Source organism: Oenanthe melanoleuca, chromosome 1 (genome assembly GCF_029582105.1).
Source record: "Oenanthe melanoleuca isolate GR-GAL-2019-014 chromosome 1, OMel1.0, whole genome shotgun sequence".
Classification (NCBI taxonomy): domain Eukaryota; kingdom Metazoa; phylum Chordata; class Aves; order Passeriformes; family Muscicapidae; genus Oenanthe; species Oenanthe melanoleuca.
This window is the reverse complement of record NC_079333.1, coordinates 107050718-107191936: the sequence shown is the minus strand read 5'-3', so window position 1 is coordinate 107191936 and position 141219 is coordinate 107050718. Positions and strand designations below refer to the sequence as shown.

Here is a 141219-nt window from a genome sequence, read left to right as displayed (position 1 = left end):
CCTGTGAGGCTTTGGCCACGCTCCCACACGACAGCCCCAGCCTCCCCCTGCAGAGCCCTGGCTTTGGAGGCTGGGCTCTTTGGGGCACGAGCCACTGGCCAGATGGACGCACCCAAGGACTCGTGGGCAGTGGCTCCATGTCCAGCTGCAGTGGGGGATGAGGGTGTCCCTCAGGCTCTGCCTTGGCCCCGGGGCTCTTGCATGGCTTTCCCAGTGACACAGACCTGGCCACAGACTGCAGCTGTTTCAGTTTCAGATCTCTGCTGCTTTGCCTGCGCCCGTCTGGCTCCAGAGATGTGCCAGGCACTGGTGAGCATGGCTGGAAAAGCAGCAGCTTTTAACAATGTGTCCATGGCAAAGCTGTTGTCCCAAAACGGATTCTTTCTCCCCATGTGCAAAAAGCCAATTCCCACACAGAGTTCAGCCATTTCCTTTATTTACAGTTCTGTGCAGAAACAGGTGCTGGGTGGCAAATCCACAAAGCCAGCGCAGGAGTTATCAAAACTTTTCACTATTTATACGTTTTAGCAAATAAAGGCAGCCATTTTCATTGACTACCTGTTATATGGTTTTTATATTAATTTCACATCTTTTTTCTATCTAAAATTATTTTATTATTTTCGCAGTATCATATCTAAATACTTAGATATTACATTCGTATGTATGCAATATATTGTTGTAACCCTATACGTAGAGGTGTAAGGACTGTGTTACCCTTCCAGGTCCCTATCTCATAGGCAGGAAAACCATAGTGGCCTCTTTCCTCCCTTACGTCTCCTGTTACCCTAACTCCGTGTCCACATCCTATTGGCTTCTTCCCAAATCCCCTCCCAGACCTTTTCCCTAGAAAAGTCCATTAGCTGAGACCCTAACCCTCTTTGTTCCCTGGAGTCACATGCAATAAACCAGAATCCTGAGAAAGACAAAGAGCCTCTTTTGGATTCCTTCCTTTATCTAATGTAGCAAACTTTAGCTCCCTCAGAGTAAGTAGCTAGGAGAGATTTTACAGTGTGCTACAGTTGGTGCCCAACGTGGGGTGCCACCTGCAGCAAACTCTAACTCCCTCAGAGCGAATAGCTAAGAGGGAGTTACAGTGTGCTACAATATATAATGTTATATATTATATATATAACATAGAATATTAAAAATATAGTTTGAATAAATACGAGCAAAGGTAAAAAATATTAAAACATGAAACATTTATTTTGTATGTTGTAATTGTATTATGCTTTTCACTATTTCTTAAATAGTAATGTAATAGTTTCTATTATTGTTAATGAATATTATTATCCTATTATTATAAACTGTAATTTATAATTAGATAATGTGAATATCTTAATATTTTTTTCTATTGGATATGATTCCTTTGCTTCTTATGCGAACCAGTCTTGCTCTATGCTCAGTCTTTCTTTTCTTTTGAAGATGTCCCTTTTTTCTCGCTGCGTTTCTGGGGTCACTGGGCCAGGAGTTGCCATCTCCCTGTGCCAGAAGCACCTTTTCCCAAGCTGGAGCTGATTTCAGCACAGCTGCTGAGTTGGCTTTATGAGTACTGTCCTCATCTGGGAAGTTGTGCCAAATGTCCTTGTGGCTGTCACTTCTGCATCCTTGGTGTCCCCTCTGAGCAGGAGCTCCTTCTGCCCAGGCTTTGTGCACCTGCCCTTGGCTCTGCCACCACTGGTGCCTCTCAAGCCCTAAGCCTCAGCCAGGCCATTCTGCCGACAAGGAGCTGCTGTCCCTGACAGCTGGACACCAAAGGCAGCCCGTGTGACACGGGGCAGGCTCCGGGCCAGCGCTGGCAGCAGCACTAATTGTGCGGCTGTGGCCTCAGGCAGGGGCAGCAGAACAGCCCCCGCAGCGCCCGCAGCGCCCGCCTGAAGCGGGACGGGCGTTTCTTGGGGGGAGCCGGCTGCTCCCTGGGGGCCTGGGCTCCTGCCTGGGGAGCTGAGGGGCCTGGGGGGCAGCAGGGGCTGTGTGGGGCAGGGCCCTGCCTCTGTGCCCCTGCTGCCTGCACCTGCTCAGCCAAGGCTGGACAAGCTGCTGCCTTGGCCCAGTCCTGGGGAGCAGCATCAGGATCCTGCAGGAGCTCTGGGTACTTGGGGTTGACCCAGATGGTGTGGATGGTGATGCATTCCCAGTCCTCCTGTGACTCCTTTTCCTCACAATCACCTCTCTTTTGGGCTGTGATGCATTTCCAGTCCTCCTGTGCCTCCTTTTCCTCACAATCACCTCTCTCGTGGGACACCTTCAGATATTGTTGGACTTCCCCTCTGGACAGCTCTTGGTCAATGGAGCGTTCCCATTGGGGAAACATTTTGTTGCTGATGTTTTCCTCTTGGGACAGCTCTTGGATTTCCATGTGCAGCCACTTGGATAGCTCTTGCTGTCTCTCAGATTGCCAGTGGTACAGCTCTGGGTCTAATTCACCTTCTGACAGCTCTTGTTCTATTTTGTACAGCTCTTGGCCATTCCCATCTTGCTTTTGGGAAGGCTCCTGGCATCTCACATCTTCCCCATGGGACAGCTCTTGGTCTCTCTCAAATTCCACTTGGGACACATCTTGGTATTTCTCATCTTCCCATTGGGACAGATCTTGGACACTCTCCTTTCCGCACTGGGGCAATTCCTGGCCCGAGCAGGGCTCCCACTCTCTCTCCTCCCTGACCGGGTCACACTCCACAGTTTGTGGCTGTGGCAGCTCTGTCCTCCCTACTGCCCTCTCCTCCTGCCCAAGGGCTTCCAGCCACCCAGGGCAGGGGCTGGGGTGACACAAGGGGCTGGGAGGGCAGCAGGGGCTGTGTGGGGCAGGGCCCTGGCTCTGTGCCCCGGCTGTGGGGGAAGGAGGCGACTGCCTTGGCACAGCTGCCAGCTCGGCCCTGGCCCCCAGGCTGCTGCCTCCAGCCCCATGCCAGTTCCCTCTGTCCCCTCTCCCTGCGGGGCTGGCCGTCACTTGGGGCCTCATGCACAGGCCCGGCAGCTCCATGGCAGGGGGAGAGTTGGGGTTCATCTCCTCCATGGCCATGGCAGAGGGAGAGTTGGGGTTCATCTCCTCCATGACCATGGTAGAGGGAAAGTTGGGGTTCAGCTCCTCCATGGCCATGGCAGAGGGAAAGTTGCAATTCAGCTGCTCCATGAGCGTCGCCATCGTGCTGTGCCACAGAGGCTCTCAGGGGAGCTGCTTCCTCGTGAGACAGCGGCTCACCCCAGGGCTCTGTGCCCCTTAGATACCCCTTAGGTACCCCTTGGATCCCCCTGTGGCAGGGCAGGGCTCTGCCATGTCACAAAGGCCTCCATGTCCTGCATCACAGCGGCCCTGGCAGCACGGGCCTGTGTCACAAAGGGCCACACCCGACATCCCTCCAACAGCCGACTTGACTGCAACTGGCCCAGCTCTGGCCCTGGAGCAGCCCCAGACTTGGGCACTTTCAGCCCTGCTGTGGCCAGGCCCCTGTGAGGCTTTGGCCACGCTCCCACACGACAGCCCCAGCCTCCCCCTGCAGAGCCCTGGCTTTGGAGGCTGGGCTCTTTGGGGCACGAGCCACTGGCCAGATGGACGCAGCCAAGGACTCGTGGGCAGTGGCTCCATGTCCAGCTGCAGTGGGGGATGAGGGTGTCCCTCAGGCTCTGCCTTGGCCCCGGGGCTCTTGCATGGCTTCCCCAGTGACACAGACACTGGATCCTCTTACTGTATATGGTGTTACAGAGGAGCAGCGGAAGGAGACAATAACATGGCACTTTCTTGCGTGCAGCAAGGAAGAGCAAGAATGGGCAATTCAGTGAAGGAAACCATGGCCTTAAATAAGGCACTTTGTAAGAAACAAAATACAGACAATTCATTGCTCAGAGTGTGAGACACCTCTTGTCCCAGGCTTCTCACTAATCCAGGAGGTGTTTATCTTTTGCAATGATTCTTTCTCTCATGTTTACAGTACAGAAAGAGGCTCTAGCTTGGGAAAAAACCCAGCCAAGCCTGAGAAAGCCAGACTGGGAAAATCCTTTAAGATTCTCCCTGGGCCTGTAATTGCCACGGGATCCAGCTCAGCCTCAGCTCATTTATAGGGGCTGGGAAGCTGGGTAGGGCAAGTGACACTATGGAAGGATGGGGCCATGCAGAATGACCTGAGCAAGTCTGGGAATGAAACCACACAAACCTCATGAGGTTCAAAAGGCCAAGTGCAAGGTGCTGCACATGGATCAGGCCATTCCTTGAGTCACAGAGTCATCAAGATTGGAAGAGACCAGCAAGACCATCCAGTTCCATCATCATCCCAGCACCACCATCACCTCCATAAAGCACATCCCAAAGTGCCACATCCATGCAGACGGCCAGGCACAGGAGTGTGGGGTGGGTGTACTGGGCACAAGTGTGAGAGTGCAAGCAGGGGGTGTGTGCAGAGCAGGAGTGTGAGCACAAGTGGGGTGTGCAAGCAGGACACCATGGAGAGTGAACAAACAGTCAAGGCCCTGTTGCAGACAGCTGAAGCAGCACTGCAGAGTGGCAGTGTGCAGGGAATCCCTGAGAGTGTGCAGGGACCCCTGGGAGTGTGCAGGGAACCCCTGGGAGTGTGCAGGGAAGCCCTGGGAGTGTGCAGGGCACCGCCCTGAGCTTTGGATGTACTAGAGGGGTTTCAATGTCCAGAGCTGCAGTTGGCGAGGCCACCTGAAAGCCTCTGGGGAAGGAATGAGGAACAAACCAAGGGACAAGGTGTCACTGTGGGAGGCTGCTCTTGGCCACCCAGCCAGGAGGTCAACACTAAAAATGATTCTTTAAGGAACCAAGGGACACCCCCAAATCAGCTGCCCTTGTCCCTGTGGGGGAATTCAGCTTGCCAGGTGTGCACTGGGAACACCACACAGCTGCTCCAGACAGCCCCAGCAGATTCCCCAAACACCTGGATGTGAACCCTCGGAGCAGGGACGCGGGGAGCCGGCTCGCAGAGGTGTCCTCTGGGATTTGTTGTTTGCTCCCAGAGAGGCTCTCGTGGCTGATGTGGGATTGTTTTGGCCACAGCGACGGCGCAGCCGAGTTTCAGATCTCTGCTGCTTTGCCTGTGCCCGTCTGGCTCCCGAGATGGGCCAGGCACAGGAGAGCATGGCTGGAAAAGCAGCAGCTTTTAGCAATGTGTTCATGGCAAGGCTGTTGTCCCAAAAGGGATTCTTTCAACCCGTGTGGAAAAAGCCAATTCCCACACAGAGTTCAGCTATTTCCTTTATTTACAGTTCTACACAGAAGGAGGTGCTGAGTGGCAAATCCACAAAGCCAGCACAATGACTACCAAAAGTTTTCACTATTTATATGTTTTATCAAACAAAGGCATCCATTTTCATTGGCTGCCAGTTATATGGTTCTTTTATTATTTTCACATCTTGTTATCATCTAAAATTATATTAATATTTTTATAATATCGGATCTAAACACTTGGGTATTGCATTTCTATGTGTACAATATAAAATGTTCTATATTATATATAATATATAATAGTAAAAATATATTATGAATAAATATTATGTCTAAAGATAAAAAATATTAAATCATATGGAATATGTAATTTGTATGTTGTAATAGTATTATGCTTTTTACGATTTATTAAACAGTGATGTAATAGTTTCTGTTAATATTAGCAAATATTATTCTATTATTATATTATTAACTGCAATTTATAATTAGCTAATGTGACTATCTTAATATTTTCTTCGATAGGATGTGATTCCTTTGCTTCTTATGCTAACCAATATTGCTCTATGTTTTTCTTTTCTTTTCAAGACGTTCCTATTTTCTTGCTGGGTTTCTGGGCCAGGAGTTGCCATCTCCCTGTGCCAGAAGTACTTTTTCCCCAGTTGGAGCTGATTTCAGCACAGATGCTGAGTTGGTTTTATGAGTACTGTCCTCATCTGGGAAGTTGTGCCAAATGTCCTTGTGGCTGTCACTTCTGCATCCTTGGTGTCCCCTCTGAGCAGGAGCTCCTTCTGCCCAGGCTTTGTGCACCTGCCCTTGGCTCTGCCATCACTGGTGCCTCTCAAGCCCTAAGCCTCAGCCAGGCCATTCTGCCGACAAGGAGCTGCTGTCCCTGACAGCTGGACACCAAAGGCAGCCCGTGTGACACGGGGCAGGCTCCGGGCCAGCGCTGGCAGCAGCACTAATTGTGCGGCTGTGGCCTCAGGCAGGGGCAGCAGAACAGCCCCCGCAGCGCCCGCAGCGCCCGCCTGAAGCGGGACGGGCGTTTCTTGGGGGGAGCCGGCTGCTCCCTGGGGGCCTGGGCTCCTGCCTGGGGAGCTGAGGGGCCTGGGGGGCAGCAGGGGCTGTGTGGGGCAGGGCCCTGCCTCTGTGCCCCTGCTGCCTGCACCTGCTCAGCCAAGGCTGGACAAGCTGCTGCCTTGGCCCAGTCCTGGGGAGCAGCATCAGGATCCTGCAGGAGCTCTGGGTACTTGGGGTTGACCCAGATGGTGTGGATGGTGATGCATTCCCAGTCCTCCTGCGACTCCTTTTCCTCACTGTCACTTCTCTCTCGGGACACCTTCGGATATGGTCTGACTTCTCCTCTGGACAGCTCTTGGTCAATGGAGCGTTCCCATTGGGGAAACATTTTGTTGCTGATGTTTTCCTCTTGGGACAGCTCTTGGATTTCTATGTGCAGCCACTTGGATAGCTCTTGCTGTCTCTCAGATTGCCAGTGGTACAGCTCTGGGTCTAATTCACCTTCTGACAGCTCTTGTTCACTTTTGTTGTCCTGTTTGTACAGCTCTTGGCCATTCATATCTTGCTTATGGGAAGGCTCCTGGCATCTCACATCTTCCCCATGGGACAGCTCTTGGTCTCTCTCAAATTCCAGCTGGGACACATCTTGGCATTTCTCATCTTCCCATTGGGGCAGCTCTTGGCCACTCTCCTTTCCGCACTGGGGCAGTTCCTGGCCCAAGCCGGGCTCCCACTCTCTCTCCTCCCTGACCAGGTCACACTCCACAGTGTTTAGGCCTGGTAGCTCTGTCCCCCCTACTGCCCTCTCCTCCTGCCCAAGGGCTTCCAGCCACCCAGGGCAGGGGCTGGGGTGACACAAGGGGCTGGGAGGGCAGCAGGGGCTGTGTGGGGCAGGGCCCTGGCTCTGTGCCCCGGCTGTAGGGGAAGGAGGCGACTGCCTTGGCACAGCTGCCAGCTCGGCCCTGGCCCCCAGGCTGCTGCCTCCAGCCCCATGCCAGCTCCCTCTGTCCCCTCTCCCTGCGGGGCTGGCTGTCACCTGGGGCCTCATGCACAGGCCCGGCTGCTCCATGGCAGGGGGAGAGTTGGGGTTCATCTCCTCCATGGCCATGGCAGAGGGAAAGTTGGGGTTAAGCTCCTCCATGGCCATGGCAGAGGGAGAGTTGGGGTTCAGCTCCTCGATGGCCATGGCAGAGGGAAAGTTGCAGTTCATCTCCTCCATGAGCGTCGCCATTGTGCTGTGCCACAGAGGCTCTCAGGGGAGCTGCTTCCTCGTGAGACAGCGGCTCACCCCAGGGCTCTGTGCCCCTTAGATACCCCTTAGGTACCCCTTGGATCCCCCTGTGGCAGGGCAGGGCTCTGCCATGTCACAAAGGCCTCCATGTCCTGCATCACAGCGGCCCTGGCAGCACGGGCCTGTGTCACCAAGGGCCACACCCGACATCCCTTCAACAGCCGACTTGACTGCAACTGGCCCAGCTCTGGCCCTGGAGCAGCCCCAGACTTGGGCACTTTCAGCCCTGCTGTGGCCAGGCCCCTGTGAGGCTTTGGCCACGCTCCCACACGACAGCCCCAGCCTCCCCCTGCAGAGCCCTGGCTTTGGAGGCTGAGCTCTTTGGGGCACGAGCCACTGGCCAGATGGACGCAGCCAAGGACTCGTGGGCAGTGGCTCCATGTCCAGCTGCAGTGGGGGATGAGGGTGTCCCTCAGGCTCTGCCTTGGCCCCGGGGCTCTTGCATGGCTTCCCCAGTGACACAGACACTGGATCCTCTTACTGTATATGGTGTTACAGAGGAGCAGCGGAAGGAGACAATAACATGGCACTTTCTTGCGTGCAGCAAGGAAGAGCAAGAATGGGCAATTCAGTGAAGGAAACCATGGCCTTAAATAAGGCACTTTGTAAGAAACAAAATACAGACAATTCATTGCTCAGAGTGTGAGACACCTCTTGTCCCAGGCTTCTCACTAATCCAGGAGGTGTTTATCTTTTGCAATGATTCTTTCTCTCATGTTTACAGTACAGAAAGAGGCTCTAGCTTGGGAAAAAACCCAGCCAAGCCTGAGAAAGCCAGACTGGGAAAATCCTTTAAGATTCTCCCTGGGCCTGTAATGGCCACAGGATCCAGCTCAGCCTCAGCTCATTTATAGGGGCTGGGAAGCTGGGCAGGGCAAGTGACACTATGGAAGGATGGGGCCATGCAGAATGACCTGAGCAAGTCTGGGAATGAAACCACACAAACCTCATGAGGTTCAAAAGGCCAAGTGCAAGGTGCTGCACATGGATCAGGCCATTCCTTGAGTCACAGAGTCATCAAGATTGGAAGAGACCAGCAAGACCATCCAGTTCCATCATCATCCCAGCACCACCAACACCTCCATAAAGCACATTCCAAAGTGCCACATCCATGCAGATGGCCGGACACAGGGATGGGGGCGTGCAGGGATGTGCACGTGGGGTGGGTGTGCTGGGCACAAGTGTGAGAGTGCAAGCAGGGGGTGTGTGCAGAGCAGGAGTGTGAGCACAAGTGGGGTGTGCAAGCAAGACACCATGGAGAGTGTACAAACAGGCAAGGCCCTGTTGCAGACAGCTGAAGCAGCACTGCAGCGTGGCAGTGTGCAGGGAATCCCTGAGAGTGTGCAGGGACCCCTGGGAGTGTGCAGGGAACCCTGGCAGTGTGCAGGGAAGCCCTTGGAGTGTGCAGGGAACCCCTGAGAGTGTGCAGGGAATCCCTGAGAGTGTGCAGGGACCCCTGGGAGTGTGCAGGGAAGCCCTTGGAGTGTGCAGGGAACCCCTGGGAGTGTGCAGGGAAGCCCTGGAGTGTGCAGGGACCCCTGGGGGTGTGCAGGGACCCCTGGCAGTGTGCAGGGAAGCCCTGGGGGTGTGCAGGGAAGCCCTGGGAGCGTGCAGGGCACCGCCCTGAGCTTTGGATGTACTGGAGGGGCTGCAATGTCCAGAGCTGCAGTTGGCGAGGCCACCTGAAAGCCTCTGGGGAAGAAATGAGGAACAAATCAAGGGACAAGGTGTCACTGTGGGAGGCTGCTCTTGGCCACCCAGCCAGGAGGTCAACACTAAAAATGATTCTTTAAGGAACCAAGGGACACCCCCAAATCAGCTGCCCTTGTCCCTGTGGGGGAATTCAGCTTGCCAGGTGTGCACTGGGAACACCACACAGCTGCTCCAGACAGCCCCAGCAGATTCCCCAAACACCTGGATGTGAACCCTCGGAGCAGGGACGCGGGGAGCCGGCTCGCAGAGGTGTCCTCTGGGATTTGTTGTTTGCTCCCAGAGAGGCTCTCGTGGCTGATGTGGGATTGTTTTGGCCACAGCGACGGCGCAGCCAAGTTTCAGATCTCTGCTGCTTTGCCTGCGCCCGTCTGGCTCCCGAGATGGGCCAGGCACAGGAGAGCATGGCTGGAAAAGCAGCAGCTTTTAGCTGTGTCCATGGCAAGGCTGTTGTCCCAAAAGGGATTCTTTCAACCCGTGTGGAAAAAGCCAATTCCCACACAGAGTTCAGCTATTTCCTTTATTTACAGTTCTACACAGAAGGAGGTGCTGAGTGGCAAATCCACAAAGCCAGCACAATGGCTACCAAAAGTTTTCACTATTTATATGTTTTATCAAACAAAGGCATCCATTTTCATTGACTACCAGTTATATGGTTCTTTTATTATTTTCACATGTTGTTACCATCTAAAATTATTTTAATATTTTTATAATATCAGATCTAAATACTTAGATATTGCATTTCTATGTGTACAAAATAAAATGTTCTATATTATATATAATATATAATAGTAAAAATATATTATGAATAAATATTATGCCTAACTATAAAAAATATTAAATAATATGAAATATTTAATTTGTATGTTGTAATAGTATTATGCTTTTTACGATTTATTAAACAGAGATGTAATAGTTTCTGTTATTATTAGCAAATATTATTCTATTATTATATTATTAACTGCAATTTATAATTAGCTAATGTGACTATCTTAATATTTTCTTCGATAGGATGTGATTCCTTTGCTTCTTATGCTAACCAATCTTGCTCTATGTCCTTCTTTTCTTTTGAAGTCGTTCCTATTTTCTCGTTGGGTTTCTGGGCCAGGAGTTGCAATCTTCCTGTGCCAGAAGTACATTTTCCCCTGTTGGAGATGATTTCAGCCCAGCTGCTGAGTTGGCTTTATGAGTACTGTCCTCATCTGGGAAGTTGTGCCAAATGTCCTTGTGGCTGTCACTTCTGCATCCTTGGTGTCCCCTCTGAGCAGGAGCTCCTTCTGCCCAGGCTTTGTGCACCTGCCCTTGGCTCTGCCATCACTGGTGCCTCTCAAGCCCTAAGCCTCAGCCAGGCCATTCTGCCGACAAGGAGCTGCTGTCCCTGACAGCTGGACACCAAAGGCAGCCCGTGTGACACGGGGCAGGCTCCGGGCCAGCGCTGGCAGCAGCACTAATTGTGCGGCTGTGGCCTCAGGCAGGGGCAGCAGAACAGCCCCCGCAGCGCCCGCAGCGCCCGCCTGAAGCGGGACGGGCGTTTCTTGGGGGGAGCCGGCTGCTCCCTGGGGGCCTGGGCTCCTGCCTGGGGAGCTGAGGGGCCTGGGGGGCAGCAGGGGCTGTGTGGGGCAGGGCCCTGCCTCTGTGCCCCTGCTGCCTGCACCTGCTCAGCCAAGGCTGGACAAGCTGCTGCCTTGGCCCAGTCCTGGGGAGCAGCATCAGGATCCTGCAGGAGCTCTGGGTACTTGGGGTTGACCCAGATGGTGTGGATGGTGATGCATTCCCAGTCCTCCTGCGACTCCTTTTCCTCACAATCACCTCTCTTTTGGGCTGTGATGCATTCCCAGTCCTCCTGTGACTCCTTTTCCTCACAATCACCTCTCTCGTGGGACACCTTCAGATATTGTTGGACTTCCCCTCTGGACAGCTCTTGGTCAATGGAGTGTTCCCATGGGGGAAATATTTTGTTGCTGTGGTGTTCCTCTTGGGACAGCTGTTGGATTTCTCTGTGCAGCCACTTGGATAGCTCTTGCTGTCTCTCAGATTGCCAGTGGTACAGCTCTGGGTCTAATTCACCTTCTGACAGCTCTTGTTCTATTTTGTACAGCTCTTGGCCATTCATATCTTGCTTTTGGGAAGGCTCCTGGCATCTCACATCTTCCCCATGGGACAGCTCTTGGTCTCTCTCAAATTCCAGCTGGGACACATCTTGGCATTTGTCATCTTCCCATTGGGACAGCTCTTGGACAATCTCCTTTCCGCACTGGAGCAGTTCCTGGCCCAAGCAGGGCTCCCACTCTCTCTTCTCCCGGACCGAGTCACACTTCAGTGGCTGTGGCTCTGGCAGTTCTGTCCCCACTTCTGCCCTCTGCTCCCCAAGGGCTTCCAGCCACCCAGGGCAGGGGCTGGGGAGACACAAGGGGCTGGGAGGGCAGCAGGGGCTGTGTGGGGCAGGGCCCTGGCTCTGTGCCTTGGCTGTGGGGGAAGGAGGCGACTGCCTTGGCACAGCTGCCAGCTGGGCCTTGGCCCCCAGGCTGCTGCCTCCAACCCCATGCCAGCTCCCTCTGTCCCCTCTCCCTGCGGGGCTGGCCGTCACCTGGGGCCTCATGCACAGGCCCGGCTGCTCCATGGCAGGGGGAGAGTTGGGGTTCAGCTCCTCCATGGCCATGGCAGAGGGAGAGTTGGGGTTCAGCTCCTCCATGGCCATTGCAGAGGGAAAGTTGCAGTTCAGCTGCTCCATGAGCGTCGCCATTGTGCTGTGCAACAGAGGCTCTCAGGGGAGCTGCTTCCTCGTGAGACAGCGGCTCACCCCAGGGCTCTGTGCCCGTTAGATACCCCTTAGGTACCCCTTGGATCCCCCTGTGACAGGGCAGGGCTCTGCCATGTCACAAAGGCCTCCATGCCCTGCATCACAGCGGCCCTGGCAGCACGGGCCTGTGTCACCAAGGGCCACACCCGACATCCCTTCAACAGCCGACTTGACTGCAACTGGCCCAGCTCTGGCCCTGGAGCAGCCCCAGACTTGGGCACTTTCAGCCCTGCTGTGGCCAGGCCCCTGTGAGGCTTTGGCCACGCTCCCACACGACAGCCCCAGCCTCCCCCTGCAGAGCCCTGGCTTTGGAGGCTGGGCTCTTTGGGGCACGAGCCACTGGCCAGATGGACGCAGCCAAGGACTCGTGGGCAGTGGCTCCATGTCCAGCTGCAGTGGGGGATGAGGGTGTCCCTCAGGCTCTGCCTTGGCCCCGGGGCTCTTGCATGGCTTTCCCAGTGACACAGACCTGGCCACAGACTGCAGCTGTTTCAGTTTCAGATCTCTGCTGCTTTGCCTGCGCCCGTCTTGGCTCCCGAGATGTGCCAGGCACTGGTGAGCATGGCTGGAAAAGCAGCAGCTTTTAACAATGTGTCCATGGCAAAGCTGTTGTCCCAAAACGGATTCTTTCACCCCATGTGCAAAAAGCCAATTCCCACACAGAGTTCAGCCATTTCCTTTATTTACAATTCTGTGCAGAAACAGGTGCTGGGTGGCAAATCCACAAAGCCAGCGCGGGAGTTATCAAAACTTTTCACTATTTATACGTTTTGTCAAATAAAGGCAGCCATTTTCATTGACTACCTGTTATATGGTTTTTATATTAATTTCACATCTTTTTTCTATCTAAAATTATTTTATTATTTTCGCAGAATCATATCTAAATACTTAGATATTACATTTGTATGTATGCAATATATTTTTGTATCCCAATACTTAGAGGTGTAAGGACTGTGTTACCCTTCCTAGGTCCCAATCTCATTGGCAGGAAAGCCATAGTGGCCTCTTTCCTCCCTTACGTCTCCTGTTACCCTAACTCCGTGTCCACATCCTATTGGCTTCTTCCCAAATCCCCTCCCAGACCTTTTCCCTAGAAAAGTCCGTTAGCTGAGACCCTAACCCTCCTTGTTCCCTGGAGTCACATGCAATAAACCAGAACCCTGAGAAAGACAAAGAGCCTCTTTAGGATTCCTTCCTTTATCTAATGTAGCAAACTTTAGCTCCCTCAGAGTAAGTAGCTAGGAGAGTTTTACAGTGTGCTACAGTTGGTGCCCAACGTGGGGTGCCACCTGCAGCAAACTCTAACTCCCTCAGAGCGAATAGCTAAGAGGGAGTTACAGTGTGCTACAATATATAATGTTATATATTATATATAACATATAATATTAAAAATATAGTTTGAATAAATACGAGCAAAGGTAAAAATATTAAAACATGAAATATTTATTTTGTATGTTGTAATTGTATTATGCTTTTCACTATTTCTTAAATAGCAATGTAATAGTTTCTATTATTGTTAATGAATATTATTATCCTATTATTATATTATAAACTGCAATTTATAATTAGCTAATGTGAATATCTTAATATTTTCTCCTATTGGGTATGATTCCTTTGCTTCTTATGCGAACCAGTCTTGCTCTATGCTCAGTCTTTCTTTTCTTTTGACGATGTCCCTTTTTTCTCGCTGCGTTTCTGGGGTCACTGGGCCAGGAGTTGCCATCTCCCTGTGCCAGAAGTACCTTTTCCCAAGCTGGAGCTGATTTCAGCACAGCTGCTGAGTTGGCTTTATGAGTACTGTCCTCATCTGGGAAGTTGTGCCAAATGTCCTTGTGGCTGTCACTTCTGCATCCTTGGTGTCCCCTCTGAGCAGGAGCTCCTTCTGCCCAGGCTTTGTGCACCTGCCCTTGGCTCTGCCATCACTGGTGCCTCTCAAGCCCGAAGCCTCAGCCAGGCCATTCTGCCGACAAGGAGCTGCTGTCCCTGACAGCTGGACACCAAAGGCAGCCCGTGTGACACGGGGCAGGCTCCGGGCCAGCGCTGGCAGCAGCACTAATTGTGCGGCTGTGGCCTCAGGCAGGGGCAGCAGAACAGCCCCCGCAGCGCCCGCAGCGCCCGCCTGAAGCGGGACGGGCGTTTCTTGGGGGGAGCCGGCTGCTCCCTGGGGGCCTGGGCTCCTGCCTGGGGAGCTGAGGGGCCTGGGGGGCAGCAGGGGCTGTGTGGGGCAGGGCCCTGCCTCTGTGCCCCTGCTGCCTGCACCTGCTCAGCCAAGGCTGGACAAGCTGCTGCCTTGGCCCAGTCCTGGGGAGCAGCATCAGGATCCTGCAGGAGCTCTGGGTACTTGGGGTTGACCCAGATGGTGTGGATGGTGATGCATTCCCAGTCCTCCTGCGACTCCTTTTCCTCACAATCACCTCTCTCTCGGGACACCTTCGGATGTGGTCTCACTTCTCCTCTGGACAGCTCTTGGTCAATAGAGCGTTCCCATTGGGGAAACATTTTGTTGCTGTGGTGTTCCTCTTGGGACAGCTCTTGGATTTCCATGTGCAGCCACTTGGATAGCTCTTGCTGTCTCTCAGATTGCCAGTGGTACAGCTCTGGGTCTAATTCACCTTCTGACAGCTCTTGTTCTGTTTTGTACAGCTCTTGGCCATTCCCATCTTTCTTTTGGGAAGGCTCCTGGCACCTCACATCTTCCCTATATGACAGCTCTTGGTCTCTCTCAAATTCCACTTGGGACACATCTTGGCATATGTCATCTTCCCTTTGGGACACCTCTTGGACACTCTCCTTTCCGCACGGGAAGCCGGGCTCCCACTCTCTCTCCTCCTGGACCGAGTCACACTTCACTGGCTGTGGCTCTGGCAGCTCTGTCCCCACTTCTGCCCTCTGCTCCCCAAGGGCTTCCAGCCACCCAGGGCAGGGGCTGGGAGGGCAGCAGGGGCTGTGTGGGGCAGGGCCCTGGCTCTGTGCCTTGGCTGTGGGGGAAGGAGGCGACTGCCTTGGCACAGCTGCCAGCTCGGCCCTGGCCCCCAGGCTGCTGCCTCCAGCCCCATGCCAGCTCCCTCTGTCCCCTCTCCCTGCGGGGCTGGCTGTCACCTGGGGCCTCATGCACAGGCCCGGCTGCTCCATGGTAGGGGGAGAGTTGGGGTTCAGCTCCTCCATGAACATGGCAGAGGGAAAGTTGGGGATCAGCTCCTCCATGGCCATGGCAGAGGGAGAGTTGGGGTTCAGCTCCTCCATGACCATGGCAGAGGGAAAGTTGGGGTTCAGCTCCTCCATGGCCATGGCAGAGGGAAAGTTGCAGTTCAGCTGCTCCATGAGCATCGCCATCGTGCTGTGCCACAGAGGCTCTCAGGGGAGCTGCTTCCTCGTGAGACAGCGGCTCACCCCAGGGCTCTGTGCCCCTTAGATACCCCTTAGGTACCCCTTGGATCCCCCTGTGGCAGGGCAGGGCTCTGCCATGTCACAAAGGCCTCCATGCCCTGCATCACAGCGGCCCTGGCAGCACGGGCCTGTGTCACAAAGGGCCACACCCGACATCCCTTCAACAGCCGACTTGACTGCAACTGGCCCAGCTCTGGCCCTGGAGCAGCCCCAGTCTTGGGCACTTTCAGCCCTGCTGTGGCCAGGCCCCTGTGAGGCTTTGGCCACGCTCCCACACGACAGCCCCAGCCTCCCCCTGCAGAGCCCTGGCTTTGGAGGCTGGGCTCTTTGGGGCACGAGCCACTGGCCAGATGGACGCAGCCAAGGACTCGTGGGCAATGGCTCCATGTCCAGCTGCAGTGGGGGATGAGGGTGTCCCTCAGGCTCTGCCTTGGCCCCGGGGCTCTTGCATGGCTTTCCCAGTGACACAGACCTGGCCACAGACTGCAGCTGTTTCAGTTTCAGATCTCTGCTGCTTTGCCTGCGCCCGTCTGGCTCCAGAGATGTGCCAGGCACTGGTGAGCATGGCTGGAAAAGCAGCAGCTTTTAGCAATGTGTCCATGGCAAAGCTGTTGTCCCAAAACGGATTCTTTCACCCCATGTGCAAAAAGCCAATTCCCACACAGAGTTCAGCCATTTCCTTTATTTACAATTCTGTGCAGAAACAGGTGCTGGGTGGCAAATCCACAAAGCCAGCGCAGAGTTATCAAAACTTTTCACTATTTATATGTTTTATCAAATAAAGGCAGCCATTTTCATTGACTACCTGTTATATGGTTTTTATATTAATTTCACATCTTTTTTCTATCTAACATTATTTTATTATTTTCGCAGTATCATATCTAAATACTTAGATATTACATTCGTATGTATGCAATATATTGTTGTAACCCAATACTTAGAGGTGTAAGGACTGTGTTACCCTTCCAGGTCCCTATCTCATAGGCAGGAAAGCCATAGGGGCCTCTTTCCTCCCTTACGTCTCCTGTTACCCTAACTCCGTGTCCACATCCTATTGGCTTCTTCCCAAATCCCCTCCCAGACCTTTTCCCCAGAAAAGTCTGTTAGCTGAGACCCTAACCCTCTTTGTTCCCTGGAGTCACATGCAATAAACCAGAACCCTGAGAAAGACAAAGAGCCTCTTTAGGATTCCTTCCTTTATCTAATGTAGCAAACTTTAGCTCTCTCAGAGTAAGTAGCTAGGAGAGATTTTACAGTGTGCTACAGTTGGTGCCCAACGTGGGGTGCCATCTGTAGCAAACTCTAACTCCCTCAGGGCGAATAGCTAAGAGGGAGTTACAGTGTGCTACAATATATAATGTTATATATTATATATATAACATATAATATTAAAAATATAGTTTGAATAAATACGAGCAAAGGTAAAAAATATTAAAACATGAAATATTTATTTTGTATGTTGTAATTGTATTATGCTTTTCACTATTTCTTAAATAGTAATGTAATAGTTTCTATTATTGTTAATGAATATTATTATCCTGTTATTATATTATAAACTGCAATTTATAATAAGCTAATGTGAATATCTTAATGTATTCTCCTATTGGATATGATTCCTTTGCTTCTTATGCGAACCAGTCTTGCTCTATGCTCAGTCTTTCTTTTCTTTTGAAGATGTCCCTTTTTTCTCGCTGCGTTTCTGGGGTCACTGGGCCAGGAGTTGCCATCTCCCTGTGCCAGAAGTACCTTTTCCCAAGCTGGAGCTGATTTCAGCACAGCTGCTGAGTTGGCTTTATGAGTATTGTCCTCATCTGGGAAGTTGTGCCAAATGTCCTTGTGGCTGTCACTTCTGCATCCTTGGTGTCCCCTCTGAGCAGGAGCTCCTTCTGCCCAGGCTTTGTGCACCTGCCCTTGGCTCTGCCACCACTGGTGCCTCTCAAGCCCTAAGCCTCAGCCAGGCCATTCTGCCGACAAGGAGCTGCTGTCCCTGACAGCTGGACACCAAAGGCAGCCCGTGTGACACGGGGCAGGCTCCGGGCCAGCGCTGGCAGCAGCACTAATTGTGCGGCTGTGGCCTCAGGCAGGGGCAGCAGAACAGCCCCCGCAGCGCCCGCAGCGCCCGCCTGAAGCGGGACGGGCGTTTCTTGGGGGGAGCCGGCTGCTCCCTGGGGGCCTGGGCTCCTGCCTGGGGAGCTGAGGGGCCTGGGGGGGCAGCAGGGGCTGTGTGGGGCAGGGCCCTGCCTCTGTGCCCCTGCTGCCTGCACCTGCTCAGCCAAGGCTGGACAAGCTGCTGCCTTGGCCCAGTCCTGGGGAGCAGCATCAGGATCCTGCAGGAGCTCTGGGTACTTGGGGTTGACCCAGATGGTGTGGATGGTGATGCATTCCCAGTCTTCCTGCGACTCCTTTTCCTCACAATCACCTCTCTCTTGGGACACCTTCGGATATTGTCTGACTTCCCCTCTGGACAGCTCTTGGTCCATGGAGCGTTCCCATTGGGGAAACATTTTGTTGCTGTGGTGTTCCTCTTGGGAAAGCTCTTGGATTTCTATGTGCAGCCACTTGGATAGCTCTTGCTGTCTCTCAGATTGCCAGTGGTACAGCTCTGGGTCTACTTCACCTTCTGACAGCTCTTGTCCTATTTTGTACAGCTCTTGGCAATTCATATCTTGCTTTTGGGAAGGCTCCTGGCATCTCACATCTTCCCCATGGGACAGCTCTTGGTCTCTCTCAAATTCCGTTTGGGACACATCTTGGCATTTGTCATCTTCCCATTGGGACAGCTCTTGGACACTCTCCTTTCTGCACCGGGGCTCTTCCTGCCCCAAGCAGGGCTCCCACTCTCTCTGCTCCCGAACCGAGTCACACTTCACTGGCTGTGGCTCTGGCAGCTCTGTCCCCACTTCTGCCCTCTGCTCCCCAAGGGCTTCCAGCCACCCAGGGCAGGGGCTGGGAGGGCAGCAGGGGCTGTGTGGGGCAGGGCCCTGGCTCTGTGCCCCGGCTGTGGGGGAAGGAGGCGACTGCTTTGGCACAGCTGCCAGCTCGGCCCTGGCCCCCAGGCTGCTGCCTCCAGCCCCATGCCAGCTCCCTCTGTCCCCTCTCCCTGCGGGGCTGGCTGTCACCTGGGGCCTCATGCACAGGCCCGGCTGCTCCATGGCAGGGAGAAAGGTAGTGTTCATCTCCGCCATGGCCATGGCAGAGGGAAAGTTGGGGTTCAGCTCCTCCATGACCATGGCAGAGGGAGAGTTGGAGTTCAGCTCCTCCATGGCCATGGCAGAGGGAGAGTTGGAGTTCAGCTCCTCCATGGCCATGGCAGAGGGAGAGTTGGAGTTCAGCTCCTCCATGGCCATGGCAGAGGGAAAGTTGCAGTTCAGCTGCTCCATGAACGTCGCCATCGTGCTGTGCCACAGAGGCTCTCAGGGGAGCTGGTTCCTCGTGAGACAGCGGCTCACCCCAGGGCTCTGTGCCCCTTAGATACCCCTTAGGTACCCCTTGGATCCCCCTGTGGCAGGGCAGGGCTCTGCCATGTCACAAAGGCCTCCATGTCCTGCATCACAGCGGCCCTGGCACCTCGGGCCTGTGTCACCAAGGGCCACACCCGACATCCCTTCAACAGCCGACTTGACTGCAACTGGCCCAGCTCTGGCCCTGGAGCAGCCCCAGACTTGGGCACTTTCAGCCCTGCTGTGGCCAGGCCCCTGTGAGGCTTTGGCCACGCTCCCACACGACAGCCCCAGCCTCCCCCTGCAGAGCCCTGGCTTTGGAGGCTGGGCTCTTTGGGGCACGAGCCACTGGCCAGATGGACGCAGCCAAGGACTCGTGGGCAGTGGCTCCATGTCCAGCTGCAGTGGGGGATGAGGGTGTCCCTCAGGCTCTGCCTTGGCCCCGGGGCTCTTGCATGGCTTCCCCAGTGACACAGACCTGGCCACAGACTGCAGCTGTTTCAGTTTCAGATCTCTGCTGCTTTGCCTGCGCCCGTCTGGCTCCAGAGATGTGCCAGGCACTGGTGAGCATGGCTGGAAAAGCAGCAGCTTTTAACAATGTGTTCATGGCAAAGCTGTTGTCCCAAAACAGATCCTTTCACCCCATGTGCAAAAAGCCAATTCCCACACAGAGTTCAGCCATTTCCTTTATTTACAATTCTGTGCAGAAACAGGTGCTGGGTGGCAAATCCACAAAGCCAGCGCAGGAGTTATCAAAACTTTTCACTATTTATACGTTTTATCAAACAAAGGCATCCATTTTCATTGACTACCTGTTATATGGTTCTTATATTAATTTCACTTCTTATTTCTATCTAAAATTATTTTATTTTCACAGTATCATATCTAAATACTTAGATATTACATTCGTATGTATGCAATATATTTTTGTATCCCAATACTTAGAGGTGTAAGGACTGTGTTACCCTTCCAGGTCCCTATCTCATAGGCAGGAAAGCCATAGGGGCCTCTTTCCTCCCTTACGTCTCCTGTTACCCTTACTCCGTGTCCACATCCTATTGGCTTCTTCCCAAATCCCCTCCCAGACCATTTCCCTAGAAAAGTCCGTTAGCTGAGACCCTAACCCTCTTTGTTCCCTGGAGTCATCATGCAATAAACCAGGATCCTGAGAAAGACAAAGAGCCTCTTTAGGATTCCTTCCTTTATCTAATGTAGCAAACTTTAGCTCTCTCAGAGTAAGTAGCTAGGAGAGTTTTACAGTGTGCTACAGTTGGTGCCCAACGTGGGGTGCCACCTGCAGCAAACTCTAACTCCCTCAGAGCGAATATAGCTAAGAGGGAGTTACAGTGTGCTACAATATATAATGTTATATATTATATATATAACATATAATATTAAAAATATAGTTTGAATAAATATGTGCAAAGGTAAAAAGTATTAAAACATGAAATATTTATTTTGTATATTGTATTTGAATTATGCTTTTCACTATTTCTTAAATAGTAATGTAATAGTTTCTATTATTGTTAATGAATATTATTATCCTATTATTATATTATAAACTGTAATTTATAATTAGCTAATGTGAATATCTTAATATTTTCTTCTATTGGATATGATTCCTTTGCTTCTTATGCGAACCAGTCTTGCTCTATGCTCAGTCTTTCTTTTCTTTTGACGATGTCCCTTTTTTCTCGCTGCGTTTCTGGGGTCACTGGGCCAGGAGTTGCCATCTCCCTGTGCCAGAAGTACCTTTTCCCAAGCTGGAGCTGATTTCAGCACAGCTGCTGAGTTGGCTTTATGAGTATTGTCCTCATCTGGGAAGTCGTGCCAAATGTCCTTGTGGCTGTCACTTCTGCATCCTTGGTGTCCCCTCTGAGCAGGAGCTCCTTCTGCCCAGGCTTTGTGCACCTGCCCTTGGCTCTGCCATCACTGGTGCCTCTCAAGCCCGAAGCCTCAGCCAGGCCATTCTGCCGACAAGGAGCTGCTGTCCCTGACAGCTGGACACCAAAGGCAGCCCGTGTGACACGGGGCAGGCTCCGGGCCAGCGCTGGCAGCAGCACTAATTGTGCGGCTGTGGCCTCAGGCAGGGGCAGCAGAACAGCCCCCGCAGCGCCCGCAGCGCCCGCCTGAAGCGGGACGGGCGTTTCTTGGGGGGAGCCGGCTGCTCCCTGGGGGCCTGGGCTCCTGCCTGGGAACAGCACAAAGAGCAGCTGGGCAGGGCAGGCTCTGGGCTCTCTGTCCCTGCTCTGTCCCTGCTCCCCAAGGCAGGAGAAGCTGTGGTGCTCTGAGGAGCCCTGGGCTGCCAGCTGGGGAGACGAGGCCCAGAGCGGCCCTGGCTCAGCTGCCCCGTGCCCAACCCAGGCCTCCCGAGGGATGGGCACTGGGAGCCCCTCTGCTGCAAAAACTCCCAGTCTTTTCTCCCTGCTTCACTCAGCTCAAAGCAGCTCGGTTTGTCCCACGTCCTTCTGCTGCAGCAAGGGCTTGACCCATTGCTGTGAACACCCACGTGTTCCCAATTGTCCTGAGCAAGCTCTTGGTCACTGTCATCTTCCCAACTGGACTGCAGGGAGGCTCTGCTGCCATTGCCTTGGGACAACTCCTGGCCAACAGAGTCTTCCTCTTCAGAAAGCTCTTGGCCAACAGAGTCATCCTAGTCAGATGATTCTGGAAGCTACAGACTGCTCCTTGGGCAGCCCTTGCTCCATGCATTCCTCCCAGTCAGAAAACTCTTGGTAGAGAAGGGCTTCTCCCTGGGACAGCTCCTGCTCTCCTCATCCCAGCTGGAGAGTTCTCCACAGCTACTGACACCTCCTTGGGAGAGCTCTTGCTAAGAGACTCTTCCCAGTCAGAGACCTCTTGGTAGCTCCTAACATCTCCCCACTAGGAAAGCTCATGATCCAGGTCAGATTCCCACTCTTCCTCTATATTGATAAAAGCCCCCTCCTCCTCAGTCTCTGACAGGGGCAGGACTGAGCCACCCACTGCCTCCACCAAGTGCCTGCTGAGAGCCTGATGTTTGAGCAGCTGGGCAGCTGGGAGTTGGGGCTCACTTTTTCCTACTCTAGATCTGTTGTGCTCTAGCACAGAGACATCCCAGGAGCTACTTCCTCCTGAGAGAGGCCCCAGGGCTCTTGTATGGCTTCCCCTATGACACAGACAGTGGATCCAGCTCACCCTCAGCACCTTTGCAGGGACAGGAAGCTGAGCAGGGCAGGTGAAGTTGCTGCCTTTGCCACCTCTTGTACCTCAGCAGTGATAGGAGCACAGTGCTCCTGCTTCAGCTTTAATCACCATGGCTCCCTCTTTGAGCAACAAAGTAAGAGTGTGTTTTCCAACAGGTTTGAGAATCTGATGAGGAGAAACTTGGGATCTTGGAGGATGGCAAGAACTGCTTACACTAAGGAATTGCTACGTACACTAAGGGTTGCTACATAAATGGAGCAGGGTGATGGTAGCAAGATACCCATCATGAAGATAAAACAACTCAAAAGGGAGCCTGCCTTAGAGGGTATGTATAAAACTGAGAAAAGGTGGAACTAGGAATTGCTTCAGATGCAGAATGGTGACATCCTCAGGAAAACTGAAACACGCTGGGACAGCTCACATAACCAGAGCTCTCCAATGAATGAAGGATCATTAATACAGACAGAAAGGTAAAATTTGGAGGAGAGTTTTCCTCCATGTGAAAAAATTTCTTGAATGCATGAAACTGTTCTGTATACGGACAACATTTTTGCTAAGAGCTTGTGGATCACCAGTGATCATTTTGATGATGTGGCCAGGAATTTGTTACAGAGCCACCTCCTCACCTCGATCGGTTGAGTGTCCTTGAAACAGCTTAAAAAAAACACATGATAAAGAAGAATATTGGGACTGAGCTGCAACACACCAAAACAAACAAGCAGTATACAGAAAGCAGAATGAAATCCAGCCTAAAAAGGAAGAATTTAAAAACACTGCACCAGTGTGATAGGAAAAAAATTCAGTTGGAGCTCAAACTGGCAAGGGAAGATTTAGGGCAACAAGAAGAGCTTCTACAGATGCAAGGACAACAGCAAAACAAACAAGGAAAATGTAGGCCTGGAATAGTGCCCTAGTGACAGGGAAATTGGAGAGAACTGGGAAGTCCAGTGCTGTCTCTGTCTTCACCAGGAAGACCCCCAAGTCTCTGTGCCCAGAGGCAGAGTTCAAAGAAGACAGCAACTACCAGTAGTAGAAGATGAAGTTGTGAGAACACAGCTTCATGGCTTCATGAATCCAGAGTAATTCCACACTGAATTTGCCACCTCATTACTGGCTACGTGGAATAAAGGAAGTTGCTGTGAGACTCTGAAATTATAAAAGGCCCAAAGATACACATTCTAGACAGAACACTGACAGAAATGTTTATTCAAAGCATTTTAACACACCCTTTCACAAATAAAAATATTGCAGGCTTACCACACTAAATCATCTACTTTGAAATTTCATTTTTTTGGGTCTTTTCCTTCAGTTCTACCCAATTCCTCTGTTTCCTCTGGTTCATCCTCCTAAATCAGTAGTTTCTGTGGAGTAGAAGGAAAGACAGGGCATAGAGATGCATTTTATTATAGAACACTGGAAAGTAATCCCAGTAATCTAAAACATAACTCTAGAACTCTGCTGTACACTTCAGTCCTCCTCACTGACTGCCTTTCAATGCCAGTACTTCAATTGAAGTTGTTTACATTGTTTGTCAGCTGGCAGACAGCCCATATGTAACTCTGAACAGCCAAAGAATGTCTCCTGGTTAGATGATATCATAAGGAATGATAACAAGAAAGAGGGAATTTCTGTGAGGAAAAAGAACAGTGGTAAAGGGGCAGGGAATACCAGGCTACAAAGAAAACAGATTTTGTTGTATCTGCTCTTCACAGGATAAATATTTTCTTCAAATCATTCCCTCTTCCAATAACTTAATCTTGCTAAACATAAAGACAAGGGGAACAATATGTTGCCTCATTAATTATGGATGTAGACCTATGCTACAAAAATGTTTAAAATAATCCAACTCCTTCATTCTGGAGATAAAGAGTTCAAGGGAACATCTATCACTTTGCTATGTTTTTAGGCATTGGCATTTGCCTCTGTGCCATATCTGACAGAGACCTGGCCTCATTTGTTCTCAGAAACACCCTAGAAAAGCCACTGGGAAAACCAAAACAGTTTTGTAGTGGTGGGCCAGAAAATTTAGTAGAATCAAGTTCAGTCCAAATGGTTATTTGAGTCCAAGGGTCTGTGAGACAAACCAGGCTGAATGCACTTTTGCTAAATCCAAAGTAGAGCTACAATCTGCTGAGATTTCTGCTGGACTTGACCCAAGCCTGAAGATCCTGTAAGATATCACTCCTACACACCAGGTCAGCCAGCTGCTTGTTCTGCCCTGAAGCTGGAGAACACCTTCAGAGGTGAAAATTAAAAGGAAATAAACTGAAAACTACAAGAGCTGACATAAATGTTTAGTGTATACCTCCAGGCATTTTCAAATGATTTAAGAGATTTTCTAATCCCTAAAGACAGTGGTTGGCTTAGATTTATTGTAAAATGGACTGATTACAAATGAATACATTTATATATTTATATATTGTCATATCAGATAGGCAAGCTTGTAAATTTTAAGAATAAATACAAAGAACACGATTGAAGGCTCATAAGCTAAATATGAGTAAACATGAGTATCCATTTTGCTTCTTGTAATTGTGTGCTTAAAACAGGCTTCTGAACTGCCTGGAGGAAAACCTGAGCACCTGAATTTCAAATCTCCTTGGTTTGTAGGAGAAACAAACCAACCAGAATGTATAACAACACCTAAAATTTGTTTATTCACATTTGTTTTACCTGCTTTTGAACTACAATTGAGAGAATTAAGAATACACAGTTGCATTCATGAAAGGAAAATGAAGAGCTCAAAACTCCCTGAACTTCTCAGGATCTGACGTATTTTCTCTTATTTTTGTTTAAAAAAAGAAAAAAAAATTTAAAAAACAGTTTGGAAATGCAATCTTTTACAAATTCAGCTCTGCAAGTGCTGACAAGTGTGTATGCACAGAAGTGTCACTTTTAATTTGTTCTGTTGCAATATAAGAATTTAACTTCTCACAGTTTACCTCTCCAGAGGACTGCCCTCCTTATGAAAGGCAGAGATTCCCATGGTCTCCCAGCAGCAGCATGGCTTCAGCTGACTAACATCCACAATTTCAAACCCTCTCTGCTAATTAAAGAATGAGCACACATGCCCCATTTCTCACCTTCATCCTCCTGACTTTGATTTACTTCTTCCTCTCCTCTTTCCTCATCTTCCTCTCCTGTAGTGCTTGCTGGGTGATCCCCATCCTCCTCAGTGACTGAAATATAAGAAATTAGAAATACCTAAGAAAATAAATTTTACAAATTTGCATTTATCCTTTGTTTTCATGTAATAGCTCCTAACTCCTGCTGAAGGCTGCAGTTGTTGTTCACATGAGAAATCCCACAAAATTTTCTGTTTATAATTAAGTTTGTATAATAAGCCATGATACAGAGTAAAAGAACTCACAGGCTTCCCAAGACAGTTGTATGTCATGTTATGTGAAATAAAACAGAAGTATATATATTATTCACTACATGGAAAATCATAGGAAAAACAAAACAAAACCCCTCTCACATCACTTGATATTAAACCTGTAAAACAATGGTCACCATGATCAAAGCATGGAGTTTCCAGATGTTTCCAGAACAAACCCATAATTGATGGAATTTTCTCCTCTACCTGCTGCCTCTGCTGTTTCTCTGAGGCCTAGTAGCTCCTCATCTTGGGGAGACCAAGGTGTTAATTTGGTAATTTCTGATGCTTTCCATACTGGTTCAAGAGGTAATGGTTGTTCCTCCTCCTCTTCCTCCTCCTCTTTTTCCTAGAAGAGAATTCATGAAATCCAGTATCTCATCCTACAGAAAGATGATGGGATGGGTTAGTCTACTAAAACATCCTTATCTGGGATCAAAATGGAAATTACCTTAAAAATATTTACAGGTGGAGGAACTTCAGCAGCTGCAAATCTTGGACAAGAACTACACTTTGAACCCTGACCAAGTCAGTTGGCTATTACTGATAATTGATACCTGATGCTCTGTCTGGTAGATGCTGCACTGTCTCACAGAAACAGACTGAAAAAACAGCTGTTTCTGCCTCAATCTTTGCCTAGGGAAGACATTTGAAAGGATCTAGGAAGCAGTAAGGTTGTGCACAGAGCTTATAGTCTTGAAATGTGAAAATATTTTTAAAATTTAAAAAATCACTTTTTTTCTACTAATATGAGTCAATAATTGAATCGTTGTCTGTATTACTAATTTCTTCTCTCTTTTTTAATGGGATTTGTTCTGTAATTTCTTCAACTAAAGCAAAAGTGCAAAATTTAATCTTACTTTAGTGACAGCACTGTTCCTTGCTCTAAAAACTCATCTAAGAATTCCCAAGTGAACTGAGGAAACACACATTACTCTGGATACTCCTATGAATTTGATATTAATTTCAGGATCTCTTGCTTTTAGCCAGAAAAAAGCAAAACAGTCTCCAAGCTTTGCAAATCTCTATCACAATTGATAGGATTTTGATGATTATTATTTTATCCTTCAGAAATGATTGCAGCATCACAGAGTTTGTAATAGCAACTAATGTGTCAGACAACAGAGGTAGCAGACTCTAAGCTATAATGTGGCAATTTTTCTTGAAATCAAATAGCAATATTAAAATATATTTCTTACTTCTGTAGCTATTTTTGCACTGTATCTATCAGAAATGTTTCAAAACATTCATCCATAGAGAAGGAAAAACAGACTTTGATCCCAACCATTCCGACAATTATTAGAAGCCATGAATATTGAGGTCCTAACATGACCAGAACAACACTAGGACATATTTCCCAAACATGACTCTGCTGGAAATTATCATTTGTATGCATAGCACCAAGCAGTTCAGAAATACAAAAAATATTGCTCATTGTTTTCTGGTGCTCAGTAGAGGCTAAATGTGCATACAAATATATCTATATTCCTCTGTTATTTGAAGCTTCAAATGTTTTGGGAAGCTCCTGATTCTTTTTAAGCAGAAAAGATTAATGTCTGCAAGCAGTGCAAAATCACACCTTGTACTTTTCAAAGCTTACACAGTAGAGAACATAAAAAAAACCAAAACAAAATGAAACCTCATTTAGTTCTTAAGAATGCATGAGTTTCCACTCTTTTTGTCTCCTAAGATCTACTTTAACATCACTCTCTGTAAGGCACTTTATATATTCCTCAACAATAGATTTGATTTACTAAGTCCTCTGATACTCACTACAACTTGCACCATTTTTTTTACCTGCACTGGTTGTTTGTATTCACCATGCTGCTCACATCCAATATCAAAGGTGAATTTGCCATGACCTAAAGGCTGCATAAAAGCACAAAAACATCAGGAGAACTAAACAGTTAATCCATTCTAAGCACAGAAATGTAAAATATCCTTTAATAAATTTCCATACAATAGTCAGTAACATTGCAGTTTGAAAGCAACATTGCAAAGAAACTTGGCATCGTGTCCCACAGTTTCATGTGTTATACTACAAAAGATCAGAAGCCTAGCTTCTTATTTTAAGTGGAAATAGCTCTTATTAAGGCAATTCCATGCTAACTTCAGATGAATAGAAAGCATTCCTGTACACTTACCTTTCCATTGAGAAACCTGCCCTTAAATCTGTGGTTTAAGTGGATAAGTTCAGCTGGTCCATCCTGGATTCCATTTACCCAACAACCAACATACTTAGATCCTGTGTCTTTATAGACATATGTGCCTTGCCCATGCCTAGGGAGAAGATAATAAATTTGCTTTATACCACTAAGTATTAAGAATTTAGGCTGTTGTTATAATTAAGGTATTAAAACTGTATTAATTAAGCAGCCAAATCTACTCAAGCTGGACTAAATTGCCAAGGTCACCCCTGGATTTCATTTGCTGCAGTCAGACATGCTCTGAAAATAATGTTTGCATTTTAATGCCATTGGGTGACTTGAAACATCCCTGTGAGAACAAAACAAACCTCTTGTTGTTAGCCCATTCTCCAGTATAGGTGTCTCCATTTGCATACAGATATTCTCCATAGCCTTGTTTCTGGTCATGCACCCAGTCTCCTTCAAGGACAAAAGGATAAAAGCAGTGTGAGATCTCGTTTATTTCATTGTGTGATACAGTGGCCAGTTTGTAACATTATCATTCAAGTATTAGAGAAGGAAAAGGCAATTATGGCACTGCTGGGATTCCTCACTAATCCTTACATCACTCCTTACTCTATTTTAGAGTACTTTGCTCTTTTTTTCATCAGGCTGTTCCTCTGCATATGTATTTATGCTGCTGCCTGACCTCCCTTTCCATTTTTCCATAATTATCTGTCTCCATTTTCACTCTCTATTACCATTATGAACATATAACAACCCAGTCCAATCTTTAAATTGGGTATAACAGTTGCATTAGATAATGTGATGTTTCCACACAGATTTTAAGAGGAGCTACTTTGACTCAATTACTGAAGTAGTCCTGTCTGTATTGGTGCACATACATTCAGAAGGATGCTAGATGGTTTGTATCTTAATTATTCTTCTAATCAAACTTTAAAAAAAAAAAAAAAAAAATCTCAGGGCATATGTTCCTGCTAGGCAAGATTGGCTCTTTTTGCTCTCAGCTCTTAGCCCTCACAATGTGAATGTCTTTTCTTTCCTAGCTTAGAAATGAGGGGGGAAATCTTGTCCTTTGAAACTTAACTGATAGATTCTGATTGTTTCAGGTACTCTCCAGCAAGTAGGGAAACTCTGAATTTCAACTTCTTCAAACTTCAGGTGTCCCAATCCCTAAATAAGAGCTGTAATAAGCAGCCTATTTTTTTAACAATAGACCTAATAAGTGTCCATAAATAAACTCCAAGCGTCTCAGAACTATTACCAAAAAGGGAATAAGAGGAAGTATTTTGTAGCAATATATCTTAGAAAAATGTGTCTTCTTGTATCTTCTTAAAATAAGACATTCTCCAATTCACTCTCTCTTTTCATTTGTGGGGGAAGAGTGAAGGGGGAATGTGTCCGTTTGGCTACAGAAATCCTTGTAACTGTGTTCCGTGCTTTACCTGCATACTTTGATCCATCTGGGTAAAAAAAGACACCCTTGCCATGCTTTTCGTTTCGAAGGTAGTTCCCGGTGTAGAGAGCACCGTTTTTAAACCTGTAGGTCCCCTGAAATTTGGTACAAATGAAATACCCATCAGTTCTCACCCTTGTTTCAAAATAACACAACTGCAGAAACAGAACACAACCAGGGTCTGTGTCTTACATATCCATTCCTCAAACCACACTCGTATTCCCCTTCGTAGGTGTCACCATTGGGCAGCCGTGCCTTCCCAAATCCATGGCGCTGCCCTTCGGAATTGCGATCGCCTTCGTACTCCTGACAACGCGGAGGGAAAGTGGTTAAAGGACTGGGGCTGGCAGAACCCAACCTCATCAGAGAGGGAAACAGGTGTTTGGGGAGAGCTGCTCCAGCTCTGCTTCAGTCCGACCCTGGCACCCCGAGGCTTCTTGGCACAACTTTAAAGTGTGGATGCGCTGTTTCAAACCCGTGTTAAAGCCGGGCAGGTGGCGCCTGGAATGTCACACCGCACTCCCGAGACCCCCGTGCCCCTAGGGCGCTCTGCCCGGCCTGCCCCATGGAAACTGAGCGCCTCTTCCCCGGGGATGTTCCCTGTCCTTCCCCGCTGCCCGCCCGCTCCTCCCGGACCCCGCGGACCCCGATATCTCCCACGGCCTCCCCGGACTCGTCGGCATCATCGGAGCCCAGATCCGACATGGCCGCGGCGTCGCCGTCGCTGTGACAACCGAGCGAGCGCGGCGGGGCCGGGGCTGGGGCCGGGCTCGAGCCCGAAGGAGCCGCCCCTCAGCGGGGGCAGAGCCCGGAGCCCGGCGGGGCCGCCCCTCAGCGGGGGCAGAGCCCGAAGGAACCGCCCCTCAGCGGGGGCAGAGCCCGGAGCCCGGTGGGGCCGCCCCTCAGCGGGGGCAGAGCCCGGAGGAGCCGCCCCTCAGCGGGGGCAGAGCCCGGAGCCCGGCGGGGCCGCCCCTCAGCGGGGGCAGAGCCCAAACCCGGCGGAGCCGCCCCTCAGCGGGACCTGAACCCAGCGGGGCCGTCCCTCAGCGGGGGCAGAGCTCGGAGCCCGGCGGGGCCGCCCCTCAGCGGGGACAGAGCCCGGTGGGGCCGCCCCTCAGCAGAGCCCGAACCCGAGCCCGAGCCCGGACCCGGCGGGGCCGCCCCTCAGCGGGGGCAGAGCCCGGAGCCCGGAGGAGCTGCTCCTCAATGGAGCCCGAGCCTGGCGGGGCCTCTCCTCAGTGGGGACAGAGCCCCCGCCCGGACACCTCAACACCGAGCACGGGGAGCTGAAAATAAACTCTCCAGCGTTTTTGTTAGAAAGTCGGTGTGATAATTGATAAAAGATTCGTGTTAATCATGAAAGTAATGGGGTTTGTATAAACCAGAATACTTAAGTCTGAAATGAAGCATGACACTAAAGAAAGGGAAATATAAGATTAAATAATTCTGTTTTAAATCCCCCTGTTACGAATATTCATGTTTTCTAAATAAGTTATATCTACTGACAGCTTGCAAAACAAGGCTTTCACACAGCCCAACAGATGCTGCAAATTCAGGTTTCCTGCCTTTGTGTAATCAATTGCAGCCTACTCCTGAGACCAGACTTCCTGACTTCTGCCATTCCTTATCCACCGAAACCAGTGGTTATCTATGGGACTTGACAAATTGTCTAGAGACTCACGACATCCAGCGATCCCACGGACCACCACTGCTTACCTGGCAGAATTATGACAACAAAAAAATAACAATTATTGATGACTACAAGGAAACCGTGCTATAAAAGGGAACTGCAAACCAAAGTTCGGTGGAGCATGGAGTGGGCAGTGACCCCCATGTATCCCCAGCGCTGCTTGCTCTGTCTATATAAAATAAAGCAATCTAAATTTTGCTGAGTATCAAGACTTTTGTTTCTCATTTTTAACAGTCGGCATTAATGATTCAGCATTGAAGGAACACGGGGATGGCCCCCACAACATCCATGTCAGTCATCAAAGAGCTCACCTATTTATACCTGTAGGCAAAGAGATTTCTGTTCATTGGCTTACAATTCACATAGTTCTCGTCATTAATTAGTATTCGGTCTTCTATTCCTAATTGATTTCTCACTTCTCATGCTAATTAGTCCACATTTTCCTGTCTTTTTATTATCATTTTCCCAGAGAGGGCATCTCTGCTTTATGTAATGTGGTTTATAAATTCTGTTCGGTTCTCAGCAATAAATTTCCCTTCCAGGCTCTGCTAACTTCCTTCTGCAGGCCTGAGAACAATAAAGTATGTCAAGCCCTGAACCCTTAATTGGTTTTTCTAACACAGGGACATCACCCAGAGTTTGCCCATCGACTGTTAACTATTTCACAGATTAAATCTCTTCTCAGCATTTCCCCCCACTGCTGCACAGGCTCCTTTTACAACAGTGCCAGACTCTGTTGAGTGGTGCCCAGCATCAGGATGAGGAGCAATGGCCATGAAATAAAAGACAAGGAGTTTCACCTCAACATGAGGAAGAATTTCGTTGTGTTGAGGGTGGCAGAGCTCTGAACAGCTGCCCAGGTAGACACGGAGTTCCCTCTCTGGAGACATTCCAGACCCACCTGGATGTGTTCTGTGTCACTGCTCTGGGTGACCCTGCCTTGGCTGGGTGATCTCCAGAGCTCCCTCCAACCCTCTGCCTCTTCCCCTCAGCTTTTCCCAGCCAGTGCCTTTTGTGTATTGAAACTGGTGACATCTGGGATGTGACCTGAGACCCCCCCTCAGCCTTCTGAGAGCTCCCAGTAGTTCAGCTGGTCTGGCCTGAAAACAACATCTTAGATTTTAAACCCATTCCTCCACCTAGATTCTTTTGGTTTTGGGCAGGTTTATTGATATTCAGAAATACCAGCCCACTTTTTGTTTTCTCTCATACAGGAGTCAGGCAAATCACCTCACCATCACTTTGCCAAGTAATTTAGTGGCCAAGGATTCACAAGAGGAGCCAGGCAAGGATATGCTTGGTGAAAAGCAGTGAGCTAGAAAATCAATGGGCAGAGCAGGTGATGCTTCTGAGGTAGACAAGATTGGCAGGTGGCTGCAAAATGTGGTGGAGGTCACCTTATGCCCTAAATCAAAGCTTCACCACCCAAACCAGAAGAAAAACAGGTCATCACTATACAAAGATACACCATATTCAGGTGGGTTTCTTCCTTTTCATAGGTAGGAATCTAAATAGCCAGTATGTAAATAATGTATGAATATTAATGAGGTGTCACTTCTGTGGCAAGTCTCTTTTTGTCTTCAGTTGGGTAAAGATGAAAAAGGAAGAGATATTGCTAAACACCTCCGTTTTCATAGGAACCCTTCCTGCTTCTGAGTTAATGTCCAGCCACTCATCTGAGAGCACTTTGCCTTTGAAGCAGTTAAGGATGATGAAATTAAATTTTGTTAGCTGGCAGAGCATTAAGAATCTATACATTTATTGACTCCAAACTGTATGGTTATTTATCTTTCCTGCACACTCCCAGAATTTTACTAGGGAAGCCTAATTTGCATCACGTGCTGTTAATAAGCAATTGCAGAAATATGCAAACTACTGCTCTGCTCATCTCCTGCAGAGCTGACATAAGTGCACATTATCTGAAGCACAGTCCGTGCAGTTCCTTCTCTCTTATTCTTGATAATGCCTCTGTTTCTCCCTTGCACCTAAGACTGGCTAAATTCTTTTATGTGATAAGGTAATGTCTGTAATTATAAAAGTGCTCACTTTGTCTGTGCATGGCAAACTCATTCTGAGCAGACACTGAGGCTCAGAGTGACAAGGGAATTAATGTTTGGAATGCATAGGGAGGTGCTCCGTGTTAAACTTGATGACAAAAATAACCAGACGTGTCTTTTGGCCTGGAAGGTGACGTGGCTCAGGGAACAGCTGTGACACAAACAGGAAGCAGCGACAAGATATCAGTCACTCCCCTGGATGACCACTAATAATGATCATTAGCTGCACTTGCTTATTGTTTCAGAGTTCTGAAGGAGAAAAAGCATCTGAAGCAGCTCAGTCTTCTTGAGAAGCAGCTAAGAACTCTTTCTTTATGAAGTTAAACTGCTCAGCACTCTGAAGTGGCAGATAGAGCAAATGTCTTTAGGATAGGATCATTTTACTTAAATGAGGGAGGCATCATTTAAAGTTGTCTACACCTAGAAACTGTCTTGTGAGGACAGCTACAGCTTATGTGTAATTAATGACAAGGAGAACTTATTTTGTAGTTTCTTGTCTTCTAGTTGAATTTGTATGTATTTCAATGTCAGATTAAAGTTAAGCTTCAGGGATGTCACTACTGAAAGGAGGTCTGCTGTCATCCTTATTTTCCTGTTTTTTTTCCCTTTTCTGTCAAAAGACCACTATTCTTAAGGTCCTGTTGATCTTGTATACAAATTTCACTTGCCCAAACTCCCGAGAGGGTAATGTGTGCTGATTATCTGCTCTGCCCCTGCTGCTGGCTGAGCTGGCAGCTGCCAGCACTGACTGCCAGTCACCCTGGTGGGGACAGCAGAAGCTGCCACAGCTGTTGAGTGGCCCTGAGGAAGCTCCTGGTTTGAGTTTGACAGAAGCTCCATAGGGAGCCAGAGCTCCACTAAAACCCAAAGCCATTGCTGCCACAGGTGCTTAAAACCAACGAATAATAACACAGGGAAGGAAGAGGCTGATCAAGGTGCCAGAAGGTGCCTCCTGTGGGAGAGGACAGCCCTGGGTGTCTTTTTATCCTCACTTTGATTTTAAGCTCCTCTTTTGGTTCTCAGCTCCTCTGTAGAGAGAAATGGCCAGAAAACACTTTTAAGCCAGTAATGCTTCTCTCTCTCCTTGGACTTTACTCTGTCTTAGGAGGGGGAGACTCTAGCAGTTCAGGGATTTTGCAGGGAAAACACTGCTGTGCCAGACCTGTGGAACAACCTGAAAGCTGCCTTCCAGCACTGACCAAGCTCTGAAAACACACACTGCACAATGAACATTAGAAACTACAGGACTGTTTGTTATCTCTATGTTTCAATCAGTGTTTTGCTTCAAAAGGATGATAAAAATACAGCAGGGTGCACACACGGCCTTTGATGTGGCAAAGGCAGCATGCTGCTTAATTCCCACTCAGTGCACTTTGGAATTCCTGCCCTCCAGGAGCTCACTGATCTCTGCTCTTGTCCTACCATGCATCCTTCTCTCAGGAGCAGTGCTTTGGTGAGCCAGTTTTTCTCCACCCTGCCATCAGTGTGGCTCTGGGGAGCTGCCTCTTCATCTTCTGCCATCAGAATTAACAGGATGAGTGGAGATAATTTGCTTGACTCACAGGTTGGTTTCCTCACTTCACACACCACTTAGTCTTTCCTGACAGAGTTGGTGACTCTGGGAGGGCCAGTCTGTGGCACTCAAGTCAGTTTGAGTTTTGCTGTGGGCTCAGAGATGCAGGTGATACTTCAATGCTTTTGGTAGGGCAGACCTGGGCAGGATTATGTCTTTTGACAAGAAAGAATAGAAATCTGCGAGGAAATATTTTTTTATCTCTCTTAGAAGACAGTAATTTCCTTCTCCTTATAAAAGTGTAATGCATGGCTGGTATTAGCAAAGTGTCAACAGGAGCTGTCAGGAAAAACTTACTGAAACCAGATCTGCTCCATCTGACACTTAAATATAAACCAGATTGTTTTCAACAGCCTTTTTGGAGGAAAAATGTGGGAGTAGGGAGTTGAAATAATATCCTAAGGGGAGTTTTTGTTTGGGAATATACATTTCATATCTTTTTAATATTTTGAAATATCATCAGGCACACTTCCAATATTTTCTGAGATCATGGGAACAAACAGTGGACAAAATGAAATTTACTCTCACTAATTTCCATATACTGGGTTTTTTTCATCCAATTGAGAATTAAGCAAGATTCTGAAATGTCAAAACCCTTTGAAAAATGGGAACTTCTCTTCACACAGCCCTTTTTAAGCTGTTCACTGGCAAAATGAAATCTGCTTACTCTGTGTATGCAAAGTAAAGATATCCTCTTTTTGTGCTCATAACTAAGTCAGAAGAACAAGCAAATGACCTTTCTAGGCAATCAGTTTAATAATTCCTCCTCCAAGTACAATTAACATTGCATATCCTGAAGGCAGGACAATTCAAAAACCTAAGTTTCTGTGAAAGCCATTCTTGAGATACAGATAATGCTTTTTCTGTCTCTTGGCTAAGTATGACCTTTCATTTCCCTCCTGCAGATTATCCAAGGGAAAGTGTTCTGCTGTATTTATATCCTGCCTCCCATTTCTCTGACCCCACTGCTCAATTTGAAGTACAGACTGCATTCCATTCTTCAGACATCTGGGAAAATTGTCAGGTTTCTCCTTTTACCTAAGGGGTCTCCCTTTCCACTAAAGTACAGTGGGGACATACAGATGTCACTTTGGTTCCACTTAGGAAATTGTTGTTGATGTCTTTACTCAAGACTTTTATGACAGTCAACGTTACTAGTGATACCAAGAAAGCAGTTGACATTTATGACATTACCAAAAAAAAAAAAAAAATCTTATGGTCAGTATAAGAATAAAGCAGCACCAATATTACAATTTTCTCTATTCTTCTCTGGAAGTGTTTTTGGTGTGGTGTTTTGTTTTTTTGTTTTTTCCATTAAATAAAACCCCAAGCCTAGGCTTCTTTTTTCAGGCAGAGCTTGTAATGACATAAAGCTCAAGCAGCTCAATCCTTTTGCCTATACCCCCTGAAGTCCTCATCAGGTAATTCAGAATTAATTCAATAGACAATAATGAAATGATTGAGGTAGATGGAGCTAATTTGCTGTCCACTCATTCCTGTCAGCTCAAATACCTTTGTATTTCCTCTTCTTATTCATGACTTGCAAGGCAATTGCTTTAGTATAAGCTCTGTTCTGGTTTGCTTTCTATTTTACCATGGTTCTGGTATTTGATTTCTGCTACAACATGCCTCAGTGCTCCCTTCTCATATAACTTCTCTTCAGTGATTAAGTCTGCAAGAAAGGAGAAAGGAAATCTGCCAGCAGCCTACCTGCCTAATTCACTCTGTTTACTCCTCAGCAATTGTTTCTGAAACCATATCTTGCACTTCCACCCAGTTTTCTAGGAAATTTAAGAGTATAAATAAGGGCAAAATAACAAGAAAAACGATCCCATTTCCTGCAGGAAGCAGAATTAAATTCCTCAAGATAAGTTCCTCAAAATAGATTTGCATTTTGTAATGGACAATGGTCTACATGATGTTTCACAGATTCCATCTATAGTAATACAGCTTGGCTGTGTTTTGGCTTTGGTAGTGTTTTTGTTGTTTGGTAGTTTTCATTTTAAATTCTGCATTCTCAGAACATTCTTGTTCATCTTTCTGTGAGCAGGTGGCTGAAGGTGTGAGAGCTGCTCCACAGAACCTCCATCCCTGCTACAGGAGCCAGATTCAGCAGATCCCCAAAAAACACCACTGCTGCTACAGCCACTTTTTTAACAGATCCTTCCTTAGACAGCATGAGGTGGTTTAACCATCCCACTCTCCAGCCCTCTGGAAAGTCCTTGGGAAAAGCCAGAGCAAGCAGAGTCCAACAACTCACAGGTTTCAAATAAATGCTGTTATTTCTAATTGTCTCCTCCAGGCTGACCAATATCTATCTGTATGTATGCATCTTTATGCAGTTTTACTGCCCCTCCCTGCCCATGTTCCACATATTATATGGTGTTTTCTTCATAAATCATCTTTAGTATTCAGGTAGTGCGCAGTGGTCTTGTCTGCTGGTGTTTTTTTCTAAAGCTACCAGATGGTGATTTCCACTGGATTACTGGCAAGATCCATGAAGCAAAACATACCAGTGTGGAAATTCTGTGGTCATGTTAGTGTGGCACTGAGCCAACAGTGCAGGACATAATGTGCTAACTCAGCTTGATAGCTTCCAGCCCCTCCAAGTGCCCATCTAGTCCCAAAAATAGAGGCACAGCTTTCAAAGCCTTATATTTTTTTGGCTATTTTGGATTTATTTTTTTTTTATCTGCCAATGGCTCAATGGCAGGTTTTATGTGAATTGCACCCAGTGCTGATGTCAGTTGCTTATGCAATATCTCAGCTGCTCTGTTGGGAAAACAAAGCATGTAAAACTAGTAAAGGCAACCAAAAGCCATGATTATATCAGTCCTCAGAATCCTGCTTCTTGTCAGGAATAAAGTCTAAGTAAATATAGATTTTTAGATAGTCAAATACTCTTTAACAACCCATTATTATGTAAATGAGTTATTATTTTTTTTATTCCCCTATGACAAAGCAATCACTCCGTGGCCAAACAGATTAAACTTTTCTATCTGTGCAATTATGAATCATAAAAGATATTTTTAATGCAATTTGCTGGAAAGAAAATAAATATTCTAATAAGCTAAGGGATGCAGTAGTTGGCATCCAGACCTCTGCTCAGCCAGCATTACCTATTCAGTGAAGGAAAGACACTGACATCCACTGACTTCAGTGTTTTGCTTTGTCTGGACTTGAGGAGTTAAGAGCACCACTTGTGAAAGTAAAATTTAACTGTCAACTGGGAAATTAGATTATCTCTTTTGACAGAAGCACCATCACAAGCACATGAAAGCATCTGCCAACTCATACAGCTTTACTTCTGTTTGCTTTTGCAGACAAGAGCTCGTCTTTTTCTATTTCCTCTGGTACAAACATTGCCAGGGGCTTAAAAAGCCAAACCACTGCCACACTTCCTACCCAACACAACAATTTCCTGGACCAGACCCTTAATTCATGTTTCCTTTTGGAAAGCAACTGGCAAAAGTGTGATTTCTGTTTGTTTTTCTGTGAGGCTCTAGAATACACATGTTATTTTAAACCTTGTGTGTGTGCTGTGTTTTTTTAACCATGTAGATGTCCTTTTATCTCTGCCTGACCTCTGGCCCCTCTGTGATTCTCTACACCAGCAGGCTGTTGTGCAACCAGCAGCATGAGCTCCTGCTGCTGCCTCTGCCTGTATTCCTACTTATCTGATGGCTTCTGGCAATTGTAGCTGCTGGTGACCCACACTGGCATAGCAGACACAGCAGCTGTGCCAAGTGTGGCAGCCAGCAGCTTTCAGTGATGCCAGGGGAATGGATTACAGGAAACATTTATTTGAATGGGAGATGCAGTTTCTACTTCAAGTATAAAAAATATCAGGGGCTGTTTCAGTTTTCTGGGGCTGTTTGGCTCATGCCTTGTGCAAGCTGCTTGTAACAGAATAGTAAGATACTCAATCTTTAAGGAATTCAAAATTGGCCAAGGCAACAGCAATTTTTTTTTTTAAAAATGAGGATTTCTCATGATGATGAATAGTTGTGATAATTTGCCATGGCTAACCATGTATACAGATGCACTGTGATGGGTCTGACCTTTTCTGCTGTAAAAACACAAATCTTTTTTCTTGTGTGTGTGTGTCTGTACACCAGTCTGAATAAACAGTGCCTTGGCTCCTTCTGGTGCTGATGCAGAACTGCAGCCACATGATTCATGCAAATCTTCTCCTCAAAAGGTAAGATTGGTGATAATCAAGAGCAATGCATTAACTTTCCAAGTAGGACATTTGTAGCACTTGGAGAATTTTTTTTTTTTTAATCTGTGATTCACTACTTATAAATCTCAGCAAGAAAGATGGAATCAACATTTAGCATAACAAGCTTTACAGCAGCAGATTTTACAGCACCCACCAGAGTTTGTAATGGTTCAGGTACAACTCTGACACCCTGATTCTGCAAATGTTAAAACAAGGGTGAAGGGCTCCTTAGTACTGACTGGGAGGTGAAGGAAATGTGCCCTGGGATCATGGAGAAAAGCTAAGCACATCTAAGTGTTTGACATGTGAGGCCTAAGGAACATCACACTGGGAGTCAGAGTTTCTTTTATTGCTATTCCCAGCACAGGCAGTGCAAGATGAGAGGGAAAAGAGAACAAAATTAGACACTTCAGTGAGGGCCTTAAGGGGGTTGCTTGTCAGGCACGTGGTGATCTACAATGTACAGATCTACACAGATAAACTTAAACCTGCATGAGCTAACCTAACTTTAGCAGCTATTCAGTCTTGGATGAAAGAAACAGTGCAGGAGTTTTTGCAGCAGTGAGGTGGCTGTGATGAAGAAATAAAACTGCAGCAGGAAGTGTTCATTTGTATAAATAAACTGACCTTTGGTACATGGTCATGAAACACTGCAGAATCAGGAAACCAGGAGACAACTAAAGTAAATGCATTCTTCCTTCGTTTAATGAAGCCCTGCTGAATGTTTCCCTCAGCTTTCAGATGATCTGCTGTGTGATCTGTGAATGTTTGGCACCAGAAAGATCTCCATGTCTGTCTGTCAATGCTGCAGGGAAGCACCTGTGCACAGCTGCCCAGGCTGGGGCTGCCTGCCTGGGGATCCCTCTGGCAATGCTGGGCAGTGCAGAGGGGTCTGGCCACCACGCTGGAGCACCTGGAGTGGAAGGGGCTGCCGGGGTGACGGATGGGGACAGCAGGTACAAGGGAGCACCTTCTCCCTCTCTGGCAGGACAGGGGTGAGCTGGGGCCCTGCCAGAGGCCGGGGAAGCAGATCACAGTCACAGAATGGTCAGGCTGGAAGGGACCACAGTAAGCCACAGGTCCAACCTCCCTGGGGGACACGACACAGGACTGTGTCCAGATGGTTCTGGAATATCTCCAGTAAGGGAAACTCCACAGCCACTCTGGATAATCTGTCCAGTGCTCGGTCACTGTTCAGGTGGAACTTCTTGGGCATCAGCTCCTACCCATTCCTCTTGTCCTCTGCTCAGCATCAACGAAACACAGCCTGGATCCATCCTTTAGCACGCTTCTTTAGATATTCATACACATTCATGAGGTCCCCTCTCAGTTGTCTCATCTCAAGATTGAACAGCCCCAGCTCCCACAGCCTTTGCTGGTCAGAGAGATGCTGCAGTCCCTTTATCTCCGAGGCTGAACAGCCCCAGATCCCACAGCCTTTCCTCATCAGAGATGCTCCAGCCCCTTTATCTTCGTAGCCTCCGCTACACCCGCTACAGGAGCTCCACATCTCTCCTGTCTTTAGGAGCCCAGACCTGGACACAGCACCCTAGAGGAGCCTCACCTGCTCTAAACCGAGGAGCAGAGCCACCTCCCTGACCTGCTGGCCTGCTCTCCTAAAGCGAAGGGTTCCTCAGCAGGCTCCTCCTCCGCGGCGGGGAGGGGCCGAGGCCGCCGGGTCCCGGCGCGCAGCTCCGGCGGCGGGCGGCGATCCGCACGGCGCCCGGCCCGGCCGCTCGGCTCGGCTCGGCTCCTGGCAGGAAGAGGAGAAGGAAGCAGGAGGCAGCAGCGGCGGCGGCAGCAGCAGCCCAGGGTAGGCTGTGCGGGCGGGGGCGGCCGCGCACCTGCCGAGCCCGCGGCGGGGGCGGAGCGGGGGCGGCTCCTCGGCCGCGGGGCCGCTCGGGAGCGGCGGCCGGGCCGGGCCGGGCAGCGGCGGCTGAGGGGTGCGGAGCTCTGTCACCCCACCGGCGCTCCACCACCTTTTGTCTCCTTTTCTCCCGTTTATTTTAACACGGGCAGGCGCTGCCTGGAGCTGAACGGGGAGGGTCGTTTGGAAGGCGCTCCTCGGTTTCGGGGGTGGCACCGCAGGTTGGTGCTTCAGGGGATCCGAGACAGAGCCCGGCCCTGCCCGACACCTGCCCCGCCTGTGGGTCCCGGGGAAAGGCGGTGCCTGCCCCTTGCCCCGGCTCGGCTGCCGCTGTCCTTGACCTTTTGGATGGCCGGAGCCCTCATGTCCTGTTGCCCTTGACCTTTGGGATGGCCGGAGCCCTTGGCTCCCGCTGCCCTTGACCTTTGGGATGGTCGGAGCTTTCATGTTCTGCTGCCCTTGACCTTTGGGATGGTCGGAGCTCTCATGTCCTGCTGCCCTTGACCTTTGGGATGGTCGGAGCTCTCATGTCCTGCTGCCCTTGACCTTTGGGATGGCCGGAGCCGCCCTGGTCAGTCCTGCAGGTCACCATCTGCTCACAAGGGCTGTGCTCCTCTGTGGCTAAGCCACGCTGAGCCCGTTTCTCCCCTGTGTTAAATAGAAGGAACGCTAGTCAAGTTGGCAGAGTGATGGATTTGGCAGGTTCTGGCTCAGGTGCAGAGCTGCCGGGTATTAAGCACAATGTGCATTTGGTCCACGTGTGTGCAAAGGCGTTTCGAGCCCTTAAGGACACCCCGGGGAGGGTTTGGTTTCCCGGTGTCTGCAGACACAGAATTAATCTCAGCCCTGGGGGAGCTGCGCTGTGGCTGGGCAGGACCTTCCCTTCCCTTCCCTCTGCCTCTCCGGCACAGCTGATCCACGGTTTGCCGTGTTTGCAGGAGGGAAGAGCCGCTCACCAGTGACTTGTTTACCTGAAATAGGGAGGAAGGTATGCTTCAGCCACCGCAGCAAAGGAGCAGTACCAAGTTTGAAAGGTAAATATTTCAGAGAATATCGCTTTGTACGTGTCAGTACAGCAAGGGGGAAGTGGAGGGTTGGTTTCACTATCGGCAGAAATAGTTGCTGAAAATGAAAGAACTTAAAATAAGTTTGAATGATTGAGTGGGGCGTTGCCCTTGGGCTTCATCAGTAAAACTGAAATATAAAACATTGTATTGGTGAACTAGGGGTTGGGTGTTGTAGCCTATTAGTGTGATTTCTGAAGTATTGCTTGGTTTCTAAAATCTGCTTTATTCTACAGTAGAAGGTCATCTTTACAACCTGTTGTCACAAGTTTTATTGCCACAAATTTCTTTGCTTAGGTGTGATGCCTTGAGAGGCTACCTAGAACAGAGGTAATAAAAGGAATAAAGTAGGAATTTATTAATAAGGTCTTCAAAGGATACACCTTGGGGACTATGAGAGCCTGGCTGTGTCTACACCCAAGATGGACCCAGAGTCACGAGCTTTCACACTTTTATAAGTTGTTTGTACATTTACATATTGGACTTAATTGTCCAGTTACAGCTTCATATCATGAAGTTCCAGCCTCTCAAATTGCTCTCCTCATTTTATTATTGTTTTTACTTCTTGTTATTCTTTTGAAGCTGTAACAGTGTGCTTGGTTTTGTCTAACTAAACTGTGAAGAGAATTTGCTAACACTTTATATGAAGTTCAGAGTTACACACTACAGAATCTATGGAATATGAAAGCTGAAACATAAGGCATTATTCAGAGGGTATTTTTTTATGTTTATTAAAATGGGCATGAATGTCAGAGGAACTTACAGATATGTGGAGACAGAAGCAAGTTGTTGACAAGTAAATGAGAACTCAGGTGTTTCTGCCTGCAGCACATAAAAGGAAATCAACATCTGTCAGATAGAGTTAGGCTGCAGTTCTGTCTGTGCTGCTGATAGTTCAGTCATCTTTGCTGGGAAAGGACTGTGATGGGATTTATCCTAAGGATACACTGTTGGGAGGTGGTGTGAGTACAGATGTGCAACCTGGCGTGACCACTGAGCACTGAAACCTTTTATAAGATGTGCAAAGTCTTTTCCTGCTTGTACTAGAGCTGTTAAATAGTAACCTGCTAAACAATTGCTTTGCTATAATGATAATTGCCCTGTCCTATTATATTTTAAGAGAACCATTTAAGGAAGTGTTTGACCTCAGGTGTTTGTTCTTTGCTGGCTTCTCAGGTTTCCTTCCCAGTAGGTATTTCTGTCACCTCGTTTGGTGTGGTTGGTGAAATAATTCTGGTGTTTGGAGAGAGGAGAAATGGGGTTTGGGATCATCCTGAAATTAATCTGTTACTGTTGGAGGAAAAATTCAATCCTGCTGTGAGCTACTTGTGCCAACCTCTTTTTTTCCTTACCTTTTTTCTCCCACTTTGAGCTATCTGCAGCTCATTTCAACCAAACAGAGACTACTGACGAGAAATACTTGTTTTGAAATTGGAATTTTGAAATCTGACCTAACTGGTCAGCTATGGCTGTAAGGGGCAGTCCCAGCTTTTAGTCCTTGTCTTTATGCTCCTGCTGCCTGGGATTAATCCTACATGGCAGTTTTGTGGCTGTGGAAGGAGTTAATATTCTCTATTGGATCAGCTGTGTCTCAGGGCAGGATTTCTGATGGATCAGGCACCTGAACCATGGCTGTAGGACAAGGAAGGCAGGGATCTTTATCTGGAGTTGGGAGAGGGGAGGAGAAGGCAGGGTTGCACTTTCTCTAACCTCTGCAACCACGGAGAGGAGGTAGGAAACTCGTGTTGGGCGGGAATGATTGTGAGGTTTGATTAATCGCACAGCCTGATTCCAGGCCAGGGAGGGGGTGGAACATGCCAAACGAGATTAGCAAGTCAATTCACTTTTAGGTAGGGAGGTGGCAAGCTGAACCAGGACACTGTAGAAAAAATAGAGGTATGACAAAAATGTGTTAGCATAGAGGAGCAGAGCCGGGATCTTTTGGTGGGATACTCAGTTATGTAAGGAGGGAGTAGTGTTCCTCTATTCCTGGGGAGAAAGCCTGTCCAGGTGGGGAAGCTTCCAGGCTGCCAGCTTGAACACTGCAGATCCTGTTTGTTGTCACATACCTGGCTGAGGACGAGCAGCTTTGATTTCTATTGTAAGATGGGGCAGTGAAGAGCAGAGGAGAGAGTCCCACACCTTTGCCTGCCCTGTGGCAGCCCCTGCAACTCTCAGGTGAACACCAGCCGTGGGTGTGGCTTGTGCTTTCTTGCTTTGGTTCACCTTCTGTTGTTTACCAGGAGAGCTCATCCTGAGTCCTCCCAGCTTCCCATCAGGAGCGTGGCAGTGGCTTGTGCTGACTCTAAACAGGGCTGCCAGGAGGGTTGTGGGGTCGTTGCAGACCCTGGAGTGTCCCCAGCATCCTGCTGGGGTGACTGGGTTTGCTTGTGTGAGTTGTGGTCACGCCTTTTGCCTTTTTGTCTACAGTTCCTTTTGCCACCTGCCTGAGCCGCTGCCAGGTAACAGTGCAGCCAGTTCCTGTTGCAGTACCTGGAATAAAGGGTGGGGTTTTTTATTGTCAAGGGGCTTCAGCCCATGTTGGAACCAGCAGGAGGAACTTCGTGAAAGTTCAAACCAAGCCACCAATCTTGCTCTTCACTGTATGCTGAGGACACATGTGATCCTGCCTTCTCCCTTGTGCTGGTGTGGGGAGCTCAAGTGGTGAAAAAACTTGGTTTTTCCTTTTCCTAGGCTTTCTGATGCTATGGAGCTTTGTGCAGTGCTGATACTGGGTCAGGGAAATGAGGTGGAAGAGGGAGTGCTGGTCAAGCCTTGCAGCATTGTTTAGCAGTACCCACTCTCAAGCTGGAGGAGTCTCTCATTCCAGGCTGGAAACACTGCAGCCATTTTTTGAACAAATTGCAAGCTCGTGAATGTTTCTGATGTGCTCAAACAGAGCTTTGTGAGCTGGGGAGTTGCCTGTTTGTAGTCATTCTGAGACAAAAGCAGAGTGTTTTGATGTAAGCTGGCTTTGGGTCAAGTTCTGAGTGCATCTTTGCTTTGTGTCTCCACTGGTTTATACCATGCCAAGCTCTCAAAATAAATCATAAATTATAAAAGTCAGAGAAGGCTGCAATTTATATAGTCTTAAAATTCTCCCCTGCATTTTTGATGTGAAGTTTAGTGATGTTAATTACTTGCCTCTGAAATGGATAACTGCTGATTCAAATGTTATGATTAGAAAATATCCCAATAACTTGAGCAGACTATTTACTTACCAGCTTCTCTTATTTGAAGATCAGCAGTAAACAAAGGCAGAGTGAAGAATTTGCCACGTCGTGACTGAAGGTAGAAGGAAAAAAAAAAAAAAACCAAAACCTGCAAGGAGATCAGCCCAGCAGCAGATCATCCACATTTGTGGAATCCAGAGGCTTTGGGGGATCTTTGTTACACTTCCAGAAGAGCAAATAACGCTGTCACACGTACATCCTTGTGTCACCTGCAGTCTGGTGCCAGCTCTGGTGTAGATGGCTCAGCTTCCTCCTGGGATTCGTTTCATCACTTCATTCTCACGAGATCAGTGGTGAGTCTTGGAGTGTTGGTCATCCTTGCTGTGGACAGTGTGAGTTTGTGTCTGTTGCCTTGCTCAGAATTTTTGCTTTTTCATTGCTTAGTATATACAGGAAGAACATATAGTCAGTTGTATAATAAATAAATATTGCTGGCATTTAAAAAGTGAGATTCTTTGTCTGAGATACCCAGACAAACCCTTACTAGTTAAGTGTGCTAGAGAATAAAGCCTTTTGTCCTTTTCTGTGCAAGGTATGTACTTGAAATAATAAATTGCATTTTCAAGGTCCTAGGTGGGAGGAGTGTTCAAGATCAGCTTTCTTTTCTTAGCCAGAAGTGTATTTTCTCCCCAATAATTTGATGTATGATACAGACTTGTACAATTATGGTTTTACTTCTTGCTACTGCAGTATTAAAAAAAAAATAAAACAAAAACGCAGCAAAGCCCCATGGCAAAACTAAACAGAAACCAAACCCTCCTTGCTTGAAGAAAACTAATCCTGGAAGATTTATGGCATCAGTTCACATGGTTCCTGAGATAGAATACTGAGTCAATTGTGTGTGAATAACAAAAAAATAACAAATGAAAGAACATGCATTTTCCATTTGAGCCATTTTATGACATTTTCACTAGCTGAGCACCAGGAACAAAGTAATTTCAGTTTTATCCCTTGTGAGGATGTTTCCAGTCATGAGGGTGAATAACTGCTCGTGGGATGACTCTTTTTCCTGTGAATATGCCAGAATTATAAAACAAGACCCTGGTTATGTAAAAGTTCATAAGGCAAAAAAGATTGAAAAAGATTAATGAAAAATCAGGGACTGTAGTAGGCAGTGTGATATCAGATACTTGTATGTGTATATGTATTTACATTTACTGATGTTAATTTTAAGCTCAAGGCTAGAAGGAGCCAGTAGACACACTTTGGGTACTTTTAAAAGCACAAATCCACAAAATGCTCTCTTTAAACAACTGAAACCACAGATAAGGAATAGAATAGATCAGATTATTATCTTTGTTTAATCTTGTGGTGATAGTGAAATTAAGATGCCCTTTTAATTCAGCTGAACTGTAGAGAAAGACCCAAGATCCCAGTGAGGTACAAAGGAGAATTCCTTCGCATTCCCAAAGCTGCTCAGTTCTGTTCGTGTGCTCCAGTATCAGTCCCTTTGGCCATCTCTGGAAATGACTGATTTCTGTTGTTAGAGGAGGGCAAAAATAAAATCCTAAAAGCAGTAAGAAAAGAAGGAATTATCCAAGGTGACAATTAGGAGACCCATCACTTATGTCCTAGCAATACCACAAAACCCAGTGAGACAGGGAGGTATGGAATCTAGCAGTGTGTTGAGCTGATATTTAATAATTTTGAGCTAATATTTAATAGCCCCCAGAGGAGGGTTGCACACCAGGCAGGGGCTCAGGGTGCTGCCACTTTGTCCTGCCTGTTCCCATGTGCCACCAGGCTCCCTCCCAAGGCCACATCAGAGCACATGGGAAGCTGCATAACTGGGAGGATGCTGGAGAACACACAAAAGTTGTCTTCCACTATTCCAAAATTATTAATGACTTGTGTAGTTTTGTGTAACTTGATGCTAAAAGAAAATCTAAATAAAATAATTCCCAAATTTTCTTTCTTTTATACCATAGGTATAGAGCTTTCATTTTCTCTCTCACTTTCCTGCTGTATGCCAGCTTCCATCTATCAAGGAAACCTATCAGCATAGTGAAGGTAAGAGAGGGGGTGTCCTTATTTAAACATCCTCCTGCTCCTGTCTGACAAGGATGTTGTCATTTTCAGTATTTCCTGTTGTGAAAGGCAGGGTTAAACTTTAACCTGAAATGCCTTCAAGATGAAAGACTGATAAAGCTGGCACACAGGGATATTTGCTAGATAAACTTTAGTGAGACCACACCTAGAATATTGCATGTAAGTCTGGGGTTTGGGCTGGAAACAGCTGTGCCTACACTTATTTAATAAATCTAACTAGAGATACTTGAGAGGTTTACATTCTTATGGTTGAAAAAAGTTGCTCATAACTGATGAGTTGAACATTCCACTGGCATTTACAAGAGTGTTCCAGTACTGTTGAGTATTATGGTCATCATTGTCTGTAGCCTTGTGGCTGTTCCCAGTGAAGCTGATGACACAAATTCTCTAATTCTGGGTTTGATACTTTAATCTTCATTGTTTACAACTTGCCAAACACAACCCAAATCCCCCAGTGCTGCATTGCATAAAACTGAGGAGTAACAGTGGGCAAAGTACTTGATGTTACTGCAGAATTTCAAAGATTTTCACTGTCAGAAACACCAGTTTTCTGTAGAATGTTTTTCCTAACCATGCCATTACTCTTCCATGTAATTATGGCTTTATCCAGCAAATTAAGCAATTAGTAAGGGCCAACAATTTTACTGATTTTGGTAGGTTTGATAAAGGTACATATAAATCTAGAATTGTTAAATTTCTTGCTGTAGGAGAGTTATCAGTCCTCAGTTTGCAAGTGAATTTTCCATTTTCAAATGTCCTTTCAGGGAGAGCTGCATAAGCATTGTGCAAGTCAAGTTGAACTTGACTCTGACAAAGAATATGCTGCCCAGATCCAGCCTGTCAAAAAGCCATTTAATGCCTCTCAGTGTGGATGGGAGCCATTTGGTAAGGCTTGGGCTTTTTGGTTTTGTATTGTTCTTTCCTAATAATAAGCTGATATTCATAATTAGATTATTTGCTTCCAGCTATTTCTTGTGGAGGATGTGCATGTAAGGGGGTATTTTGTTTTCCATGTCCTCACTGATTTCTCCACAGAATGTGAAGTTGTGACTTACCTTATGATTTTTTGCCACTTAAAGTCACTTAAACAAGTGATATTATTTTACTTATTTTAGCTAAGAGTTGCTTTCAGTAGATCAGTTTTCAGTCAGGAAATGGATTTTGTCTTTAGCATGTCTATTTAGGAAAAAAAAGTGAAGAACAAAATCAATCATTATAATTTTCTGCTTGTTTAATTCAAGCAATCTTCTAAGTGAAATGACTTGGTGCTTATCTAAATTGGAACTTTGCAGAGTCCTTATCTGCCTAAAGGAATATTTTTCTCTACATTTTAATGAAGTAAAAGGTGAGACTTTATTGCATGGGAGACTTGACAACTTACTGGATAGTTTATGAACCTGGCCTTTCACTTGAATAGAAAAAAAACATTTGCCTACTGTACAATTAAATTTTAATTTAGTCGTATTTGACTTCAAATGAGACTTTGAATCATTCCTTGACACTTTTATTGCTACCAGAAACATCAGTGAAACAGATTAGTCCATTCTGTCAGTGTGCCAGTCCACCCCAGTCTGTGTAGCCATACTTTCTAATTAGTCTTTAATTAGCAGTTTAAAAAAAATCCTGCTCTCTTCAAATATAATTAAAGATTTGAGCTCTGGGGTTTCTGTGGACAAAATCCAGTGTATTAACTTCTGCTGCAGGGTCTACTGGAAAAATTCAATCTCCTAGGTGAGATGCACTTAAACCTGGGGGTATTTCTTGTCCCTTGACCAAGGGAGGATTGAGTTTGTTTGTCTGAAATATTAATTGACATTTTAATGGAGACTTCTCAGCCCAAATGTCTTCCTTTTCCCATGGACATTATTGCCAAGGTGCCCCTTTGGAATGGCACTCTAGACTTGTTCTTTCAGGTGTTTTCCTGGCAAAGCTGGGAGTGACACTGAAGGAAGGAACTTAATATCTGTGACTTCATGCTCAAAGCCAATAGCAATTGTGGCAATTTGTTGAAAATAAATGCACAAACTGTCTCTCTATGAGCTCAGGTCCCTTGAGGGTTGACTTGGTGTTTCCACCAGGGTGGAGCTCCTTTGCTCCCTCCATCCTGTCTGCAGTTCCCTCTTAGGTGTGATTATGGCTTTTTGCTCTACAGGGCAGAACTGTGGTTTTTTTAAGCAGAACTTCTCTGTGCTTTGTGGATAGCTGGAAAATGAAATGCAAAGAGCTTTACCTATTAAAAAATAGAACAGCATATTAAGCTGATTGTTTAAAAGCCTCTATGATGATAGATTTTTCTTTTTTTAGCCATTTTGGCTGTTAGGACCTGATGCTTTTTCAAATCTTACCACTTTTAATCAAGTCTGTTAAATTGGATTTTGGATTTTCTTTTGCCTAAGGCCTTACAAGAAAAGGGCACCTTGCTAATAACTGATGCTTGTTCTCTTCCAGAATGCTGTTTTAAATAAGGTAGAGTTCAGAATGAACCTGCCAATATTTTCCTAATATGTTGGAGGCAGAAGGGTTTTTTTTTTTTTTTTAAATAAAACATTGGTAAAATGTTTACTGAAGTCTAAATGTGCCTATTGAAAATTGAATGTCAGTGCACATTCACTGACATTTTTCTTGTTATATGTAAAAATGCTTGGGAAGTAATTAGTACATTTAAAGTGATAATTTGTTTTGGAAATTCTTCTTAGATAAGAGCAACTACAAACAGCTGCTGGGAGCACTGGATTACTCATTTTTGTGTGCATATGCAGTTGGAATGTATTTAAGGTAAAACCCCACTCTCTTTGCTGTTTATTTGTGAGGCTGTGTGACTTCTGGGATATTGTGCTTTGCTATTGCAGAGTTTCTGATGGAGAGTGAGAAATTGATTGCTGAGGGGAAAAAAAACAACATGATTCTGAGCCCTAGTGGTATCAATCTCTGATACATAGAAAGCTTTTTACTGCACCAGTCCTGACTGCCTGTGCAGGAATATTTTCCAGATTGATGTCTAGCCTGTCTTTTTTTCATCTAGAATGTAAATCAATCAATCTCCAGTCAGTCTCCAAATTACACTGATTGGATTAAAGTGATTGTCCTGGCTTTCTTTAGTCAAAAAATGGGAGCAGACACCTCCTAAAAATAATACCAAACCCATCTTGAAGTGTGCAGTCTTAGCTGCTGTTTGGAGATGCTTCTTTTTATTGACTAAAGCCAGAACTTTCATGACTTGAATCCTTAGCAAGTGAGACACTGCAAATGGCTGGAGACACATCATTTGGAAAATCACTCTGTAAGTAAATGACTTTGAATGTGCTCCAGATCTCTCTGAAAGATGGCTGTGCAGATATCAGAACTTAGCAATTAATGAACTTGAAATGTTTTATTGGGGCTTCTTTTCCCCCTGTCAAATGCTAAAAATTGCTCTTTTGCTGCTGCAACAGCAATCAACAGTTACCAGTGGAGTTTCTCCTTAACCAGAATTAAACAACACAAAATATTCTTCATGTGTGAAGGCTTTTGGGGTGTGATCTCCATTTTTAATTATGGCTTTTCTCTTTATTTCCTCCCCTGTTCCAAGTGGACTCATCGGAGAGCGGCTGCCCATCCGGTACTATCTGACAGGGGGGATGCTGGCCAGTGGCCTCTTCACTGCCATGTTTGGACTGGGTTATTTCTATAATGTGCATAATCTCTGGTTTTACATAATGGCCCAGGTAGGCACAGTGTTAATTTAGACTCTGAGTTCCTCCCATGGTGTTGTTTAGTGTAATACTGGGGGTTTTGCACTTCCACACAGTGATGGTGGTTGGGTGGGAGGATGTAAATGCTGGAATATCTTCTTGATGACAGGCAGAAGTGATAGAGTAGATACCCCCAGGCTTTATTTTTGAAAAACTGTGAGGTTGTTTTTGGTTTTTTTTTAGTGGAAGAAGTCTTTGAAAGCAAATTAATGTTTGTCTGTATCAAATCAGCAATCAAATCTTTGCAAGCTTAAATGCAGGTGTTTACTTCTGTCAGTCTGCCAAGACCTGAGTGACACATCCTGGCTTTCTCTGCAGGAAAATTCCATTTACACTGCTAATGATGAGCAGTCTCCCACACTGGTGTGGCTGGGAACAGGCAGCTTATGTAACAAAATTCAGCGTGGGAGATTTTTCAGAGCTCTGATCAGGTGTCACAAGAGTTTTTACCATTGTCCTGAAATGGAATTTAGGTCAGGAGCAGGGTAGGGTTGGCACTGGGGCCATTTTGGACAGGTCTGCACATTGCACTGCTCCTTTCTGTGTTGTTGCAGTAACTCTGGCACATCTGCATGGCAGTGGCAAGGTGGCATGCAGAGATACTAACCTGGGCACAGCACTTGTGTAACCTTGTCACCAGTAATCTGTCACTGTCCCAGCCCTCTGGGATCAGGTGTTTTCCAGGACAGGAAATGCCTCCTTTAGGGTTGAGCTGTTCTCTGCCCTGTGGGATGTGGTCAGTGAGCCCTGTAACTCAAGGGTGGTCTCACACCACCAGCCCCATTGGTTTTTGTTGGGTGGAGTGAGGTTTGCTTTTGTTGCCTGTTCAAATGCTCCTTGTACGTGTGATATTTGATTATTGTGATATTTGTGTTATGGTGCAATTGTTGAGAGGGAGCTTTTTAGAAGTTGAGATGAGTTAAAGTTCTGATATAGTTCTTACTTCACCCTGAATGTACTAAATTAAATTCCTCCTCTGAGTTTATTTACAGATGTCTGTGAAGCATTTTAAAGTTACCCACTCTTCCCTAAAGTTGTCTTTTTTTCTGCTTTATTTGATTGCAAACATGCTTTGCCATATGCTCAAGTTGAGAGAAGTGTTATGCTGCTGCTTGAGTGTGGAGAATTCACTTCTCTGTTCAGCTCAGAGCAGTGTGATTTTAGGTAAACATGTGACTGAATTACAGTATTCTGTGATTTAAATCATAAACTAATTATAGAGATGTAGGTAGAGGGAATAATCTCTACAAAACTTTGTAACTTGTTTATTCCTGGGGAAAAAAAATGCTTTCAAAACCCCCCACTAAATTTCTGAATTCAAAGCATTTGTGTAGACTTCCTTTTCCCAGTGAGCACTCAGCAGGAATTGTGTTGGAACCTGATTCATGACAGGGAGTGTTTATCTATTATTTTTTTATGTACTTTCAGATAGCTAATGGGTTGGTGCAAACCACTGGCTGGCCGAGTGTGGTTACATGTATTGGCAACTGGTTTGGAAAAGGAAGGTAAATGGTCCATAATCCAAAGGATTGGAAGTACAGATCAGTACATTCTGGGCTGTGATATTAAACTCTATTTAAGTATCTTTCTTGGGCTTCTCTAGGGTTTTTTTGGGGAGATGAAACAGCAGTTAGAATTTTGAGAGGAGCTTCCTTTGTTATGCTGCTTAACTTATGTATGGGTTTGGAACTGTCTCCCTCATGTCAAAACACTGTTCTGTGGTAGCTCTTTTTCAGATGAATTATTTCATAATTGTATTGGAATAATTCTTGCAAATATAAACAGTCTAAAACTACTCTTAATAAAGGCTGTTATTATGCCATTTTAATGTGAAATTTCCTGTTTTCATTTGTGTTTCAAAACAGTTGTCAGGGCATAACTGTAGAAAATAGCTTTGTGTAATGTCCTTTTTTCTAACACACTTACATAAACTTGAAAATTTAATTTAGAAGACAAAATATATATGGCAACTGATTTAACCTTTCTTTTATCACCTTCTTTAAATCATCTGCTTGGGCTTTTTTTATCTTAATCCTTCACAGAGATCACTCATGATGTTTATTTTGTCACACCATACAGTAATTTTCCATAAGTTCTGCAAGAGCTGCCTGCTAAACCCACTGGATCTGATAATAGTTGATGCATGTAGCATATAATAATGCTACTGTGGCACCATCCTTTGTATATGTAGAACCTTTTTATTAATCAGTTCCAGAGAAGGATGTACTGAAATTCAGTATTTGATTTTTATATAAACCACAGGATAGTTTAAAAGATGTAGCCTCAAACTAATTTCCCATTAGGAAATGCAGAGAATGGTAACTGTCATATAATATTGAGCAAGACTGGGGAGTCTGAGCAAAATAAATACATTTATTCAGGCTTTGCTTTGTGCAAAAGCAACATCCTTTATTTTTAGGATGCCACACAGTGGGCTGGTAAGGTTTAAATGTCAGTGACCTGGTCTTTGTTTTCATTCTGCTGTGATTCCATGAAGCATGAGCAGACCTTTTAGATCTTGTCTTTGGGTTTGTTCAAGTTAGGCTGCTGCAGGTAAAGTCCTGCTGAGGGCAAGGCAGTTTTCCCATGACTCAAAAGGGGGAAAAAAAAATCCCTGCTGCCATGACTTCAGTGGGGTTTTTGTGCTTTACCTTGGCTCAGATGGAGCTGATGTGCTGCAGCTCTAATCTGGGATTTCCAGGCAGGCAGGAGCCTGATGTGTGTTTTAGCCAAACTTGTGCAGGTGTCATCTTCTACCAGAGTCCAGCAAGTCCAGAATGGGATCAGAAAATACTGAATTTGCTCCCCATATCCTGTACACTTTTTCTTCTCTGAGAAATCTGACATGTCCTGCAGGCAGATTATCAGTGCAATGTGTTTGCAGGAGGATTTTTATTCCCAAATGCATCAGGCTTGGTGTCCACATGCTGCACAGCATCAGCATATTTGTTTTAATCAAGGGAACTATCCAGAAATATGCAAGCCCTAGTGGTGTTTTTAAATGCAAGTGCAGGATAAATTGTGTCATGCACAGAGTATTTACAACAGTTTTATTAATATTTAGGTGCTTTGAAATTGCCAGGTGGAGATTGTAGCATTAGTAAATGATCAGTTAAAGAACCATAAGATGTATTTCACTGACACCACATATGCACAGCCATTCTGATACAGTTTTCTCAAGAGGTTAATGCTTATAATGAATGTTTGTGGGTTTGTGTATTTTGTTTTTTTATTTAATGCAGGAGAGGTTTGATTATGGGAGTCTGGAATTCACACACTTCAGTGGGGAATATCCTGGGATCCTTGATTGCTGCTTACTGGGTGTCCACGTGCTGGGGCCTCTCCTTTGTGGTGCCTGGGGTCGTCGTGGCTGTCATGGGGGTTGTTTGTTTCCTGTTCCTTATTGAACGTGAGTGCTTCCCTGGGACACAGCCATGCAGGGCTCTCATTGCTCCAGCTGTGCCTGTGCTTACAGAGCTTCTTCCCAGAACACTTGGTGGAGAAGAGCCTGTGTGCCTTCAAAGAGCTTATCCTGTCAGAATCACTGAGGTTGGAAAAGCCCTCCAAGGTCATCCAGTCCAACCTTGTCCCAGCCCAGAGCTCTGAGTGCCACCTCCAGGTGACACCTGCAGGGATGGGCACTGCAAACCTCCCTGGGCAGTTCCAGCCCCTGAGCTCCCTTTCCATGGGGAAATTCCTGCTGCTGTCACCCTGAGCCTGCCCTGTCCAGCCTGAGGCCGTTCCCTCTCCTCCTGTCCCTGTTCCTGGAGCAGAGTCCAACCCCCTCTCCCTGCCCCTCCTGTCAGGGAATTAGAGACAGAAATAAAACACCCCTGACCCTCCATTTCCCCAGGCTAAGCCCCCTCAGCTGTTCCTCATCTGGTTTTGCCCCAGACCCCTCCCCAGCTCCCCTGGCAGAGAGAATTCAGCATTCACCCACTGTGCAGTCATTAGCTCCCTGTGCTGATCATGGTTTGTGGATTGAGCAGAAGGTCCCACCTGGCTGCAGTGCATATTCTGAGCTGCCATCCATCCTCTGTGCTATGAATTACAGCAGGCAGCTGATGGAGCAGGCTTTGACACTTTAAAATAGAAATTAAGGAGGAATGCCCCATCCTATCCCTATGCAGACTCAGAGGTGCAAATGTTTGTTTTACTGTAACTGTCCTGTCTCAGAAAGTAAATTTTGGCAGATACAACTAAAATTCTGTAACTAGCTGGACTGCCAGAGTAGCACTTTTTATCTATACTGTCAGTTTGTCTCTATTTGAAAGTGTTTTAAGAGATCTTTCTTAGGTTTGTTTTCACTATTAGCTATGTGTGGTGTTTTATTTCAGATCCTAAAGATGTCAGTTGCTCCTGCACACCATCCAGTGTAAGTAAATGCATTTCCCTTTTTGATTTTTATCTCCTAATAGACAAATTTGTTAAGATGGTTCTGTGAATCAGATTGTCTGTGTGGCTGTTTGTGCCAGGTTGTTGTAACTGATCCTGTGCTTGAGGCAATGATTGGTCTTGTGTGCTTCACTGCTGAACCAGGAGCTTATAAAGCAAATGAATCAAGAGGTGAATTAATGTATTTTAACTAAATCTTTGGAACAGTTGATCTTACAGTAAACCAAGTAAAAACTGTTAATCTTTTTGCTTTTTTCTTGAGTTTTCTTACTTTTCTTCAGTCTTCCTGAGCATCTTCATAGGGTGTTTTGTGTGCTCAGAATTAAGTATTTCAGAAAGTTGTGTCGGTGGTGGAAGGATTTCCCTAGGAAATCCTGAGTTACTGTGAGATGATTCCTTTTCTGCCTCCTGAAGCTGTGAACCCAAGAGGAGAAAGGCAATCCAAATGGAATTGGAGAAAAGTAAAAAGCAAGGAAAAAAGAGAGCATTAGGAAGACCATGGGTGTTACCATCTGGTAACAGAATGTCATCCAGGTTTGTTCAGGATTGTGCTCACAGGATTTTGCTTCATGTTCCCTGAGATTCTGCTCTGTGTTTGTCTCTACTGCAGCCAAAACTTGGAGCAGTTCTTGCTCCAGGCTCCCAGGAACTCTTGGGCCATCAGGTCTGCCACATTTCCCAGTAGTTTTTGGGAATGGTAGAGGGGATTGGCAGAGCAGTGTGTGAGGTTTCCCATGTCTGAGAGCAAGTCAGGGCTGTTGGTGGATGTCCCAGGGAATCCCACATGGAAATTGTACATGTGGATTCATGGGAATTCTGCATTTTCTTTGCCAGTCTCACAGGTTGATTGTACAGGGTTGATGCTCTTTTTTTGCCACCTAATATTTTCAGATCAATGGAGTTTTACATTTTACATTTTAAATGCTTTTGAATAGGGACTGAAGGCAACTTCCCTAGTCTTTGTTCTCTCTTCTTTACCAGTTAATGGTTTTTATCTCTTCATATGAAGCACTTCTGATAAAGCTTTTGAATGCTTTTGATGGTCTGTGGAACTCCTATTTACTTTATTCCTGTGAGACAAGGTGAGCTCACACTATGCTTGTATTTCTCATTTATTTCTCTTCATTCCTTAGAAATAACTTCTGTAAAGTGTGAGAGTATTTTAAGTGGCTCTCAGTGGCTGCTGTTCATAGTCCCACTTTCCTTAGCTTTTATGTAGTTCAGATCATTGTTTTTACAGAATATCCAGTTAAGCCTTATGGAAATAAATATTTATTTGTTTCCAGTGCACTTTAACTGGAAAGCATAACTAAAGAGCTCTGCACAGTATGTTGCTCACATGTCTCAGTGAGCTGCTGTGGAAAATTCTGACATGAAATATCTATTTACCATGACATTTTTAACAAAAATTTAGTATTTTAGGAGCTATTTCCCCCCAGTTGCAGAAGAGGAGGGGCATTTGACTCAGTCTTCACTAACACAGCAGCAGGGTTACTGCTCCAGGCTCACTCTCACTATGTGGGATGCATTTGACCTTCTGTTTCTCTGGAAACCTCACTGCAGAATAAAAGGCATCATTTCTTCCTTCTCTGTTCCCATTTCACATCTGGAAATCTGGGAGGAATTTATAACAGGGTTTCCTCACTTGCCTTGTGCCTTCTCAAATTGAGATTTACTTTGTCCTGGGGAGATTTATGTCACTGAAACTGCTCAAATACTTCAGTCTTGGTCTGCAAGGATTCTAAACCCTCATGGAAGGGGCTCACAGCTTCTGTTCCCCACAGAAATTCCTCAATTTCCTTAGAAACTGAGGAAATTAATTAAGTAAGAAGTCAAGGTGTCCAGATGTAGATGTGGTGATGACAGTTTCTGATTGTAAAGAAAAGTGAATGCTAATTGAAGGAAGGTTCATGTAATAAAATAGGGGAAAACATTTCATCTGTTGTTCAAGGGATAGAATTTGGCATTTGTAAAATACTTGCTTTTTTTTTTTTTTTTTTTTTTTTGGTTCAGTCATTCCAGTAACAACCTTTTGTGCTTTTGCAAATAGTTAGAGATTTTTTATTTTTTTTTTTCCTGAGGCATTAAATGCACACACTTGCTTTTCTCATAAGGCTGTGGAAGGCAATTTTGGCCAGATGTCCTGGGTAGGTGCAGGCAGCTCTGCTGGCTGGTGCTAAAAACTAAATCTCATTGTGGAAAAATGAGGCAAGTTAAATTTAAGCACCACTGAAATAAATGCTCAGCAGGAGGGAAGGACTTAGGGTTTATATTAAGATTCAGAGATTGCAGCCCTCTCTGTGTGATGTCACTGTCTTGGATGAATTTGGTGTACTGTTTATTTGCAGCATGGTCGTGAGCCCAATATTTCCAGAGAGTTTGTAGTGGTGAGTAATCTGATTTCATTGAGCTGTCCAAAACCACAGATGGAGAGTCAGGCACAGAGCCTTGAGCATGTGGTTCTTTCTCTTTATTCTCTGGTTTCCTGGGCTGTGCTTCATTTGCCTGAATTCATCTTGGCTCTGATTTACCCATCTGAAATTTGTTTCCAAATAAATACTTGAGGACAATAAAGTGCTTTTCAATGCTGGCATTGGAGGCTTAATCTTGACTTTCTGAAGGGCTGTACCTATGACAAATGCAAGTGAGCAGTCAGTGGGCTTTATTCAGAATTGCTGCACTTCCTTCATGAAAGTTAAAGAGGAGATTTAACTTTTTTTTTCTCTTTGGGGAAATGTGATTCAGAACTGGTTTTATTACTTCTCATCTTTTCTCCCTGTGTCTTTTTTTTCCTTGTAGTTATATCACATTCATACAAACCTGCCTTTGTACTCCAGGAACTTCCTTTGTCTCAACATTGCATTCTCAGAAAACTTCCCTCCCTTAAACTCCTGTTGCAAAGTGCTTGTGCATTTAAAAACTACCAGGCTGCAATTTTTATCTCCTGAAAAGGAGGAAAAAGTCCAAATATTAAATATGCAGCCTCTCAGTCTAGTTCTTTTCCCTAGACAGTTTCTCCTTATCACAGTAAATCTTATTTTTTGACAGTCAATGAAAAAGTCATTCATTTTTCCTCTGCTGAGCTGCTGATTAAAAATGTAGATGACTTGTCTTTAGGTGATGGATTTTCTTCCCTGTGGATTCTTGTAAATCACATTTTTTACAAGAGCCAGATTTTCTGTAAGATAAAACATAAAAAACTGTTTTATCAGACCCTGGAGGCTCGAGTGTTGTTGGTGTATTTGGAGGAATTCATGTCCAAGACTATTTGTGCCTCAGCTCAGTACTGAGCTGCAGAAATACCACAGTTTATCCTCAGAAGTATTTTTTCTTTTCAGAAGGATTTGATGGATGAAGGGCAATTCATCTAAAAAATATTGAAGTACATACTCCTAATTTTTTGGGGGAGTAGAATTAACCAGTGATTGATTTTGAGCTGGATTGTTCAGTGAGGATTTGCATTCTTTTTTTATTTGTGGTGGTGAGCTTGAGGAGAGGATTATTTGGGGCAGAGTTTGTGGGGGTTTCTATTGTTCTGTTTTGGTTTTTTTTTTTTTTCCAATGTAGCATCCAGTGTGTGATTAGACACTTCAGCATCTCATTCCTGGGGAATACACAGTGCTTCTTTTGGACTTAGCAATAGCTTGTCCATACCTGACTGCAAACCTTCTTTAGAGCTGTTTTTTTAATTCAGCAGACAAATCTGAATGTCTCTGGTAAATCATTTTAGACTAAAGATCTCAGAATGATGTTTTCCAGTGAATGCAGTTTGGTGTGAACTGACACAGGAATGTACTTGTTAATAAATAAGAATAAAAAACATGTCTATCTGGTGCCTAAAATGTAGCTTTTTTTTCTTCTGGAACTTGCTGGTGGTGCTCAGACTCCTCATCAATATTCCTCCTGTCCAAAAGAACACAGTGCATTTATGGGCTGAAAGAATATAGTGTTATAGAGTGTAAGCTAAAGGGATGAACTTCTCTCTTAAATGGATTAGGAAAGTGAAAAATCAAGGTTTTCATGAAACAAATCAACTTCTGTTGATTCTGGAATCATCTGCTTAAGAGCAAAAACTTAGTTTGCAATGTCAGTAAGTTCAGTAGAGGAAAAAGCAGCTAAAGATGTTGAGAGGGGCATGACTGTGCTCTGAATTCAGCTTCCGGATAAAACCAGTGAGAAATCAGCCTTCAGATCAATTTGTGAGTGCATTTTGTGTCCATTGCCATAGGTCTGTGAAAATCTCAAAACATCAAATTAAATTTGGTCATTAAATTAAAGATGCTCCAGTTGGGGTTATGTTTATGTTACAGTGCACAAAAACTTGTTCCAGAGAGATGGTTAACACTAATGTAATCCTTAAAAAAAAAAGGCTGCAAAAATATAGTTTGTTTTCTTTTTTTAGAGTTCTAAAACCTTCCTGAACGGTGCCTCTCGGTGCAGAATCCAGATGCCAACTTTAAATGCTAAGGAAAATGGCAAACCTCAGGTAAAATATAAAATATTGCTGTAAAATAGCATAGAAGACTTCTTAAGGCTCACATGAAACATTTACTGTTTGTAAAGATTGCTCCTGTTTTTATGGTGCTGAAATCTGCTTCCATCTTCACACACAAATGTAACTTCAGATGAGGGAGCTGCCATAAATAATGCAAACTGAGCTGTATGAGATGGCAGGGTTTGCTCAATTGATTTTTTTTTTTTTTTTTTTTTTTTTTTTTTTGTGATCTTGACACAATTCCATCAAAAAGTAATGCACTGGAAAATACTTTGAAGACAGCCCACTTGAAATATTTAAATTATGCATATTGTGTCCTGTCCTTGCAGTCTCACTTCTCTCCCTTTTCCTTTCAAAAGCTATCTGTACTTACAAGATTATATGTGGAAATGGAGAGTTCTAAATATACACAATTATTCCAAAAATCTTGCTTTAAAACTTATAACCATAAGGGCTGCTATTTCTCACTAGAAAATGAATTCTGGACTTGCCCATTTTGTGGGCAGAAAAAAAACCATTTTATCTTGTGATGGACATGAACTGAAAATTTCCATTTGAAATTTTGTGTTTGTATTCAGGACACTTGGCACACTGTATCCTGAGAGGATATTTTTTTTTTTTTAACTTCTTTCAGACTTTTCCAGGAAAATAGGAACTTCCTGTTCTCTTTATCCTTTGCCCATAGAATGATAATGAGCATTCACAGGGTGGAATAATCAGTTTGGTAAAAAAGTTTTGAAATTTTTATAGGGAAATACTTCAATACAGATTAAGCCCCCTCTGTACTGAGTTTAAACTATTTTTGTTTTGAGCTGCCCAACAAGAGTCTCCAACCCAGAAACCATTTGTCAGTTATTTCACAAGCAGCTGGAAGGTAAGGGGAGATGTGAGAATATCAGCAGGTGCCTTTAGACAAGATGGAGTTTATGGAATAAATTCTTTTTAATTTATGGAGGAAAGCTTGGTGAGGCAGTGGAACAAGTGACTGTGGCTGTCCCATCCCTGGAAGTGTCCAAAGCAAGGCTGGACAGGGTTTGGAGCAACATGGGATAGGGGAAGGGGGTTGGAATTGGATGATCTTCAAGTCCTTTCCAACCCCAGCCAATCTGTGATTCTAAATCATGATGACAAAGCTAAAAAAACACATAAATGAGTAAGACAGAGGTTTCCTTTTTAACTCTGCTGGTGTCTCTGCTGCTGCTACCCTGTGAAGGGTCTGCCTAGCAAAGGGTGAGGAAAATTTGCCCCTCTCCCACTGCCTGGTGTCCCTTGGGAGCAGGACAGTGACAGCACTGACAATGAGCATGGGGAATTGCTGGCACTCCTGGGAATATCCTCCCTTCTCTCTCCACCCTGCCAGCTGGGGTATGTTTGTTATATAGAGCCTTTAAAAGAAACTAATAAAATCATTAGAACCCTTTCTTTGTGGTGCTTTGGGGCTTCCTGATTTTCTGCCAGTGACAGAAGAACATCTTTTCCCTGTCAGAGCCAAGCTGAACACCTTCCCCTTTTTACAGGGGTTGTGTTGCAGTTGTTTGGAGCTGATTTTCAGAGGCAGCTTTTGAGCCTCTACAAGCAGCAGATGTTTTGCATTTATGGGTTGGTCTCCAAGCACACTGGAATGGCAGCTTTTACTGGGTTTTCATTGACCTCTGTGATTGCTGTAAAAAGGAAGCAAATACTCAGGATCTGCAGTGATTGAAAGCAGAATGTGGTTTTGGCTGTGTGACCTGAATACCTCTGTGCTCATTGCTGCTTTTGTTAGGTTGGCCTCTTAAAAATGACACAAAATTATGGGATAATGAATCCTTCCCCAGAGATCAAGAGTGTGCCATGTGCCTAATCATGCTCTGAGACAAGCTGGCAGGGCTGTACAACATCACCTCTGCCAAGCACAAACTGCTGGGTTTGTTTTTCCTTTAGCTATGTGCAGCATAAAAACCCCCAAATCATCAAAAAAGTTTCCAGCATGAGTTTAAATAAGTTACTTGGACTTTGGTCACCTCTACTGCAGTATTTACCCACTCTTCTAGAACAGATTTAGAGCTTCTTGTCAGAGAATTGAGCAGTGTTTCCTGGCTGAGTTTGCTGTGCTGATTGTGCAGGAGATACTCAGACACCATTAGAATCCAGTGAGGAGCTTCACTGCTTAAACCCTTCTTTTTGCCCTCTTTTTCTCCTCTCTCTATAATTGTAAAAAATTAATAACTTATGGTTTGAATTGGTACTGTTAAAATAGTTCAAGTTTTGAAGTCGCTCCAGTAATTCAGAAGATAAGTATTTTTTATGATGAGGGAGTGACTCTTGGGCCATGACATAGGTTTGCAGTGCCATGTGAAAGGTCCCTGGATATTTTTTGTGTCTCCTGGTTAATCACCTGAGCCCAGACACTGGACTCCTGTAAGTCCTGCATGCCATCTAACAATCATATCTAGAATTTTGGGTGCTGCATGGCAGCTTCTGAAGCTGTGCTGAGTGTCTGGGCTCAGGTGTCCAGATGGTTCCCTGGTGCCCTCTCCTAAATGGTCTTTAAAAACAGAATTTATTTGGAATCACTGAGTGTAAAACAGCAGAATTGAATTTTTCAAGCACTTACTTTTTTTCCTTCCCCCATCAGCTTAGCAAATATTAATCAAAGTTTTCATCTTTGCAATAAGCACTGGAAATGGAACAGCCTGCTGTTATATCCTGTCTAGCCCACAGTCAAATATATATTTGAGGCTTAATTCTTCACTGAGGCTTTGTTCAGATGCTGAAGAATTAGGAGACAGGAGACAGTGTGTAGAATACATAACAAGGAAAAGAGCACAGCTTGGTAAAGCCTCTCAGCAAGCAGGTGAAAGTGAGGATATCCACATCTCATCCTTTTTCCAAGTTGGAAAATAAGTACTGAGGTCTATTTATACCTGATTTTTTTTTTTTCTGTGTACATCTGTAAGATTTAAATTTCTAGTTCTATTCTGAGAGTTCACTTCAGTCTGGTAGAGGATTAAAATAACATAAACCCTGCTGGCTACACTGGGATGGCTTGTTCTTGTGGAGTGGTAACTTGCTCCACAAGTATTCTTAGCAACCAGTGGAATTCTTGGAATAAAATCCTTCTTAGTACAAGAAAAGAACTCAGAATTCACAACTTAAGCAATGCTGGTGAACCTCCAGGCTTTTATAATTTGGGGATTGCAATGCTCAGATGGAACAGATTTGAAGAAAAAAAAAACCTCATTGCTTAACATAAAGTACTCACTGTCCATAATTCATGTGGAAAGATGACCTGTACTTAGATCAGTCAGTAAGATGTTACAGAGTCTGAAAAATGGGCTTAGTATTTGTAAAGAAAGAAAAATAATACATGAATAAAGAAGATAATACATGATTTTTTGCAGAAATCCCTGTAGAAATTTCTGGTACAGAATGTTGTAGGACTCAATAGCTTGTCAGCTTAAATTAGACCACATTTATGTAGTGGGGTGAGGGAAGTTTGGAAACTGTTTTATTCCATTGAATGTGTTCTTAATATGTAGGGGGTTTGCAACTTGAAATTGTTCTTCAATAGAGCAGGAATTTGATTCTATTATGGCTTGTATGCACTCAGAGACAACCAGATACCACCTGATATTCTGAATATAGTCCCTGCTCTCTCTGTATACTCTGGATATCCACACTATGACATTTTTAAAAGCTGTAATTTTCTGTGATAAAATAGGTACTTGTTTTTAAAAATTATTCTGGAACTGGTTGATTTCTTGACACATACTTTGTTTCTTTGTTCTTTTCTCTCTCTCATCTGTTGCTGGGGATGTTGCAGGATCCAGAGGTGCAGCATTTGCTCACTGACAGTGAGAGCTGCAGTGTGTCCCTGAGCTCCAGCACTGTGGCCACTGGGGAAGGAAGGCATGGGACATCAGCCATCAGCTTCCTTGGGGCCCTGAGGATACCTGTGAGTGCCTGTGCTGCTCCTCTCAGGAATTAAGTTTTGCCTCAGAATCCATATTTCCATCAAGTTCTAGGTGGAGCAGTAGTGGATATTAACTTTGCATCACAGTCTTCAAATGCAGGGAACTTCGGGCTTGATTTATTTGGAGGAAAGGAGGCTGAGAGGGGAATTCATTGCTCCCTGCAGCTTCCTGGGGAGGGAAGGTGGAGAGAGAGCTGCTGATCTCTCTCTGATAATGACTTTATCAGGTGCTTCAGCTTATGCCAGCCCTGAAGGGGTCTGGCAGTTGGGCAGGGTTGTTGCTGTAGGTCTCTTCTGACAGAAATAATTTATTTTGTCCTAAAGTCTGTTCTGAAAGTTGACTGAACCTAATGACATGTGGTTGTGACGGGTGGGATAGCACACTGAGTCCATAAGCACATCTGTGTGTCAGAACTTCTTTCTATTGCTCCTCTTTTTGCACTCCTCAGCATTGTTTTAAAAAGATTTGATTTTAAAATCTCTTGTCTGAGAGGTTTTAGGCAGCCCAAACATTTGGAGTGCTGGTAAAGGAAAGGAAGTTTCCTCGAGGTCAGAACCTCATTTTTGATTGTCCTCTCAACCTGAAGCTTGCATGCAGAAGTAGGATCATTTGTAGATTGATTTGGACCACCTGTAGAATATTTTAAAAAAATTTGTACCCTACCACTGTATTCCTGCATCTTCTCATAGTGTTCAGTCTGGTCCTCAGCTCTTTTTCCTGTGACAAAGTGGAAGTAGTGGGTCAAAAATCATTGCTGCTGCCACCTGGAATCTCTGAAAGCCTGTGGTATTTGTCCTGCCTGTTGTTGGGAGGGGTCACAGCTGCATGTGGAGTGTGTGTTCTCAGGATAACTGCAACCCTCCATACCAGGGATTTCAGAAATCTGGTTTCAGACAAGAAGCTATCAGATGGTGAAGGGAATGAAGATGGGTTAATTTGGCAGTTCAGATGCAGCTCTGTGCAGTAAATGCACTTTTATGTGCTCAGCAGGAAAGGGGATAGAGCAAGTTAGTTTTAAACAGGTCATTGCTCAGTCTGTGTTGTGCTCTTACCACATTCTGACCTGAATTGTGTCAGACTGGTTTACTGGCTTTTTACAGAGCTGAACAATAAGGGAGAAATCTTGAACCCATCTGAAGGAAGGAGATAAAGAGCACAAAAAGGTACCAGTTTCTCTGGAGCACCCTCCAAACCTGCTATAATGCTGTATAATAATTTTATTTAAGGAGAACAAGTGGTGCAGGTGTCCCAAACAGTATAAAATGCTTCACATTCATTTCTGTGTTCTCTGCTCAGGTTATTCAGTACCATTTTAGTGTTGTCTATTCAGGCAGTTCAGTACAATTGAAAGGAAACATGTAAGTAAAATACCACTGCTCAGAGTGCAAGCTTTGTGCTCTCAGGGGAAGAATGCTTCTTGGGAGTTCATGAGAGAAAAAGAAAAGCCTAAATGCTTCCTAGAAACCATTTTCATAATGGTCTGTGAAAGCAAATAGCTCTGTTAATATCCTAACTCCCTGTTTTCATTATCCTCTCAGGGAGTTGTGGAGTTCTCCCTTTGTCTCCTGTTTGCAAAGCTGGTGAGCTACACTTTCCTCTTCTGGCTTCCCCTCTACATCACAAATGTAGGTGAGTATTACAGGAAAGGGGGACAGAATTATGGCTACAAAGTCTCTGCAAATGCAAGCTTGGAATAAATAAGAAAATAAACATTACTGCTTCTGAAAGAGGCTTTCTCTGCTGCAGTAGCAGGGGAGTTGTAAGTCACCAAGCAGGTTTATGAATTCAGTGTTATGGGAGGGCATTTTCAAATCAAGCAGAAGTGTCTGGCTTATATTCAGTATATCCAGGCATAAATGCTGTGTCTTTAGCTCTTGCAAACAAATAAAAAAGTTTTACTTTCTAACAATATTTCACATGATTGAAGTGTCCTATTAAAACACATACAAAATAGTACAAATTAATTTCCTTATCTGTTCAGTACTGATGTTTTGATTTTTTAATACTTTTAGAATGCAAGATGGACCAGCTTTTTACAAGGTCTGGTGCAATAGGAGAAGGGTGATGATTTTAGAATAAAAGAGGGTGGATTTAGACTAGATACAGAGAAAAAATGTTCTGCAGTGAGGATGGTAAAAGGCTGCAACAGGCTGCCCACAGAACCTGTGGATGTCCCATCCCTGGAAACATTAAAGCTCAGGCTGGATGGAGCTCTGAGTAACCTGATCTAATTGAAGATGTCCCTGCTCATGGTGAGGGGTTGGACTGAATGGCCTTTAAAAATCTCTTCCAACCCAGACTATTCTGTAATTCTGTGATTATAGAAGTGGTAAAATGTCTCCAAGTGAGAGTAATTCATTCAAAAGTCTGTATTGCTGAATACCTTCTTCTGTTCTTATTTCTTTTGCATGTCACCTTATTGTGGTTTATTCTAAAGAAAGAGTTCTGCTGTAAGATGTCTCTGCCCTGGCATTACAAGACTGCTGACACTTCCATGTTTTACATTCCAGAAATGAAAAAAATGTTTTTTTTCTCTCACCAGAGCATCTTGATGCCAAAAGAGCTGGGGACCTTTCTACCCTGTTTGATGTGGGTGGGATCTTTGGTAAGTTTTAATGTTATTTCACTCTTGATCACAGCAGTTCAGGAATGGCTCTGGTGTTCACAGCTTACATCTTTTATAGTTCATATGCATTATTTCTACTGAAGAAGAGCAGCAGTAAAGGTACTGAGCTGAGAGTTGTGTTGAAAAGTGAAAATCTAGTAAAATAACTTCACAGCCAGTGGTACTGTCCAGTACAGATTGGAATGGTCAAATCATGGTATCCTTTATCTCTGTCAGCTCTGGCCTATAAGTCTTGGTCACCACCCATCAAAATATTTCCTTTTGTCAGTCTAATTTAAGAGAACTGTCCCTGTTTGTTCAGTGGTGTGGATTTCGTGGGCACAAAGATTAATGGCCACAGGTGTTTTGGTTTTTTTTTTTCTTGCTACCTTATAAAACTGTATGTGATAAAATTGGGAGATCATAATAATAATTAGGCTATTCTTTTATCACTTTCAGGGTGACCACTGAATAAATTTTCATTTCATTTTGAATGCAGGCCAGTGCAGACAGTTTGGTTTGTTTCCCTGATTGCAGTGGGACATGGACAGAGAAACAAGTTTTCTATTGCATGTGAGGAATTAAGTGAGTGGGTACCAGAACTCCAGCAGTAGGGCCATGTGGCACCTGGTAAAAGGTTTTTTACCTTGGATATTTGGAATAAATAATGAGGAGGAAGAAGTTTCTGCTTCTGTTGCCTTCAGGTCAAAACTGGCTGGGTTTATGAGGATGTTACTGTGTGAATTGTGTAACTAAGCAGTAAAAGCTATTGGGTTCTTTTTCACTGAATTAAAATGATGTCTTTTGTGCAAAACTCACACTGAATGTTTTCCTCACACCTGTGTGTTGTTTCAGGTGGGATTTTGGCAGGTCTCATTTCAGACAGGCTGGAGAAGAGAGCATCAACCTGCGGAATGATGTTGCTGCTTGCAGCACCCACAGTAAGAGCCTGCCCCTCTCTCAGCCTTGGCTGAGGCTGACACACCATTCCCTGGACAGCTCTGCAGGCAGCATCTCCCAGCCTGGATGTAAAGAGTCCAGGCCAGATAAAAAACTGGCTTGAGAAGTTGAGCAAGTATGAATATTGGGGTAAACAAGCTGACAAGCTTGTTTACTAAACAAGCCTAGCGTATTTTTTTGTTACACTCTGTAAAACTTGATGTTCAGTTGTTAGCCAGAATTGTAGCTGCTCAAAGGCTAAAATTCTGAGCTGTAACTGTTGGAAAAGCAGCAGATGGACACGAGAGAAACATTTTTATTTGATTTTTTTTTAATGAGTTGTATTCTGTGCTGTGTTGAAGCTGCAGTTGGAGAGTTTAAAATTGAGTGGTCTCATAACGCAGCCTTTCCTTCTGAAAGGACATAGAGGAGTGGGATTCTATCCCTTATCTCCCTTCTGTGTCCAATCAAACAAGCATTCTAAAAGGTTTTAGTAAAACCTGTAACTTTCACGTAATACCCACTAAGATATCTTGTAGGTAACATGGGGCAAATGGGAAACCCAAGATTAGTCCACATGTTGATATTCTGAGTGCTTATTTATTCTCTTTACAGCTATACATGTTCTCTGCAGTCAGTAAAATGGGCCTTGAGGCTACTATAGGTGAATATTTTTTAATTATTCTGCCTAACTTTGCATTTATGAGCTTTGATGCTCTTTTCTTTTTTTCTTTCCTTTGTTTTCTATTTTATCTTTTCCTTAGAGGAAGAAGCATGGGATCAAATCCCTTAGATTTGGTCTTGCAGGCATTTTACAGGTTGAAGTGGGAAGGTAGGAAATGAGTAAGGGGTGGCAAGATAACAGATTTAGTTAATATCATCAGTCTTTCTGGAGCTGCTTGTGCCAGCACAGGCTTTTTTATATCCCTTGTACCAAATGTCAGAGATGTTTAAATGTTGCCTGTAGTACTTTGGACAGCAGCATTAACATTATGCTTATCAAACCAGAAATGAAAACAGAATGCTGTGGTGTCTCACCTATCTAAAAGCCTTGTTCACTTCTAGGGTTCTCAAGGAGAGAAGGGACTTGTGGGTGTATCTTGTGAACAGCCCTGCCCTCATGGGTAGTTTGGTTAAATATTCCTCTTTCTGTGACCTGCCAGGATCAATAAAGACCCTGGGAAGTGCTTTTTGTCTCAGCCCCACCTTCTGGTATGTTTGAGAATTCACATCATGGAGTAAGCATTGAAAAGAGAGGAATGGATGCTGATTTTCTTCCTTTCTCAATTCTGTATTGAGTCAGGGAGCCAAGGGAGGATTAAACCACTTGGGAACATAGGCTGTGATGTCTCCTCTTATGGTGAACAGGTTTTCATGCAACTCACATTTTCCTTTTTTTTTTTTTTTTTTTTTTTTAACTTGGAACAGTGATGCTGCTTATCAGTGGTGCCCTGGTGAATGGCCCTTATGCCCTGATCACCACTGCTGTCTCTGCTGACTTGGTGAGTGTGTGACTTGCTTCCTCTGTGACATTTGGCTCCAGAGAGAGAGGAGCCCTTTGGCTTCTGCAGGGTCACCAGGGAAGGGGCTGCATTGCCCCAAAGCAGAGGTCTAAGGAGATGGAAAGGCAGTGCTGAACTCAGCCACTGAGATTTGTTTTAGGTATTGTGTTTTAGTATGAATGAGTGCCATGCTTGTGAGAGGCTTCTAAATTATTCTTGACCACTCACAAGACTGTGGGTGACAGCCCAGATGGAATCTGAATGTTGCATGCAAAGCCAGGCCCCTGTAGAGGTGCCTTGCTCCCTTTTATATTTTGCATTTTTAAATGATTGGAGGAGCTGTACCTGTGAGAGACATGAGCTGGTGATTTAATTCCCAGAAAACTATATCTGGCACAGACCTTTACAGAAGTAAAGGTATGTGAAAATAAAAAGTCCAGCTGCCAGCACTTCCAGCAGGATCAGTCACAAATGCCATGTGAAAACATTAACATTGCTCAGTAGGGAGACTTTGGAAGTTTGTTTTGTTATGTGTTGGTTCTTCAGAGCACCAAGCAAGAGGCAAAAGTCCCTTTATTGCCTTAAATGCAGGAATGCTTTAAATACAAGAAAAGGAGCAGGGCAGAAAGGTGCAAGGTGCTTGGGCATCTCCAGCACACAGATCCCATGTGGAGGGGTGGGAGATGTCAGGGCTTTCTCAGAGCTCAGGGGGGGTCTGATCCATCTGTGTCCCTGCAGGGCACCCACAAAAGCCTGAAAGGGAATGCAAGAGCCTTGTCCACAGTGACGGCCATCATCGACGGGACAGGCTCTGTGGGTAAGCCAAGGCCACCTGCCCCTGCTGCTGCAGCTTAAAACAAAGCATTTTGGAGAAACTGGGCTCTCCTGGTCACATTTTACCAGGGCTCAGAGCAGTTTGGGAAATGGGGAATAGCACAAACTTCACCTGAAACCTTCTGTGGTCCCACACCTGAGGGTGGGAGGAAGGGGGGAATCACAGCAAAAGGAGATGGCACTGGGCTGTCCTGGGATCAGGGATATTTCATTTATGCCCTCTATGTGGAAGGGAAAGCAGTAAAATTCAGCTCAGTACTGGATGAGCATTTTGCTGAGCCAAAGGCAGATGTTTATCACACATTTCAATCTTCCAGCTTCCCATCTGTACCAGTAATGTTTTGCACTTCTTGGGATTTCTTAATACATCAGTTAATACTGAGTTAACTAGGTGGAAAAATGGAGACTCTAATTCAGAATAACTACATTTCAGTACAGTAAATCTTACATTGCACAGTTCTGGCAGTATATAATACAACATACCAAAGTGTAATTCCAATATTATATTTTAGGTGCAGCTTTGGGGCCTCTCCTGGCTGGCCTTATTTCCCCTTCAGGCTGGAACAACGTGTTTTACATGCTCATGGTGGCAGATGCATGTGCCTTGCTAGTAAGTCTAAAAATTTAGATGATGTGTATTTCCTCTGTGCTAAGCTATCCCAAAATGCAAATTGTCCTTTTGCCGTTTCAGTATTCTGTGTTGTATTAGACTTCCAGTGGTGTAGGAGATTTTCAGTCTAACAGCAAATTTGCTTGTTTAGAAATTCTCATCTAATTTTAATCAAAAGTGCAGATCAGTTCTGATGCACTTCAGTTCCTGAGCAGACACTCAGCTGTTAATTGCTGGCTGAGCAGCTTAGAGCAGGCATAATTGCAAGTAAACCTTCATATTTAGACCTAGAAGTTGCCTCACATTCTACTCACAGAAGAATCACTTCTGTTTTTCTTAAAAGCCAATTTATCAAAGCCATAAAAATGTTTTCCTGCATTGCTGTATCACCAAAATCACCCTGATAAAGAAGCTGTTGAAAGTTAATACATCACATTTTCCAGATGGGCTCTGAAACAGCTGTACCAAGTTAGATGAAGAGCTGGTAATCCTGGCTTTTGACAGCAGCCAGGAGCAGATGTTTGGGGAAAAAGGAGCACACAGGTGGTGGTTTGGTCCAAAACCCTGAGCTCTGGGCTCCTGCAGAGGAGCTGAGAGTGTCAGACCATTCCCATCCTGGCACAAGAAAATCAGAAAGCCTTTGAGCTACAACAATTGGGTTTTTCTAAATTCAACTTTAAAAGTAATTTTCTAATTCAACTTTAAAAGCATTTTTTTTTATGTTTAGGACTAACTCTCTGGAAATTAAATAAATTAGATAAGTTAATAGCTGAAGTGTGTTGCCACTGGTAGTCAGCAGCTTTATCCACAGCAGCAAGTCCTGGTTTGTGCTGGTTTCAGTATTTGGTATATCATGCTGCAGAGTGAGGCTTGGAAGGTTAGAATATTTTTCCTAGATAAAGTTCTTGTTGTTTTTCTCTTACAGTTACTGATTAAAATTAAAAAAGTGCCACATTTCTTAGCAAAATCAATTAAAATGCCTTTGCAAAGCTCTGGTTTTGAGAGGTTTGACTCTGCAGTTGTAATAAATCCTTTTTTGCATAACTGTTCTGCTTTTCCTGGTTTTTGCAGTGCAGCATATGGATATCTATGTTCAAATGTCATTTCTCCAAGAAATAATAACACTGGAGGGGGCTTTAGCCTCTTATGTGGTGTTCAGTTCTGTCGTGCTTGGCCACTTCTGTGCCTCTGAAAATGTTTAATTTCTTAAAATATTCATGCTTACAACAGTGGGCAAATTTATATTTATAATAGTGGGATTCTGAGGATAACATAACCTGAAACAGTGAGGAGCCCTGAAAGCTCCAATTCTGTCTTTAATGTACATGAGAACCATCAAATTGCATTTGTAAAATCACTTTCCTGCTATCTCAATAATCCTTTTAAAGTGCTCCTGAAAGCCCTGATGCTGCACAGACAAGCCAACGTGACTGTCTGTGCTCACCTGACTAAATGTGGGATTAAAGCTTTTCACACACAGAGCTGTTTTTGCAAATAGCAGCTAAAATACTTCCATGCTCCAGAATGTCTTTCTGACAATGTTTTCTTGAAGCCTCAGGGTCCCTCTGCTGGTTTCTTTACACATTTGCTGGTGAAGTAACCAGAAAACTGTTGAGGTTTTTATGAAGAAATTGACCTCTCTGATGCAAAAAGGAAATTATTTTTCTCTTGCCTGCTTATTGTGAAAGCTCCTCTTCCAAACATTACTGAGCATCTGTAAATCTTTGTTTTTTTAAACTGAGTTCAGCACTACAGATTATGTTTCAAATGAGAAACTCTCCAAGTAACAATAAATAATTTTGCTTCTTTTTTGTCTGGATGACACTAAAGGAGATTTTGTGATTGTTTTTGCAGCTCTTACTCCGTCTTATCCAGAAGGAACTTCAGTGTCATGCAGATCACACCCTGTAAGTGTTTTGTATGGCAGCTGCTGCTCTTTAATAATGTGATTGAAAACACATTTCTAAACCTTCCATATATTTATGTCTATAAGTGATGGTTAAGGTTGGAAAAGACTTCCAAGATAATTCCAACCTTTGTCCCATAATATCTGAATGTAGACTGGACTTGTTAAGGTTTGTGTATATCCATTTCTGTCAGGTTTAATTCTGTTTGAAAAGAGTAATCTCAGTTTCATGTTTTCAAACCATGGACAGTCAAGTCATGGATTGTGACCTCTGTCACAGTCTCTTGTTTGTGGGGGTTTTTTTCTGAAATATTTAATCCTCCATGGGTTTCATTGTGCAGGTGGAGAATTGCCTGCCCTGTGTTTAATAATAATTTAAAATATAACTTTTTCCAAAAAGAAAAGGGTGACTCTGAATTTACAGTATTTTGAAAAAAAAAAAAAAAATTGAGAAAAAAAAATCCATTGAATCAATACACAAAATCTAAATTGAGCTGCTTGATTGTAGAATTTTGGAGAGGTAAGAAGGAGAGAATAGAAAAATGCACAGCAGGGGCAGATTCCTGCCTTCTGCTGTCTGTTCTGCCTCCCAGCTCAGCTTTTCCTGCCTGGTTGCTTTTGTTCCCCAGGTTCAAAGAGCACTGAGCTACGAGACCAGAGCTGGGATAAGGAGTGTGCCTGTGGATGGAGCTCTTCCCTGAAAACCAAACAGCTTCTTCTGTATTTAAAAAGTCTCAGTGTGGTGAAGAGCCTTGCAGGATTGCTGGAAGCAGCTGGTAAATCCCTGAAGCTCTGATTTTTGCACATGAATAAGTACCTCAGGATGGCAAACTGTTCACCAGATGAAGAGATGGGAACTTGGGGAAGGTTTCAGCAGCACGCCTCGACTGAGCCAAAGAGAAATACCAAGTGCCTTTTTTATTTCTTTTGATAGGATGTTTTTAATTGAAACTATGAACTGTGTATTTGTCAAAAATTAAGGCAAAGCTGGAGCAGGAGGAAGTTGAAATTTTAGCAGTCTGTGGGTGTCAGCGAGCAAAGTATGTGTCTCTTATGTCATCTTGTGTACACTGAGAGCATCACTTTCCAGAGGACAATATCAGCTGGTTATTAAGATGTGCTGCTATTAGTATTTGAAGCTGCTCAGACAATAATCACCCTGCTGTATTATTAGTTTTTAGCTCCAGTACTACTTCCCAAGGACAGCATCCAGCCTTTTGGTGGGTTGTAAAATAGAATTTGCTCTTCCTGTGTACTGCAGTTAGCAGTTTTCACAGATCCTCTGGATGGATGTTAGTCCTCCATTAGGATTATACAAAAAAAAAAAAAAAAAAAAAAAAAAAAAAAAAAAAAAGAGTCCTAAGCAACAAAAAGCAGTTTATGAGTCAGAATTTCCAGTGGGGCCCTAATGATTTTTCAGGGCATTATAAACCAGTTGTGCAAACATCAAGGAATGTGCTGCTCTGCTAGGCTGGGCTGACATGAGAGGGGGTTTTTGGGGTGGCAGAGAGCTGTGAGCTGTCCTGTGCTTCAGCACCACAGCACTGAGCAGGTGGAGCTGCTTTGGTGCCCACTGGCACAGGGTCTCTGCTGGGTTTCAGTGCTGGTGTGTGCACGTGGAGCTCATCATCAGATCTGGGCCTTAATATCCAGCAATCTCTCTCAAGTGGCTCTGGGTTTCAGATTTGGAGCCAAAATATAAGAGAAGAAAAATTACCTGTGTGGGTGGTAGTTTGTAAGAGAACATTTGAGTACCTAGTGCTACCCAGAAAATAGATGGTTTAATGTCTTCAGAACATATCATTTCTGTGTACAGCTGTCTGCTTTGCAAACAGAATGTTTCTGTGATTTTTTTTTTTTCCTAAGATGTACAAAGTGAAAAGAAATCTTTTTTTTGTATGGGGTGTTTGTACTTAGATCACAAAGATAAGGTAATTTAAACTGTGTGTTGTCCTTAACTGTATTTATTAAAGCTCTAGGCCTTTGTCTTGCTCTATGCTCTTAAGTTTTGTGAGACAGTGCAAGAGTCTTTACACTTGATTAGCAAAACACTTTTAAAAGCCCTGCAAAATATTCATGAATGTCCCATCAGCTGCTGGTAACAATTTCCAGGGCTGTTTTGTACCTCTTCAGTCTTTGAGTTTTTCACTGGTTTGATCCAGCAGGTGCTTCATGCTTGACCTGAACAGTGTCAGAATGGGCTCATTTTCCACTGATTTGCTGAGAAGAGGTGTAGGGATGACCTCAGACCCACAGGGACTTTGGGAAGGTGCCAGGTCCTTGCAGGGAGCTCTGGGAGGGTCCTGTCCCTGCACTGACCTGGCTGGAAGATTGACCTTGCACATTTGGAGTAAATCAGGGGGAATACTTAACATAGGAACTCAAAAATCTCTGCTGTGCTTGGGCTGTGGTTAAGTGTGACAGAGTTGTGCAGCAATGTTCCTTGAAATGATTTCCATCCTCCTGTAATGGGGGAAAACTGCTCCTGGAATGTCAAACTGCTCCTCACTCAACCAGGCTGAACCTGGGGCTCTGCTGGAACAGCCCCTGATGGGGCAAAAATAACATTGCAACCCCAAAACAGCTTCAGTGCCTGTGTGGAAAGGGAGAAATGGATGGAGGACCACTTTAGCTGGCGATTCCAATCCCTTTCCCCAAAAATATGTGTAGAGCTTTATACTGGTTTACTGAAGCAGTTCAAACTCTGCTGTGCTCAGATTTTGAGAAGCTGTCCCCTGTGGGCTGAAGCCTAAGGTTAAAAAGCTTTTGGTTGTATTTCTGGAGATATTTAAATGTGTTTTGGGTTTTACTTGTTGGGGCTGCTGCTGTTATTTATTTATTTATTTGAATAGCTTTTGCACTGCAATGACTCGGGTATGGGGTAATGACAGATTACATTTCAGTTCCTCCAAGCTACAGACTTGTTGGACAAAAAGATAAAGATTTGTTTTTCTTTTTTAAAAAACCCTAAAGGTCCCCCAAATAGTGAATAAACTGTGTGTTTTGTTAGTATCAAGTGTCCATATCCATTAATCTGGAAATGGGCAAGACTGACAAAATTTTCTGTAAAAATGTGAGTGCCCAGTAGGTACAGCCAAATTCAAGTGTGACTGCAGGGTTGGTTTGTTGGGTTTTTTAATGCTGATTATTGTGAATTTTATCCAGTCACCATCCTGTGTTGAATAAAAATAGATTCTATTCTAAACAGAGAAGTGTTACATGCTTTATCTTTTACATCTCCATGAAGGAATGCTCCATTTGTTGGTTGGAAGGACAGACATCCCTGCAGGGACATTTGCCTGAGTCAGGGGCTGAGTGTGGCTCCTGTGGTGACTTTTAAGGTGACTTTTTTTGTTGTCTGCTTTGCTTTCTCTTCAGTGTTTATGGAACTGACATGGAAAAGCTTCATCCTTTCCCTCTAGCTCTGATCATCTCCCAACATTTATTGTCTGGATTCTGTTAAAATGTTTGAGGGGGTTTTGTGCCTCTGCCTAACATGCAATGTCCAAACCACGTGCTGGGGAAAAACTGATTGGAAAGGAAAAAAAACTTCTGGTTACAGAATTTCTGACAAAAATGTGCTCAAGGTGCCTCCTAGGAATAGGCAAATAACAGCTGGGGTGCTTTATAAAAGAAGGGGGACTCAAATCTCAATTTCTGTTCTGTCTGATGGGGAGCAGGAGCCTCCCTTGTGAACATCTTTGTGAAAGCCCTGGCTGCTGCTGGACATGCTGCAGGGGGGTTGTCTCTGTGTGTAGGAAGGGTTTATAGGGTGGGGAAAAGGTAAATAAGTAGCAAGGACAGCAGTGTTGTATTCCTAAATCGCTTTGAGATCCTTCTGCCTGTAAGTTCTGCAAACCCACTCCGTGCACCAAGACTTTATCCTGTCTGTTTTGCCAGTAGGAGAAATTCCAGAAGGGATTCTGCCATTTGTTTGAGGAGCTTATTGCATGTGCTTCTGGCATAACATGCTTAGAATAACAGTGGGAATCCTCCAGGTGTGTTTGTGCCAATGCTGTGCTGTTCAGACTCTGGCTGAACTCGTGCTCGCGCCTGGGGCTCTGTCACTGCTGCTGGAAGGTTTGCAGCAACTGATGCTGGGGTGCAAAAAGTGCTGCTCAGGATTAGGCAGGTGCAAAATGGTGTAAATTAAATCAGAGGGTGTTTAGAGCTGTTTGAGGCTGGTGGCTTTCATACAGAATTAGTTTGGGGAAGATTGGTTACAATTCCATCAAACGATGCCTGGGGTCAGTCATGGTGGCATTCTCTGGCCTGAACTAAATTTATGGCCTGTGTATTATGTAAGTGCTTAAATTAGATTATTTCATGGCTTGTCCCAGTCTCTGATAGGATGTTCTGATTGCTGACCTATGCCTTTTTCCTTGGAGCAAGGCTGGTTGGGTTGTGTTGTGCTCTGCTGAAGCAGCCAGGGGATGGTGGGGACCCGTCCTGCCCTGCTGTCACAGCCTGCAGGGGCTGGGCAGGGACTGCAGACACTCCTGGGGGTTGTGTCTGCTGCTCTGGGGACCTTGAGCTGCATTTGCTGCCTTGCTGAGTTAAAAATGTGACTGTCATCCTCATGGCTGGGGAGAGGGGAAGCAGAGGATTTAACTGCTGGTATAATTCAGTGTCCAGTGACCTTAAGTGCTGGGTTATGTGTCTCACTGCTTAAGAGTTTAATAAACTGGGTTGTTATAAAGTGTTAGTTGTTTTCTCCTTTGTCTCCCTTTTGGTTATTTTTCCAGTTTGGAATAAGGAGATAATTAGTTAATGCTTGAGGTTTTTTTTTTTAATTTTTTTTCCTTCTGTCTGCCAGTTACCCTTTGGCTGCAGTGAAACATTGACTGCTCTGTAAACTGGGAATACAAGAGCCAAACTTTGTTCAGCGTATTTCAGGATCCTGCTCAACTCCTGTGTCAGGAGATCAGCTGCAAAGAAGTGTGCCAAGTCTCTTGATGCTGTACTTAATGTGGAGGATTTTGAGGATGTTTTCTTCACCTCATGATGACTCTGGGGTAGGGTTTCTCTCCCTCCTCTTACAAAGCAGCTGAGAAATACCCACATTTCCACAATATTCCCTTTGCTCCAGTTGTTTGTTTCAGCAGAGGAGGACACTAAACAGACTTCACATGCACTGCCATGAACTTTGGAATGCTGGTACAGGGCTGGGGTTATTTTCAGTTTATCTGGTACCTAAACCCTGAGCAGGTGGTGTGAATTTCATGGGTTATTCAGAAACCAGCAGCTGCTTCCAGCATCGGGGCCAGAATGGAAGCAGCAGCCTGAGTTGGTGTATTGAAACAAAGTGATCAATAATGTCTGGGTGCTCAGCTTCTCTTCCCTGTGATGTGAAGGGTGCTTGGTGTGGGCAGCCCATCACAGCTGAGGGACACAGGAAAAACCTTTGGAAGGGGTGAGTTCCCTCTGAATCTCCCACCAAACACACTGCTGTGATTTCTGCTGCAAGGAGAAATTATATTTGAGTCTGAGTCACCCAATTTCACCACAGGCCACATGAGGCTTCAGCTTAGTAATACAGCAGGTTTTGAATTTTATTCTTAAATTGCTCAGATCATCTGGTTGGAAGCAGCTGGATGTTGCATTTCTTCTGTGGCAGAATCTGCAGGTTTAGTTTTATATTGAGAGGTAACAATGGGATTCAATTTAGCCATTGCTGTTAAAAGTCTTTATAAACCTTCCTCTCCCTCTGGCTGCAGTTTTCAGCTACATGAAAGGAAGAAAATACGGTAAAAAAGAACAAAAAGGGGTAAAAAAAAAGTCTCTAAACCATACTCTTTTTCTTCCAAATTTTGCTCACTTGCTTGACACCAAGGGAGATCCACTATCACAGCTGGTTTGTGTATCTGCCTGTAAATTTCTGCAGTTGCTGAAAGCAGAGAAAAATAGAAACCTTTGGGTATCCTTGCTCTGATTTTCACAGTGGCAGTTCTCAAAATAGATGTCCCCAGCCCAAAAAGGCAGAACCAGCATGACTGACAAATCTGGGGTGCAGGCAGAGAAACCCAAGGATGTTATGTTAGAGAGGAGTTAGATAGATTAAATTCCCATACAAATCCCTGTCAGGCATGTCATGAAGCTCTGAACTTACCCCAGGTGTCAGCAAATAATCTTTTGAGGAGGGTGAAATCCATCACCAGCAAAGCACCTAGAAATGGAGCTAGAAGAGATGAAATCCTGCATTCCTCAGAACAATATTCACTGTCATTTGAAATGAGACCTCCTGGTAGAAAGGTTGCAGATGATGTAAGCCTTACAGTAACAGGGAAAACAAAGCTCCCCTGTTTGCCTGCTTGAAATCCTCTAATAAAATAATGCATCTGTCAAAGCAGCATCTAAATGCCATTCCTCTGTGTCATCAAAAGGGAAATGTTATTCCAAAACACAGACTTGTTCCCATACACAGGGTTTTTTCAGGCTTCCCAGACCCATAAAATCAGTCAAAAGGGATGATTAGCAGCTCTGGTACATTCACCTTGTGCATCTCTGCAAACATCAGGAGCTGCCTTCTGCATTGTTTTGGCTGTCTCTGTTTTTCAAGCACAGTTGGAATTGTCCACATAAATGAGTTCTGCTTGGAACAACAGCAAAAAAAACACCCCCATGATAAACTGCCTTGGCTGGTCTTATTTTTTAGTCCAAAAAATAAAAAAAAAAAAAGATGTAGTGCTGCCTGCTTTCCATACAAGTTTAGTATTCTGTGGCTTGAGTCTGTTTTCAAGCAAGTTTGCCCAAGCAATTACTCTGAGAATTTACAGTTCAATTCACCCAGAGTCAAATCCTGGGTTGTTTGGGAGCAGCCTCTGCTGGCTCTGCCCCTGCAGGTATCTGAGCTGCCTGGCAGCAGCTCCTGCTTGTGCTGGAGGCTGGGCTGGGGTGCCAAGGGCAGGATGCTTTCACAAAGGCATCCTGAGTGAGGGGGTTTGTGTCTCAGGAGGACTTGATGGAGTTTAAACCTCCTCCCCTTTGGAGTGAGGGGCAGAGCTGGTTTCTGGAGCCAGCAGGCTCCCAAGGGATTGTGGCCAAAGAAACACAGAGCAGATTGACCCAGGGAGCAGCAGAGGGGAGAGCCTGGATCCCAAAGGCACCAGGAGAGTGTGGGGCTCCTCTTGGGTAGGGTGGGGATATCTTAATCTTCTTGGAGGTCTGTGTATCCTTGCAGAGGGCTCAGTGGGAATTCCTAAAATTCATACTCAGCAATGCTAGTGGTGATGTTTGCAATGTGATGTTGCAGCACACCAGCAATATTTAATTCATGGAGCCACCAGCAGTCTCAGTGGTGTGTGTGTGTGTGTGTGTTTGAGGGGCAGGGAAGCCTGTTCACAGTGCAGGTTGTGCCTTCAAGCATTGCAGAGACTCCCAGACAACGGGTGTGCTCACAGACCTGCACACAACGCAGGCACTCCACTGAGCAGCAGCTCCTCTTCTTCAAACACAACTCCAGCCTCAGCCACTCACCCTGGGAACGTGATGTGTTGGGGTGGGAGGAGTGTGGAGAAATAAAACAGACCAAAAGCACCATTTTATTAAGAGAAACAAAGTGATGTGTTGCCTTTGGCTTTCTCCCTAGTACCAAGGTCATGCTCCAAAGTAAGCAGGGCTTGGGTTCCCCTGCAGGAATCCTGCTTGGCTGCTGAGTGATTCTGGCTTTGCTGCTGCCCCTGGGCACAATTCCTTGGGCAGAGGGAGGCAGAGAGCTGGTGGTTTTGCTGGGAGAAGGGCTGGATGGCAGATTGAAGGAGGAAGAGTGTGGAGCCCCTTCCTCCCTAGCAGGTGAAGACAGCCAGGCAGAGAGTGGGGAGCAGAGCACTGGCCAGAGATGGTGATGGTGAAACAGCAGCAGGGGAAACAAATGAGTAAAAGTGCAGAAAAAAGCTGTGGGGTTGGAGAAAGGGGCTGGGCACAACGTTGTGCCCTTTTTAGTGGAGGGCTCCTGGGTTTTCACTTTATTTCTGTGTGTTTATTTCTGTACGTCCTTGATCTCAGTTTCTTGTTCCCAATCTCAGTTTCTTCTCTGAAAACCTCCTTCCTACCTACTGGAATTTTTTAGGCAGGGGCTACAGTCCAAGGAGAGGAAAGCCTTCACATCCAATGTCCAGGTTGTGGGGAAGCAGCTGAAAGCGAGAGAATAGGATTTAGGGGGGGGGAAATAAATTTGTGTGAATCCAGTGAAATCCAAAGAGAAAGGAAAAGGAGAAAGAGGAGGATGAAGGAGCAGGAAGGAGACATGGCTTCAGCTGTGTTGGAGTGGGACTGGAGAGGGTCCAGCCTCTAACAAAGCCCCTCTGGAGAAGCTTCTCACTAAAAGCTTTGCCTGGGGCCACCTCTAAGGAAAGGAGGGATGGGGAGGCATGGACTGAAACCCAGCACTGGGGTGAAAACCTGGGCTGTGTCAAATCAAATGGAGGCTGGAGAAAGCTGAGTGAAAAGTAATCTAAATAAAATAAAATTCAAGTTCTGTATGAGGCACTCCCTCCCCCCATAAGCTACTTCCCTTCCATTTTCTGCATTACTTCAGTGCTGCCCTCTCTCCTGACCACACCATTAATCCATGATGTTTACTCAGAAAATTGGATTGTCTTACTGCATGAAAATCTCAGTTCAATTTTCCTCAGTGAGAGTTTCTGGCTCTCAAAGTTCTAGAGGGAATCTTATGTACCTGACATGGATGAGCATCAGGTTCAGTAAAGAGGAGACAACCAAAAAGAAGAGCCACAAATGTGTTATTTGAAGGCAGGCAGTAATGATTTGTCATCCTATCTTGTGAGTTCCTTTGGTCATGACCTGTGATTTTTGGAGATGGTAAGAATGCTCTGGAGAGTCATGGGGCTCCCAGGAAAAGTGACACTCAAGTACTCATAATTTTGAGAATTTAGTTAAAAATGTTCCCATTTCATGTTGGCTTCAAATCCTCAGATTTGCTCAGGCAGAGCAGATCAGACACTTTCAGTGCTACTGGAGGCTTTTGTCATCTTCTTCACATGGATTCTGTGGCAGTTTTTTGGCCTCCCTCCCTAAAAGCTGAGACTCATCTCTTCTACTGAGAAAATGTTCTTTTTGGCCTGTTAATGGAAACAGCACTGCACAAACAGAATGAATATGAGGAAATACCTACATCACAGAAAAAATGTCATATACCTGAGAAATTACCTAGCTATTATGAAGAGTGGTATTCTTAAAATGTTAACAGAGAAAGTCTAATTTATAATGTACTTCAAAGAACTGTGCAAAATCTGCTTGACCCTGCAGGAATTCCAGGTGGCTGGCTCTGAAGTGATGCAGCTGAGGGACAATCTCCCACCACTGAAAAGCAGCCCCAAGCAGTGCAGCACTCTGCAGACATTCCTGCTGTGTGCTGGAGTGTTGGAGGGGGATCAGCAGAGCAGACAAGGAGGCTCCAGGGATGAGTCAGGGATGCTGCAATGATCCCCTCTGTGAGCTGGGACTGGGACAGGCTGGCACCAGGACCAGCAGCCCTCAGTCTTTGGGTTAATCTTTGGGCTGCCAAGATTTTTGGGGTGTCTGAGGTCTGCTTGTCAGGGAGATGGAGGAGCTGATTTACAGTGAGTCACTCACAGCTCTGGGCTGCTCACATGGCAGCCTCCCAAAACAGGCATCTGAAGAAACTCCACTTCCCTGCACCACATCAAATGCCAGGCAGCTTTCTCCAAATGAGCCTTACATCCCTTCCCTCCAGGCTGGGACCATGGGCTGCAGCCCCTGTCAGACTTTGCTGCCAAGAGCACGAGCCAACCTTGCCCAGTGGAGGGAATTGATTTTTCCACTTCCTGGCCATTATCCCTCCAAATGATCTAGTGGGTGACTCCAGGCACACTTAATTTCATTTGTTTTTTTTCTCATCAGCTCTTGAAAGTTCCAATTGGGTCTCTTTAATTTCTTCCATGACCTTATGAAAACACAGCTCTGAGAGCTGGGCTTTCCCAGCAGCTCTGTTCCAGGGATGCAGCAGGGTCATTAGCAGCCCTGTGTGTGTGTGTGTGTGTGTGTATATGTATCTTTGCTTTGCTTTGCTTTGCTTTGCTTTGCTTTGCTTTGCTTTGCTTTGCTTTGCTTTGCAAGCTCCAGGTGCTGCAGAGGTGCCTGGAACTGGATTCTTGGCTCTCTCCTACTTCAAATGAGAGCCTAGGAACAGACAGCTGGATTGAGGAGATGGCAGTGGGGAACAAAGGGGTAGGAAATGGAAATCAGAGAGGGAAGGGAGCCTGAAAATCAAAAGGGAAAGGGAAAGGGAAGGGGAAAGGGAAAGGCTATGGCTCCTGAAGGTGATGGAAACTGGAGTCAGGATGCCAAGGACCTGGTGCCTCTGCCCTAGTGAAAGGAAATGCTTGTGGACAGTGAGCTCCTGCCCCAGCCAGCAGGGAAAGGCAATGGCTCTGCATCACTGGGAGACCTCCAGAAAACCAACCTGGGACCTGCCAGGTGTTGCAAGTGTTGTAGAAAACAGATCACTGAAAAACTGCTAAGATAGAGCAGGAGAAAAAAGGTTTTTTCCCTCCACAGACAAAAGAGAAAAGCCAAGAAATTCCAGATACTGTATTGGACAGGTGCTTTATGAAATGGAAGGATTGCCCATGGCTTGAGTCTGCTCTTCTCCAAGCCAGCACTGCACACAGAGATATCTGTGAGGTGACAGGGGTGGCTGCTTGCACCTCCACGAGATTTGAGCTGCTGACTGGCTCTGAGTGTTGAGACACAGCGACAATTCCTGCCAGGTACCAGAATTTTCCCTAGAGCTGCAAAGAGAATGGAGGCAGCATCATCACCCTGGCAGCCAGGGCTGCTGGTTAAAGAGCAGAGCTGGTTCCCCAGTGAGTAACCCCACATCTCCCAGCCACAGCAGGTGCCACAGCTCCTCCCAGCCCACCTCTGTCCTGGGGGTTTGCCATGGAAAGCAGGGTGGCTGTGCTGCCTGGGCTGGGCGAGCAGCAGGACCCAAAATCAGGGCTGGAGCCAGCAGTGAGTGAGGTGGAGAGCTGTGCTGTGAGTGCAGAGGGACTCTCAGCTCACACTTTCAGGTGTTTCAGGATTTTCAGGACCTGTGTGGACAAATCCTATAAAAGTCCCAATAGTAATAACCAGTCATTCTCTAATTAACATTCAATGTGATCACTTCCATCACTTTTCCATGTGGAAATCTAGCAGTGTGCAAAAGAAATGTGAGGTGAAATTTCCCTGTGCAGCACACCATGTTCTTTCTGTGGGTTTCTGGAGAGGAGTGAGAGCTGGGCTGGAAAGGTCAGTTGTGCTCTGCATGGAGGAGCTCCCACTGCCACAGCCATCGTTGGGCTGTTATATAAATCAGAAAGTTAATTCCTGCAGAAAACCTGCCTGACTTCAAGTCTATAGGGGAAAAAAAAAACCACCTAGAAGCAAAAATGGCAAAACACCAAAGAGGGTGAAAAGAGGGAGAGAAGACTGAAGTAGGGAGAAGAGGAGCTGTGGGAAGGAAAGGAAAACCTCCCCAGCTCCAGGGGCAATCTGGAATTTTGTCAGGTTGGGACACAGAGAGTTAAAGCAGCAGGTCAGGGCCCTGTGGGGACACAGACAGACTGACAGACACACACAAGGGACCTGCAGCAGAAGGGATTAATGGGCAAAGAAAGCACTTGAAGGCTTGGATATGGAATAGGTGAGGAAAAGAGTTGATTTCAAATAAATGCTATTCTCTGTTTTTAATTCTAGGCAAACTTTTTTCAAAGTACAAAATCTTTCACTGAAATTTTTTTATAATTTCTGGCTCTTTTCCCCCCATCTCAGTCCCTCTGAAGATCCCCACTGTGTTGTCCCCAGGGCTGGATGTGCACACAGAGAGTTGCAAGGGGCACTGAATTTTTTGGCTGCAGCAAGAAAACCAAATTTCAGCGAGGCTGAGGGCTGTGCTCTCACTGTGCCAGGACAGTGACCTCAGGGCTGGGGAAAGACAGAGATGGGAGGGGACAGGAATGGTGCATGGCTGTTGGATCCCAGAAACCTGGGGGTTTTGAGCTTTCTGTGCTTTCTGACACTGACCCCCTGGAGAACACTGCTTGTGACCTGAGGCCTTGGAGAAGCTTCCAAATTTGGGTGATGGAGTTAAAATCACAGGTGTGTAGTTAAATAGAAGTGTGTGATTTCACATGGTGAAGGGTTTTAAATTTGGAGTTTTTAGAATATAGTAATAGATATGGGACAAGTTGGAGGATTTTGGATGGTGTCTCAGTGCTCTTCCTTCTTCTTCATGGTTTCAGGCAGTAGTTTCTAGTTGATCAGTCAGTGTCACACTGAGGGTCATGGGAATTTAGTTATTGGTTTAAAAGGATAAACAATATAGGTGTTATTTCTCTATTGGACTGTTTAGCTTTAAGAGACCTTGTAGCAGCTGGATCTTTCTCCATTTTGCTCTCTTCTAGCAGGTGGCTGGAAGTGCTGCTGAACTTTCTGTACTTTTGATAAGATTTAATAAACAACCAAGCCCAAACACGAGAAAATCCATTTCCATCGTGTATTTTTAAATCCTGGCTGTGAGTGAAGGCAGAAGAGACTGAGGCAAAGCACTAATTAAGTGGTGCAGAACTCCCACTGCTGTTGCACATGGCCTGCATGGAGAGTGGCTTGAGCAGCCCTTTCTTTCCATCCTTGAAGCTTTTCCCTGGCCCTCTGAGCAGGGTTTGCAGCAGGGGGAGATCTCAGCCCGTGCAAAGCCAGCCTGGCTGAGCTGTGCCTGGACAGCAGCCAGCCCCAGGGCGCTGAGGGATCCACCTTGAAACCCCAAAAACGCTGCCTCTGAGCCACACCACAGAGCTGGCAGCAGGGCTGGGAGACAGAAACGCCTTTTTCACTCCTTGGGGTAAGTGGCACCTGGTGGGGCACATCTCTGGGTACAAGGCTTGAGCCCTGCAGCTCCCCAAGGCACATCCCAGGGGCTGAGTGCACAGAGTGAAGAGTGCTCAGCAAACACTGTAGGGGAGGAAAGCAGAGCTGTGGAACTCTTGATGTGCCCCCTGTGCTCAGGGGCACAGAACCTGGTACTGCCCTGAGCTGGGCAAAACAATCCTCCAAGGCAAATGATGGAAAATCACTGTCTGGCACTGCTGGGATTTGAAGGATTTGATGAGACAGGATAATGCTTCCCAATAATGTTTTACCCCACATTGCCCAGTGTATACTGAAATAAGGAGACTCTGGAAGGTTAAACCAACTCAAGGCAGTGATCTGCTGGAGCTGCACATTCTCTTTAATGAATGTTATCTTTTGTCTCCTTTCAGGCATGGGCTTGAGCTGAGCCTTTGATTGCATCAGGCTTTTGTCATAATTTCTGAATGCTCAGCTTCTGAAGATTCACTTCTACATTAAGTTCTTGAAAAGAGCAATAGTCAGCAGTTTTACAGCAAAGCAGTTTTTCCAACAAGTGTTAATGTAATTAGGGAGAGGGGGATGTGTGCTGGAGATTAAGAAGCACAATTTTAAATACACAGAAAGAGTAGATAGGACAAGGAGAGTGGAGAGGCAGGACTAGGATCATCACCTGGATTTCAGAGCTTGTCCTTTTCCTGGCTGGAGAAGCTGGTCACATTTTTAAAAATATTGAAAAGTAGATTCTCAGCAATGTGAGACTCTGACCATTAGATATCTGAGTGAGGTGTGATCAGATCCTGAAATGCACCAGTGATGTTGTCTGACCACTCCTGGAGTGGGTGATCCCAGTGGGAGAGCTCAGTGTCCTCCTCTACAGTCCCAAATGTCCCATGTGTGTCCTGGCTCTGAGAGCTTTAGGAGTACCACTGGCTTCAGCCTGAAAGGTCCTGACTCCCAGGCAGCTCTGGGACCCACTCAGCCCTCCAACCCCTACAAATCCCCTTTGCAGAGCAGCAGAACCCTGTCTGCATTTCCAGGGACAGCCAAGGACAAACCATGGCCAGGGACAAACCAGAGCAGGGACAAACCAGGGCCAGGGACAAACCAGAGCAGGGACAAACCAGGGCCAGGGACAAACCAGGGCCAGGGACAAACCACAGCCAGGGACAAACCAGGGCCAGGGACAAACCAGGGCCAGGGACAAACCACGGCCAGGGACAAACCATGGCCAGGGACAAACCAGAGCAGGGACAAACCAGAGCAGGGACAAACCAGGGCCAGGGACAAACCATGGCCAGGGACAAACCATGGCCAGGGACAAACCAGAGCAGGGACAAACCAGGGCCAGGGACAAACCATGGCCAGGGACAAACCATGGCCAGGGACAAACCACAGCCAGGGACAAACCAGAGCAGGCACAAACCACGGCCAGGGACAAACCAGAGCAGGGACAAACCAGAGCAGGGACAAACCACGGCCAGGGACAAACCAGAGCAGGGACAAACCAGAGCAGGGACAAACCACGGCCAGGGACAAACCAGAGCAGGGACAAACCACAGCCAGGGACAAACCAGGGCCAGGGACAAACCAGAGCAGGGACAAACCAGAGCAGGGACAAACCAGGGCCAGGGACAAACCAGGGCCAGGGACAAACCAGAGCAGGGACAAACCACAGCCAGGGACAAACCAGGGCCAGGGACAAACCAGAGCAGGGACAAACCAGAGCAGGGACAAACCACAGCCAGGGACAAACCACGGCCAGGGACAAACCAGAGCAGGGACAAACCAGAGCCAGGGACAAACCAGAGCAGGGACAAACCATGGCCAGGGACAAACCAGAGCAGGGACAAACCATGGCCAGGGACAAACCAGGGCCAGGGACAAACCATGGCCAGGGACAAACCAGAGCAGGGACAAACCACAACCAGGGACAAACCAGAGCAGGGACAAACCATGGCCAGGGACAAACCAGAGCAGGGACAAACCACGGCCAGGGACAAACCAGAGCAGGGACAAACCAGGGCCAGGGACAAACCAGAGCAGTGACAAACCACAACCAGGGACAAACCAGGGCCAGGGACAAACCAGAGCAGGGACAAACCAGGGCCAGGGACAAATCACAGCCAGGGACAAACCAGAGCCAGGGACAAACCAGAGCCAGGGACAAACCACAACCAGGGACAAACCACAACCAGGGACAAACCATGACGTTCCCCTAAGTAACAAATTCCTTCACCACGGATGGCAGTGGGAGAGAGGATGGGCTTTGTGCTTTCTTCGTGCTGCTGGAGCTTTACAGGGGGGAAAAAAGCTTCTGCTTTTTGCTTCTGTCCTTGTAATGATAACGTGGGGGGGAGATGTGGAAATGGAGCTGCTGAGTTTGGATTGAGCCCTGGCTGGCAGTGGGTGTGTGTCTGAAAGGACACTTCCAGCACAGGGAACTTCCAGCCTGTCCCTGTGCAAGCAGCTCACCAGGACAGGCACTAACTAACAATTATAGTCCTATTTCAGCATAAAATCAAATTATATCTCTCACCACCCCGATGAAGGAGGTTTTTCCTCCTCCACACCCCCCGTTCCCCCCCGAGGGATAAATGCCCCTTGATCTTGTGCCCAGCAGGAGCTGGTCAGTGCCAGGGCCAGAGCCCGGGTGCGGGTGCCCAGCAGCTCAGCTCCGAGCCGAGAGGGGCTGTTGCCATGGGGATGGAGAGGGGGCTTGCAGGCAGCATCTGGAGCCTGTGCCTCTCCCTGTCCGAGGCAGCTGGATTTGGAGGGAAGCGAAACTAAAAGGAGGTGGCAGAGAGAGACAGAGGCACAGCAAAATGCATGCATGTTAGAGGAGGGACCTTCCCAGAATGAGAGTACAGTGGGATCCAGAAGAGCGGGGACACCAAACTGTCAGGCAGCGGTGGCTCGGCCGGGTAGGATAAACCTGAATTTCTGCTCTGATTGGCACTGGAAACAAGTCCGGTGAGAGCCCAGCTGTAGCAAGATGGGATCTGCCTCCTCCACTTACCGGCCCAAATGTATTTATTTGGACATTGATGGAAGAATTCAAAAGGTACTTTCGCTGTTTTTCCCCCAGCCGCGGCTGCGGGCGGTGCTGGCGGCATCCAGCGGGCTCCGCATCCCTTTGGGAGGGGAAAGGGGGGATCCTGCCTGCCTTCTGCCGGGCTCACGGGTGTTTGTGGCGAGGGGAAGGGGAGGCTGGCACAGGGGAGGGCTGGGCGCTGCCAGCACTGGGGCGCTGCCAGCTCTCCCTGCCGGTGGGGATGCTCGGCCGTGCCGTGTTTACAAAGTTTAGCCTGGGGCGAATTTCCCCCCGCAGGCAGCGGGAGCAGGGAGCACAGCCGAGCCCCTCGGACACCCCAGGTTGTGTCCTGGTATGGGTATCACCCCCGGCCGAGCCGAAGGTCAGGCAGGTGCCCGGCTCTTTGTGCGATGCTGCTGCGACCCTGCCAAAGTAAATGCCGATAATTAAAACTTTGGCTGCCATTCGCTTGGTTAAGCACGGCTGGCAGCGCAGGGAGAAATGTGTCCTGGCTGAAAGGGAGAGCTCGCACACTGCCTGCTGCTTTTACACACAAACAATGCCGGCGCCTTTCTGCAAGTCTTTTTTTTCCCCCCTTCTCTTTGTCAGCAGTTCTTTGGCCGCAAACCAAGTGCGTTTTCTATAACAGAGGGTTGCTGCCAGGCTCCAAGTAAACTCTGAATCGCAGAATTGAAATCTGTCTCGTCTTCCTGGCTCTAAGTTTTGGGTTCACGCAGCCTCGCCTTTGGTTTCTTTGTAAAGAGAAAGCGGCGATGCCCTGTCCCTTCGCTGCCCTGTGCTGTGCGAGGTGAATGGAGAGCTCGTACTCGCATTCCCATCCCAGCACACGCCTCCCATCCCCTCCATCACTGCCCTGGAGAAAAAAACACACGCTCAAAGTCGCGTCCTCAGGAGCGAGCCCTTGGAGAATCCAGATCTGTGCCGGAATCCGCAGGGAAAGCTGCTGCTCTTGATCCATCTCAGACGTGGTTTAGTGTGATGATGGTCCCTGTGCTGCCGTGAGACTGTGCCTGCCGGCTCTGCTGAGCTGAAGGCACTGATTCTCTTTTCCCAGGGTTTAATAAATCGGTTGCCTGGTGGCCTCTCAAAGCATGGATTGAATGGAGCCTCCTGGTACCTTTTGTACAGCTCACTACAAAAATATATTTTGGCATTTTGGAAGGGTGATGAGTGTTTCCATAGATGTCGGTAATGCACAGTGATTCTCATCCATGCTGGATTTAAAAAAAAAAAAAATACAGCATTTCTCCAACCAGCCTCTGGAGAGTACTTTTAACACTAGAGGCACAGTCACATGAGAAAGCAAATGCAAACTCAGGCAGCATTAAGGGGGTTTAAGCTGGATGAATGTTATCTGTTTCTTTAGTCAGATGTAAAATCCCGCCTGTGTAATGTTTGGAAGGATTTCTGAAGTAAAAATGCCGTGTAAATGGGGTTCACCCAGCGGTAAGCAGGGCACATCTCAGATTCTCCTGCCTTCTCAGTAACATCATTAGAAAGAAGCAGAAGGGAGGGGGGGAAAAAAAGCAGCAGCCCTTAATCTTCCAAGGAATGCAGCAGTGGAGACTTCTAAAGGGAACTCATTAAATCAATGCTAAGCTTCTTGTCAACAAATAACGAGGAACGAGTTTCATTATAACAGCACTTGTTGAGTTTGAAAGGGCTCAGCTCCAGTGAGAACTGGACATTCTACCCCAGCACTGCTTGTGCTTGTGGCTGTTCAGAGGCAATTTCTGTGTTTCCATGGCCTCATCCTGAATTTCCTCCGGTGCAGCCGCAGGGTGTGCTGTTGACTTTGGGAGAAGTTGTTGTTTCACCTCGGTGCTGGGGTGAGGGAAGGGACAAACCCGGCCCAGGAGCCTCCCCAGGGACCCTGCAGACAGCACTGCAAAGTGCTCTGCAGCAGGAGAGGGAACTAAACTAAGTAGGTTTGTGTGTTGGCAGGTCCAGAGGGGCACAGCAGGGAGGGCAGAGGGACCTGGTGGTGACGGAAGAAGAGCTGGCTGGCTTTGAAACCCTTCCCAGGAGTTATTCAAACAACATCAGCATCATCAGCCCGCTTGAAAGCTGTGCCAGCACATCCCAGAGCCAGGGCTGAAGTTCATTTCTGTCTCACCATATCCTTCTGGACAAGATGTCCAGCCCACAGCTGGGTAACTGTGTGGAGTGATGGGTGAGCAAGGAGCTCACAGTCAGGCACAAGGGGTTGGTGAACAGGGTGACATCAGGCTGGTGTCCCATCACTGGTGGTGTTCTGGAGGGCTCCTGTGCTTTTCGACTGAGGTATTTTCCTCAGAAAGCAAGTAAAGAATTTTGTAGTAATTTTCCTGGTTTATTGAGTCATTCTAGATGCTAAGCAGAAAATTTGCCCTTTTTTTTCCCCCTCAAAGAAATGCATTGAGTTCAAGCTTTCTGGGTGCCTACTGACCTGAGCTGTGTTGCAGGACACTGAGCCATCCCCAGCCATTGTTCCTCTTGGCCAGAGGTCCCCTGTGAACAGGACAAGGCTCAGACTGAGCTTTGGTGCTGTGATTGTTGCATTGAACAATCTGGACACAAAACTATAATGAATACTAAATAGGTTTGCTGATCACTCTAAATTAGGAGGAGCTGTTGAGAGGCCCTGCAAAGAGACCTTGACAAATTTGAGGGCTGGGCAATCATCAACTGTGTGAAATTCAACAAGGGAAAATGAAGGATTCAGCACCTGGGATGGGGAAACCCTGGCTGTGTGCACAGACTGAGAATGAGATTCTGAAGACCAGCACCCAGGAAAGGGACCTGGAAGTCCTGGTTGATAGAAATTTGAGTATGAATCAGCAGTGCTTTGGCAGCCAGGAGGGACATCCCTGTCCTGGGGACATCCCTGTCCTGAGGGACATCAACCCAGCATCACCAGCTGGGCAAGGGAGGGATTGTCCTGCTCTGCTCTGGGCTGGGGCAGCCTCACCTCGAGTGCTGGGGGCAGCTTTGAGCACCACAATGGAAAAAAGTCATTAAACTATTAGAGACTGTCCCAAGGAGGGCCATGAGGGTGGTGAAGGACCTTGAGGGGAAACTGTGTAAGGAACAGCTGAGGTCAGTTGTTCTTGGAGCTTGGTGAAAAGTGAAATTCCAGTGGAATGTTCTCCTATTCAGCACCCACTGCTCACTTTAACTATTTCTGAAGGACCTTCTGAGCCAGCAGCCCATTACCCACCTGCCTGGACACACACACCTCCCTCTGCACTCCTCAGGAGCCCCTGGGCACACAGGGAGCCACCTGTGTGTGCCAGCCCTGCCACAGCAGAAGGCAGCAGGGCAGGGGGAGGCTGAGGCTGTGTTCCATGTGGGATGAGGTATCTCCACAAACCACCACACACTGGGATGTCTCCTGGTTCCTGGAGTGCCTCTGGATGGGGTCAAGCACCCAAACCCCCAACATCAGTGAAGAGGTGCCAAATTTAAGCCAGATCTGGAGTCCTATTTTCCTTCACCCTGTTATTAACCCTTTGGCTGCGTTCTGAAGAAAAATTCCTGTTGAGTCTGCTTTGAATTAAAAATCCACCAGGAAAAAAAAAAAAAAAAATATTCCCCAGCTCATGCCCAATGTTTTTTTTTTTCCCATGGAGAAACTACTGGGAACATTTTCTTTTGACCTTTGAGATTTAGATGGTAGCAGAGTGGAACCAACCGGTGGCCTTATTCTCAGCAGGATGGCTTCATGGCTCTCCTTTTCAAATGTCACAGGGTAGTGGCTTTGCTTGCAGAGTTTCAAGGAGTTTCTCTGAGAAAAAAAGCTGGTTTCAAGAGGATTTCTGTCTCCAGTGTCTTAATCAACATCATATTTGTAACAAGTATGGAAATTCAGTGGGCTACAGAGCCTGAAGTAACTGGAAAAAAAGAAGAGGACTGTTGCCTTTGTCAAGGATTCTATGAAATTACTCAGTGGTATTTTCCCCAGAAAGCAAGTAAAGAATTTTGGAGTAATTTTCCTGGTTTATTGAGTCATTCTGGATGCTAAGCAGAAAATTTGCCTTTTTTTTTTTTTTTTTTTTTTTTTTTGTCCCCTCAAAGGAATGCATTGAGTTCAAGCTTTCTGGGTGCCTACTGACCTGAGCTGTGTTGCAGGACACTGAGCCATCCCCAGCCATTGTTCCTCTTGGCCAGAGGTCCCCTGAGAACAGGACAAGGCTCAGGCTGAGCTTTGGTGCTGTGGTTGTTGCATCGAAACATCAGCGCACAGAAATCGCTTCTGTCACGTGAGGTTCCCATTTCAATCACAGCAGCAGCAGCTGTGGCATAGATGCCCAGATTCTAGCAAAGCCAAGATTTTTCCAAGGCTCACCAGGCTATTTTTAACCTGCAAATCTGGATTCAGATGAAAAACAAAACACAGCAGGAGAAATGATGGCGTGATGATCCCTTCAAGGCGATGAAGAATTTTTGCATCCCTGTGGCTCTTCCAACACAGCAAGGCAAGCCCATGGACCCCAGGCTGTGTCTGCTTGGATTGAGGGTTTAGGGGACACCAAAGGGGGGCACAGGATGGGTGTTCAAGGCAGTCAGGACACTCTGTGCCACATCCTGCTTTAGCATGGTGAGTGTTTTTGGGGATCAAGATAATTTCCTTAATGCTGGCAGAGCTCTGTGGGTGTGGCAGGGTAAAAGGTGGCACAGCCTGAGTCTGGCCTTGTGGCTAACCTTGGTTTTCTCATTTTAGCTGGTCCTGGTGAACTGGGGTTGGCTGCTTGTTCTTGTTGTGAAGCAGCACCAAATGAGCAGCAGATTTTTGAATTCTGTCACATAGCAGCACATCAACATTTTAAGGAGTAAAAATGGCTTAAACCCATGCTTTTAAAAACATGAAGGATAATGTCACACATCTGTCTCTCTGTCCCTTACTCTCCCTTCACTCCTCCCCAGTGGGGGCTCCTCAGAGCATTTAGGGGAGCAAACCATAATCCCAGCACAGCTCTGTAATTCCAGCACAGCTCCAGAATTCTTCCACACCCATCACCTAGCAAGGCTTGTTTACTGCTGTTTATCTTTGTGCAGTCACACTCAGTGTATTATATTTATTACAGTTTATGTTCACACCAGTCCAGACAAAGTGTGAGTGTAACACTCTCAGTCTAACACTTTTCTCATAGGTAACTCTGGCTTTACCTACAGGTTCAGACCAGCCAAATATAGCTTATTCTCTTCATATACAACTCTTCTGGCTCCTCACAAACAAAATCATTCTGTTTCTGGAACTGATGCCTTAAGTTTTAGCTTTTATATTTTCCAGATTCTGCACTGCATTAGTGTGTAACTCTGAACTTCATATAAACTTTTAGCAAGTTCTCACACAAAACAATCCTTTTCCAGCCTGAAAAGCAAGGACACCCCTGCAGCTTCAGCCAAAAAAGTGCAAACAGCAGCAAATTGAGGAGAGAATTTGGGAGGGTGGGACTGCAGAACCTGGAGCTGGAATTGGACAGTGAACCCCAATGTGGGAATGAATCAAAACTGATAAAAGTGTAAAACTTGTGACACATTCTTGGGTGTAGCTTTGTCCAGGCTCTTGCACTGCCCAAGGTATATCCTTGTAAGGCCTTTTAATAAATCCCTGCTTTATTCCTTTAACTCTGCAGACCTCTGCTCTAGGTCAGCATCAGAACCTTCCTCATGAGCTTGCTTATACAGATTCAAGTCAGCCTTTTGCTGGTCTCTCCCTAAACCTGCTTTTCCTGACTTCATTAATTAACATTTTCCTTCTAACAGTCCTCTATTACCAAGCCAGTTCCAATGTCAGACTTTGTGTGAGCAGCTTGGAAACAAGCAGCTTCACTCACAGCTCCTGAGAACATTTGGTGCTAAAGCATCCCTATTATCCAGTTTACAAAACATTTCAAGCCTCATGCATTCGTGTGCTGCAGGGTTAATTGCACTTGGTTCTCCATTAGCAGCAAATGTGTGTCCTTCTTGTGTTAAGAAAAGCCAGAATATAGATATTTGTTAAAGGCTGAGATACTTTTATGAAATGTTTTTATTTCTGCTGTTGAAGATAGGAAACTTTCAGCCTGGCCTCTCACAATCAGCATTGCTGGTTCCTGGTTCTGTTCTGCCATTAATAATTACTACTGACAGATGAAATATTTGCAATATGTCCCTTAGTGTAGTCAGTAGGTTGCACAAGTCTCCCTTTTCCTATGAGGTCTAATGACTCTTAAAATTACTGAGATCCTTCTTTGCTCACAGTGGAAGAGCCAATCTCTGTCATGCTGCCCCTCTCGTGGACAATCTGCAAGACTGTCCTGGGCTCACACATCTATGTGAGCATCGCAGACATTTTTCTTTCCTAAAAACAGGAAAATCTCTTTTCCCACAGCTCTCTTTTCAGGGATGTTACAGGGGTGGGAATTGTGACTTATCACACACCACATGCCTCGGGATCCTGGTGTGTCAGCTCTGTCTGGCAGCTCCTCTTTCTTAATTTAGGGCAATGTATCTGCTCAGGAAAGGAGCAGGATTAAGCACAGGCATCCCAGAGTGAGTGATGGCTGCTCCAGGAGAGCTGTGCAGGCTCCCCTGCAGTCCCTGGGGAGGCAGGTGGCATCTCCAGATGATTCATCCCACCCTAAAGGGGGTTTTGGAGACATGTGGGCTAATTTGGAGACCGTCCTCCTTTTCTGCTGGCAACAGAGGGCACCTGGCAGAGAGACACTCGAGAGATGCTGAGCCTGTGGATGGTGAAAATTACATCAGACAAACCCCACACGTACATTTCGTGTTGAAATGAACATTCTCAAGCCACATCCCTGCCCAAAACTGTGTGAATCAGCAGGATTACAGAGCTGTGCCTTTTGGGATGAAATATCTGCCACTCTTCTCATCCTCTGTCAGAGTCAGTGCTCGAGGAGCTCGGGGGAGTTTTCATTTTTGCTCTCGTGTTTTCTCCCCCACACATGGACATGCACACATGCACTGGTTTTCTGCTCTTCTCTTAGAGAAGCTCCCACTGTATCAAACAGATGGTGAATCTGGCAGACTATTTTTAATGCTGCCTAACATTCAAAGCTCAGATAAATGAGTGGTTTTCTGAATATCAGCTGTTAATTAGTGAGAGAAATAAAAAGGAGACTGAGAGTTGGGTATAGTTGGGCTGGTGCTATGTTGGTATCTGAGTTTAAAGAATGAAAAAGCTGGAGTGTTTTAGATATGGGATTTTTATGTAAAGCTTTTTTTGGATATTGAGGATTATGACAGAGAGGACATTCATGGATATTTTTTGAGGAAGACCTATTTGCTTACATGTCAAGAAATATTAATTCCTTCCAGTGATTCCCACAGAGGGATGCCTAAAATTTCTGGATTGTTCTTCATTTTGTTATGGATGACAAACACCTCTGGAAAGACAGGGAAAATCACAATAAAAAAATTCACATGAACCTTCTGCCTCAATGGTTCAGAAATCCTCCATGAAAACTGCTCTTAGATAAGCAGCAGCAATTTCCACAGTCCATGCCAGATACATAACTGAGTTTTACTAGAATCTTTTCTGACATAGCATCCCCCATTCTCATTAGTGAAAGACTGTAATTTAGGTTGTTTAAAGTCTGCAATTTCAGCCCTGGCTCTGAACATTGCTCAATGAGCTGAATGAAAGACATGACCAAGTGCTAAAGTATTGAAGATAGCAGGTTGAAACCAGAAGAAAAGAAGCAGAACTGGAAAGTGAGGGTTCACTAGCTTCAAAAATATTTTTACATTGCTTATTTAAGAATTTTACTAGGATATAATAAATATAATTAAACAGAAATTAAATTCTTGGAAGAATACCTAATTACAGACAGCAGATCAGAACAGGATAATGTTCTGGACAGAGTTTGCTCTTTACAGAGAGGATTAGCTGTTCTGAGGATCAAATATAGAACAGAAATTGGATTTGTAAGATGTGTTTTTACCTATCCTGTCTGAAAGCAAAATACAATGTGATTAGTTGCAAACTGGTAGGCTGCAGAGCCTGTGCCCAATGGTCCTTTAGTAAAATCTCCATCACATCTTTATCTGAACTCCTCTCCAAGTGGGAAAGCCGGCCCAGAGCACCTGGGCTCTTAATCCCTGCTCTTCCCAAGAGGGGTTTTTAATCCTTGTCCTAGACAAGAGGTGGATAATGTGGATTAAGAAACAATGGCTCCTCATTTCAGAAGAAAATGGTTAAAAAAAAAAAAAGCAGAACTGTTTCCAGGAAAGAAACCAATCCCACAGAAGTGAGGGCCAGGCCAGGAGCCAGGCATCCCCATGGAACCACACTGTCCTACTTTGCAGTCCCTGCATGCCTCATCAAAACGTTATTTCCACTCCAAAAAGCCTCAGTTATTATTCATTCTGCTTTTCCCCCATTTGCATCTCGTTGCTTTCCAAGGCTGACAGAACATTGCCCATTTAAACTGAATGGCTGCTCCTTGATCTTGATGGAAACTCCTTGACACAAACAAGTTAAACCTTCAGAGAAGGCTGTTTTTCCCGTCCTTTTTTTTCCCTGCACATGGTAGAACCACAGAATTGGGTTGGAAGGGACCCTTAAGGTTCTATTCAACCCCCTGCAATGAGCAGGGACATTTTGGTCAGGTTCTTCAGACACCCATCCAACCTTGAATGTTCCCAAGGGATGGGCCATCCACCATCTCAGAGGTTTTGGTAACAACAGCAAGGACAGAAATATGAAATCATGTTAACTCTCAGGGGAAAAAAAACCTGTTTGCAGACACTGCACGACTTTTCAGGAATACAGCCTTTTCCTCCTGGCACAAATCCAAGGGAAATGCAGTTAACAGGGTTTACATGGGGCTGATTTTCTCCTTGGCAGTTAGTCATCAGTCTGCAAGCTGAAGCTGAGGCCTCTGTTTCCCTTTCCCACGTGGTTTGTCACTGCTGTGACTCTGCTCACACATGATTTGGGCTCTGCCTTTGCTTTCAGAAACTGAGTGTCTTGTGTTGACTGGTCTTGCAGGAGATTTTTGTGCCACCAGGCAACATCAGAGTCCCTCTATCCTCTTCTTCCTCATCCCTGGAGGTTCATCCCTGGGTTTTTTTGGGCTGACTTGCATGACTATGCACGTTTAAAATGTGTGTTATGAGGAAACCTGGAATTTCATTACAGGAAACCCTATAGAAGCTGTGCTCTCCTGACTTTGGCCTCTGTTATGTGTCCTGGTTTGAAGGACAGGTGTCTGCCAATAAAGGCAGAAGCTTTTCTTTGAAATGGAGAATGTAAACCCCCTTCCTCCAAATTATTATTATAATTTTGAAATTAAGGGGCTCTCAGGCAAAGATATGGGAATTAGTAATAACAGTTCTTTACTAGGAAAATTAAAATAGAAATGCAGTATTACACAGAACAATCCCAGCCCTGCCAGAGTCAGAATCCAAGCTGACACCCGTCAGTCAGTCAGGGTGTTGGCACAGTCCCATTCAATGGTGGCTGCATCCTCCTGCAGTGGCAGATGTGGTTCAGCTGGAGCAGTGCTCCTGGAGAAGGTGCAGTTTCCTCTGAAGGTCCAGGGATGATGTGGAAAGGTCTGGTTTTCCTCTGGAATCCAGTGGAAAGAAGGTTCCTTGGTGTCCAAAATCTGAGTTTTTATCTGGGTAGGAAAGGCTTGGCTCCTCCCCTGGCTGGAGCATCTCCCAGTGGGATGATGGAATTTTATCAGTCATGCCCTGGGACTCAATGGCCATTAACAGGAGATATCTCCTGGAGGGAGGATGGGCTGTGGGAAGATAAAGATGATTGCCCCAGCTGGTTTAAAGATGGCCCATGAGCAGATAATATGTGCCAGGAGATCAGGGTCAGTGCTCCACCCAGCTTCAACAGATGGTGACAGAATTCACATTTCTGGCCACATTAACCCAACACATATGCAAGATCTCAATCTTCTCCTAAGCAAGGATATCTTCCAGCACCAGGCCCTAGAGCAGGGAATGAGGTCCTGTGAGAAATCTCAGCAGTGGCTTGTCACCCACAGGGACCTGAGCAAGATGACTGTGGGCCAGAGACAGGTGGGACAGGTCTGAAGGGGAGGAAATTTGTGGATCAGACCCCCCAGAAATGTATGATTATGGGGACTAGACTGAGCAGCAGAGGTTTTGGGACATCTGCACAGGGCTGGGTGAGGGCTGCCTGTCCCCAAAGCTGCAGGTCACAGGAGAACCCACGTGCCCACATCAGCCCAGTGTCCTCACGTTGCCTTCCTGCTGCTGCTGTCCCCCCAGTGATCATGGACTCCAGGCAAATAGGATTCCTATACTGTTCTGGAGCCATCAATAGCCCTCAGTGCTGTCCTCATCCTCTGAAACACGCTCCAGTGGTATTCCATCAGCACAGCTGGCATCGACTTTGCTGGGAACATGAACCTATGGACAATAACAGGAACAGGCTGCTGTGTTTTAGAGCAGAAGGGGGATGCTCAGAAAAGCTCAGCAGGCTGCAAAAGAAGGGAACTTTAATAGCATGTGCTTTTTGATTAACAAAAAAAAAAACAACCAGCTGAGGACAAGCATCCTGAGATGAGTATGAAACTGCAGTGGGTGATTCACAAATCCAGTTTTAGCAAGCCTAAGTAAAAATGCCAAGTATGGAAAACTGAAAAGCATGTATGGAGAGAGCTCATGATCTAGTATCACAGCCTTTGTTTCACTTCCCACTCTTTCACTACTGCATGGAGTAAAAGGAAACATCAAAATTCATCCTCAGTGCATTGAAAGCTCCTACTGCTTTCTATGACTCAGGCCAACTTTCTTACCTTTCATGTTTGCTAATAATTTTTATTTTTTATCTTTTCCTCTCTTGTCTGTTCTGGTCAATAATAATTGATTCCCAGAATAAGAAGCCTCAATACCTGAAATAGCACTCCTGGCACATCACAAGCCTTTGGCCTCTGTTCAGCCACAATTAACATCATCTGCCCAGTTACTGCATGCACCAGTTGTACTGTCCAATATTCTGCCAGTCAATTTTAGCAGCTGTCAGTCTGTCAGGAGGCTGGGCTCTGCTAAGAGCAGGATTTCAGCTCTATCTGAACTCCATTGACTATGTTTTATTGCTTTGATTGCTTTAATAAAGCAAAGATTTAATAACTGGGCAACAGAGACTTTCAGAACACACCCATTTCCCCAGAAGCACTTACTACCTGCCTCAGTAGCCAAGTGAAGATATTGCCTGGAGTAATTTTATTTGGGGCAGAACCCAGGGAAAGTGGGTGTGAGTGTAAGTGTAGGTCATTTCTTGAAGTGACCACCATCATCCTCTCTGCCACAGAGCCCCTGATGCTCTGCTCAGGAGTAACAAGGCTCCTCACCAGCACGGAAAGCTGCAGGCTGGAGCCTTGCAGTGTCCATGCACCAGCAGGACCAGACCCTGCTGTGCTGTCCAGCCTGTCCTGGTGCTCCAGGCTGGCATGCCCTGACCTCTGAGCGAGAGTTACAGCCTTGCACAGCCTGGGATCTGCCATGGGATTCCCCATTTCCAGTGGCACAGGTGTGGTGGCACCTCCAGTGAGGGATTTCCCCTTCAGCCTGTCACACAGTGCTGTGACAGTTCAGCAATTCGAGCACTTGAAAGCCAAGGCTGACAAAGTGAGGCTGCAGGCTTCATTACCTCCTGGCACTTACACCTTTCAGAGGAGTCATTAATTAGATGATGGCTTGTTATTTTTTCCTCACTGAACACACAGGGCAATCTGGGCAGGGAAGACTCAGCCCCCCTTCCTCCTCCCAGCTGCCATCCCAGGTGACACATTCCTTATTTCCTGGGTCACCAGCCTCCAGGCTGATCTGTAGGCATGCACACCCCTCCTGCCTGTGATGGGTGGCAACAGAAAATGTGCCTGAGAATATGGAGTGATTGTGGAGGAAGGAAAATCACATTTCCAACACTCAAGGAGAGGAGAAATTTTACCTTGATGTCCCTGTTCATCTGCAAAATGCAAGTTTCTTGTTCCTCCTGGGTTTTGCCATTAGGTCAATCTCCACCAGTGGCTCTGAGCCCAGAGGCTGTGTGGCTCTTTCCTGGGGGATGCAGGGCTGGGCAGGGAAGCTGCCCCTCTCCACACCACTGCTGCCCACTGCCAGCCCCTGCAGCCACCCCATCAACACCAGCAGCCCCTGGACAAACCATCCCCACTGCTTGTTGCTGTTCCTGGCTTTAGGAAGGAGAGTCTGGCTGCAGCAAAGCACTTCATTTCTGTGGCAGGTTCAAAGCCTCCCCCACAGCCACTCAAAGGAACTCTGAGCTGCTCTGAGAAAAGGGGCACAGCACTGGCAGAAGCATTCAAACCCAGTCCTTTATTCTCATGTCTACACTTTCTTTTCATTCCACCCACACTTTCTTTTTTCACTGGCAGCAGAGATACTTTTCAATGGCTGTTTCCCCCAGTAAGTCCACTAGGAACAAGATTTTGATTTAGAGCACAGCAACATGCACCCAACAGAGGAGATGTGGGTTTGGATTGGAAGCAACCTCGGGGACCTCAGTCACAAGGACAGACATCCTATAAATGCACATTTATTGAAATGGGACACTCCTCAGGCAGAATGCTGCTGTTGAATTCTTGAGTGGTTTTCTTTCAGAGGCAGTGTGCTGCCTCTGAATCCAACAAGACATCAAATTAGGATTCCTGGGTTCCATTTCTGGCCTGCCACTCACCCACGATAAGATACAGGGCAAGTAATTTAACATTAAAATTCTTACAGGGCAAGTAATTTAACATTAAAATTCTTCAGATTACAGAGTTTAAATATTGCACAGGGGCATAGTAAGACTGATGGGAAGTACTATAATGGTATTATTAAAGTGTTTTCTAACTGCAGAAGATGCTGGGAGGGCCATGACCTGCAAGTCCTGATGGACACAGGAGCCTTGGGGAAAGTTGTGGCATGGGATTGTGTCACTGAAGGCAAAGGAAGAGCAGGAATAGAAATATGGGATTCTCTGCACTGGGGCTGCCTGGTGTGTGTGGAAGGGTGGGGGGATGAAGGAGAGATGGGGAGATGGGATGGAAACAGTTGCACATTTTGTAATTCCAGGTCTGGCTTCTGACCTAACAGCAGGAACATCTGACAGTCAGTAGGAATTTTGGCACAAGCTCTGCTCACTTAAACCTAATATAAGCTGGTATAGTCCAAAAAGCAGTGCCCATTTATACCACCCCAGGACCTGCCCAAATCTGGGCAGTGTTCTGCCTAAATCCAGGCTCTTACACTCTTACATTTACAGTTGTTATCATCCTGCAGCAACACTGAATTTTGAGAAACCCCTTGCTCTCAGCTCACACACGTTATGCTCCACTTCTGAACAGCTCTTAGGTCTCCAGAGCTTGCTTGCTTTATCAAAAAAGACCAGGTATTACACAGGAGTAGAGAAATATTCCAGTTCACAAATCAAATCAGATAATTGAAATTACAGACTGTGCCTTAAAATTAGCCCAGTGCATGCCTGAACAGGATTCATATCTCACTGGGAGCTAACCATCCTTTCTCTTTTTTCATTTTTTTCCCCTCTGCTGCTGTTTGCTTTGGAAGGTGATCTTCAGTAAATACTGCAATTCCAAAGATATTATGGACCTTTTCTGCATTGCAACAGGGTTACCAAGGTGGGTCTATCATTTGTGACATTCATTTCCCTTTTGTTTCTTTCTTTGAGAATAATTTAAAGACAGGATCCAAATTATTTATTTAGCTGCTATTCAGGCTTGTTTCTCATTCCAGCCTGCTGGAAGAAGAAACTGGGGCAATCAAGAGCTGGAAAAGTGTGGAGGTGGGGAATTGAGCCACCTCAGTGTTGGCTGCACATGAGGAACAGAGTGGAATAGAGTAGGACAGAGGAGAAATAATCTAAAATAAAAGCAAGTGAAGAAGCCCAGCCCTGAGTACACACAAGTTGGGCACACCTACCACTTATATCTCAGCACTACATTTTTTGAGTGAAATGTTTAGAAACTGTTTTTTTAGGGGAAAAAATGGGGCCAGCAAGAAGTGTTGCTGCCAGGTAATAAGTTTTCTCTTTAGGTGTTTTAGAATCTAATTCCAGGTGTGGGATGGTCAAACACAAAGCACCCCATCTGAATCATTTTATTGAGCTTAAATATCTCCAAATCCATTTCCCTGGCCACATACAGATCATGCATCCATCATCCATCCATCATCCACCCAACATCCATCCATCCATCCATCCATCCATCCATCCATCCATCCATCCAACATCCTTCCATCCATCCATCATCCATCCACCCATCATCCATCCATCCATCATCCATCCATCCATCCATCCATCCATCCAACATCCTTCCATCCATCCATCATCCATCCACCCATCATCCATCCATCCATCCATCCATCCATCCATCCATCCATCATCCATCCATCCACCCATCATCCATCCATCCATCCATCCATCCATCCAACATCCTTCCATCCATCCATCCATCCATCCATCATCCATCCATCATCCATCCATCCATCCATCATCCATCCATCATCCATCCATCCATCCATCCACCCATCATCCATCCATCCATCCATCCATCCATCCATCATCCATCCATCCATCCATCCATCCATCCAACATCCTTCCATCCATCCATCCATCCATCCATCCATCCATCCAACATCCTTCCATCCATCCATCCATCCATCCATCCATCCATCATCCATCCACCCATCCATCATCCATCCATCATCCATCCATCCATCCATCATCCATCCATCCATCCATCCATCCATCCATCATCCATCCATCCATTATCCACCATCCATTCCCTAGAAGAGGGAATCTGCTGTCTGCACAAGGACCTCGAGCAGCACAGGTTGGATCCAACAAGGCAAATTCTTTATCAGCTTTACAATACAGGAAAAGTGCAGGAGAAAAATAATCCAATCTTTTAATCATGGTTTTATTGCATGACTCCAGCTCTGGGGATTGAAAGATAAAATTAATTTGCATAAGTTGCTTGGCAGAATTAATGCCCTTTGTTGTTAGTTCTATTTCCTCCCATTTGACCTTAGAGAGGTTAATAACTCTCATTTTCCTATGATGTCAAATATTTCCACTCCATCACCCAGGAAACTTTGTTCAGCAGTTTTAATCATTCACAATCAGGGTGTTCTCTGCACATTTGGCATTTTATTTTCATCAGAAGATTTTCAAAGGAGAATTGCATTTCAACCAGGATCCTGGAGCCAAAGTAAACCTCCAAGGTTTACATCTGAGCCTATGAGATCACCTTTAACACAGTATTTAAAAAGGAAAATGATCCCATATTCAGCAAGATATTTGTTTTGTTTGTTTTGGTAAATGAGTAACTAAATAATTTCAATACATTCATAGCACCAAAAGTCATTTCTATGGTATGAGTCAATATGTACCTGCTGAGTCAATGTATCACAAAATACAGCTTTTTAACAAAAATTATTATTCAGTGACTCAAGAGAATAAATGAATTAGCAGGGAGCAAGGTCTGCTCTGGGATCAAAAATCACACTTCACATTTTACAGGGGTGAAGCATCAAGCCTACCCTGCCCTGGGCTTTGACTCTTTCTGCTCTGAGGTAACAGAGGCCAGGAGTGAGGAGAAAATATTCATTTGCAGGAGAGAAGGTGGCTCTGCATCACATGCAGCAGCACAGAATTCCAGCCAGCATTTCTGGGTCAAATAATCCTCCTTGGAACTTGCTTTTCAGGAACACGACCATCTCCCTTCTGACAGCAGACAACTGCATGGTGTCCATTGACCCCACGATGCCTGCAAACACAGAGAGGTAAGCCCTGCTCACCTGCTCCTCCAAGGCTGGCTCAGCCCCAGGGCAAGGGGGTTGGCACTGAGAAATGCTGGCCCAGTGCTGGTTTGGAAGATTTTTACCTGTTAAAGCAGGACTAATTGTCTAGGGAAAAAAAAAAAAATACTGCTTTTAGGTGTTTAATGTAGAACATGTGTTCCCATCCCTCCCTGTTTGCTGTCAAAGCTCTGAGCTCTGTTGTTGCCCCACTCCTGATTGCTCTGCTAGGGCACAAGCAGCAGATTACTTGAGAAGCAAACAGCCTGAGATGAGTTTAGGTCTCTTCATTGCTGGCTTTGGCCCATATTTCATTATGATTTATCACTGCCATTGCTGTGATTGATACTGTGTGCTGGAGCCCCAGCAGCTGGGAGGGAGCTCCTGCACAGGACAGGGCACAAACACAGAGCAGAGATTGTGGCTATCCCATCCCTAGAGATGTTAAAGAGCAGGCTGGACAGGGCTCTGAGCAACCTGGGGTGGTGGAAGATGTCCCTGCCCATGGCAGGGAGTTGGAACTGGGTGATTTTAAAAGTCCTTTCCATCCCAAACCATTCTGTGTTCTAGCATTCTGTTTCTAGTAAATCACAGGGTTGTGTGTTCAGAAAAAGTGCCCATTGCTTATTTAAACTCACAGGTTTTAAGAGAGCTTAGAATATATTCAGATATTTTTTCCTGTTTCTCAGGGAGTATGGATGTGAACTGCAAACTGCATTTTGAGTGTTGCTTACATCAACCCTCTGTGACTCTTCCAGGTCTCCATACAAAGTGATACCAGTTGTGACTGAGCAGCCCTCAGGTAAAATGACCCTTTTGAACTGGATCTAATAAAGCTGAGTTAACTAAGCTGGATTTGCAAACATTTGCATGTGGAAATTATGATGCAAAAACCCAAAGACGTCAGTGTTATGGTTGTAACTGCAGCAGAATAAGAAGTGTTTGATCACAGTGTTCTGCAGGAAAACTTTAAAAATGTGCCCAAATTTCAATGAATTTGAGGATCAGGTGAATGGCTGAGTCCAGTGCCTTGCTCTGGTCTGGCCCTGGGGAAAGTCTTGATGGAGCAGTGGGATTTTTCAGACAAGACAAATGGAAGCCTGTCCTGCAGTGTTTTGTTAAACCTGCCCATTCCTCAGCAAAGCCCTGCTGGAAAGCTGAGCACAACATTTGAGCCTCCTGTTTTTTCCAAATGGCTGAGAAGAGAACATAATTTCTGTTGTGTGCATGGTAGCTCTAAGTTTGATAAATATTTAAATTCACCTGACAAGATTAAAGAGGGCCTGGGTGAAAGAACACATCTGGAGCACATTCCCAGCCACGGGCAGGGCTGGAGTGCCACTCCTCCCACTTCTCTTTTCCTGCCAGTATCACCATCAGGCCTGCAGCTCTCAGACACTGCAGCAGAACACTGGCTTGGGGCAATTCCTGAGAGCCTCTCGTGGTTTCTCTCACCCTGGAGCCACAGGGAGAGGCTGGCAGGAGCTGCAGCAGGAGAGGAGATCAGCTGGGGACACTCCTTGGGGCAGCCAAATGGGAAGATAGCAGAGACAAAGGGCAGGAGGGTATGATTGTCCTGGAAACACAGAGTGCAAAGCAGAACAGGGGTGAGACAGCAAGCCTGGGGCTGGACAAAGTGGTGTGCAGGGGTGGGTGTTTGCTGGGGCAGCAGAGGTGATGTTTTGGTGGTCCCACCTCATCTTCTGGCTTAGGGTGCTGAATTATGGATGAAAACAGAGTGTCTGACAGCACTTCTTCTTCTAGAAGGGGAGGCACAGGGAACTGAGCTGTTCTCTGAGACATCTGCATTGGCAGAAAAGGGGATGTGGGGAAAACAGAGAGGCAACAGCAGGGAGATTGTGCATGCAGGGAGCAAAGGTGAAGAGAGGGCAAAGAGAACATGGAGGGTAGGGAGCAGGGAAGAGCCTAGCCACAGTGAGATCTGTAACAAGCCATAAACAGGTTCCATGTCATGATTGCCAGGAGGACAGAGTCACAGCCAAGGGACACGTGACTGCAAAGGGGTAGGAGCTGTCTGCCAAACTATTTCCTTGTTGTGACAAACCCTGCTGCAGCAGCATCCCTCTCCTGCACACTGTTTGCATTATCTCATGAGGAAAGGTGGGGTGTGTCCCAGCTGGTGTGAGTAACCAGTCTGCCAGTGCCCCATGGCAGAGAAATGGGGCCAGCATGGCTCCACCAGGGAATGCCACTGAGTTACACCAGCCTGGAAGCTGATTGAGGGGCTTGCTAGAAAATATTCTCCTTTTTGAATGCAGTTTTTTATTCCCCTAACATGAAGCTAACAGTATATTTTAATAGGACCATGGATGACTTTTCACACTCTCCCCAGGCCCTCATTTTTCATCCCCAGCTGCCAGCACATGGCTCTGCTTTGTGCAGAGCACAGCTCACTGTGTCAGCAAGATCTCTCTTCACTCCCTGCATTTCATAAAACAAGGACTTTCAAAGATCTGAGCTGAAAAGGACAAGAAAAATTCTGGCCATAGATTGTCAAAATATAAGACAGAGTCTTCTATGGAAAGAGGAGGAAAGTTGAGCTGAGTGTGATGGAACTAATGTTCCTTGGTATCTTCTTCTCTTTCATGTGGCTTGTCATTAATCTTAAGCATTCCTGACATTTTGCTGACAGGAAGAATAAACAGAGTGGGAAATTGTTCCTCTTCATTAAAAGAAAAAAAACACAGCTCTGTTCTATTCTTCACTTCTCAGACAAGTCTGCCTGCATGATCCTGCTCCCCAAAGCAACTCATCCAAATATGTGCCAAAAAGGGGGTCACCCCAATTTTCACAGTGGTGGGAGGTAATGCACCTCATTTCAGCAGCCTCCCAAGCAGCTGCAGAAGAATGACACAGGGAACAGAGGCTGTGAAAGGTGGGACTGGGAAATATAATCCTTTGGGAGGAAAAATATGAGCAGTGGCTTCTGTCCAGCAGAGGAGATACCCAGCAGAGGAGATATCCACCAGCATCTAAGCAACAGTTCTTCATTTCCTGGCCACAGTCATGGGAGAGGGTTGGAAATAAAAAAAATATTACTATAGAGAGTGTTGGATGCAGCAGCAATTGATGTGCCAGGCGTTCAGCTGTCTGCAAGTGTTAGGATTAGGGTGGGGGTGAGAATCAGGGTCAGGGTCAGGGTTAGGGGAGGCCTGAGCTGGCTGGCTCTGAGCCTGCTGGATCACACCCTGTCCCTCCTCCTATGGCCCTGGACCACAAGACACATGGCTATCCAAGCAGAGCATCACAGCCCCTGTGGCAAAGCCTTTTCTCTGTGGTATTTAAATTTCCAGTCCCTCTGAGTGGGCATCCTCTCCCTCCCAACAGCAGAAGGGCTCTGGCCCCTGTCCTCCTGTGAAGCTGGCTCAAAACTCACAAATTGATGGCTGTGTTGTTGCTCTAATTAGTAGGCTTCAGGCACTTATGGATTTGATGGAGGTGACAATTAATTGAACAAACCCTATTAGCAGCACCCTCTTGGGGGATCAAATTGAAGTCTGTTGCATTTCTGATAATGCAGAGAAAAGAGTGTTGTGAAGGTCGAGTGAGCCTGACCCAGTGTGGTCCTGAAAGGACAGGAAAACACTCACAGGGACTTTCCTGCTGCTCCAAAGGCAGGGCTGCAAAGCCCAGAGGTGGCTGCACTAGAAATCTGCAGGGATGCTTTTTCCCCCTGGATAATTCAATACTTCAGATCTTGTGCAGTTTGGTATTGCTAAAACGACAGAAGCTTGTCACTGTGTATAAATCTTCTTATTCTGGCATGTCTCTCTTCTCCTTTTGGAGTTTTGTTCATGCCTGCAGCTCAGGCAAGACTGAGGAGGCAGAGACTGGGAGAGAAAAATCCTCCTCCCACGTGCTGCTCTCAGTGCATCCCACGTGGATGCATGCACTGGGATGTGGCCAGCTCGGGATAGCTCACCTGATGGGGAATTTGCATGTGACAGCCCAAATTAACCTGAGCTGTGAATTTCATGAATCTGGGGCTCAATATGACAGATTCATGGACGTGGGCTTGTGCTTGAAATTCACCCCTTCCCAAGGCTTTTGTCCACCTGGCTGCTTGTGGGGTTTTTTTTAATTACTCTGACTGCCCTGATCCAAACAAACCACAGAAATTGAAATGCAGACAGAAGCCTGAGGCAGAAGCATTTGTGAGAAACAGGGCAGGAATTCACCAGCCTGGTGCTGGCAAGGAAAGGGAGATGCCCATGCCCTCCCAGCCTTGCTTGGCCACAGCAGAAGGGACAGGGGGGTGGCTTGGCTGCCACAGAGGCTGGCAGGGTGGCAGAGGGGACACTGGGAGGATGGATGGATGGAGGTGGCTCCCTGGACGTGATCCCAGAGGGTGAGAGGCTGGAGGGAGAGGCAGGGCTGAGCAGGGCAGAGGGTGGGTCATAAACCTGTGCCAGTGCAGGGTCACCTGAGCTGCTCCTGGTGCCAGCCTGGCAGGGGAGGTGTGCTCTCCCTGCCAGCCTCCCACCCCAGCACAGTGGGAAGCACAGGAAAAAGTGCTGCTGCCATGTTCCCCAGCACCTGCTTCCTTCCCAGAACCTGCTGGAGACAGGGCAGAGCTGCTCCTTCCTCCAGGGTGTGCTGGCCAAGCTCCCTGCTGAGCTTGGCAGAGGCCACAGGGCAAAGAGCAGGAGTCCCTGTGCCTGCAGAGCTGGGCAAGGAGCCTGGGGAGCCTGGCTGGCTGTGCCTGCCCAGCATTAACCATTGCACAGCTTCTGCAGGGATGGGCATGGCTCTAAGTGTCATTTGTCAGCTGTAAAACAGCCAGAAGGTTGTGCAAAAACCTGACCTGCTCAACACCTGCGTTTGTGAACGTTGTGCATTCACGGTGCTGGTGGGAGGTGAGGGGGAATAAAGGGGTTTTTTGGGGGTGCTGCAACAGTAAAGTGCCCAGAGCTGCTGCCTGCAGTAGGATTTCCTTTCCAGAGAGGGAATCACAGCAAAACAAATGCAGCAATCCAGGTAAAAGGTGTGTGTGTGTGCACCTGGGGCTTCCTCCCTGCCCAGAGGTTTAAAAAAACAGAAGGCAGAGGGTAATGAAGGGAGCAACAGCACACCTAACCCTCCTGTTCTACAGAGGAGGGGACAAGCAAGGCTAAATAACGTCAGGGCAATGTCTCATTTTCTTCAGAACCAGGGGTTACCAGAGGTCTTCTCCTCAGAAAGGAACAGGGCACAGAAATGGATCTTTGTCTCTTTAAGATGAGGCGAGCTGCCACTCTTAGTCATATATCTTTACTGCACCCTAGGGTTATAAAAACATACATCTTCATTTTGAAAGTCTTTTATTACATCCATAAACATCAGATTGCAGCTGACTGTTCCCTGGATGAGAATTTCCAAGTACTCCAAGTGAGTTTTGACAGGGGGAGGGAGTGAAAGTAAGATTGTTGGGTTGGTTTTTTTTTTTTTTTTTTTTTTTTTTTTTTTTTACTGGAACAGTGTTTATAGGGAACTTGTCAGTCTCTGGCACGCTCCAGCCACTGTCAGAGGGCTGAGCAGCACTGGAGGGAGAGGACACGGGTTTCTCTGCCTTCTCTGATTATTTTCTCTGTCGGATTTGGTGCCATCCCAGGTGCTGCCCTCGGTAAGTTTTCCTCCTTTCTTAAATAGGACGCAGCGTTTGCTTTGTTTCAGCACTTGGGTTTTGTGAGAAAACTGGAAAATGGGTCTCTGTGAGAAGAACCAATCTCTGTTTTCTCTGCTAGCTGCTCTGCTGGGAGCAGGGTGGGGGATAAAAAAAGGAAAAAAAAATTTAAAAAAAAAAAAAAAAGGGAATTAAATCTGGGACTTTCAGAGCACAGAATGGCTCCAGTTTTAAGACACAGGGGTAACAGGCAAATTGTTTTGACCATCGATGTGAATGCTCTTGACAAGTATTGCTGACATCTCTAATTCCCCAGGAATTGCAAATCCTTTCAACAGGTACAAGAGCTATTATTTAGAAATGAATGGTAAATGCTGGGCTGTGTTTCTATCTGATGTGTTTTGCCTGGGTGATTGCACTTGTGAGGTGTTTTTTCCTCGGGGAGGGACAGAAGTATCTGCAGAAATGCCATCAGGGTGTTCCTGTGTGGGTATAAATAGGTGTTCTGTAATCTGCAGTGTGTTCATGAGTGCACTCAGTGTTTCCCTTCTTGAGCACATCCCCAGTGCAGGAATCACTGCAGCACTTTGGGCCAGTTTGCATTAGCTGGTGGGGGAAAGAGAGAACAATCCCCAAACAGCATCTCAGGGCTCAGCAAAGGTGATTTGTGCTTCTCTTTCTGTATGGACACGCTAAAAGATGGGAAAACATTGCTATCATACTTCTTCCTTCCTAAGGTGTGCTGTCCCTTGAAACCTGGTGTCCTTTTTTGAGGGATTGTTTGCTTTTCCCTGTGCTGGTGGTTGCAACCCTGTGATTAAAGAGGTTTCACCAGGCTGACTTTCCTGAGCTGGGGAGCTGCTGCCACAAGGGCTCCCAGAGCTGCAGGAACTCAGGGAACAATGGGACCCTGACAGGAGCCCTGTGGCAGCTCCTTCCAAGCTGTGTTCTCAAGGGAAAGGGGCTGGGAAACTTGTGCCCTGCTGTGTCCATCCCCCAAACCAGGAAGGGCAGCCCTCGTTCTGCAGGGACAGCACTTCATCATCTCATGCTTGCCTGGGCTTTGGGCAAGGCAGCACAGTCCTTTGGCTCTTGCACCAGCAAAGTTGGTCTCCAGGATAAAACTGAAAGGCAGGCTGGGTTTTGTGTGGTGTCCATGAGCTGTGGTGTAGAGACACTGACTGTGAGCAGGAGCTTTCAAAAGCCAGGTGGGGTTCTGGTGTCCCCCCCAGGATCTGTGAAAGGGATTTCCTCTCCAGAAAGTGCTGCTTTAAAACAAGCCACCTCTCAACCTCCCAAAAACAAAACTAATGAGAAGCCCTGACTGTGATCTGCAGGAAGAGGAAGGCAGGTGAGACAAGGAGTCATTCCCAAACCTTGTCACTCTTCAAAGGACCAAAACAATTTTTTGGCCTCACCATCAGAACTGGAATCCTGGGAACACCACTTTAGAGAAGGGTTGAGGGTGTCTTCTTTCCTTTCTATTTTTTCTATCATCTCTCCTTTCTATTTTTTTTCAGAAAAAGAAGAATTGTTCCAGAATTTGTTGGGACAGATTGCCGAGCAGTTCTCGAGGTAAGAAACTGAACATCATTATTAATTTAAAATGTGATTTCTTTTATCAGCCTGAAGTGAAATTTTCACAGGAGGCAGAGGGGCATTTAAGACATCTTTCAAATCCCACTCTGCCTGCCAAATTTAGGTCTGAGACACATTATTTCCTGCTGACAGCAATACAGTAGCTTAAACCAAAAGCAATTTCAGTGATTATCTTAGATCTAAAAAGGAGATCAAGTAGTAAATGCTCCTTCTTTCTTAGGAAGCAGAAAAAATGCTTTTTAGCTGAGCAGTCAAATCATCAGATTTGTTTCATTTTCCCCTTTATCACCCAAAAATGTCTCTCCTTCGAGAGGATTTCTCAACATCTGTGTAGCTGCTTATTTAATCCCAGCTGGTTTCAATAAAACACATCAGTCCCACCACAGCTCAGCAAATCTCCAGCACAACTTGACAGGGGAGGAGGTTTCAGAGTGTGCAGACACCAAGACGCTGCTCTTGGACAATTGTGAATTATCAATTTAACAATTATCAATTTAACTTTGCTTCCCTGGGGTGGGGGGGTACAGTAGCAAGCCACTGCTGAGAGAGGGGGAGATGAAGTGTTGTAGAGCCACAGCACATTCTCAGGGCCATAAAAAGAAAAAAATAATCACTTGTTAATTTTTCTGAAAATCAACCCCGGGTGTATTTTCTGCTCCAGTGTCAGCATTCCATGGAAAATTTGCTTTTCCTTATGACAAACGTGGCTGGGCAGATCACTCATGGAGACACAAATATGGACATTTCTAGAAGTTGTTAGCACCTAGGGTAGGCAGAGCATTAAATGTGTAACATTAATACATGAGGCTTTTCTTTCCAGGGTTTTTAAAATCAACGAGCTAAAAACGGAAGTAGCCAATCACTTGGCAATGCTGGAGAAAAAGGTGGAATGTGAGTGTCCCTTTATTCCTGTCACAGTGGGAACTGGTGCCTTGTTGTGCCCTCTGACCTGTCCTGCTTCCACTTTCTCTAATCCTTTGTACTGTGGGGTTTGAGCCCCAGAGGATGGGGATGGTGGGAGCCTGTGGTGTGGGGCTGCCAGCATCCAGAGCTGCTCCTGTGCTCCCTCCCCCGAGCTCTGGGGACACGTCCTGCTGTCCCCATGCCCCTGTGGCTCTCCCCACCCACCTCTCCATCTCCTCCTCCCTGTGCCCCATGGCCAGGGGTCTCTGCACCCCCATCCCCTGGCACTGGGAACTGACCCCACCTGGAATTCCAGGGGTGACACCCTCCTGCTGCTGCCACTCCAATCCTGGCACCACAAACAACCACAGTGCAACAGCCAAATTAAATTCACCCAGTCAACGAGCAAATTTCAGGTTTTTTGGGTTGCTTTGTTTCCCCTTGTGCAGCTGCTGGGTTGTGTCAGTGCATTGTGCAGAGCACAGGAGGCAGGGAAGGGATGTGAATGAGGTGCTGCCTCCAGCTGAGATTCCAAAAGCCACATCCTTGAGGATGCTCAGCCTTGAAGTCAGGAGCAGGGAGAGCCTTTCCCAGCACTGCAGCTGCAGAAAGAACTTTCCCACTACGGCTGGCTGGGAAAAAAAAAAAAAAAAAAAAAAAAAAAAAAAAAAAGGAGTTTCTGGTTCATGGAAGAAGTTGTTTTCTTTTAACTTCCCCTGACCAGAAGCCACCTTGACCCTGCAGCTGCTTGGGGAGACTGATCCCTTTGTCAGCAGGGAGAGGAAGAAATTTTTGCTCTTATTTGAGGAGCAGCTGCAGGGAAGCCTCTGCCTGTGGCCACCCCAGCCTCAGGCTCCTGGTGCTGAGGGATGTCCATGGAGGGGGCAACCTGCAGCTTGCCTACCCCCAGGAAGGAGCCCAGGTATGAATTCCAACCTGTCTGTTTGGCTGCTGCTTCTCCCAAGGCTCTGCTGGTTTATTCTTTGACCCAAAAAAATAAAGAGAAAAGAAAAATGAGCTCAGTCACTCTGCATTTTCAGTGAAGCTTCTGACCAGCTCCACTCCTCAGGGCTAGATGCCATGGATTAGAGCAAATGAGGTAAGCTGTGGGTCTCTGTGTCCCCTGGGCAGCCCAAGAAGCAGCTATTGCAGCCAGCCAGGGGCTGCTTTTGGCCTCTGGTGCCCCCCTGAGATCCCTGGCACACACTCTGCCTCTCAGCTCACAGCCCAGCAGGGAGATAACCAAGGCATTCATGCCACTCCTGGCAGGAAAAAATTGAGCACCTCCCCAGTTGTAGTAGTTTAGATTTGTTAATTTTAATATACTTTTTTTTTTTTTTTTTCCTGTGAGATAGAATTAGGAGCAAAAGCAAGGCAGGCTTGGAACTTAAAGGGTGTAAAGAAAGACTTTATTAATAACACAAAGAAATAATAAATTCAGAACAAAGCTTTTAGAACACTTCCTCCTCCCCCCTCTCACACTTTCTTTTCTTTTTTAACAACCACGTACAGAAGCAGTTTAGGTAGTTGTTAATTTAAATAATTTTTTTAGTTTACTTTAGGGAGAGGAGGGTTGGGTTTTTTTTGTTGTTGTTTTGTTTTTTTTTGGGGGGGTATTTTTGTTGTTTGTTTGTTTGTTTGCTTGCTTTGGTGGTTTTTTGGGGGGGTTTTGGTTTTTTTTGTTTTTTTTTTTTGTTTTTTTTTTTTTTTTTTTGGGGTTTTTTTTTTTGTTTGTTTTTTGTTTTGTTTTTTGTTTTGTTTTGTTTTTTGGGGTTGTTTTTTTGTTTGTTTGTTTTTTGGGTTTTTTTTTTTTGGCTACCCAATTTTTCAATGCACAACCAGCACACCACCCCAGCACTTTATTGCTGGTTTGGGGAAGGCAGCCTGCCCAGAGCTGCTGTGCCAGGCAGACTGAGTGAGTTCCCTGCTCCCCAAAGGAGGGTTCTGCCCCTGGGTCCCACTGCTGGTGGATCCAGCAGCTGATGGAGCAATCTGTGGGCAGGAGCTGCCTGTCTGCAGTGCCCCATCTGCTCCAAACTGGGCTTGCAGGCTTTGCAGCAGAGCCCAGCCTGCAGCTGGATTATCTGAGATAATTCCCCAGGCTGTCATGTTCAGGAGGCAAAACCGTGGGAGAGAGGGAGTGTCCACCCTCCCTGCTGGAGCTGGGCTCCAGAGGCTGCTCTGAGAGTTTCACTGCTGGATTCAGCCCAGGGACTCCTTTAGACAGCACAGGGTCTTTCCAGAATCTCTGAAAATGTAATGGGCCCTTAATCAGTGCACATGACATGGCCATTCATCATTTGCAAGACAAATGTGGAAAGAATTGTGCTTTTATTTTGCCTTTTCTCCTGCCTCCTTCAGAGATCCTTTTTCCACTTTCACATGTGCTCTCCAGGATCTCTTCCCCAGAGGGGACCCTGTGTGTGGGGATAAGTGCTCATGGCAGCACTGCATCTGCACCTCTCATGAAATGTTCCCAGTCCCTGCTGGAGACCTCACCAGAGATGTGTTTCCAGGGAGCCAAACATTTTACCTGATTTTTAAATCCCAGCTAAAGCTTGTCACTTCCCCTTGGAAAATGAGTCCTTGCTTTCTCCTGTGGCTTGACTGACTCTGCACAGCAGCCCACACAAGAATAAGGAACCTGGCAGAAAAACCCTTTGCAGTTTTTAAGTACTTCACATCTACCTTAAGAAAATGTGTAAATTCTCTGTTCCCTCTGAGAGATTTGGGATGAAAACCAAAGAGATGCAACATGAAAAAATGCTCAGGGCTGCTCAGAACTCCTCCCTGCAGCTGCCTGCCCCACTTCCCTGGCACTCTGATAACTCTGCCTGCTCCAAATAGGCATTGGCCACCAGTTAGACACCTTGGCAAATGGAATTTCTCCCAGGTGAATGCACCAGGGCAGCACAGGGGCAGCTGAGCATCAGCTGCTGAGCAAAGCACCCAGAAAAGTGCAGGCAGGTATCCAGAATGAAGAAATCCAAAAAGCAGGACAGCAGCTTGTCTGCATCACCACACTGTGATCACCCAAAGAAACTGCCTGTAAGAATGACAGGCAAAAAAAATATAAATGCCTAAATGGGATTTTTAAGAGGAGGGCATCCCTGAAAGCAAACATAAACCAACCCTTTCCCTTTCCTCTCCTAATATGTGCCATTCTGGGCTTTGTTCATACACTTTTCTTTCCCTTTTCCCAGTTCCAGCTGCAATCTTTGTTGTTACTCTGAAGAAGGAAAACAAACCTGAGCTCTCTGCTTATCTCCAGAGCTGTGCCCTTCAAGGCAGGGTTTTATCACTTACATGCTGCTCTCCAGATAAGCGTGATCCAGACTGTGATTTTCTGAGAAAGTTGCTGAATACTGATTTTCTGATTGCACTCTCTTGAGTTCCCCAGCCGTGGCTCATCCTTGCAAACACCGAGTTCAGTAAACAAATGAGCTGTGAAATGATTGCATGTGAATGACATGGACGTAATAAATGGTTCTGTGTCCTTGATCACGCTGACAGTTCAGCCAGGGGGAAAGAAAAGGGAGAATTATTCTCACACTCTCACTGCTCTGGGCTCTCTCAGCTTCAGGGGATGAAGTGCCCTGCTGCATAAAAGGCAATCAAACTTTTTGCCTCGTGCCTCTCACAATTACATGCAGAAGGGAAATATAGGATTTTCTGTGCTGCATGTAGAAATAACCTTTGATTACAGAATTGATTGGCAAAAAGAAGTGACAGGATTTCAATAGTTTAAAAAAAAAAAAAAATCTATAATTAGAGCTGAATTTTCAGCATTTTGCTCTCCCTCCTGCATTCTCACTTTGGTTTTTCTGTATCCAGCAATGCCTCTCAGAGCTCCTTAATGCTCTGCATGAACTCCCAAATTAAAACCTTTTATCTTAATGGGAATTCTAATCCTACGTGTTTGCAGAGCCACGCTTATCATCCCATCATGGGAGTGGGGGTGTTTTTTCTGCTCAGGATTTCCTCTGCAGAGAAGTGAAGGCACCAGAGGAGCTGCCTGCTGCTGTGGAAAAGCTGAGATGTTATAGCAGATATATATATATATAAAATATATAATTATAGCATCTATATAATTCAGAGAATCAAAGCGCTGTTACCTGCACTGGCAGCAGAGAATTCCTGTGGGTTCCCGAGGTCTTTGGCAGCACGTGGGAGAGCCTGTGAGAGCTGGGATAACCCCCCTGGCAGAGCTCTCTGGAACTTTGCACCACTGTGGAACGAGTTCCTGCGACTTTCCACCATGGTAACACCCCTGCTGTTCCCCTCTGTTGGCAGTGGAAGGCCTGAAAGTGGTGGAGATTGAGAAATGCAAGCGTGACATTAAAAAGATGAGGGAGGAAATGGCAGCAAGGAACAGCAGGTAAGTTCTGCCTGGGACCCAACCACAGCAGTAAGTGTCTGGTTTCAAACCCTAATGCAACATTTCCACAGAATTATCTCCTGGGCTTAGAAGTAAAAGAGTGAGGAAACCAATAACCATCGAGGACAGTGGCTTTAATTTACCATTTGAAGATTTATAGCCATTCACCAGTTAAATTAGTTTGGGCCATGGGAATAGAGAAAAAGGTCTTGGGAGTTATTTGTCACCATACAGAATTAGAATTCTTCATCCAGATTTACTGAGAGAGAGAATGGGAAAAGAACTGCACAGAGCAGCCTTTGGTTGGGAACTCGAGTCAGCTCCAACACATTCTGGGAAATTACCAAATAAATGTGCAGCAGCTCCTCTAATTATGATCTCATGCTATTATAAATCATCCGTTTCAAATTCAACGAGAAATTGGGAATTTACTTTCTGATGCAAGGGCTCATTGTGATGTTGAAGCTCAGTTTTGCTGTAATTAAAACAGCAGGAGAAAAAATTGCATTGGGTACGGTGTGTGGTCTCAGCTGGAAAATGCCCCCTGTGCCACTGAAGTGCCCCACTAGGACAAACAAATCATCACTGTGAGGCTGGGAATTCTTCTGGGAAGGTTGCTGGAGAGGAATAGAGCATGCTGCTCAAAATGTGAAGGGGATTTTTCTCAGCTAATGTTGTCTTGACAGTCTCAGGGTCAAATTGTCTGACCTTTAATCAAAACTGTTTCCTACTGGGGGCAATGGGAGATGTGCTAAAAGGTTCAGGTTTATAATCACTCGATTTTATAAATGTTGCCATGTCAGGAGGCACAATGACAATTCATTCCCATGAAGTCCAAGGCCAAATTCAGCTGTCATATTAGCATAAATGCAGAGTAACATTATTAACCTCATGTGTGCCTCAGATTTATCCCAGCAGGGTGGAATGCACTTTGCCCTGTGACTTGCATCATTTCTTTTTGGGGTGTGTGGAGAAATCTCATTAGAAAAATCCAAGCCCAGGCTGGCAGCAAAAGCAAGAGCATGTGTGCTGATTTGTGACGTGAGAAACGTGTATGCCCATGTGTCTTTCCTTCAGCTGTGGCAGGGAGCTGGCAGAGCTGAGCACTCATGCACAGGTGGACAAGGAATTAGGTCCAAAAAAAGAAATTATGGCAAGTTTGTGTTTGCCCAGTTGTACCACATCAGGAAGTACAAGACTGTCCCAGCAACCATGACTAATTCCCATCCCAGATCCTGTCACCTTCCAATCTATATTTTGTGCTCCAAACAACAACCTGTTCACAAGAAAAGCCGGGGTGGGGGGTGTTCCATCTGCTCAGTGCATCCAGCTCCAGCTGGGGTGTCACCTTCACTGAGTGGTGAGATGTGACAGGCTCCAGAAGCCACAGACCAGCAAGGGAGGGTGGAAAGCTGTGGTGAGGATGGGTGTGGGCTCAGCTGGGCTCTGACACCCACCCTGGCTCGCTCTGAGCTCACACTCACAGCTGCTCTCTGGAGCAGGACTCAGCATCCCCGTGCTGCTGTGTCCATATGGCTCTGTCACAGCTCCTCTTGGCTACCTTGAGCTGCATTTCCCTCCTCCCAGCTGCTCAAAAGCTCCTCCTGCTTGCCCAGAATTCTGCCCATGATTATCTGCACTCTTGGGTTTGGGACCCCAAGCAGCAGCTGATGTGGGTACAAGAGGAGAGGATGCTCCTGGGTGGCTCCCAGCAGCAGCTGCTGAGGAGTGAGCTGTGGTTCTTTATTCCCAAGCCATCACAGCAGCCAGGTCACCTGCAGTGACCCCAGCCTTGGGATGCTTCACCCCAGGGTGGCTGAGCAAAGCCTCTCCCCGTGGCATGAGATGTGTGCTGGAACAGAGGCATCCTAGGGAAGTGGAAATGTATTTGCTCTCATTTAGACCTGTCATCCCTTGTGCAGTGTCATGTGCTAGATAATGCATTGTGGTTGCAATTAGGGATCCCATCTAAATTTAATTAATGTACATAAAGAGGTGAGTGCCTGTGTTCCTTCAATAAGATCACAGTGTACACAGCTGTATGGATGTTTGCCTATTCTTATATTTGCTGTTGCATTATCAAATGAGAGAGTGAGGCTGGGCAGCCAGGTTATAAAAGCACAGTGAACTGTGCATCTCTCTGTTCAGAAGAGCAAGCAGCTCCATTTGCATCCTCCTCAAATTGCTTTTTTTTTGCTTAACTGCTTTTTGCACTCACCACTGGCAGATGCTAATAGCATTATGGTGTCATTTAAAATCATGATCATTTGCAGATACAGTTTTACATTTGTGAAGGTCTGATGCATCCTGGCTCTGGTGTGTTCCTCAGTGTGCTGGGATGAAGGCTTCAATATCCTGCTACAGCTGGGAATTAGAGATAGCTGGCTGACCCTCAGCTAACCCTGGCAGTCAGCTCCAATTAGGGCAAGGAATGCCCCAATCTCACTATTTTTATCCTACTAATACCCCACACAGTGGAGTTCTGAGGAAACAGCTTTAGAGACGATTAAGACAGCTTTCCATCAACTGAGAATCTTCTTAAACAGGGAAGGAAAGGGCAGCTGGTTGAAGTCAGCTGACCACCATGAGCTGTAAAATGACATAACTTTCACAGGATTCAGACACTGCCACCAGAAATGACAGCAGACATCAATGTTGAGAGGAGAAAAGAGATCTGGATTAATTCTCAACAGAGAAGAGAATCACTCAAAAGAGATACAATAATCAAAAATGCACAAACCGAGTTAATGGAATGCTTTGCTTGGCTTCTTCTGGGAGGTTTCTTTTTGGTTCCTTTGGCAGGGGGCTTGAAAACTGAGAGAGAGTAATCCAAATGTTAGGACTCCAGGGATAAATCCCTGGAAGTGCTCAAGGCCAGATGGGATGGGGCCCTGAGCAACCTGACCCAGTGAGCAGCATCCCTGCCCATGGCAGGCTGGGTGGGGCTGGATGGTTTTTAGGGTCCCTTCCAACCCAAACCATTCCATGCCTCTAAAAATGCAGAATGCAAGAAGATCAGCCTCACATGAGAGTTAATAAAGCCCATGTGGAACTACCTGGGAAAAGCCCTGCAAGGCCATCAAATCCAACCTGTGACTGATCCCCACCTTGTCACCAGCCCAAGGACCCAGAGTGCCACATCCAGACCTTCCTTGGACACCTCCAGGGATGGGCACTCCAAACCTCCCTGAGCAGCCCCATCCAATGCTTGGCCACCCTCTCAGTGAAGGAATTCTGTCTGAAATCCAACCTGTCCCTACTCTAGCACAGTTTGAGGTGATTTGGGAGAACCTGACCATCACCTGGCTGCACCCTCATCAGGGAATTGCAGAGAGTGATAAGGTTCCCTTTTGGGCCTCTGCTCAGATGGAAAAGCATCAGCTTGGCTTTTCCATCTGCAGGGGAAAGAAGATAACTGGCAGTGTTAATAACCAGGCAAGTGTTAATTACCTGTAATTGCTGGCAGTGGCTCCCTCTCTCCAGGATCAGGGAGCCAGGCAGAGCTGTTTGCCAAGTCTGTGCCTCTCTGCTGCAGTCCCATGTGAAAGGCAGCTGGCAAAGAGCTCTCACCATCACAGTGGAAGCTCTTATGGGCTGCAGCAGGGCTCAGTGGGTGCCTCCAGCAGGAAATCAGCCCGCAGCCAGGGTGGTTCCTGGTGGCCCTGGAGAAGGATGCCAAGGACAGCCAGCTGCTCACTTGGTGACTTGGTTTAAGAAGTGGTTGGGTATCCATGGATACATGCCTGGACTCAGATGCTTCTCTCCTGGATGCAAATAGACCCAGAAAAGGCAACACAGGTGTTGCACAAAGGGAGAAAATCCTAAGGATGATCACACTTTCAAAGCATTTGAACAGCACTGCATTAAAAAGGGAGAGGTTGTGGGGTGGGGTTGCTCTTTGAGGGGTGGCTACTGGGAGCCCAGAGCACTTCTGGCACTTTATTTGAGGCACTGTGCTTCTGTTCCCTCAATGTTAAGAGATGAATATTTCATTTCAGGACTAACTGTCCCTGCAAGTACAGCTTCTTGGAAGAAAGCAAGAGGCCAGCTCCCCGGCGGGATGTGCCCTCCTACCCAAAGGTACCACACAATCCCTGCCCCTCCCACGTCCCTCCTGCACAGCTGCCATCCTGGCAAGTGCTGCTTTACAATGCCTGACTCCTCAGCCATTCATTCCTGGTCATTCTAAATCCAAGGTCTGATCCAAAACTCCTGTGAGCCAATGGAAAAAGCTGTCAGTTGCCCACAGTGACTTAAAGTTTAATTATCAGTAATCTTTAATACTTGAAAGCTCATTAGTGTTTGAAATGTTAATGAACATTGTGCATTCATCAACATTTAACACTCTTTTGTCTGGTTATATTTGTTTATTCTCCATGCTCATAGCAACAATCAAAAACACCCTGTAATGCTGTGTTCTGATTGAAAGTAGTGCTGCTGCCTGTTTTCTCCTAATAGATTATTTTTTAATTTAAAATGTAATTTATGGGCATGCTTCACCTAGGGAAACAAAGAGAAAATGCGACATTGGATTCTCTCCAACATGATTCATTGTCCCTGTGAAAATGAGTTAGTGTATTTGCTAGAGAAAACAGTAATGCTGGAAGAAAAAAGTCTCCTGGGCAAACACAAGTACAAATACACAGTGATGAATGAGGCTGAAACCATGAAGGATCTTTGGTCCCAGAGCCAGCAGTCTTTGTCCACAAGAATTATTAAGAGCTGCCAGGTTGTGCCTGCCCAGTGCTCAGCTCAGGCCTTGACAAAACTCCAGCTCACACATTTGTAAATTATGGTTTAACCATGGGCATCTCCTTGAACTGAGCTGAGCATCTCCTGAGCACCAAAGCTGGCTCAGCCACCCCAAATCCTCACACTCCTGTGTGATGCAGGTCCATGACAGGGACGTGGCTCTGTGCACATTTGTCTCCAGAGCCCAGCAGAGCAGTAAATTCTGCTTTTTGTTCTGCTCTGCCTCACAAAAGCAACCTCCACTGAAGCAGGGACTGTGGGACTTCTTCTAATTAACTGCTGCCCAGGAGGCTTGTGCTCCTGACACTAACACAGGATTTTACAGAACAGTTCTAAGCCAGTTTTTTTTCCCTTGATAAGTACACATGTCAGATTAAACTTTGATAGACTGCTGCATTAGTATCTTTTATTAAGAATAAAGGCTATGAATAGTTGCACTGACCAACTGCAGAGTAAAGTGGTAGTTTGTATTTCTGCATTATTCCTAGACCAAAACTCATGGGATTATTGGGTTTTGGAGAATTGCAAAATTTGTTATCAGTTGGATTTGCCCAGTATCAGTTAGGCTGAAGGAAGATGTCAGTGCAACACCAAATCTGTGCTGCTAATTTGCAGTTTGTGCAGAAAGTTACACCAAATGTGCATTGTGTATGAAATGCAAAACTCCTTGCCTTCTGAAGAGGAAAAATTAATCTTCTCTGTTGTTCCTCCTTGGATTAAGTATCAAACAATTTGATGGCTCAGAAATTGTCATTCACCTTCTCAGGAGAGTAAACCCAAACTAGAGACAGCCATGGTAAATGGGCCAACTGGAGCCACAAGGTTTTTGACTCCCAAAACCACTGATCAGTAGGATCCTGAAAAGATGAATCTGTGCAGTCCTGATACCCCCATGTCTTTCAACCCTGCACATCCCTTTTCATTTTGTATACAACCATAACTGGTGAACGAGCTTGATTTTGTTTTAGGCTTCTGAGTGCAATGATCAAAAATCACTTGAATCTTGCAGGCTGACAACCAATTCGAAACTGTGGGCACTCTTGAAAAAACACTAGAAATGAGAGCATAAGTCATCTGAAAATAAACATATCATCCCCAGCAGCTAATTTAGCACTGTAAGCAGAGGCACTTCACACCAGCCCTCCCCAACTGGCAGCTTTGATGCTCTGCAGCCAGGGATGGGTCTGTGCCCTGTGCCTTTGATTCCCTGTGCTGGGTTTAGCCATGACCCTCTCCCTAACACCTTCACCCTCCCTTTTCTCCCAAGTTCTGCCCCACAAGGATCTGCCCCAGTGAGCAGCTCCAGCTGGAGGGAAGGGTGAGGTGGGTTGGGTGGACAGAGGGAAAGATCATCTGCTCTCTCCTTGGGAAGTGTGGCTAAACCCCTCATGAATGGAAGCCTGGGAGCCCCAAGGACATGGCAGTAGCATTCCCAAGGCAGGGACACCCTTGCTGACAGCTCCTGCCTCTCTGTCTGCAGTACATGCTGTCCCAGGAGACCATCGAGGCTCTGCGGAAACCGACCTTTGACGTCTGGCTGTGGGAGCCCAACGAGGTGAGGATGCCACATTAGCTGGGCTGGCACTTTCTGAGAGCCAGAAGAGCCCTCTGAGACAGTCTGCCTCCTTTTCTGCCCTTCCTCTCTCTATTTTTTGATGCCCATACCACACCAGAGATGCAGTGCTCCTTCCCAGCAGATGCCAGGTAGATTATGCTGCTTGTCACACCCTGGCTCCTCTTTATTTGCTCTTTAATCTCTTCCTAGTAAAGTCCCTCAGCTGGTGCACTGTCATTACTGCCACATGAATTCTCTCTTACCACTTTATCTGAACAAATCAATCCCCAGTGAAGTGTGTGCTTAAGCACATCATCCATAACTCCACTCAAATCAATAAAGCAGCAGGCAGGAGTGCAGGCATTGATTCACACCCCTTCAGCTGAGGGGGTTTTCTGCAGTTTGTTCTGAAGGGGATGCAAGGCTGCATTCACAGCCAATTAGTATCTCCTTATTGCTTCATTTTCTTCCTTTCCTTACTGCTATTAGTGTTATCCATGGTTCATCACTTGTACATTGCAGAAGGTTCTGGAAGGTCTGTGTATAAACCTGTAGGAGTGTGAAGGAGAAGGATGTTAAGAGTGGACAGTTCATAATATAATGTAAAACCAGATTTAGCAGATACTAACACATCTCACTCAAGAAAAACATAATGGAGGACAGGACTGGCTTTTCCTCAGGGGAAGGCTTGGGTGGTTCTGGCAGCATCCCCAGGAGGAATTGCCCTAATTGCCTTCTCAGAGGTTGTGCAGGCAGAGTAATTCTGGAAAAGACAGCCCATACCACATCCACAGGAACAGCACATTCCCCTCAGGGTATTTCCTGTGCCTGGAAGAACAGCAGAAGGTCTCTGGTGGCTTTAGGTCCATCCCTCACTCACTGAGGCTGGCACAGCTCCCCTTGTGTGGTCAGAGCTGCTCTGCAGCCACTGCTCCCTCTCCAGCCCCTCTCCAGCTCTGCACCATGGCCATAAATGCCTGCCAGGTCTTTGCAGCAAGAGGGAATTACAGTCTGACAGGTGCACATAACACTGCTGGATTATTGCTGTTCTGACTATTAACAAAGAATGAGGAGACACCAAATCCATTATCCATGGTTTCCTTGGACTGGGGGACAGCACTTCAGCACAGTAACTCATTCAGAGGGCCAGGAAACATTCTGTGGTGGCATGGACAAGGCAAACAGGAGGGTTGGAGATTAAACTTGCCCTGCAAGGAGGAGCCTGCTCAGAAATGAGATTCCACATAAGCTGTGGTGAGCCAAGCACCATATGGGTTTATCTCACCCTCTTAGCTCTGCTTTATGTTTACAGAGAATATTTCAGTTCTGTCAGTGCTTGTTTAGCACTGAGTGTTTGCCCACGTGCTCCGTGTGGGACAGGCAGGTCATAAACCTTGGTCATCATGAGCAGATGAATAATGTGCTCTGCTGCATCTCAGTAAACACAGCTCTGCAGCCAGCCTGGCTCCCCCTCCTCAAGTGCCCTCTCACTTCTCAAGCCTCAAAAGAGTCCCATATTCAAGCTATTGCTGCTGACCAAGAAAGCTAAACATGGAGACTGAGATTCTCCTGTGTTCAGGGCAGATTTGGGACTGAGAGTCACCTCATCACTCACCCAAAGCTCTCTTGGCAACAGCTGCATTTCAAAGGGTAATTCAGCACTTCTGGATAAAGTTCATTGCCTTGGAAAGTCTTTTATGGAACTATTAGGAAGAAGTTTTTCATTAAAAGAATAATAAAGTATTGGAATGCTTTGCCCAGGGAGGTGGTGGAGTCACCATCCCTGGATGTGTTTACAAAAAGACTGGATGTGGCACTGGGTGCCATGGTCTGGCTGAGGTGTTAGGGGAGGGTTGGACTTGATATCTTGGAGGTCTCTTCCAACCTAGTCATTCTGTGTGATTCTTGTGTGATTTCAAAACATATATTCTACCAGGACAAGGGGATTTTCAGCAAAATGCTGTCTGTGTGCTCTGAGCAGAATTCAGCTCATGGCTTTGTCCCTCAGGTCTTGCAGGAAAGTCTCTTCCTGTTTGGATTACTCAAAATCAGCCCTGTTGTTACTCCATGACTTAGATTTATTCCCTGGATAAGGTTTCATTGATTAAATAATTTTTACTGGTGACTTTCTAAGAGCCTAAATAACAGAGAACTAACTAGAAATGCCTCCAGGGCTGTATTTGTGACATTACACTCATCATGCTAAAACCCCTGGATCACTTTACAGTCTAAGAACTGCATTTTCTATCAATGGCCACATTCCATCCCCTGCAGATTTGCCCTTCAGAAATGGGAATGCATATACAGATAAACTCCTGAACTCCAGGAAACCTGTTCATTTCTGACTGGTGGAAGCACCCAAACACTTGAGGTTGTCAATATCTTTTGTTCTCAATTCTTTCAAGCCCAGATGATCAAATGATGCAGGTAAATTACCTGCATCCCCCTTGCTACTGCAGAGCAGGTGTTGTCTCAAAAGAGCTGCCTGTCCTTGCATCTCAGCTATTGGGATCCATAGTTACAGTCTCCATGAGGGGATAATCACAAAACTGCTGCAGTTTTGTAGGGTTATAATGGGAAATCTTTTAAACAAGAAATATGAGCTAAGGTAGCAGAGTTAGGAGCTCACAAAAAGTCATAAAGAAAGAAGGTATTGACAAATGCCTGAAATAAATGTTTCTTTAGGGGATCTCTTATTTTCTGCTGTCATTTTCTATTCAGCTAGAGCCTGATCCATTCCTGTACAGCCAGGGAAAAGCTCCCACTGGTTTCACTGAGTGATAAGACACATCCCAGCTGAACTGGAAAAATGGCAATACTTTTTTTTATGAGCAGGAAATGCTGTGATACACATAAATCACAATTACTGAAGAGTGCTGGTGATATTCAAAGCCCTGCACAAAAACCTTCAGATTTCCTTGCACTGCCTTTAATCATGCAATCTTTGAACACCTTTCTTTCATCTATAGAGGGCTTTGCAATTATTTGGTGCTTGCAGGGGGGAAATTCACTTCACAGGGTGTCCTCAAGGGATGTTCACAGAGCCAACAATAACCTGCCTGCTCCTGGCTGCAGATGCTGAGCTGTTTGGAGCACATGTACCACGACCTTGGGCTGGTGAAAGACTTCAACATCAATCCCATCACCCTGAAGAGGTGGCTGGTGAGTATTTCAAGTTACTGGTGTTTGCCATTTTTCACATTCAAGCATCAATTAATTAGGCATTTAGTCATGGAATTAACATGACTCTCATGAGTAATCCCAATGAGAGCAGTCAGTCCATACACATCCTTAAAATCTGAGTGCTTCAGAAAATGTTTGCATTTTTGTGGTCACAAATTACTCTTTTTTAACTGTTTTGTATTCATTTGCTGAGGTTTCTATTACTGAAAGCAGTTCATTTCTGCTGACTGCTCTTGATACCTACTGCAAATGGAGGCAAGACAAGTGCCTGCAGATATAGCTAAAAAGTGCCAATATGTGCAATAATCATTCAATGTACTAAATCACAGGAGCAGAGAAAAGAGCAAGTCAGGAAGGAAAAGGAATTGCTGAGAAGGTAATTTTCTTTGCTTCAGTCTTTGATGTGAGAATGTTGCAGAGATGCAAAATGTGAGAAAGATGAGATCATACCAAAAGTGAGATGTCTAAGGAAGAAACACTGGAATATTTGAAAAGCAATGAGTTTTCAGGTCCAAGGGAGAGCATAAGAAAGTGTTTGCTAAAAAGCTGAAGAATATATTGGCTTTCTTAGAAAAAAAAAAAAGTAATGTTCCTAGAGAACAGTAGATATTGTAGAACAGTAAATATTTTAACTGTTGTTTAAAAGGCATCCATGGATAGCCTGAGGAATTTTAACTGGTATAAACTTACCTCTGTGTCTCACAAATTGGTTGAGACAATAATTCAAAATGTCATGGTGTGAATTCATCACACAGATATTTCACAGGATTCCTGTACTAAAGACTTACATCTCACAAATCTCTTCTAATTCCCTGAGGAGCTTGCAGAGAGTAGAGGGCACTGGTTGAGATGGATGTAGACTCCTAAAAATCTCACAAAATCAGGTGTAGCTGGAAAAGACAAAGAATAGACTGGGTCCATCACATATTACAGCAATTGCAGGAGGCACAAGGGGCTGTCACTGCTTGGTGACAACAAGGCACAGGGCTGGGCAGAGCCTGGAATAAGGGATAAAATGTCACCACAGGAGGCAGGAGGCTCACCTGAAATTTATTCCCAGTGCTGGTGAAGCATTTCTGGGAAAAAACCAATTTGACTGCATCAAAGGAGACACCAAAAATGATCAAAAGCTGGTAAATCTCTCTCTCCCAAGAAGGCAAATGAAAAGCTGGGTGTTGAGCTTGGACAAGGGGTGGGATGAAACCCAACACAAACAAGGGTAACACAGAGCAGATAAAGCAGAAGATCTCCCCCTCCTGTTTCACAGCCCCAAAACATGGCAAGTGAGGTGATATGTCAACACACACCAGCAGCCCACCCACACAGGCTGCTGCAGGCAGCTCCCCTGGCTCCTTCTCCAGGCAATTTGTCACCACTTACATTTAAGACAGCCTTACTCTGGGCAACAAAAGGGGAGTTTGTTGTGTATTTTCTACAAAGGTAAGACAGGGTGAGGTTTCCTATCTTCTTGCAGAAAGAAATATGGTTTTTAAAAGCCTCAAGGGCTCTGCTCCAAAGGGGGATACTTCCCCAGGCATCACTTGAACTCAAGTGGGAGAGAAAAACCACCTTGTGCTTATCCTGGCTTTCTTGCTCCCACATCCACTGGCTGCAGAAGTCTTCCAGAAAGAGGAGGAGAGAGTGATTAATGCAGCCCAGTGACTGCATCCCTTCAGTGCTGTGAGTCAGGAGTCCCTGGGATGCTCTGGGCTCCAGTGCTGGTGTGTACATTACATCCATGCACTTTTGTGCAGTGCCACAGGTGTCCATGTGTAGGCTGTGAGATTCTCACCACCTGTAAGCCTGGCTGACAACCATATCATGCCATTCCTAAGTCGTTTTGTAATAATGAAATGTGTTTCTGAAATCCTTGCTAAATCTGTGCAGCTTTTGCAATGAAACCCTCAAGTATTGAATAATCATTGAAATACCACACTTCTCTCAACCTCATCCAGAGCTTTGAGGTTTCTCAGAGGTTAGATGATGGGTTAAAGTGTTTGATCCTGATGGGGTGTGAGGACTCCTGAAGTAAATTTCTGATTTAGCTGGGGAAGTGGACAGGAATTCTGTCCCTGTCATTAATTCAGGCTCAGGAATTGAAGGATGTGCATGAGGGCTCTCTGGGGTCCAGGCTCTGCAGGAGGATTCAGCAGAGGGGTCCAGCAGTGCTGCTGACTCTTGGCTGCTTTGTGAGGGACAGGAAAGCAGAGGAGCATTGGAATAATGACCTTGGCATGTGCCAGCCCAGCTGTGCCAGCCCCCCACAGACAGGCTTTATCCTGCCTGTGGAATGAGGGTAACCAGGGTCTGTAGAAAGTTAAACCACACCACAGTGGCTCCTGTGAGCCCATAACAGCTCCACCTCCCCCAGGCTGACTGGTGTAGAAAACCCACCCAGCTGTGCATTCACATCTTCCCTTTGCCAAGCAACACGTCCCAAAATGCCACCTCTGAGCACTGGCAGATGAAATGACAGCCACATTTCAGCCCTCAAGGTATCAGAGCTGCAGTTTGCATTCAGCAGGAGAGGGGAGCAGGGGGGGGCTCTGAGCCCTTTAGAGTCATTTAGCCACATTTAGCCACTGCAAGGCTTGAAATAGAAATTTAGCATGAGAGAAGAGAGTTGTCTCTCAAGGACTGAGATGCAGCTGTGCTGGGATGTTTGCCCATTTCTAGCTGGTATCAGAGGGGATTTTCTGTGAGCTTTACCTGCTGGTGAATTCTTGGAACACACAAATCTCACCCAGGAAGGCAGAAAGTGTCAGAGGCCCTGTGCTGTCACTCTGTCCTAGCAGAGAATAATCCTTGGCCACATAGGGCTCCTTTAAGGATACACAGTGCTTGGCAAAGAGCTCTGCCAGCTCTGACAGCTCCATTCCCTCTCTCTGCAGCTGTGCATTCACGACAATTACAGAAACAACCCCTTCCACAATTTCCGGCACTGCTTCTGCGTGACCCAGATGATGTACAGCATGATCTCCCTCTGCAGCCTCCAGGTACCTCCCTGCATGGCACCACTCCACCCCCAGCCTCACACCTCTCACCACGGGCCACCAGCCAGCTGGCAAGTGGTGGCCTTTGGGGAGGCTCAGCCCCTGGGCACACACACGAGGAGAGGAGTTGTGTTTCCACCTCTCAGCCATCCCATTCCTGACCCCAAACTCCTGCACAGCCCTCTGAGGCTGCTGGGAAGTAACTGCACCTCCTGGATGTCCACAGTTCATATTCTGATGGAGTGAAGCATTTAGGAATGTCAGCCTAACCCCTGCTGAATTATGGTCTGTGGGTATGTTCTTTGTTTGGGACACAAAATGCTCCCACAAGAGGTTTTCTCCAAATGTGTGCTTTTACCTGTGCTTGTCCTGTAGCCTGGAATGTAGTGTATGGAGGACACACATTAGACCTTTATTTTGTCCAAAACTATAGGCATCAATTAATTTCACTGTCTGGATAACCAGCACTCATATATTTATTTCATTTCTTTACCAAACTGTTTTTTCCACTTTAAAAACCCATTTTTTTCCTTCATATTTACACATACCAGTTACTGGCCTAAATCTGTTTTCCTGCCAGTAGCAGTATGAGGAAACATTTGCTTTAATATAAGTCCATGCTATTCAAAAGCTGTGGGAACACAAAATTTAATTTTTCTTGCTCTTTTCCTAACTTTAGTTAATGCAGAATGCAGTGGGAACAGAGCCATCTTCCAGCCCTCCCTTTAACTAATCAGGGTACTCAAATGACTTGTAGGAGACTGTACTAATGTCTCAGTGCTTTTATATGATCTCTGCAGTAATAGCAAGTTTCAAGGAAATTGCCTCCTCTGAGCTGCTGTTATTTAATGCAACAAAGACAAATCGGAGTCATTTTTACTGGAAGGGAAGGCAGATTTCTCTTTCTTGACTGAAGTAAATTCATCTAAGGAAAATTGCTTCATTTTGCTCAGATTTGCATTTCTCTAAAAAGTAAATTGGTCTGGTTTCTTAATTTCTTTGGATAGGGGAAGTAGAAATCATAATAGTATGTTCATGTCTTGTATTTTGCAGGAGAAATTTTCCCAAATTGACATTTTGATTCTCATGACGGCAGCAGTGTGCCATGACTTGGACCATCCAGGCTATAACAATACGTGAGTCAGTTCTCTTGCTTTCTCTCAAAAATGTATTGGGGAGGTAACACTTGTTGGCATTTTTTGGTAGATCAGGTTTTCTTTCTCACATCCAGACCTTTCCCCAAGGCCACACTCACCTGTGGGACAAAGCAGAGCTCAGGTCTGGGTTGGGGTTTGCCAGCTGTCCTTGGTTCTGTAAGGGAAATGGTTTTTTTCAGATTTCTATTCAAACACTTTTCCCCCCCCCAACTCCTGAGAAAACAAGGTGAAATACTTTACAGCTGGTAACAGAGCCATAAATTATTATAATGGAATAATTACACTAAAATGAAAAGGGGGATTTAGCTTACACTTTATTTCATAACTATAAATAATGAAGAGTACTTTACTCTGTTAATTTGATGTGAGGAAATTATTGCTGTTGACCCACAGATACTTTTTGTGTGAAAGAGAGAGTATCTGATTTATTTGTAACCATTCATTAAATAAGGCAGTTCTGACTGGGATCAGTGAGAATCCCTGCATTTGCCATTAGTGGGGGTTGAATTAAACCCAAACATTTCCTTCTGGTTTTGCTCTACGCCGTCTTAAACTAGAGATGTGGTAAAATTTAAAGAAGGCAAAAAAACCTTTTGGTTTTTCTTGAAAAAAAAAAACCTTTTTGAACATCCATCCACTGAGGGGAATTAGAAATGAGATGATATTAAAATAATATCTGTAGTAATATTGAACAAGTTTAAGCCACAGTGACATGTCTGAACAAGTCCAAGCCGTGCTCTGTATCATATGCACCAGCCAAACTATATTTATCTCTTTTTCTCCATATTTTACTGCCTAGCTGTTTTTCTGCATATTTTGCTGTTTCTTCACACTCTTAGCTGTTTTTCTGTATATTTCTTAGTTTAAACAAATATTTATAACAAGTGCACAAAATAAGCCATTTTTAAGTGTTTTTCTACAACTTTTTAAAACCCTTCAAAGCCACTAAAACAAATGGTACTAAATTTAAAAAAAAAACTAAAAAACAAAATACCAAAATTAAAAAACCCAAAATAAAAGCGGGCAGTGAAGTTCTAAACAACCACCAATTATTGTACCTAAAAAATTCGTACAAAGCGTGTCAAAGCATAAAAGCACCACTCAAAAAATGTGTTATCGTGTGAAAAATAACCTTAAAATATATAAATAAAACTAAAAAGTAAACAATAAATCAACTTCTACATAATCATATTAATTTACTGTCCAAAAGTCCCGTTTCTCCCACAAATATCTATTTTCTTTGAAAATGTGATTTAATACCAACTACCAAAAAAAAAACCAAAGCTGCAGTTGATTGAGGAAAGCATAAGCAAGGGGAAGCAGCTTTTGGAGCAGCTGGAGGTGCCTGCAGCTGTTTTTAGTCACGGCTTTCCCTGCCCTCAGCTACCAGATCAACGCGCGGACGGAGCTGGCCGTGCGCTACAACGACATCTCCCCGCTGGAGAACCACCACTGCGCCGTGGCCTTCCAGATCTTCTCCCAGCCAGAGTTCAACATCTTCTCCAACGTGGACCAGGAGCAGTTCAAGCAGATCAGACAGGTAGGGACTGTGCCCCTGCTCACGCCCCTCCTGGGGTTAGAAACCCGCGCGGGTTTCACTGCGCCGCGGAAAGAGCGGCTTGTTCTCCCTGGAGGTGGAAAAACCCCTCAATGGATGGATCCAAGAGGGATTCTTGGAAAGTTTCCACAGCAGCACTCTCTGGAATGTGCTGCTGAGGAATAACGAGTGCATCCTGACTATTAAAGCCTATGACAATTTTGGGGTAGATATTTGTATTGCTGGAGGAGACAATTAGCTCTGACTGGGGAAGGATGAAGCTCTCATGGCAGAAGTTTATGCTTTAAGGAAACACTGTATTAATTTTAAGAGGGGCTTCAAAAGGGGAAAAGATTTGCAACAGCAGAGCACTTGTACTGTTGGAAGAGGCCCTGGTGCACTGGGAGTCATCACAGAAATCTCTGAGGCACTCAACAATGTTACAATACCCATTAGGGCTCTAAGGGCCAAAATTCAGTTTTAATTTCCCCATTATACCTTCCTTATACTGAGTGAAGAGGCAGTATAAGGGCTGGTTGGAGTTCCTGATTCTGCCAATATGTGGGAAACTGGCACAGGCCCAGAATGGACTGTTCTGTATGAAAACCCACAATTTTAAATTAACCATGTGTTTTCCCTTCATAGACCCTGTACAGAAGGAGGACACAGAGCTCCTTGTTCATGTCTGAGAGTTTCAAAGCCCATAATCCAAAGAGGATGGGCACAGCTGGCACCCACATCATGGTTTTTGTCTCAGGGCCACTAAGAGTCAGCAGCAAAACCCACAGTGCCTTCCAAGGAGATGAAAGTGGATCTTGGCAGCCAGAGTGTGGCTTTTAACATCCTCTTGTACAGTTTGCTTTTCTACAATTAGTCAATCAGAAAGGAAAAACCTCAGTGTCTCTGGAATATCACATAAAAACATGATCCTCATGTACCACAAACTCGTTATAACCTTATTCCAGTTTCCTTGGCAGTTCCAAGTCAGAAACTTCTCCTTCCAGCATGAGCAATTCAGTGCATCTCAGGCATTTTGTGTGCAAGACAGACCCTGCTTGGCTCTGCAATAGCAGACTTTGTGAGGAATGTCAAGTTAATATGTGAACATGTTTTCTTTGCTAGGGGATAATTACGTTAATCCTGGCTACAGACATGGCGAGACATGCAGAAATACTGGACTCTTTCAAGGAAAAAATGGAAAACTTTGATTACACTAATGAAGAACACATGACCTGTGTAAGGAGGTTTTGTGGATTGTTATTTTTCTGTGCAAAGCTTGTAGATTAACATTTTTTTGTTTAGAAAGCAAGATTCAATATATATTATCAAAAAAGAATCCTTCCTATATTCTCTGCCCCACCAAAAATCAATTAGAATTTGGAAGTGCTCTATTTAAAATAGATTATTCCAGCTTTAGAAATCCTGAAAAATAAATAATAAAAAATAAAATGAAAGGAAAATTAAAAAATGTACTTTGTTAGGCCTATTCTTATCATCCTTTATTGTGGGGCAAAAAAAAAAAAAAAAAAAAAAAAAAAAAAAAAAAATCCATAAGAGTAAAACCTCTAGTCTCCTTTATTTCCCAAAGCAGTTGTCTTTGATTTCCAGGGAAAAATTTCACTGCCTCTGAGTGCTCCACAAAAATCTCAATGGTCTCTTGTGAGTGAATCTCTTCATGCAGCAGAGAAGTGCACATCCCACTGTGACACATCCCAGTGCTGCAGAGGGGGAAACCAGGGCAGGGAGGGGATAAATGATTTACACAGAGCAGCTGAGAGAGGGGGAAAAAGGATCCAGATCATTTAAGACCTCTGGTTTAATCCTGAAATTGTCCTTTCTGGTTGAACACTGCACTTTAAGGCTGTGGATGGGGGGAAAGGGCTGGCTTTGGGGCTGCAGCAGTGAAGTGTTATCCTCTTCCAGCTGAAGATGGTGCTGATCAAGTGCTGTGACATCTCCAACGAAGTCCGCCCGATGGAAGTGGCAGAGCCCTGGGTAGATTGCTTACTGGAGGAGTATTTTATGCAGGTAAGAGTGAGGGAGACATGCAATTGCACAATTTCACAATTTTCTGCTATTTCCAAGTCTCTCATGTGCTTCAGCCCAGACAGGTTCTAGCTCTGAGCTACCTGGTTTAGTGGAAGTTTCCCTGCCCATGGCAGGGGTTGGAACTGGGTGATCTTTAAAGCCCTTTCCAACCCAAACCATTCTGTGATTCCGTGGAAAGCTTCTATTACAGAAAGTCAGAGAAGGATGCCAGCAAAAGAACCTGCTCAGTAAGCAAGTGGATGCAACTGATTTTTTCTTTTAATCATTAGTAAAGAAGGAGATGTAATTTCTGGTTGAATACCTGAGAAAAATCACTCTCTGGAGAACAATGAAGAAATCACAGAACTATTCATTCTCTTTGAGAGCAGCAAGAGTCATCACCAACTTTCTGAATGCTCTGAAATATTTGACCTCACAAGTCCAGGGGGTTTGCAAAGGGAGTCAGCCACCCTGTAAGCCTGGAGGTGAACACTTTGATGCTGCTGCTGAGCAGGAATAACTGAACATAATTCTCTTTATTCAGATGCTGCTCTGCACAAAGCAAACTGAGGGAAGAACATCACTGTTCTGTGCTATCTTCAGACACCTCTGTGATCTGTATCTCAGGGCTACTGATCTGCTGGGTGCATGGCTCTCCTGGCAGCCTCCTAGGCAGGATTTGTAGGAGCTGAGGGTGGACGGTGGTCAGGACAAACTCAGGTGCTCTCTGTATTCTGAAATTGAAGTCTGAAGTTTATTACATCGGGTGTGGGTGAAAGGGCTCAGCTGGGAGCTGCCAGATGCTGCTCAAAGCAGGCCCAGAGGAGTGAGATAACAAAAGGTGTAAAACAAGGGTGAGGGGTGCAGGGACAAGAGCAAGGGAGTGAGAGGGTGTCCGAGGGTGTAAGAGCAAGAGAGACTGTGGTCTCCTTTTACAAAGTCTTAAATCTCCTTCTCTGTTGAATATTCTACTCTTTCACTAACCAATCTAGCACAAGATACAAATTCTTTAACGTTTATGTACAACCTATAGGAATTGCTACATTACCATGTTTTATTACATTTTTGTCTCTAAACCTTATCTTGGACCCTTCCTGTCATGCCAGGAGAGGGTCTCTGCTGGCTCTTTGGTATGTTTGCAGCAACTGGCATCACCTTAACAAAGGGAGAAGCCCTTCAGGCATCCACATTGCTGTTCTCCAGCCGCTCAGTGGAACGCTGCTTTCAGTTCAGTCTCACCTACACTTTCTATATTCTTAGCATCTTTTGCTAGGCAATCATATCCATAGGGCATCCCTATTTCTCCCTCCCCTGCAAGGATTAATATTTTCCCCTGTGTCTGTTCCAGAGTGACAGGGAGAAGTCGGAGGGGCTGCCGGTGGCGCCGTTCATGGACCGCGACAAAGTCACCAAGCCCACGGCGCAGATCGGCTTCCTCAAGTTCGTCCTCATCCCCATGTTCGAGACAGTGACCAAGGTAGGGTCACCCAGGGCCTGGCACCAAAGAGGGGCAGAGCAGAGCTGCAGGGCTGAACCCCCAGCAGGTGCTCAGCTACCCTGGGAGATGGGGTTGTCAGCATGTGCAGTGAAATAATGCAGCAAGGGCAGGAATGCAAAGGGAAATGCTGATATGCAAAGGGAAATGCTGATATCCTTTCTCTTGCTCCCACCCAGCTGTTCCCAGAAGTGGAGGAGGTGATGCTCCAGCCTCTGTGGGAATCCAGGGACCACTACGAGGGGTTAAAGCAGATAGATGATGCTATGAAAGAGGTAAACTCCAATTATCTCCTTGATACAGTGAGCATTATAATTGAATGAGCCCAACATTATAATTAAACAGCAGCTCAATTCTGAAACAGTGGGAATGCTTGTGGCATTATCCTTATCCTGAGAAACACATTTATTACACCTGGCTGGAGAGAGGTGTGTGCCACAAGCAGTAAAAACCTGTCCTTGCAGAGTGCACACATGGACATGGGGAAGGAGCTGCTTGCAAGGCACAGAACCCAGGGATAACCCCCTGAAAGCACAGTGGCAAACACCTCTGTCTGGAGGGATCCCTTGGGAAGGAATTTGCCTGGGTTACACTGCAGCAGAATGTTCTGGGGTTGGTTGGGCAGTTCAAGGCTCTGCAGCACCAGTGCATGAGTTTATTTTCTGGGAAGGAACTTCCAGCCACGAGTGTGTCATCAAGGATGTGCTTGGCATTTTATGAGGAATCACTCTGCCATGCAAAGCACCCAGGAGGATTAAACACACAACCAGTGAGGCCCTTTTATTGCCCATTGGGGACTTTATGTGCAGAGCATCTCTGGTTCTGTGAGAGGAGGTGGGAATTCCAGGTCAGTGCATTTGCTGTCTCAGCATGTCTGCAGTGCCTCGGGAGCCTGGCAGGGCAGAGAGCAGTGCCAGGGCAGCACTCAGAGTGCTGGTCCAGCTCCCTGCAGCTGGGACAATGGCCCTGCACTCCTTCCTTGCACACCTCTTCCAGTGCCTCCTTTCCCTGCCAAGATCCTCAACAAAACCTGCCCAGACAGCATCACAGAGTAGGGAGTTTTCTGACATGAAAAAAAATCATCATGTAGGCAGAGTACTCCATGATCAGCCACTCCATCATTAAAATAAGTTGGGAAGTGCCCTGGAGCACCAGTGCTGATATTGTTTGATGAGTGGGTAATGAAGGCTCCTTCACTTGATCATCCATGAGTGGAACAGGAGCTTTGCTGTAGCTCCATCTCCTCCCAAGTGCTTTGGAGGAACAGCCCCTCAGCAGCTCAAGTACAGAGGCTAGTTGATCAAAGAGCACTAAATTTTAAAGGAGAACAAAGTCTTTTAGGCATTTTTCCATTTAGACAGGAGCATTTCTCAAACAAGGGCAAAAGAGCTCAAATACAACTGCCAGACTTTCTGAGTCTTATTCATCTTCAAAGTTGAGCTGAGATTTTACTTCTGCTTTACAAAAGCTGTCAAAATAGCATTTTTATACAAACTGATGGAGCTTTAATTACAGTGCATTGGCACAAGAGGTCTTAAAAATAGGAGCTGCTTGAATTCAGAAATATCCTGAAACAAGAGGACTTAATTAATAATTTGAGAGCCTAGTACAATAGCTGATGAGAAAGACTGAGCTGTGTTTGCCCAGGACATTCATCCAGAGCTGTTTGGATGAAACAATGCCTGTGATATTCCAAGCTGCTGCCTATTATTTCCCAGGAAATGTTGCACATGCCTTGTGGGGAGCTGAGCATGGGACTCTCAGCAGCACTGCAAAGCAGCACTGTGAGTGTGAGTCAGGGGGGATTAATCCTGATTTTCTCTTCACTCCAGCTGCAGAAACAGAAAAGTGAAGGTCTGACGTCCAGCAGTACTGAAAAGTGAGATGAAACAGCCTTTGAACAAAAAAACCACGAGCCCTGAGGCTGCTCTGGTTTGAGAAATGCTGTATTTGCCAAGCAGAGGCAAAATCCAAGTGGGACCATACAGGGAGAGGTGGCAGGGATGGATCCACAGCCTGAGCCAACTCACAGAGGAGCTGTGACACCACGGGCTCCCCAGACTCTGGCATCCCCTCCACAGCCTCCTGCAGGACTCTCCAGGGTCCAAAATTCTCACCACAGCCTCCTGGCAGGATCCTCAGGCTCCAGAATTTCCACCACAGCCTCCAGAATTCTCACCACAACCTCCTGGCAGGATCCTCAGACTCCAAAATTCTCACCACAACCTCCTGGCAGGACTCTCCAGGCTCCAGAATTCTCACCACAGCTCCTGGCAGGACTCTCCAGGCTCCAGAATTCTCACCACAGCTCCTGGCAGGACTCGCCAGGCTCCAGCATTCCCACAAGAGCCTCCCAGCAGGATTCTCCCTGTGGACACTGCACAGGCTGCAGCAGATCTGCCTTTTTGGTGACCACAGTCTGCAGAGACAAATCAGAGTTTAGCCAAGGAGCCTTTTCTGGGAAATGATCCACTGGCAGCAGGAGTTGTTTTAGTCAAGATACTCCCCACATGTGTACAGCAGAGTGCTAATTACAGCATAGCTCACCAGATGCTCATGCACTGAAAAGGGGCCTGGCATACATTTTTGTTTGCCTGGTAGGCCCTAATGACACATTTCTCCTCATTATTCTCTGAATTTTATAGTGTTCACAGTACATTCAGAAGTCCAACATAGTGGATGCAATTTTCCTTTTTTTTTTTTTTTTTTTCTTTTTTTTTACACTAGAAGAAATCAGAAGAAACATTAGTGAGTTTGCCAGGGTTGCTTTGTGGCCTGGTGCAGCTGGACACCATGAGATCCTTCAGCACAAGCAAAGAAGGGAGCACAAAGCTGAAAAAACACATTTTTATCCTTGTTGATGCAAAAAAAAAAAAAAAAAAAAACAAAAACAAGAGACAACTTCAAAGATGTACAGATTTTTTTTTCTTTTTTTTTTTTTTACTTTTAAACCGATCAGCTAAATAATATATTCTTCTACAGAAATGGGTGGTACTGTTTCATTTTGTGTATGTGCTCACATGAGAACTGTGGTTTTGCTTGGAGGAGAAGCCTTAGAATTATTCCTGTGATACATCATGAGGAGTTCAATTCCATTGATGGTTTTGTGATGGTTGGGAGCCAAGCTGTGCCTGGGTGTTGCAGCTGTGTGAACAGCTGGATTGGTTCCTGTGCCCACCTGGAATAAATCCCCAGCAGGAACCAGCCACAGCCAAGCTGCTCACCTGGCTCTCCCAGCTGGGACAGCCTGTCCTCCCTGTCATGTGTGGCTGCTGGGAGCAGCTCCAGGCATGGACATTGCTCAGGGTCCCCTTGGCTCCCCAGCTCTGCAAACCCAGAGCTGCTTTGTGGACCAACCTTTCCCCCACAGCCCAAAAACACTTCAGGCAGCTCAGCCTCTCTGGCTTCTCTAGGACCAACCCTAACAGCAAATCCTGCTTCCTCTCTGGAAATTCAGGTTCATTCTCCTGTTTTTCTGCACATTAATCCTGAGTTTAACTCTTGTTTCTTCCCCAGTGCCATTTCTTGTGTTTGGTCTCTTTCATTAGAACACAAATTGTGTTATTTCAGTTATTCTCCAATCTCTCAGGGAAATCCAAATCACCTCAAAACTTCCATCCCTCTATTCTGTTCCTACCTGGAAGTTTCTAGAGAGCCAGGACAGACTCTCAGCTAGTTCTGTCTGCTGGTGCCTCCTCCTTTAAACAGCTTTTTGTGTGTGGTTTTGGGCTCTGATCCCTGGATCTGCACAGATCCCAGGGAAAAGAAAAGATCCAAGCACAGGGTCAGCTCCAACTCACACAGACATCTTCATGAATGGATGAACTACACCCTAGTTTTGATTAACCTCCAACTTCTGATGCTTGAAGGTTGAAACTGAATTACATGGTTTGTGCCCTTTTTCTTGACTAAATGTTATAACCCAAAGTATGTTGGATTGTTGGAGCTGGGCTGTTCTTCTGTGGAATTCTCACTACTTTTGCAGAAGTAAATTGAATTTACTGTCTCCATTCAAGCAGATTTCCATCACAAATCAGCTCCCAGGGCAGATGAGCTGTGCAGGAGCCATGAACAATGGTTTAGGCTTTGCCAGCTCCTGCACTGTGCTGCTCACATTAGATGACAAAACCTGCTGTTCAAATCTGACTGCACCCTCCTCCCACTAAAACTTCTCAGGAGTTAGATCCTTATAGGAAGTTTTGTTTCAGCTGGAAGGATTTTCTCTAACCACAAACCCTAATCCAGCAAGTATTTATCCATGTGCTCAATTCCCACCAGCCTACCATGGGCCTGGCACAAAGGAGCTTCTTGCACAGTGCAGGCTCCTTGGCTTTCTCTAACTGAAGGATTTTTGGGAGCTGAAGGTTTGTTTTGGCCTCCACCATTTTTAGGATCAACCAAAAAACTGTTTACTGGAGAGAGATGGACAAAAGGCATTGATGAAATCCTGCTGAATTGTTTTGGAGCTGCATCAGAAACGTGGGAAAAGGGAATGGAAAAAGGAAACTCATCCTCAGGGCTGCAGTAGTAGTGACTGGGGTGATGCTGTAAAGTTCTGGGAGGGTTATTGAAAGAACAGGCAACACCCAGGCTGCTTTCACAGGCAGCTGTAAAATAAATTTTAAAAAAACCCCATGCAATCACAACCAGCTGATGGTATAAATGGGAATACCACAGTATTTTTTTTAATCTCATTTGTCTTTGTAATATTAGATTTTTATGAGACAGTCCTCCCAAGATATGTTTAACCAAGGGAAACGCAAGGCATTCTCTCATAATTCTAGTTTCTTATGCTTTTCCCACAATATTTAGCATTGTGATTCATATGCTAATTAAAGGATTTGAGAATCTTGGCAATCAGCCCATTAAAATGTCACAGATTTTCAAGGTGACATTTTAAAACCAGACTTAGCATGACAATGAAGTTTTTTGAGGCAGGGAGACAGATGTCTCCCACAGAGTGTGATTTAATCTTTTCTCCCCCTATCCCAGTGAGTAAGTGTTGTGTCTCAGCTTGTTTCAGTTTACAGGAGGTGTCTTACACAGAACTTTCCATCACCTGTGGCAGGGCCAGGTGCACCCCAGCCTTGCATTGCTGTCCTGGACTTGTGATCAAAGAAGCTGAACATGAAATTAGTTATAACAATTCCACACCATTTAGATTTAGCTTGGGAAATTAATGAGGAGCTCTGAGATTTTACTTCCTTTTTTTTTTTTTTTTTTTTTTCTTTTTTTTTTTTTTTTTTTTTTTCTTTTTTTTTTTTCCCAAAGCTGTGAGATCCCACAGCCCATTACTCTGTTTTTAGTATGGTTTGCTAATCAGATCAAACTGGGTCTTGGGATTGAAACAGCTTTTTAAAAATGTGAGTCCCCCCACAGCAGCCAATTTACAAGGGAAGTTTCGTGTCTGTTAATGCAGGAGTCATGTAATGCCACAGGAGGATCTGTGCATGGAAATTGTTCATCTCTGAGCAGCAACAACAGCAGCATCTGCTCTGTGTGGGGGTTTGAGCCTGTCAGGAGAAGCTCTGTCATGGACTGTTCAATTTTCCCACTTTAAACAGCAGGTTTCTGCTGCAAACTCCTCTCTAAAAACACCTGAAAAACAAGTCTCACTCGTGCCTGGTCTGTAGAATGAACAGCACATTAATTGCATTTTTTCTCCTGTCATACTGTGAGAGAGAAACAGAGTGGGCAAATCATCTACCCCACTAATGCAAAATCCCCTGTATTTGCCTATTTCCCATCTCCTTGACTTCCCTGTGGCTATAAAACAAATTAACACACCTGTCAGGGATGAGGAGCACTCAACCCCAGCCCACAGGAAGAGTTTATATGAAAGGAGCCTCATGGGGGCCACCCAGCTGCTGCTCTGACTCCCAACTCAAAAATAAAATTACTGTCCCAGAGGTTGTTCTGGAGCCACCCCTCTGTATGCACCACCCTCTTCCTCACAGCACCCTTGCCAATAGAATTGTTCAGTACCAGAAAAACACAGCAAGAACTTTCTGAAGTGTGTTAAAAATTAAAGAGCTTGGATGCTCCTTCTCTAGGCAGGGTGGCAGAGCAGCAGGTGATCTCTCCTTTCTCTCAGCTCTCCAGGGCAGTGCCTGGGCAGAGATGTTGAAAAAAATGAGATATTGGAGGTCTGTGTGTGAATGCTGTGATAGCACAAAAAATCAGTAATTTATAATAATAAACTTAGTAATCTGCCACTGGCTTCAAATCCCTTCTAGAGCAGGTCAGGGAGACCCACACTTGTAAAGCACCTTGTGTTTTTTCTGCATGCAAAAAAACCAACAGCTCCCATTATCAGAAAATAAAAACTTCTGGCCAAACCCTCTTTTTAGATGTCCTCATAAATGAAGGAGCTGTAACCAACAGGTCAGACATTTCTGGCTCTTGGTTAGTGAGGAGTCAAGCTCACACAGACCAAAGAAGCTTTCTGGCTATTTTGGCACACAATCAGGAATCACAGGTGTGCTCAGGCACCAGCACACATAAAGCAGCTATCTGTAGACATTTTTGAAACACCACTCTTGGCTCTGTTGCAAGACAAACTTAGAACCAGGAGGGTTTGGA

At 45.8% G+C, this 141219-nt stretch overlaps 3 protein-coding genes across 9 annotated transcripts; 2 read left to right on the top strand and 1 right to left on the bottom strand.

Moving 5' to 3' along the window:
* Positions 1 to 23179: 23179 nt before the first annotated feature.
* Positions 23180 to 29877, bottom strand: RSPH1 (radial spoke head component 1). Its single transcript, XM_056505545.1, has 9 exons — positions 29632 to 29877; positions 29179 to 29292; positions 28976 to 29081; positions 27899 to 27989; positions 27528 to 27663; positions 27181 to 27252; positions 25591 to 25732; positions 25091 to 25186; positions 23180 to 23368 (listed from the first exon to the last, which is right to left on the bottom strand). Exons 1-9 carry the CDS (start codon positions 29689 to 29691, stop codon positions 23346 to 23348), a joined length of 840 nt encoding a protein of 279 aa, XP_056361520.1. The 5' UTR covers positions 29692 to 29877; the 3' UTR covers positions 23180 to 23345.
* Positions 29878 to 38209: 8332 nt separating this feature from the next.
* SLC37A1 (solute carrier family 37 member 1) lies at positions 38210 to 74632 on the top strand. Of its 4 annotated transcripts, none has more exons than XM_056505531.1 (21): positions 38210 to 40341; positions 41334 to 41429; positions 44705 to 44985; positions 46621 to 46702; positions 47506 to 47626; positions 49438 to 49516; positions 50310 to 50445; positions 51901 to 51977; positions 53715 to 53881; positions 54810 to 54847; positions 59270 to 59353; positions 63168 to 63299; positions 64857 to 64947; positions 65861 to 65923; positions 66779 to 66864; positions 67478 to 67526; positions 68291 to 68364; positions 69103 to 69181; positions 69711 to 69808; positions 71663 to 71715; positions 72344 to 74632. In XM_056505531.1, exons 3-21 carry the CDS (start codon positions 44930 to 44932, stop codon positions 72357 to 72359), a joined length of 1581 nt encoding a protein of 526 aa, XP_056361506.1. In that variant the 5' UTR covers positions 38210 to 40341; positions 41334 to 41429; positions 44705 to 44929; the 3' UTR covers positions 72360 to 74632. The 4 variants fall into 4 exon arrangements, with proteins under 4 accessions (XP_056361506.1, XP_056361489.1, XP_056361498.1 ...); XM_056505514.1 differs by having other exon boundaries at positions 44700 to 44985; XM_056505523.1 differs by lacking the exon at positions 38210 to 40341 and adding an exon at positions 40425 to 40616 and having other exon boundaries at positions 44700 to 44985.
* A 12667-nt stretch (positions 74633 to 87299) lies between these two features.
* Positions 87300 to 136829, top strand: PDE9A (phosphodiesterase 9A). 4 transcript variants are annotated; one of them, XM_056505474.1, is made up of 18 exons: positions 87300 to 87648; positions 101185 to 101255; positions 103342 to 103419; positions 104193 to 104236; positions 110578 to 110632; positions 111477 to 111547; positions 115853 to 115937; positions 119936 to 120017; positions 122170 to 122244; positions 125320 to 125406; positions 128319 to 128423; positions 129474 to 129556; positions 130961 to 131117; positions 132237 to 132350; positions 133038 to 133142; positions 134491 to 134619; positions 134817 to 134912; positions 136470 to 136556. In XM_056505474.1, the coding sequence occupies exons 1-18, from the start codon at positions 87580 to 87582 to the stop codon at positions 136518 to 136520; spliced, it is 1557 nt and encodes a 518-aa protein (XP_056361449.1). In that variant the 5' UTR covers positions 87300 to 87579; the 3' UTR covers positions 136521 to 136556. The 4 variants fall into 4 exon arrangements, with proteins under 4 accessions (XP_056361449.1, XP_056361469.1, XP_056361459.1 ...); XM_056505494.1 differs by lacking the exons at positions 87300 to 87648; positions 101185 to 101255; positions 103342 to 103419; positions 104193 to 104236 and adding an exon at positions 108768 to 108822 and having other exon boundaries at positions 136470 to 136829; XM_056505484.1 differs by lacking the exons at positions 87300 to 87648; positions 101185 to 101255; positions 103342 to 103419; positions 104193 to 104236 and adding an exon at positions 108904 to 109057 and having other exon boundaries at positions 136470 to 136829.
* Positions 136830 to 141219: the final 4390 nt, after the last annotated feature.

What these genes read in the sequence shown, in the direction of transcription:
- PDE9A (XM_056505474.1), top strand. Translation starts at nt 87,580, where the DNA reads ATGGGATCTGCCTCCTCCACTTACCGGCCCAAATGTATTTATTTGGAC. An exon ending in ATTGCAACAGGGTTACCAAG is followed by an intron (nt 101,256 to 103,341) that starts GTGGGTCTATCA and finishes CTTGCTTTTCAG; the next exon opens with GAACACGACCATCTCCCTTC. An exon ending in TGGAGGAGTATTTTATGCAG is followed by an intron (nt 133,143 to 134,490) that starts GTAAGAGTGAGG and finishes TGTCTGTTCCAG; the next exon opens with AGTGACAGGGAGAAGTCGGA.
- SLC37A1 (XM_056505531.1), top strand. Translation starts at nt 44,930, where the DNA reads ATGGCTCAGCTTCCTCCTGGGATTCGTTTCATCACTTCATTCTCACGA. An exon ending in TTTCCTGTTCCTTATTGAAC is followed by an intron (nt 53,882 to 54,809) that starts GTGAGTGCTTCC and finishes GTTTTATTTCAG; the next exon opens with ATCCTAAAGATGTCAGTTGC. An exon ending in GCTCCTGCACACCATCCAGT is followed by an intron (nt 54,848 to 59,269) that starts GTAAGTAAATGC and finishes TTCTTTTTTTAG; the next exon opens with AGTTCTAAAACCTTCCTGAA.
- RSPH1 (XM_056505545.1), bottom strand. Translation starts at nt 29,691, where the DNA reads ATGTCGGATCTGGGCTCCGATGATGCCGACGAGTCCGGGGAGGCCGTG. An exon ending in GAATGGGCTAACAACAAGAG is followed by an intron (nt 27,664 to 27,898) that starts GTTTGTTTTGTT and finishes TCTTCTCCCTAG; the next exon opens with GCATGGGCAAGGCACATATG. An exon ending in AGAAACAGCAGAGGCAGCAG is followed by an intron (nt 25,187 to 25,590) that starts GTAGAGGAGAAA and finishes CTTATATTTCAG; the next exon opens with TCACTGAGGAGGATGGGGAT.